Source organism: Erythrolamprus reginae, chromosome 2 (genome assembly GCF_031021105.1).
Source record: "Erythrolamprus reginae isolate rEryReg1 chromosome 2, rEryReg1.hap1, whole genome shotgun sequence".
NCBI lineage: Eukaryota > Metazoa > Chordata > Lepidosauria > Squamata > Dipsadidae > Erythrolamprus > Erythrolamprus reginae.
This window is the reverse complement of record NC_091951.1, coordinates 286,214,595-286,329,823: the sequence shown is the minus strand read 5'-3', so window position 1 is coordinate 286,329,823 and position 115,229 is coordinate 286,214,595. Positions and strand designations below refer to the sequence as shown.

The 115,229-nt window shown below is 39.4% G+C and overlaps 1 protein-coding gene and 1 long non-coding RNA gene across 3 annotated transcripts; one reads left to right on the top strand and one right to left on the bottom strand.

The window, feature by feature from the left end:
* Positions 1 to 17,321: 17,321 nt before the first annotated feature.
* Positions 17,322 to 78,938, bottom strand: LOC139158962 (uncharacterized). The gene is made up of 3 exons (XR_011557780.1): positions 78,884 to 78,938; positions 24,297 to 24,509; positions 17,322 to 17,586 (listed from the first exon to the last, which is right to left on the bottom strand). It is a non-coding gene; the product is annotated as an uncharacterized lncRNA (long non-coding RNA).
* Positions 24,309 to 59,371, top strand: DIRAS2 (DIRAS family GTPase 2). Of its 2 annotated transcripts, XM_070736296.1 has the most exons (3): positions 38,823 to 38,910; positions 39,103 to 39,142; positions 58,559 to 59,371. In XM_070736296.1, the coding sequence occupies exon 3, from the start codon at positions 58,595 to 58,597 to the stop codon at positions 59,192 to 59,194; it is 600 nt and encodes a 199-aa protein (XP_070592397.1). In that variant the 5' UTR covers positions 38,823 to 38,910; positions 39,103 to 39,142; positions 58,559 to 58,594; the 3' UTR covers positions 59,195 to 59,371. The 2 variants fall into 2 exon arrangements, with proteins under 2 accessions (XP_070592398.1, XP_070592397.1); XM_070736297.1 differs by lacking the exons at positions 38,823 to 38,910; positions 39,103 to 39,142 and adding an exon at positions 24,309 to 24,347.
* Positions 78,939 to 115,229: the final 36,291 nt, after the last annotated feature.

Below are 115,229 nucleotides of genomic sequence, written 5' to 3'. Positions count from 1 at the left end.
TGGCTACATGCAGCTGCACGCAGCTGTAGAACTTGGGCACTGATCAGACAGGAATTGAGGCAAGGGAGGCCTAGGTATGGTGGTCTTCAGGTTAGCAGGTGCAGGACATGTGGGGCAGCTCCACCCTACTGCCATCCTGGCTTGATTTTTATGCCTGCGCCTTGGCCTTCCTTGTACAACTAGACAGTGGGCGGAGCTGAACTAGGGCTTTATTTTTGGGGGTAGGCTTATATTAGACACAGGCGTGAAAATTGGACTAGGCCTTGTTTTCAGAGTAGGTCGTCTTTTCATAGAGACACGGTAAGTATGAACCAGTTGCTGAGTATCCGCATCTTGGTCACATGATCAGGGGGATGCTACAAAGGTTGTAACTGTGAAAAATGGTCATAAGTTACTTTTTCACTTATTTTTGCTGCTCATAAAATGAACTGTTATAATTCTGTGTAGATGAAATCTCATACATCTCTTTTGATGTACGTAGAGTATTGCCTTTATTGACATTTGATCCCATTTTCTATCATCACACAATTTAACTATGTGTTTCTTCAAGTGTTTTGAAATAAGCTTAAAGATACAATTCTACTAAACAAGGATTTCCTAGGTAGAATTCAATAGCCACAGTGCTAAAAACAGATCGATTGAGTCTTTTCTAGCAGATTTTGTCAATTTTCTGTAACAAGGGATTCTAACAGATGGATTCTTGAATGTCGTTGTCAAATAGGTGGCTCATCTGTTTGTATCTTGGGGGAATGAGCTACTCCTATAGATCTTACAATGAATAATCAGGGATGAGTATGTAAGGGGGAAATTTTGAATTTGAATTAAGATATATTATTTTTGCCCCTTGGATCTTTTTGTGGTTTTCTGTACCTGTGCTTGTTTTAATTAGGAATAGTTTAATTTTAATCCCATTCAACTCTCAAGAGGAGAACCTATTAATGGAATTCAAAGACACCAATTGCCCCAATGTTCACAGACAAAACTTTCTGGGGGGTCACTTCCAACCTAGTGACCTCCAGTTTTGTTGACCTGTAAACAGGGGTGGGCTACTGCCCATACATGGGGGAACACAGTGGGGTAGGGAAAATGGAGCTCCACTCCAGAACACCCAATTTGCACTGAAAGATGTTGAAAGAAAATGCATAAACCACACCCACAGTGTGGTAGTAAAAATTTTGGTAGCCCTTCACTGCTTGTAACTGCAAACATCTTGATGAAAAATGATTGTAGCAGCAATTCGAACACAATGGAAATTCTTTAAAGTATTCTTTTAAAAGTGCCACTCCCTCCTGCCACAAAGAAGAACTGCTTTTTTATCTGTTCTCTGCTTAATATGGATTTTTCCCCTCAATTCTTCATCTTGATTCTTCTGTGTCTTGCTTCCTCCTCTTTCCAAAATTAGTCTTTGCTATTCCTGTATTTCCAGATTAATATTAATGACTTGGTCCTCCAAAGTTCCCAAGCTTTAAATCATAAATTGAGGTGGACATTTCTTCCCTCAGTTATATAAACCTGCTCTCACCACCAGGCAGGGATATTAATTCCTCTATTTGAGGGAGAGAGAAAAAGTAGGAAACCCCTAAGAAGCCTTTCTTTACAGGTCCCAATATTTGTGGAAGGATATGTTATTAAGGTGAAATCCTGATCTTTCAGACAGATAGACCAGTCTAAAATTTGCATTTTTGGTCCAAAAGCTCTCCTTCCTTCCCCTCTAATAAAATTAGTTAAGAATGAGTGGAACACCCACTTCCTCATTTTATTTTATTTTTGCAGCCCTAACTATTACCTCTGTGTCAAGGCTCAGCTGAACAACACTCCAGACTTTTCTGCATTGCAGCCTTTAACTGCTTGTTCTTCCATTTGTAAACTGGCTGGAAATTATGCTGGTTTAGGACATTCCTTTCTGGGTGCTAACTCTTTTCTTCTCTTTGGGCCTGGTGATACATGGCAACATGAGGTGTAAAATGGTCACAAGCTTATTGTATTTTTGGAGTATAAGATGTTTCTCCCCCCCTAAAAAAGGCTGAAAATCTTATACTCCAAATGTAGCTTTTCTGAAGCTTTTCTTCCCAGCCCTAACAAGGTGCTAATGATCTTCCCACCTCTTCCCAGCTTTCAGGCTTGTTTTCATTGCTACTCCCTCTGAAAAAGGCCTTTTCAGCCCTAACCAGGAGATAAATAATGTACTGAAGCTGTTGTGATTCATCCTGAGGCTTCTCAGGGACCAGCTGTGTCTCTGCTGGCTCCATGCCCGGAGGAGGAGGACAGCGAAGAGGAGGGGGCTGAACAGTCGGACGGGGAGAGGAAAATCAGGAATGGGATGAAGGAGAACAGCATGAGAGCCCCCGGGGGGGGGAGCGGCTCTCCCCAGCCAGTAGCTTGGAGTCATTAGGTGATGACGCACAAGCCGTCATTGACATGCGACAGAGATGGTCAGATCAAAGAAAGGAGCAATTAAAGAAGTATTATCAACACTGAATTAGGAACAGCTGGGTTTGGGGGTGGTCCTCCTCAGCAGGATTTAAAAGGCAGGCAAGCCCTTGAAGCCATGTGGAGTGTTATCAGTTTGGAGTTGCGTTATCCTGTCTTGTTTGTCGGCGTCTCTGTTCCTGGCTTGTGGCCCAGCAGCTTTGGAAGACCCGTGGGAAGTGTAGGTCTGCTATCTACAGCCTCGGCTTGGCAGCAAGAATTCTGTATTGCTGCATGGACTTTTGGCCTTCGTGAATATATCTGAAGATACAGCATTTTCCTGTTTGTAAGGACATTTTCTGTTACCTGTGTTTTTCTTGAATTTTATAAAACTGCCTTTGCCTTTTACCAGTGTGTCTGGCTTCTCTTTTTGGGTTGGTATTGGCTTCTGGAGTGACCGAGACAGAACAGAAGCTGACCACACTAAGGATGCTAGCCAGATAAATACCTGGTAGGCAGATTTCCCCCCATATTTTCCTCTCCAAAAGCTAAGGTGTGTCTTATACTCCACTGTGTTTTATACTCTGAAAAATGCAGTAATTGTTTTTCTACCTGCCAGACTTGCAAAGTGTAACCCAGAAACCAAGAAAGGAGCTTCTTTCCTAATCTTGTACGAACAGGTCCTTTGCCTTTTAGTGCAAAGATATAAAGGACGGACTTCACAGGCAATAGAGGAGATATACTGTATTTTTGAAGATGTTACATGAGCAGAAATGGAGAAGGAATCTGCAGCAGAGCAACTAGTAAGGGCAAGTAGAATCCGAAGGAGAGGTTTGCATAAGAGATTGTCCTGATGGCAAAATAAAATCCACAGCTGGGAGGGACACATTAGATGTCAGTGAGGCTAGATAATAATGGAATTACTAACCATTTGGGAAAGAATTATTCTCCCTTCTTGCTACTTTATGTGCTAAAAGTAAGTGGAGAAGTATAAATGCAACAGCAGCTGACAAAATGGGCATATCAACTTGTGATTAGAGACCTGTGTGATCAGGAACCGAAGGAGCAAGATAGTGAAAGGTTAGCTAAAGAACTTTGAATATATAATTTGCTAAACTAAGACCACTCTACCTACATTGGAAATAAAAGATTATCTACCCAAAACACTGCAAAGGTAAATATCGCATTAACTTTCAGAAGAACAGCATGTGTGTGTATATAATGGAAAGTTCCCATCCCTTTTCCCAGGCTTCAGTAGAATGGCTTGTTTAAACATGTTACCATAGGCCCTGAGGACAGTTTTCTGTTGCTAAGCTGAAAAGCTAAGGAATCAGTTCTCAATAAACAAACCAGCAAATATGTGGAAAACTCTTAAAAATATCAGCGGTTATGGCAAACCTCCTTTCTGAAGGAAATCAACAACTGGCACATGAGCTTCGGTTGCGCAGTGGTTAGAGGAGTGCAGTACTGCAATCTACTTCTGCTGATCGCTGGCTGCCAGCAGTTTGGCAGATCAACTCTCAGTAGGCTCAAGGTTGACTCAGCCTTCCATCCTTCCAAGGACCCAGATTACTGGGGGCAATATGCTTACTCTCTGTAAGCCGCTTAGAGAGGGCTGTAAAGCAGTACAGTGATCTCTCGATTAGCGCGGGGGTTACGTTCCAAGACCTCCCGCGCTAATCGATTTCCGCGTTATAGTGTTGCGGAAGTAAAAAACACCATCTACGCATGCGCGCCATTTTTTTTCATGGCCGCACATGCGCAGATGGTGGAGTTTGCGTGTGGGCGGCGGGGAAGACCAAGGGAAGATTCCTTCAGCCGCCCAACAGCTGATCTGCTCCGCAGCGCGGAAGCAGCGAGGAGCCGAAGATGGGGTAAAGGCAAAGGGGAAGCCCCATCTTCGGCTCCTCGCTGCTGCCGCGCTGCGGAGCGGATCAGGTGTTGGGCGGCTGAAGGAACCTTCCCTTGGTCTTCCCTCCGCCCAGGCAAAGGGGAAACCCCAAGATCGCTTGCCGCTTGCCGTATTGCAGCTTGGAGCCTTGCTTCGCCTCCTTCTCTGCAATACGGCAAGCGGCAAGCGATCTTGGGGTTTCCCCTTTGCCTGGGCGGCGCTGGGGCCATGCGGAGCCGCTCATCTAGGGGGGCGTGGACCGGCAAGGTGCCCTCCGCTCTCTCTCTTTCTCCCCGTTACCGGTGTGGTATAAGAGAGAGAAAGAAAGAGAAAGGAGGGCGACTTGCCAGTCCACGCCCCCCTGGATGAGCGGCCCCGCATGGCCCCAGCGCCGGACTCCGCCGTTGCCTCCGCCCTTGTTCGGCTCTGCAGCTGAGAGGCCACGTCCACCCCCTCCTCGGTGTCCCCGGCACCCAGCGTCCCCACGCCGCCTCCACCTCCCGGTAATGCGCCCGACCTCTGCCTCTCTCTTTCTCTGCCTCTCTCTTTCTCTCTCATATACCACGCCGGCAACAGGGAGAGAAAGAGAGAGAGAACTTATTTTTTAATTAATATTTTTTGAAAAACCGCGTTGCAGCGTTTCGCGCTAATCGAGACCGTGCTAATCGAGGGATCACTGTATATAAATCTAAATGCTATCTATCTATCTATGACCTGAATGAGGTTTACTGCAGGTTTGAAAGGAAACTACAGCCACCTATCTCCACAATCCCCATCTCAGACACACCAACAACACCAAAGCTCCTACAACTGCCCTCATCCCATTGGGTTCACAACCCTTGGTGATCACTGAAAAGGAAGTGCAAGATGTATTTCACAGACAAAAGTCAGGAAAAGCACCAGGCCTGGACAAGATAACTCCTTCTTGCTTAAAAGTATGTGCTGACCTATTGGCCCCCATCTTCACCTAAATTGTCAATAAATCACTAGAGATGTGCTATGTTCCTTCTTGCTTCAAATGCCCCACTATCATCCCATTGCTGAAGAAGCCCTCCATCAAGGAACTGAATGACTACAGACACGTTGCTCTAACATCTGTAGGTATGAAAACCTTTGAAAGGCTAGTGATGTTCCACCTGAAAACCATCACAAATCCGCTGATAGATCTTCTGCAATTTGTTTACCAAGCAAATAGATCGACAGACAATGCTGTTAATATAGAAACATAGAAACATAGAAACATAGAAGACTGACGGCAGAAAAAGACCTCATGGTCCATCTAGTCTGCCCTTATACTATTTCCTGTATTTTATCTTACAATGGATATATGTTTATCCCAGGCATGTTTAAATTCAGTTACTGTGGATTTACCAACCACGTCTGCTAGAAGTTTGTTCCAAGGATCTACTACTCTTTCAGTAAAATAATATTTTATAAAATAATATAGCTCTGCACTACATCTTACAACATCTTGAATCTCCAAAGACCTCTTTAGATTTTAGTTAAACATTCAACACCATCATTCCGGACATTCTTTTAACTAAACTAAATCAGGTAGCGGTAGCTGAACACACTTGTAAGTGGATCACGAGCTTCCTAACAGACAGGAAGCAGCAGGTGAAGCTAAGCAGAATCACATCAGATACCCATACAATTAGCAAAGGACCCCCAAGCTTGTGTGCTCTTTCCACCTATCCCTATATAGCAATGATTGCATCTCAAATGATCCATCTGTTAAACTACTGAAGTTTGCAGATGATACAACTGTGATTAGTTTCATTTGAAAATATGATGAATCAGCATACAGATGGGAGGTTGACCAGAACACACTCAAAACCATAGAAATGGTGGTAGATTTTAGGAGAAACACAATGATGAGCTACCAAAAATTTTACTACCACACTGGGGGTGTGGCTTATGCATTTTGTTTCAACATCTTTCAGTGCAAATTGGGTGCTCTGGGGTGGAGCTCCAAATTTTACTACCGGTACTGTGTTCCTGACCGTACCTGTAGGAGACCATCACTGGAGAAACCATACCACACTACCACCTCTTACAATATTAGACAACTCAATATCAACAGTAGAGACCCTCAAATTTCTAGGTTCTGTCATGGACACCTAACATAAAAAACATCATTAAAAAGGCACAACAAACACAGCACATCAACTCAGGAAACGCAAACTACCCAAGGAGCTGCTGATATAGAGAAATTATTGAGTCTGTCACCTGCATTTATAAATATTATCTGGTTGTTTCTGCCACCCAACAAGATAGACACAGACTTCAGAGGATAATCAGAACTGCAGAAAAAAAACAGTTACTACTTGCCTTTCATTGAGGAACTGCATCAGTCAAAAAGAGGGCTGTGAAAATATTTACTGACCCTTTGAATCCTGGACATACATTGTTTCAACTCCTACACTCAAAACGATGCTATAGAGCATTGCACAGCAAAACAACTAGACACAAGAACAGTTTTTCCCAGAACACCATCACTCTGCTAAACAAATAATTCCCTCACTAAGTTTGCATTACTATTACTATTAGTAATAGTTTTCTCACCATTCCTAGCATCTATCTCCTCCCACTTATGACTGCATGACTGTAACTTTGTTGTTTGAATCCTTACGATTTATACTGATTGTTTCCAAGTATGATTTGATTGCTTATTTGTACCTTATGACTATCACTACAGTTGCACCTTATGATTCTTGCTGAATGTATCTTGTTTTTTTATGTACACTGAGAGCATATGCACCAAAGACAAATTCCTTGTGTGTCCAATCACACTTGGCCAATAAAGAATTCTCTTCTCTTCTCTTCTCTTCTCTTCTCTTCTCTTCTCCTCTCCTCTCCTCTCCTCTACTCCTACTCTACTCTACTCTACTCTACTCTACTCTATTTTAATCTCCTCTAAAATATCCCATCTGCAATGGTAAAGCAAGCACCAATCACTTTTTTTCATGGGGATGGAGTTGAAAACAATGTGATCTCCATTGATAGGGTTTTTGTGTGAGCCCCCTCCTCATACTTGACTTCATCCTACTTGATGCATCCAGATATTTTTTTAAAAGAAGAAAAAAAACCACTATAAGCTTTCACCATCCTACCAGTGAATTTGATAAAGGAAAAAAAGGGGTTAGTCAATGTTCCTTCAAAAGCTGGCAGCAACTTAACTATCCAGAGCAGCTTGGCTGTGGAGAACAGGGACCACTGACCGAAGGGAAGAGAACATTTCTCCCCAAATGCTCAGTGGCCCAATAGGATAGGGGGCATTGTCTACAATGAAGGTGGTGGCTTCAAGTAAGAAAATTGCCTTCCTGGTGCAAACTAGGGAAGGATGCCTGGAGGTCTCATGATTTCCATGAAGTGAGTTGTGTGGAGGCATTTATTTAAACCATTTGTATAACACACACCTTCTACTCTAAACCCTGGGCAACTCACCACCAAAAATAAAACAACATCTATTTACCAACAAAAATATTACGAACAAAATAGCTAAATGGGTGGAAGGCGTTTCAGAGTCTCAGAAGCCAAGGAGATAAGAAGCAGATTAGCCTGGAATCCTTGGTATGTGGGAAGAGAGCCAGGGTGGATCCTCCCTAACTTTTCACAAGTTATATCTAATGCTTAGCCAGATTTGTGTTTTGGTCTGGAAAGATTCCCAAGAAACAATAAAGAAACTACTCTGAGTAACTTTTGGTGTCATTCTTGGGTCCTTGTGCAGCCCTCAACAAGTTCATCTCATCAATTTCATGATATCCCAGCATTTAAGGGAAAGGCTGAGTCTTGAGCACTTTTTGGAAGGTTAAAAGGGCGGGCAGGCTGCTGAACATTCAGTTTAAATTTAAAATGGGCAAGCCAATACAGAAAATTTTATCAGATAAACAACCACCTCATTCTTTCACTTTCTAATGCACTCCCTTCTTGGTTGACATCCTGATGAGAACTGAGCCCAAATAGACCAAATTTATCCATCAATCAGGGGGAGGAAGAACTGAGATAGGAAATGCAAGGTGATAGCCTGTGATATGAAGAGTATCTATATTACCTTCGCTTCTTAGGACATCCGTTATAATGAGTGATGGATGTCTCACCAGATATATGAAAAGTTAAACTAGTTGTCTTATATAAAGTAAGTAACGTTAGGGTGGTTTTGTATTTATATTGTTGTAAGCTGCTGTGAGTCCTTCGGGATTGGGCGGCATAGAAGTCAAATTAAATAAAAATAAAATAATAAATAATGAAATACTAGTATCTCTCCAACTTTTTGATCTATTAAACTCATATCATATAGTTCTCTAAATGCATTTACCTTACCAGATGTCCTGAATTGTAAAAATTGGCTGTTACTCTAAAGTCATGCCTAAAATGAATAGAATAGAATTCTTTAGACTAGAATTCTTTATTGGCCGTGTGATTGCACACACAAGGAATTTGTCCTTGGTGCATATGGTCTCAGTGTACATAAGAGATAAAAGATACATTTGTCAAGAATCATGAGGTGTAACATTTAATGATTGTCATAGGGGTCAAATAAGCAATGAAGAAACAATATTAATAAAAATCTTAAGAATACAAGCAACAAGTTCTCGATCCACAGCTCACATTAGAGAAACACCTTTCAGCTGTGGCGAGGGGGGCGTTCGCCCAGGTTCGCCTGGTGCACCAGTTGCGACACTATTTGGACCAGAAGTCACTGCTCACAGTCACTCATGCCCTCATCACCTCGAGGATCGACTACTGTAACGCTCTCTACATGGGGCTACCTTTCAAAAGTGTTCGGAAACTTCAGATCATGCAGAATGCAGCTGCAAGAGCAATCATGGGTTTCCACAAATATGCCCATGTTATACCAACACTCCGCAGTCTGCATTGGTTGCCGATCAGTTTCCGGTCACAATTCAAAGTGTTGGTTATGACCTATAAAGCCCTTCATGGCACCGGACCAGATTACCTCAGGGACCGCCTTCTGCTGCACGAATCCCAGCGACCAGTTAGGTCCCACAGAATGGGTCTTCTCCGGGTCCCGTCAACAAAACAATGTCGCTTGGCGGGACCCAGAGGAAGAGCCTTCTCTGTGGCGGCCCCGGCCCTCTGGAACCAACTTCCCCCAGAGATTAGAATTGCCCCCACCCTCCTTGCCTTTCAAAAGCTGCTTAAAACCCACCTCTGCTGCCAGGCATGGGGGAACTGAGATACACTTCCCCCTAGGCCTTTACAATTTTATGCATGGTATGTCTGTATGTATGATTGGTTTTTATATAATGGGTTTTTAACTGTTTTTAGTATTGAATTTTGTTATATACTATTTTATTGCTGTTGTTAGCCGCCCCGAGTCTGCGAAGAGGGGTGGCATACAAATCCAATAAATAGTAAGTAAGTAAGTAAGTAAGTAAGTAAGTAAGTAAGTAAGTAAGTAAGTAAGTAAGTAAGTAATTAAGTAAGTAAGTAAGTAAGTAAGTAAGTTACAGTCGTACAGTCATAAGTTGGAGGAAATGGATGATAGGAATGATGAGGAAAAAACTAGTAGTAATAGTAGTGCAGACTTAGTAAATACTTTGACAGTGTTGAGGGAATTATTTATTTAGCAAGAGTTATGGCATTCGGAAATAAGGGTATCTGGAAGTATGTTAATTGGTTACTGTAATTTAGATTATAAAAATTCATAACTAAACTCAAATAGGTTTGTAAAGTTGAAAGTAATATTGCAAATGATGTCACTTTGAATAGTATTCAGTAATGCCTGCATGTTGTAATTTTTAGACAAACCAATTGCTGATTATATTTAGTACCATCCAGATAAAAGTAGATTAATGAAACAGCTGTGGGTAAAAACCCTAGAGCAAAACTATGAGAAAGAGATGATGTTAACAATGAAATAGCTGTTCTGAAGCTGAACAGTATTTTAAATCAATGTTACATATTCTAATTATTTAGGCATTTAGCTCATTTCAAAAAGATTGGCAGGGCAGAATTATATTAGTCCTTAGCAAAAAATCCGAGTGCTGTAAGTAGTCCAGATTGGGAAGCTGAAAAAAAACTAGTGAAAGAATTTCTCTTGTCAAAAAAACTAGTGAATAAGGCCATGAAATCATTCAGCAATATGTTTGATTTGAAAGTGGTGTCATTTTCATCTTAAATATAAAAAGCTAGCTTCCCTCTATAATCAAAGGGATTCATTTTACTTATTGTACTGAAGAATTGAACATTATTGCGGAATGCCTGCCAAAATCAATTTTTATTCAATAAATAGGGTATTATTATTGTTGCAGTCAAGAAAATTGTAATTTCCCCTTCAATAGATGGCATCATGCCAAAATTTCCCCCAGGAAACAAGATCTAATGAATTCAATCATATTGATTTCCATATTATTTATTGCCAATGTGTAACACACTCACCATCCTATTTAAATTGCAATTAATGTGTCAATGGATAACAAATGCTAAAAACATCTTTTAAAATTATATCAATTTAAAATGCTACGAAATATAAAAAGGATGACGCTCAATGGTATCTTTGATTTTGGCAGCATTAAAGCACCTGCAGAGAGGACCAAAAGTACCAGTACTTGCAAATTTTCAAACAGCATTTGGAGGTTATTTTTGTTGTTGGTAAAAAAAATAATAATAACAACTTGGTTTATAAGTGTTGTCAGTTTCGATAATCACACTGTAGATCACACTGCTATTAAAATCACAAGAGCATTTTTTCCTGTTCAAGTATAAATTCAGATTCCTTGTTACAGGATGGATTGGACTCTGAACCTATATTTTTATAGGGTCCTGTGAAATTTACATGTAATGAAAATGTTATTTGCTTCTTTAAATAAAATGAAGCTTTGTCCTTAATTATCACTTTTTATTTCATGAACAATCCACCAGTAATTATAAGAATTGCATGCAATTGGTATAGGATATCATTATATTTTCTCTCTGAATAGTGAATGGTGTACTATTCAGTGGAAGTGTTACAATCTGTAGGCATCATCTCAAGAAAAGCTGTTTGATACCAGATCTAGAATTCTGCTACATATCTACCTTATGGAAATTATAATTAGCTTGGATAAAGATAATAAGCCAATTAAGATCTTGTAGAGATATTTTCGTGCACTACAGAAATACTTATTTTTCGATAGCTAAAAATGCACAATTAACATTATTAGTAGGTTCCAATGTAATTTTTGGGATTTTTAGATTCCTCTAGTGGACACTGAAATTCTCTGTTGGATTTGTTCTTGTTTCCAGCAGATGGCACAATACATTGCAGGAATTTAGAACAACATTATGGCTTCATTTCTTTTTATTATTGAATGGTTTTAAGAGGAATAACTATGGTTTTTTATTTGCATTTGCATTAAGAAATATTCTATCTTTTGGGACAGCACTAAGAAAATGCCCATTTCTGGAGCTGAAGGGCCAGCAGGAAAACCAGGCACTTTCTTCTCCCTCTGCCGAAAAGAATAGAAGAGAAAGAATAAAGGAAGGGAGATAGAGATAAGAAAGGAAGAAAGAAAAGGAGGAAAGGAGGAAAGGAAAGAAGATGCAGGGAAAGAAGAGGAAAAAAAAGGAAAGGAAGAGGAAAGAAGACGGAAAGGAAGAAAAGGAAAGAAAAGAAGGAGAGAAGGGAAAAGAAGAGAAAAGAACAGGAAAGAGAAGGAAAGGAAAGGAAAGAAGGAGGCCGAGCACAGGGGGGATACTTTTGAAGGAGATACAAGGGGAGGGGGGTGCTGATTGAGGTTTCTGTCCCACAAGAAAGATTTGGTCCAGAACCAATCCCAACACGAAGGTCTTTTGCATTTTTACCATGTAAGAAATTAAATTGCTGATGATGTAAAAATAGCTCATTACTCACCTTGCTAGACAGCTGTTATCATGTCTAAAAACAAGATACTCTTCTCATTTTTTGTCTGGAGTACCATTTAACCCAGAGCCTGACTTCTGGATATAAAAGGATGATAAAAATGCAGTGTAGGGGGCATTGAATATGGATATGGGGACCATTTCAGCACCCGAGGAAAAAAAGGTTCACCATCACTGTCCTATCACATATAAATTGCAAACATTATTTTCATGGCTTTTAAGAAGGGGAAACCGACTGCCTTTTTCTCACACTTAAACACATGACTATCTTTTTGTAAAAATAAAACCCAAAGTGGTTTGTGAAGGAAATACTTAGACTGGTTGTTATTAATATATTTGTACGTGACTTCTCAACAGCCACAAGCTCTACACTGTCCACATCTATGCATTTCCAAAAAAAGGCACTCTTTATAAAAGTGTTAATTTTTCATGTCCCAAATTTAGCATTCATCACTTTGTCATTCTGTTCAGTGATGACACTTTGCCCATCAGATCCAGTTTTTGAGAGATAATTTAACTGACAAAACCAGTAATTGCAATTTTCACTTTTTTTGCTTTCTCTTTGTTGGTAATGCAGTTAATAAATGAATAATAACATATTTCATTTTATGTAAATCTACCTTTGTACACAAGAACTGGCCATTACAAATTGATCTTACTGTTAACCCATATCAGAGAATTGATTTTAAAAAAGATGAAGAGCAGATAAATATGCCTATTTATCTGAGCATGCTTTCAATGTTTAGCCTGCTGCTGATATATTAAAATGAATTGAACTACAAAAAAATATAAAACATAATTATGATTCATACTGGGAACACTAATGTCACTTTATAGACATATGTCTAAAAACTCACTCTGGATCAATATTTTGGTCCATAATGCTTAGTGAAAAGGCTTATTTTCTACACTGGATTTAATTGAGGAAATAATAATAGTAGCAATAATAATACAGGATCTACAAAGCATTTGACTTTATTCTGAAGACATCAATTGCATTCAATTAATCAAGATATCAATTTCAATTAGCTTTCAGAGACCAATAAGAGCTCAGAGTTGGCATCCTCCGGGTCCCGTCGACTAAGCAATGCAGGTTGGCGGGGCCACGGGGGAGAGACTTCTCTGTGGCCGCCCCAGCTCTATGGAAACCAACTTCCCCCCGATATCTGTACTGCTCCCACCCTGCTAACCTTTCACAAAGCTATGAAGACCTGGATTTGCCGACAGGCCTGGGGGCCATAAATTCACAGCTTGATGGCCAACTGTAAGAATGGTGTGTATGTGTATGAATGTGTTTTTTCTTTTTATAATAACTTTCTTATGGGATTTTTAGTTTGTTATGTTTTTAACCTCAGGTAACTATTCGAATTCTTTTACTGTTTTGCATTTATTCTTATAGTTGTACCACCGTTGTAAGCTGCCCTGAGTCCTTTGGGATTAGGCAGCATAGAATTTGAATTAATTAATTAATCTGAAGACAACAATTTTATTTAAGAAGATTTCAGCAATAGACTTTTTTTTTTGGCTGATAGAGGGATGCCATATTTCTTTGGGATGATATAGTGGTCATTGCAATACTTGGCAAATAAAATTTATTCTACTCCACTTTGTATAAGAAAGTATCATGTCCCAATGATTGTGGTGCCAAAGGTCGTACAATGTATCCTAGAGCAACACACCTGCATTGGAATTATATGTTACCACAATTTAAATATGTGACCCCAACTTTCTGCTAATCATATTGTTGTGATTCAGCCTGAGGCTGCTCAGGGACCAGCTGTGTCTCTGCTGGCTCCATGCCCGGAGGAGGATGACAGTGCAGAGGAGGGGGCTGAACAGTTGGACGGGGGAGAGGAGAGTCAGGAATGGGATGAAGGAGAACAGCATGAGAGCCCCCGGGGGGGGGGGCTCTCCCCAGCCAGTAGCTTGGAGTCATTAGGTGATGACGCACAAGCTGTCATTGACATGAGACAGAGACGTTCAGAGCAACGAAAGGAGCAGTTAAAGAAATATTTTCACCATTGAATTAGAAACAGCTGGGTTTGGGTGTGGTCCTCATCAGCAGGGTTTAAAAGGCAGGCAAGGCCTTGAAGCCATGTGGAGTGTTATCAATTGGAGTTGCGGTGACCTGTTTTGATTCTCAGCGTCTCTGATCTTGGCTTGTGGCCTCGCAGTCTGGAAGACTCGTGGGAGGCGTCTGTTTGCCATCTACAGCTTCGTCTTGGCAGCAAGAATCTGGTATTGCTTCATGGACTATTCCCTTCGTGTATATATTTGAAGTTCCAGCGTTTTTCCTGTTTGTAAGGACATTTTCTGTTACCTGTGTTTTCCTTGAATTATATAAACTGCCTTTGCCTTTTACCAGTGTGTCTGGATTCTCTTTTTGGGTTGGTATTGGCTTCTGGAGTGACCCAGACAGAACACATATTGTCCCAATAATTATTTGTTGATGCTTTTCATTCATATGTTGAATTTTTTTTCTTTTCCATCTGAACTTATTATTAGCAGAAATACCCAATTCATTTATTTTGTGAGTATCCAAAACTGCCTTAGTAGTTTCTTATTGCTTTTTTCCCCACTGAAGAATAATTACTTCCAATTATTTAATGGCTGTTTTTGAAATGACAGAAAAGGTAAAGGAGTCCTTGAAGATTTTACTCCACTGCCTAAACCAACTATAAGGGGCAGTGCTTATGGTGCTTACCATATTTTTAATTGGTTGGTGTAAGTTGGGCAATCATTGCACAGCTATTTCAGAATGGACAAAGCATTTCTAAAGATTTGGAACATTCTGGGTTGTTCAGTTCAGCCTTGAAAGTTTGTTTGTCAATGTGATTAACTTTTGAACAATAAAGCTTAAGAAGTCTTATAATTTAGTTATTAATATTTCAAGCTATGCAGTTAAAAAAGAAGTCATACAACTTGTTCTTTCTTATGTTTTATGTAATTCTGGTGATTAATTTTAATGATCTAAATGATTTAGAATTTTGCTAAGCAAAAATTATTTCAAAAATGGTATTAAACCAGACGAGCCTATCAACTGGAATAGAACAAGAGAAAAAAACCTTCCATTGTAGACATCAAGAAATATATTTCCAACTTTTTTAAAAAAAGCAGTTGGTTTACTATTAATTCCCAAATATATACAGTATGTAAACAAATATCAGGTTTGGAAAAGAGTGAAGAGTATTTTCATAATAAAATGTAGAGATCAGCCAAAATAATTATTTAATATGTCAATTTTATTTATTTATTTATTTATTTATTTATTTATTTATTTATTTATCAGATTTGTATGCCACTCCTCTCCGCAGACTCGGGGCGGCTAACAACAATAAAAAGACAATGTAAACAAATCTAATATTAAAAATAATCTTTAAAAACCCAATTTAAAGAACCAATCATACATACAAACATACCATGTATAAATTCTATAAGCCTAGGGGGAAGGGAAAATTTCAATTCCTCCATGCCTGACGACAGAAGTGGGTTTTGAGGAGCTTACCAAAGGCAAGGAGGGTGGGGGCAACTCTGATATCTGGGGGGAGTTGGTTCCAGAGGGTCGGGGCCGCCACAGAGAAAGCTCTTACCCTGGGTCCCGCCAGATGACATTGTTTAGTCGACGGGACCTGGAGAAGGCCAACTCTGTGGGACCTAACTGGTCGCTGGGATTCGTGCGGCAGAAGGCGGTCCCGAAGATATTCTGGTCCGATGCCATGAAGGGCTTTATAGGTCATAACCAACACTTTGAATTGTGACTGGAAACCGGCAATTTCTGAAGATTTTTTTAAAATGAAGCAACTTAAAAGCCAAAACTGAATAACTCTCCAGGGCCAGGTGTTTTTTTCTGAAATATATTGTAACATCAGGTTTAAAAACCTATCCAGTATCTAGTTTGTTAGATATCTGATTGGCCATAGGCTACTGCTTCAGTTTATTTATTTAGAAATTCTTGCAAATTATTTTGATTTAAAACTCTAATCTGGGGTGTTTTTATCATTTTCTTATTTAGTTTTAATAGTAAAGTTCTGAACAGACAAACTATTTTCTTTGTAGTCGTTCTAATTCAGTATTATTTTTTGCTTTCTATATGCTAATTTTTATAGTTTCTAAATTGTATTTCATTATTTTCTTTCTTTTTCTGCCTTATAAAAAACTTTTTTTAAAAAATCCTACAGAAAATACTTATTTATCTGCTCCCTTCCAATTGAAATTGTGCTTTTTATTGAATTTCTTGTTTGTATTGGTGTATTTAGTATCATGGTGTTCTCTTGGCCTCACATTGTACTACTTTTGCAAACTGTTGGAGGATTATCAATAGTGAAGTGCTCTGGTATTATTGCATTTCTGAACAGATGACCAAAGATATAACAGCTGGAAAAGGCAGAAGGAATGGCAAACAGTGAGCATCTTGTCAAAATACCCATCCCTGAAGCCAGTGTTTATCTTTTTATTGTTAACTATGATTTCATAGATATTGCACATTTCCCCCTTATTCTTCCAGCCAAACCTATGAAATATATTCTAGGAAAATCAGAAATAATACTTCCTAGTCATTACTTTCCAATCAAGAAAAATCCACTTTCTCCTCAATTTTGGCATATTGATATAATTTTCAGAGATATCCAAAAGGATTTTATGTAAGGAAACACATAACAGCACTAACAAAATAGATTTGAGCATGTTAGGCACATTTGTGAATGTTCTGTCGGGCTCTCTGGTAGACTCCTCCCAAAAATTCACAGGTACAAATTTCAGACACACACGCGTTTGAAAATTCAAAACAAGGTTCTTTATAATGAAAATTCACTTAAACTAAGCCCTCTTTTGGTATAGCAAAGAGCACTTGTCTCCAAACAAACTGGTAATTTGTACAAGTCCCTTATCAGTTCTGTGATACTTAGCTTGCAGCTGTGAGGTAATTCACAGTTCTTCTTTCACAAAGTGAAACACAATTTGCTCTGGTTTAGTTTCAAAGCGGGGGAAAAATCAGCACACAAAAGGTCAAAGTCAGCAAAGCAGACACGAAACACAACCATCAGATAATCCTCCACAATGGCCAAACCCACAGGCTGCTATTTATAGCAGCCTCACTAATTACCACAGCCCCACCCAACCACAGGTGGCCTCATTTTCTTTGATAATAATCTCTCAGTTGTTGTTGCCTATGCATCGCTCTCCGCATGCGTGGCTGTATCATTAACTCTTGTTCTGAATCCAAGGAGGAGCTAGATAATTGATCTCCTTCTGAGCTGTCTGCCACACTCTCCTCCTCCCTGTCACTCATGCCTTCTTGGTCAGAGGAGCCTTCATCAGCAGATTCCACCGTGGCCAAAACAGGCCTGCAGCATGTGGATGTCTCCCCCACATCCACAGTCCTTGAGGCAGGAGCTGGGCCAGAGCTAACCACAACAGTGAAGCTGTAGCAAATGGAGAAGAGACAACACATTTGATGTATTTTGAGATATTATGTTACTCATAGGATGAGGAAGAGGCAGCAATTAATGAAACTGCTTTTTGCCTTTCTGTCTCTGCCAACGCAGTTGATTCAGACAGCATATTCTAGCCTTTATCCTTGTTGCTAGGAATCTAATACCAACATTTTAAGTCTATGGCTAAGTGCATGGCATATACTGAAAATAGCCAATGATAGCCATCTCTTACAAAATGTTCACCAGCTTTGAAATTGAGTAGGACACACAAGAATTATTTAAGGCAAGCACAAGTAAGAGGACTATAAAATGGTGGTTCATTAAGATGAAATGTGTTTGGAAAGCTGGCCTGTCAATCATGGGGCCACTGGTTGCTAGGGAAACTTCTATGTACAAGATGCGCATGAAGAAAATTCCAGGACTCAGATGGTGCTCATTTAGAATTAGCAAAGAACAGGTTAAATAAAATAGCTTGAAACACCACTTTAAGATGTACTGAGCAATATCTAGATGATGAAGCGAATCCTATTTATTTTGTTTCCGTCAGGCTTTCTTACATGACTAATGAATGTCATGAATACCAGCTGTGTACTGCAAAGTTATGAACCTAGAAACGAATGGGAGATGACAGACAGGGAAAGATGTGGAATGTAGAAATTAAAGAAGTGAATGAGAAGATGATGGAGCTTCTACAGAGATGCAAAGGATTTTAACAATCAATATTCAATCAAAATAAAAACTTATATTTTTGATAGACTTTCAATTAGAAAATGATCAGGGAAGATTTTTTTTTACTTTTTAGTTTTACATGCTTAGTATATACTTGCTATTTCTTTAACAACAAATATATCTAATCAGCAAGTCCAAAAGCTAGAATTTAATTTTTTTCTGTTTCAAGGCAACAGTTAGAAACATTTCCAAGTAGAAATTAAATCGGATGCAACCAAATATGTGGGATGTCAAATATGTTGGAGGTATTATAAGGAAAGTGCACGTGCCTTTTAGTTGGTGGGTTGAAGGCAATAGTTACAGAATCACAAAATGAAAACTTTAGAGGTAATCTATCCTAACCCATGAACAATGCAGGAATCAAGATTTGCTTTTGCGAATGCGCAGAAGCAAAAAAATAAATAAAAATTGCCAAAATCTTATGCGAGGATGTTCACATGCATGAGATTTTGGCGATTTCTTTGCTTCTGCGCATGCACAGAAGCAAAAATAGGCCAAAAATCTCCAAAAATAGCTGATTTTTGCCAATTTCTTTCCTTCCATACATGCATGGAAGCATTCTTGTGCAGGGGCATGGCAGGGGCATGCAGATGCACACGCATCGGCGTGTCTGCTAATGGATTAACAATCCAAGGCGTTCCGGGGGCAGCCCAACACTGAATGACTTGCCTCCAGAAATTGTGGATGTTCCAACATTGGAAGTTTTAAAGAAGAGATTGGACAACTGTTTGTCTGAAATGGTCTAGGCCAGTGATGTCGAACCTATGGCAGGGGTGCCACAGGTGGCACACGGAGCCATATCTGCTGGCAGGTGAGCCATTGTCATAGCGCAGCTCCAATATGCATGTGTATGCTGGCCAGCTGAATTTTGGCTTGCACAGATGCTCTGGAAGGGCATTTTTGGCTTCCAGAGAGCCTCCGGGGGGATGGGGGAGGGTGTTTTTACCCTCCCCTGGCTCCAGGGAAACCCTTGGAGCCTGAGGAGGGTGAAACACAAACCTACTGGGCCCACCAGAAGTTGGGAAACAGGCCATTTCTGGCCTCCAGAGGGCCTCCAGGTGGCGTGGGATGCTATTTTTGCCCTCCCGAGGCATTGAATTATGGATGTAGGTACTCACATATGTGCAATAGCGCACACTCACGCTTTTTTGGCACTCGAGGAAAAAAAGGTACGCCATCACTGATCTAAGTTTCCTTCTTGAGCAGGGGGTTGGATTAGAAGAACTTCAAGGTGCCTTCCAACTCTATTATTCTGTTAAGAAAGAGAAGTAAACCATGTAAACCTGAAAATGGGCATGAACTTCATTCATATACTTCCTAAATGTGTGTATTTTTTGTACGCAGAGCTGTTTACTGTTTGCCTGAAAACATGATTTGCAGTCAGTGTTAGATAGATTATAGAAGATAATGCAATCCGGAGCATGGATCTGGAAATTAATGTGACAAAGATTAAAGCGATTTTATTTGACAGTGAAAATGGAGTGAAAGATTACCAGTTATATATTAGGAAGAAAAATCTATTGTAAATAGATGAATGTTTGTACCTTAATATAATGTTGAAAAGGGTGAAAATATAAAGAGTGTTTAATATGTGCCAAAATATATTGGGTAATATATGTTTTGTTGCAAGGAATAAATGTGGATGAAAGTTAGTAAAATGTTATGCATAAAATATGCTGGCTACTTTTTATATAGAAGTCAATTGTATATGTAAAGGAAAACCAAAGTTAATTGGATGGCATGGGAATTGAATATAGGCAGTCCTCAATGATTTTAACTGAGACTGGATGAGGTGGAAGGGGAGGAGGAGGAGGAGGAGGAAAAAGAGAAGAAGAAGAAGAATCTTCTAGTGACATCAAAATCAAGTAAAAGTGCCCTTTTAGTAACCTGATCTTTCTGCCTTATTAGATTTTTTTATGTAGCGTTAAGAAATGATTTTGAATTTGCAATAATAATTTAAGTTCAAGTTGTGCTGTATGCAATACCTCTATTTTTTATTTCTAAGAAAACAAACTCTTTTTTACATCTGCATCCCAAGTGACATGAAGCTTCAATACAAATAGTTATAAATAGCATTGAAATATTTTTCTGCAAAAGGAAGTTTCATCCATGCATACTAACCAGCAAGTTACTTGAACCAGAAACATCTGCTTGCTCTTCCATGTGTAGTTTTGGGCACCACCCCTGTTTAGGTTACTTTTAACGATTTAAAAAAGATGGTAAAGTTCACAAGAATTCATAAGAAATTGCAACACATCAACCTGTTTGTTGCCTGCCTGAATACACATCCTTCAAAAGAATCATTGTGATAATTTAAAACTAGGAATTATGATGTATGTATATTGTGGAAAAGTTGTTACTGAATTATTTGCCACATTGGCAATCAGAGCTCAGCGGTTCTGAGGTTAAAAAAAGGAAGATAGATTGTAGGTAGTACCTCTACCTACAAACGCCTCTACTTAAGAACTTTTCTAGATAAGAACTGGGTGTTCAAGATTTTTTTGCCTCTTCTCAAGAACCATTTTCCACTAACAAACCCGAGCCTCCACAACTGTAACTGGAAAAGGCAGAGAGAAGCCTCCATGGGGCCTCTCTAAGGATCTCCTGGGAGGAAACAGGGCCGGAAAAGGTGGGGAGAAGCCTCGGTGGGGCCTCTCTAGGAATCTCCTCAGAGGAAACAAGGCCTCCACCCTCCTTGTGGTTTCCCCAATCAAACACATTATTTGCTTTTATATTGATTCCTATGGGAAAGATTGCTTCTTCTTACAAATTTTTCTACTCAAGAACCTAGTCACGGAACGAATTAAGTTCATAAGTAGAGATACAACTGTATAACAAAGTATTAAATTAAATTGGTAAAATATTATCCCAGATTGCATAAATTTCTCCTTCCCTAGGTTTGAGTCATGACAAATGGAAGGAAATGAAGTCAGCTTGTCACTTAACTGCTTCTAGCTATCTAAGTAACATTAACATCACTCATCCTTTCAACAGAGACAACAATTTTTCCTCTTCCATAATGAATCCTATGTCCACTGACTTCCCACACTCTGATATAGTTGGAGCAGTTGGATTGAGCTGTCAAATGAGAAGAGAGGCTGAATGGTGAAACTTCTGAGCCTATTTTCAAATCATCTTTTGGCCATGAAATTTGTAAGCTTTATTTTATTTTGGGCTCAATTTGGTCTTATATTCATTCTTTCTTTCTTCCCTCCCCCACTTCCCCTTCTTTCTTTTTATTTCCTTCTGTCTTCCTTCCTTCATACCTACCATCTTTTTTCTTTCTTTCTTTCTGTCTGTCTTCCTTGCTACCTACCATCTTTTTTTGCTTTCTGTCTTCCATCCTTCCTATTATCTTTCATTCTGTCTGTCTGTCTTCCTTCCTACCATCTTCCTTCCTTCCTTCCATCCATCCATCCATCCATCCATCCATCCATCCATCCATCCATCTATCATTCCTCAGTGTTGTGTCCAGGGCAGCCTGTTCTAAAAGAAAACATCTTACGAGTTTGAGAAGAAGTTTGATTGAGAGACGTTTTCTTTTATAATGGGCTTCTCTGGACACAACACCGAGGAATGCGATGGAGCTACAAGGGTTAAATAGGATGTGCTTCTTTCAGCCCAGCACGTCCCACCTGCCAGAAATGAGTCTCTGTGAGATTCGTCACATCACCGCCACTGCCTCAAGGAGCAGGACTCTGCAAGGCTTGTGCCGTTGCATGAACCGCAGGAGGAAACCAGCTGCAATAGTATGAAGCTTGTGGCAGTTTTGCAGTTCATGCATGTAACGGTGCAACAAGCCTTACAGAGTCCTGCTCCACGAGGCAGGGGCTGTGGGTCAGTCATTCGGCCAGTGCCAAGAACAGGGAGGCAGGCTAATCTGGCAGGCAGATCAGGGGCTCAGTGCTTCAGGCAGGCAAGCTGCAGAGTAGACACTGGGTGGAGCAGGGCGAATAAGCAGTGACCGGGGCATTGGCGAGGCATTGGTGAGGCAAATGCCTGTGTGGCAAAGGGGAACATAGGCCAGGGGTGGGGTGGGTAGGCCGGAAGTTTCAAGTGGCAGGAAAAGAGTGGCGGGAAAAGTGTCGAGTGGCCGATTGGATGGACATAGGTAGCGGCATGGGGACAGGACCAGTTTGGGGGCATGGCCAGTTAGCTGTCGCTGCCACTATGATGAACCACCTGCCGCCCCTTGGCCCCTCTTAGCATCCCCCTGCTGCCACCCTTGCCTCTTAGTACCAAGTAATCCCAAAGCCTCTCAGGGGGTGGTACCACCCATTTTGGGAACCACTGATCTATAAAGACAAATGAACTCAAATTATGATATCCCATCTACACTGAAGTGTGCTGAAGGTTCAGAGATGCTGGTTAATTGGGAACTTAATCTGGAATCAACTCCCCCCGGAGATTAGAACTGCTCCCACCCTCCTTGTCTTCCGTAAACTACTTAAGACCCATCTATACCGCCAGGCATGGGGGATTTGAGACACCTTTCCCCCAGGCTTATTATAATTTATGTTTGGTATGTATGTGTTGTTTGGTTTTTTAAATTGATAGGGTTTTTAGTTTTTTCTTAATATTAGATTTGTGCCTGTACAATATTGTTTTATCGCTTGTTGTGAGCCGCCCCGAGTCTTCGGAGAGGGGCGGCATACAAATCTAATAAATTATTATTATTATTATTATTATTATTATTATTATTATTATTAATTGGAAACTTACATTAATCACAACTAAGCTACCTTTTCTTCTTTTCAGTTTTCATACCCCTTATTAGCATTTTTTACAATTATATATTCTTAACACTCTGGAAATATTCTTAGAAGTGCCACAAATAGCTCACTTTTAACACATTTGCTCTTCCTCCTTTCCCCATGAAAATTTTTTAAAAAGCTCATTAGCACTTCAAGCACTATGGCTTTGCAATGGAGGCTGAAATGGCAAAAGAGAATGCAGTAAATAAATGCTTGCTTCTATAACTATTGTAAACTTATACACCTACTCAGCGGTGGGCTACTAGCCAGAACGCTAAATTGTGCTCGCTGCCGCGGCTCGTAAATGCTTGTGGGGCCAGGGTGATTTTGCTTCTGCATCTGTGGAGGTAGTAAAATTGCACATGGAGCAGCAGGTGCGCCCGTGTTTTGGCATGTGCAGAAGCAAAAAAAATATTGCCAAAACACTGGTGCGCCTATGGCTCTGTGAGCGATTTTGCTACCTCCACAGGTGCAGAAGCAAAATTGTGTTGGCCCTGCAAGCACTTATGAGCCGTGGTGGCAAGCGCAATTTAGCATTCTGGCTAGTAGCCCACTGCTGGACCTGACTGAAGGATGACAGGGATTTTTCTTGCCCCCAGAAATAGAATCGCTCTCATTTCAGAAGACCTAGAGGGGAAAACATATTTTGATGAACAGGAATATTTTCAGGCCCTGTCATTACTAAAAGTCTAGCGCCCTCCTGAGGTTTTAAAATATTTAAGAAGCTTCTTTAAAAAATAATTTAAAATATTAAAATTAGTTTAACTTTAATTTCATTGAGAGCCACAAGGACCCTTTTCATTGAGGTGGATTCCCGAGTACTCACGTATATTGTGTCACTGACCTCTGATTTTTTAAAAAGCCGTGTCACTGACCTCTGTTTGTTTAAAAAAAAGCTGTGTCACTGACCTCTGTTTATTTTTAAAAAAGCTGTGTCACTGACCTGTTTTTTTTTTTAAAAAAACCTAAGGCTTCCTAAGTAAAATAACCATTGCTTTGCAACATTTATCTTTAAACTTGTTAGTTGATAGGGTTTTTTTCCCCCCATCAAGGTCCACATTTGCTTAGCATGAATTGGTCATGTGTGAATAGTTAAACTGGCCAGAGGCCAATATCCTCGTTTCTGCCCTTTACTTGTCTGATGGAAGGGAAACACAGATATTTCCTAGCAGATGTTGCACTGGTCACTGGCCATTATAAAGTTTGTTCTCTTACCAGAAGTCTGAGTGGATGTTCTGCAGAAGGATTCTCCAACTCTTCCACCAGGTTATTTTTGTTCCATTTTTCAAGGAAACATTTCCCTGTGACTTCCCCATCCTGATGCAAAACTAGGTCGAAGTTGAATAAAGATGGATGGAGGGAAAGCATATTATTCAAGCCTGGTGGTTAAATTCAGCTTTAAAGAAAACAACCAAATGATTCCTCCTCCTGAAAAAAGAAGCACATAGCTGGTTAGAAGCTATCTTCCTGTAAAAAGAGAACCATACTGTTTCAGATTGCATTTCATTTAAAGGGATCTTACAACTGATTCCACCCCCACCATAGTTCCCTCTAAGCTGAGCAGTGAGCAATCGCTCACTTAAAAATCATCATCAACTCAGAGTTTTCCAAACCTGCCCAGAAGCCGAGAGGGAAAGAGTGAGAGGGAAGGAGAGAGAGAGGAAGAGAGGAAGAGAGAGAAACAGATAGAAAAAGGAGAGGAAGGAAAAGAGAAAGAAAAAGAATGGGAGTAAGGAAGAGAGAAAGAAAATCAAAATCTAGTTTGAAACTAGCTCAACTATTTAAGTGGCATTTTGATATTGATAGAGTTGCCCTATTATGAGCTCACTGTTATAGACACACAGTACAGTATTTTATTTTGAAATTCTCTGAGGCAAAACAGGGTGGGTTTTTTGCTTGTTTGTTTGTTTGTTTGTTTATTTATTCATTCATTCATTCATTCATTCATTCATTCATTCATTCATTTATTTATTATTTATGTGCCGCCCAGTCCTGAAGGGACTGCCGCTCAGGCACTATACTTTTCTGCCCACCCCCCAAAACAATTAGAAGGAACACTGCCCCCCACCCCCCAATCATTTTGAACCAAAATGTGGCCTTTCTTAAATATTTGTTAAGAGAGGGAGGCAAGTTCTACTCTGAAGCAAAAGGATATTTTTCTAGCAAAGCACTGCTTTTACAAAATATATTTATACTTCGGAATATCCCTTTTCTCAGCAAAGCACATTATAAAAATGCAGGTCAACAGCAATAGTCCCTTTGACCTAACAGAAACAGAAATATGGAAGTGCAGAAATTTTGTCCTGAAATTGCATTTTGCACTTATACATGATACCGAGTTTCTGTATATATCACATGTTTATATATTGGAAAGGCATGATGTTGAGGCAGCAAATGTTTATGTGAAATGGTCACATCTGTTTATTAAACCTCATTTTTTTCTGTCTGGAAAAAAATGTGTCACCTTTTCTTTTGGGTTCAAAGGGTTATAGCAGGAAGACTTTCAAAGATATATGTTCCTCTTTTACAGGAAAGAACTGTCCAAACCTCTACATTTGGTTTCTTTTTCGATAGCATGGTACAGTTGTGAGAAAAGTATCTAGAATAATTTTCTCCTGTAATGAAATGAAACCGCAACCTTGTAATATAAACCTATTGTCAGATTGTCATGAACATGTCTACGGAGAAGGGCAGCATACAAATGTAATTAATAATAATAATAATAATAATAATAATAATAATAATAATAATAATAATTCCTATGACCAGGCTATTCAAGTTGCATATGGTAAGGCAATCTAAAATGCTAAAATTGCTTTAAGGCTTTTGTGTATGTTAATGTATAAGCAGAGTAATCCTTGTTTACCAAGGCTGTGCACACACAGAAACGTTTAAATTGAGATTAGTTATGACTAACTACTCAGCCACACAGAGATATACTAACTTGAATTAAAGTTTACTTTGAGAAATAGCATATTCAGATAAACAGTCTAAAGTCATACACATAATAAGTCCGAATAGCAATCCACCCCGAGTCTGCGGAGAGGGGCGGCATACAAATCCAATAAATAATAATAATAATAATAATAATAATAATAATAATAATAATAATAATCCAAATATTACCAAGTACATAGTCTTTCTTACCAGTTGTCTTTGTCATAATTAGCAAACAAAGATATCAGTCCTAAACACATTTTTGCTATAATATATAACTACAATACAGAGATATTGCAGAGCTAATTTAACAGTGAGTAGCCATTAACAGTAAGTAGCCAGATAAAGAGAAACAAAGAGGATGACTCAGAGAAATAAGCAATGAACTCTAGCTCCCTCTTGTGGCAGTCTGCAACACCTCTGCTAAACAGACATACAGTAGCTCAGTTATAATGCATATTGTTGGTTCATACATTGCCAACCCAACTGTTTTGGACAGAGTTCAAACTCTAGAACTAATGTTGTATCCTAGAATTCTGCTAAGCAGATTTCTGTGGAATTCCATTAGGCCCTGTTCATCTGGGATGTGCATTCTAGAGAAAGTGCAGAAGAGAGCAACCAGGATGATAAAGCGTCTGGAAAATAAAACATATGAAGAACGGTTGCAGGAACTGAGCTTGGCCAGTCTAGTGAAGAGAAGGACCAGGGGCAACATGATAGCAGTGTTCCAATACTTGAGGGGATGCTACAGAGAGGAGGGGGGTCAGGCTGTTTTCCAAGCCACCAGAAAGTCAAACAAGGAATAATGAATGAAAGCTGACCAAGGAGAGATATAGTCTGGAAGTGAGGAAAAACTTTCTGACGGTGAGAACGGTCAACCAGTGGAACAGTTTGCCAGCAGAAGTCGTGAGAGCCCTAACACTTGCGACCATCAAGGGGAGATTGGACTGCCATCTGTCTCAAATGGTGTAGGAAATCCTGCTTGAGCAGGGGGTTGGACTAGAGAATAATAATAATAATAATAATAATAATAATAATAATAATAATAATTATTATTATTATTATTATTATTATTATTTATTAGATTTGTATGCCGCCCCTCTCCGAAGACTCCAGGCGGCTCACAACAATAATAAAACAGTGTGACAATGTAAACAAATCTAATATTAAAAAACATCTAAAAACCCATCATTTAAAAAACCATGCAACACACGCATTCTATACATAAAACTATAAAAAGCCTGGGGGAGATATCTCAATTTCTCCATGCCTGGCGATATAGGTGGGTCTTAAGTAGTTTGCGAAAGACAAGGAGGGTGGGGGCAGTTCTGATCTCTGGGGGGAGTTGATTCCAGAGGGCCGGGGCCACCACAGAGAAGGCTCTTCCCCTGGGGCCCCCCAGACGACATTGTTTAGTCGACAGGACCCGGAGAAGGCCAACTCTGTGGGACCTAATCGGCCGCTGGGATTCATGCGGCATAAGACGGTTCCAGAGGTATTCTGGTCCGATGCCATGTAGGGCTTTAAAGGCCATTACCAACACTTTGAATTGTGACCGGAAACTGATCGGCAGTCAATGCTGTGTTGGAGAGACGTGGGCAAACCTAGGTAACCCCACGATAGCTAGATGACCTGCAAGGTCCTTTCCAACTCTAATAAAGAAATAAATTGGTAAATCCACAGTCACTGAATTTAAACATGCCTGGGATAAACATATATCCATTGTAAGATAAAATACAGGAAATAGTATAAGGGCAGACTAGATGGACCATGAGGTCTTTTTCTGCCGTCAGTCTTCTATGTTTCTATGTTTATAAATAAGCATAAGTATAACAATCTCTTTTCCTATGAAGCTCAGCATGGAAGCCAGGATGGGTTCCTTCCCATTCAGACTGGATTGGCCAACAGGTAGCAAACCCCTGGTGATGTCACAATGGCCTCATGGATTCAGTTTGGTCAGTGCCAGTCTGTGGGCACCACCAATTTTTTTGGGGGGAGGGGGTTCTGAATCTTTTATTGTTTGGATGTTTTTTCCTCTGCTGCTGCTTGAAAAAGGGCCCTCCCACCTGCCCCCGGGATTATACTTACCTTTATTCTTTTGCCCGAAGCCCAGCTGATCAGCTCTTCAGCTGTGTTTCAGGCTGATTATAGCTACTGAGCATGTGCGGAAACAGAATTGCATGAAGGGAGCAGTGCATGTGCTCAAGCATATCAAGCACACATGCGTGAAACGCCGCAACGCGAACCAATGGTGAAGGTAAGGGGAACCCACTCTTGATGGAAGCATTTTGGTTTGTTTTTCTAATGATTTTTTAAAAGATTTGTGTCAGTTTATATTCGTAGGTTTCCTTGCCTATGGAGTTTGGGCATATAATTCCTAACATTGGTAGTTAACATAATTATTTCTGTAATCTCATCACCGGCTCAAGGTTGACTCAGCCTTCCACCCTTCCAAGGTGGGTAAAAAAGAGCCGGATTGTGGGGGCAATATGCTGGCTCTGTTAAAAAGTGCTATTGCTAACATGTAAGCCGCCCTGAGTCTAAGGAGAAGGGTGGCATAAAAAAATCGAATAAATAAAATAAAAATAAATAAATTTTCATTTAATGCAAATTTCTCATTGTTATATCAATTTTCTGGAAATGGTTTTATAATATAAATCTTCTCAGGGTACTTTCCTTTATACAGTAATTAACATAGGACCTCTTTTGTATGTAGTTCATTAAAAAGAAAGGGTTGTTGGAGCCTTCTCTGTGGTGGCCCCGGCCCTCTGGAACCAACTCCCCCCAGAGATTAGAATAGCCCCCACCCTTCTTGCCTTTTGTAAGCTTCTTAAAACCCACCTCTGTCGTCAGGCATGGGGGAACTGAGATATTCTTTCCCCCTAGGCTTCTACAATTTATATATGGTATGTGTGTATGTATGATTGGTTTTAAAATAAGGGTTTTTAGCTGCTTTAGTATTGGATTGTCGCATGTTGTTTTTACCACTGTTGTTAGCCGCCCCGAGTCTATGGAGAGGGGCGGCATACAAATCCAATAAATAAATGAATGAATGAATGAATGAATGAATGAATGAATGAATGTTTTGGAAGTGAGCTATTGACCAGTAAAAGCCAATTGCTACTATGCCTTCTTCAGTACAGTCTTCTGAACTGTTGCAAAATCTATTTGGCAGATATTACAATCTGTTGCCATAGAAATCCATAGCAGATTTCACACTCCTAATGCTGACAGTCTCACCATTTTGCTTGACGGAGTCAAAATGTACTGACCCTCTTCTAGTTCTTATTATACTCAAGAATTGGTTCAGAATATTAATGGTTTAGTCTGGATTTGGAGAAAAGGATTAATAGGTCTGAATATTATTTGCATATTAATGTCAACTCAGGCCTGATTTTTAGATAACTTCTTGTGGAATTAATCAAAGTTGTAGAACTGAAGTTGGTGCAGATGAGTTTGCATGTGTGAATGACGGATTATTCAATATACAGCTGTGTGCAATTGTAGTTTGTTAATTTCAATCTCTGCTGCCATATTGCTCCTGTAGAGGCATCCTTACCATGACAATGTTAATATACTGGAGCATGCTCCATGATGTCCTAATGAAAGCTCTACCTTTTTGAAATAAACAGAGCTTAGGCGCTCGGAATCTTCATAGTTTATTGTTTGAGCTACAGGAGTAACATTGTCTCACCAACCGCTACAATGTAATTGGTGAACAAAGCAAATGGCTCTGGGCTATTGTTCTTATATCCCTTTGGCTTCCCACCCAAAGTAACTGACAGTATTTCAAATCTCCCGCTCAGCAAACAACCAATCATTATCCAGTATTTAAATCCCAAACTATTTAAAACGTATCAAGAAAGACTTAATGAACTCAATCTGTATAGTCTGGAGGACAGAAGGAAAAGGGGGGACATGATTGAAATATTTAAATATGTTAAAGGGTTAAATAAGGTTCAGGAGGGAAGTGTTTTTAATAGGAAAGTGAACACAAGAACAAGGGGACACAATCTGAAGTTAGTTGGGGGAAAGATCAAGGGCAACATGAGAAAATATTATTTTACTGAAAGAGTAGTAGATCCTTGGAACAAACTTCCAGCAGACGTGGTTGGTAAATCCACAGTAACTGAATTTAAACATGTCTGGGATAAACATATATCCATTGTAAGATAAAATACAGGAAATAGTATAAGGGCAGACTAGATGGACCATGAGGTCTTTTTCTGCCGTCAGTCTTCTATGTTTCTATTTACATATTAGTCATTGCATATTCAACACTTTTCATACCTGTGTCATAAACAACTATAAAATAACCTGCACCACAATATATTTTTGTTGCATGTCTTCCCTTGTCTGATATTGCAAAAGGCTACATGCTCTTGGAAGCTTAATCCTTGATAGAACATGGCCTTTGGGATGAAAAGGCTATAGAAGGAATTGCATATTAAGGATCTTTTCACATTCAAAAAGATGAATAATATCTACTGTTCTGTTTACCTAGGTGAGGCAGGAGGAGATAAAAATGGACATTTGTAGAACGCATTCAGTGGGTTTCTGAGCTTCTTCTCCCTCTACTTCAGGAAAATACGGTTCTTTCTTTAGCAAAATGCTGACAAACCAGAATGTTCCTATGGGTTTTGGGCTTTTTGCCACAAACAGTCATCTCAGATACCAAGGCTATCAATTCCAAGCTGTCTTTTAAAATAAAGACATGAATAGGAATCTGTTTAAAGATTTCACACAGATAGTGGGTGTGCTGCCTTTTAACTTAGCTTTTAGAAGGAGGCTTGAAACTAGGACAGTGTTATTTTTAGGGCAGTTTTGAAACACAGAGCTCTAATTTTTAAAATATGACAGATGTTTGTTTCAAGAGCTGTGCAATCACAGGAACCCAAATCACTTGGCAGAAAGATTAACAGGCAGTGCCTGACGTTAATCTGAAAAGTTGCCTCTGCAGTAATGCAGGTTTCCCTGCCCCCATTCCACCCTAGTTGTCTTAGATCTAATCCTCATAAGTCACAGTCACAGATCAATTGGACTGTAACCCCTTCAAAGTAGGGTATTTATCAATTGGGTGGGCTGCACCATTTCAGAAGGTATGTCAGGTCAGAGAGATGTAGTGTTTTTGCTGACAAGCCTATGTAAAGACTAGTTCAACTCAGGGGTGAAATTATTTATTTATTTATTTATTAGATTTGTATGCTGCCCCTCTCCATAGACATAATAATAATAATAATAATAATAATAATAATAATAATATTATTAATAATAACAATAACAACAACAACAACAACAACAACAACAATAATAATAATTTATTAGATTTGTATGCCACCCCTCTCCGTAGACTCGGGGCGGCTCACAACACAATAAAACAGTTCATAACAAATCTAATAATTTACAATTTAAAATATTTTTAAAACCCCATTATTAAGCAGACATACGTACAAACATACCATACATAAATTGTATAGGCCCGGGGGAGATATCTCAGTTCCCCCATGCCTGACGACAAAGGTGGGTTTTGAGGAGTTTACAAAAGGCGAGGGGGGTAGGGGCAGTTCTAATCTCTGGGGGGAGCTGGTTCCAGAGAGTCGGGACCGCCACAGAGAAGGCTCTTCCCCTGGGGCCCCCCAAACAACATTCTTTAGTTGACGGGACCCAGAGAAGGCCCACTCTGTGGGACCCAATCGGTTGCTGGGATTCGTGCAGCAGAAGGCGGTCTCGGAGATATTCTGGTCTGGTGCCATGAAGTACAAATCTAATGTTAATTTTTTTTAAAAAAAAACTAATTTAAAATACATTGTTATAAAAAACCTATCTACTACACAAACATACACACTCAGGGCGACTGAACATAAACATAATAAAGGTCAGCGAAAAAGAAGGAGGGGGAGATTAATTCCCCCACACCTGGCAGCAAAGATGAGTCTTCAACATTTTATGGAAGGCGAGGAGGGTGGGGGCAGTTTGAATTTTCGGGAGAGTTTATTCCAGAGGGCCAGGGCCACAACAGAGAAGGCTCTTCCCCTGGGTCCCGCCAGATGGCATTGTTTTGTCGACAGGACCCCGGAGAAGGCCAACTCTGTGGGACCTAATCGGCTGCTGGGATTTGTGTGGCAGAAGGCGGTCTCATAGGTACTCTGGTCCGATGCCATGTAGGGCTACCAGTTTGGCTACCAGTTCGGCCAGGTTTGGGCATACTGATATCGGCGGCCGTGGTGGTTCGGAGAACTGGTAGCACCGGCAATGTGAGGCTCCACCCACCCACCCACCTGGATACCACCATTTCCTTTTTTTAACCCTCTGCACATGTGCAAAGCTTTCTGCATGTGCAGAGGGTGAAAATCACATGCTTCCAAACCGGTAGGGAAGGTAAGTAGATTTTACCACTGATTCCACATTATTCCTTAGAGAGGGACGGCATATAAATCTGATTAATAAATAAATAAATTAATAAAATTCACATGGATAATGTGGAGGAGAGTTAGAGCTTTTGCTAGCAAAACGAACATGTAATAGTCAAGATATAACTTAGAGTCCTTACTGTTCATAAGAACAGTTAGGTTTATAGTACAGGATTTTGGGGGAAAAAGTGGGCATGGAAGATTCTTATTTTCAACTGAATCCTGACTCAAATTCCCTGATTACCCAGATGATGTTGAAGCCTAGGTGATGATGAGACATTTCTCCATCTATAAGGTTATGTATTTATATATATATGTTCTTGCATACATTTGCAAGTAGGGTAGGAGTGGAGGTGTGAATGCCTACAGAGCCAAGGGAGGGATGAAATCAGATGGGGACGGGTGTGCAGGATGGGGATGCTTATATTTCTCTTCCTGGTGATGCTCAAAAAGCCTCTAATCCAGTTGCTCTCCAAAGCTAACCATGTTGTCTATCTGTCTTTATTAATTCTGCAGTTTCTATTTCAATCACAACTTTAATCTTATTTATTTTTATTTATTATTTATTTGTTGTTATGTAATATGCATTTCCTCTAAAGATTTCTTTCTTATTTCTATTTATATAAATTTGTTTGTTTGTTTGTTTGTCTGTCTGTCTGTCTGTCTGTCTGTCTGTCTATCTATCTATCTATCTATCTATCTATCTATCTATCTATCTATCTATTTATTTATTTATTTATTGGATTTGTATGCCGCCCCTCTCCGGAGACTCGGGGCGGCTAACAACAGTAATAAAAGACAGCATGTAAATCCAATACAAAAACAGCTAAAAACCCTTATTGTAAAACCAAACATACATACAAACAAACATACCATACATAAATTGTAAAGGCCTAGGGGGAAAGAATATCTCAGTTCCCCCATCTCAGTTCCCCCATGCCTGACGGCAGAGGTGGGTTTACAAAAGGCGAGGAGGGTGGGGGCAATTCTAATCTCCGGGGGGAGTTGGTTCCAGAGGGCCGGGGCCACCACAGAGAAGGCTCTTCCCCTGGGCCCCACCAAACGACATTGTTTTGTTGATGGGACCCGGAGAAGTGAATCAAAATAGATTCTGTTCTGTCGGGCTCTCTGGTAGAATCTTCCCGAAAATTCACAGGTACCAATTTCAGACACACACACATTTGAAAATTCAAAACAATGTTCTTTATAACGAAAATTCACTTAAACTAAGCCCTCTTTTTGTATAGCAAAGAGCACTTGTCTCCAAACAACCTGGTAATTGGTACAAGTCCCTTATCAGTTCTGAGATACTTAGCTTGCAGCTGTGAGGCAATTCACAGTCCTTCTTCTTTCACAAAGTGAAACACACTTTGCTCTGCTTTAGTTTCAAAGTGGGGAAAAAGCAATACACCAAGGTCTAAGTCAGCAAGGCAGGCACGAAACACAATGATCAGATAATCCTCCACAATGGCCAAACCCACACCCTGCTCTTTGTAGCAACCTCACTAATTACCACAGCCCCACCCAACTAGGTGGCCTCATTTTCTTTGATAATAATCTCTCAGTTGCTGCTGCCTATGCATCGCTCTCCGCATGCATGGCTGTATCATTAACTCTTGTTCTGAATCCAAGGAAAATCTAGATAATTGATCTCCTTCTGAGCTGTCTGCCACACTCTCCTCCTCCCTGTCACTCATGTCTTCTTGGTCAGAGGAGCCTTCATCAGCAGATTCCACCGGGAGCAAAACAGGCCTGCGGCATGTGGATGTCTCCCCCACATCCACAGTCCTTGGGGCAGGAGCTGGACCAGAGCTAACCATGACAGATTCCATACTTTATATTCTAGGACTAAAAGTTCCTATTTCCCTTTTTATCCTTTTCTCCTTTCCCCCCCTCCCTCCTTCTTCCATCTCCCACTGTTAAATTTTAAAATTTCTCCATTGTAATGAATAGAATGAAGTAAACACAATAAGTATAAAAGCCTATCTTTAACTGAAATGGGAAAGAGAACTGTCAAATAAACATTTTTAACATGAGTTATAGGTGAGCAAATAATTAGGATTGAAGAAACTCTGCATGAGCATCTAGAAATAGTAGGCACCCAATTAGATAATCAGAGACACACGGAATCTCAATTTACATTCTTTGTTAAAAAAAAATAAAGATTGGGGAAAACCAAAAATCCAATCCATAATACTGCGAGATGATTTTATTACAGTTCCAAGTGATTAGACAAATGGTTCTTCTTAAATACAAACAGTTAAACAGTTAAATCCAAACAACAGCAACAAAATATATATATTTGAGCCAAGCTGATTCCAGAAATGTTCATTAATGTTGGCTGCCAAGATGGCTCTTATTGTTATTGGAACTGAGTACCTGAGCTGGGCCTTTCATTTTGCTGAGGCTCTTTCCTGAGTTTGCTCCTAGGATCCTGGAGTATCTGATAATAATGGAGAATTGATCCCCTTAGGCAAAATCATTTCTATCCGGCAGAAGCCAATATTTTCAAAGTGGAAGCAATTCACTTACGAATCGTAAGTTACGATATACATGGAATATCGGCCGCGGTGGGCTACTGCCAGGATGAGGGGGGGAACGCAATGGGGTAGCAAAAGTGGAACTCCACCCCAGAGCACCTAATTTTCACTGAAAGATGTTGAAAGAAAACGCATGGCGTCCTGTATAAGCCATGCCCACAGTGTGGTAGTAAAAAAAATTGGTAGCCCTTCACTGGATATCGGGCAACAGCTGTGTCTGGGAGAATTCAAAGTCCATAATTCTTCAATCTGTGCATATCATATTCAAACAGCGATTTCTTGGATTTGTGGGTTTCATCACTTATATTTGATAAAGCAGTTCATTTTTCAATGTTTCCTTGGGGGGGCTGAATACAGATACTACTTTGGTAGCATCACAGGTATCCAGAGAGGGGCAGCATAAAAGTCCAATTAAAAATAAGTAAGTAAGTAAGTAAGTAAGTAAGTAAGTAAGTAAGTAAGTAAGTAAGTAAGTAAGTAAGTAAGTAAGTAAGCCAGCCAGCCAGCCAGCCAGCCAGCCAGCCAGCCAGCCAGCCAGCCAGCCAGTCAGTCAGTCAGTCAGTCAGTCAGTCAGTCAGTCAGTCAGTAAACAAACAGACAGACAGACAGATAGATGTATTTTTTAACTTGCTAAGCCAAATTAAACTGCTGGGTTTCATATCTGGGTTCTTGAGTTAAAGCATCCTAATTTTTTTTAAAATAGCCTTTTTGTTTTGTTAATTTATGAATGCACTTATTTGCCTCATTTTCTAATCTTCTCAAAATGTTTAAGTAAAACTTAAATAAATGAACCTCTAATATTCCATTGGAGGGGGCATTTTTCATCCTTTGTCTAGATGTCAGCAAGGAGTCAGCTTATGCAGAAATACAGTTAGCTAGTTACACCAGTGCTGAATTAAATTTGGAGAATGAATATTTGTATACACCATGGCTCCATTTTTGGCTTCATTTTCACAAAAGGGCAGATGTTTGAAGAAGAGAAAGCATATTCTCGTTTCTGAAGCAATTGGTCATAGATTTCCTGCAGGAATAGGCAACGACAGCTCGGTGGACAGTTCTTTTGGGATTTGCCAGGCTCTTTGTCCCACCTGTTACTATTTTCATTAGTTTCTTTTAATTAAAAGAATGAATAAATAGGAAGTGACATTTTGCAAACCGACCATACAGGCCGCTCAAGCGTTCTGAGATGGTGTTTACATAATCCACTCGATTCATTTAATAAATTCATCCACATACAAGGCTGACACAGTATATTGAATGAGAAATAAACCCAAGACGTTCTGTTTGCACAACACGCTAAATTATGACTGCATTAACGATGTTAAAAAATGAGTGCTTAGTATATTGTGCAAATGAGGCTGCTAGGTTTTTAATTAACCCAGTTATGGTGCTGTCTGAATTCAGCCTTAGAAAATGAAGAAAAAGGTGAGTACTGTATTCTATTAGTAAATATCCCAATGAGTTTAGACTGAAAGATAACTGGGATGCAGCAGTATCCAAAACAAGCCATGATGACACCAAGATGATGACATGTATTATGATATCATTGAACAAATTATGTAATTCTACCATGGTATCTGGCACAAGTGCACAATTTACACCATGCGAACACAGAGCAAAATAGTTATTTTAAAATTATGTTATGTTGTTATGTTCTGGTTTAATCTTCTCAAACCTGGACAGTCTTCCAACTGTATGGACTTGAAATTTCATAATTCTAAATAATGACTAGAGCAAATAGAAAATTAGGAATTATGTCTGTAAACCAATTACAGCCTTCTAAGGCAAAATTGTTCTAGCTCTTATCAAATATTGCATTCAAACTTCAAACATTTCTTCAAGAATGTTATGGTATCAATGTTACAGACAATCAATTTGTTTATACATATGTTTACTTTTTTTCCATTCAGTGGCTTCTGCTATTGGCTGCCTGGAAGGAAAGCAGGAGAAATCTTTCTTTCTTTCCCCAAACTCCGGGTTTCAACTTCCAAACACAGCCAGGGCATCAGTTGCTCTGGACGAACTTCTAGGGAAGGTATCTTGGGTGGGGAGAGCTTAGAGATGCGTGTCCTACCTGGGACTTGTAACTCAGTTGCATTCCTCAGTGTTGTGTCTACAGCTAGCAGTTAGCTGAAATAGCCTACAGTGCTGTACTCTAACCACTACAACACCCCGGCTCCAACTACTGTGCCACCCCAGCCTTAAGCTTAACTTTCAGTTTCAACTCTCTGCATAGACTCAGAAATGATTAGCTCCTAGTGGCTGACTTAGTTGGCAAGAGGGAACGCCTTCTCTGTAGTGGCTCTGGCTCTGTGGATTCAACTGCCCCTGGTGATGCATATTGCCACCACTCTCCTACCGTTCTGAAAGGCTGTGAAAACATGGCTCTTCCGGAGGACCTGGGGCTATTGAGCAAGGCCAACCAGCTCCGGCCCTAGAAATATGAATGTTGTTGAATGATTGTTTTATTTTGGGGTTTTAAAACTGCTTTACATTGTTACTGTTTTATCATGTTGTTATATTGTTATATACTAGATTATTTTTATTACTGTATGCTGCCCAGAGTCTGCAAGGAGTTGGGTGGTTATAAATTGAATTGAATTGAATTGAATTGAATTGAATTGAGTTGAGTTGAGTTGAGTTAAAAAATTAAATTAAATTAAATTAAATTAAATTAAATTAAATTAAATTAAATTAAATTAAATTAAATTAAATTAAATTAAATTAAATTAAATTAAATTAAATTAAATTAAATTAAATTAAATTAAATTAAATTAAATTAAATTAAATTAAATTAAATTAAATTAAATTAAATTAAATTAAATTAAATTAAATTAAATTAAATTAAATTAAATTAAATTAAATTAAATTAAATTAAATTAAATTAAATTAAATTAAATTAAATTAAATTAAATTAAATTAAATTAAATTAAATTAAATTAAATTAAATTAAATTAAATTAAATTAAATTAAATTAAATTAAATTAAATTAAATTAAATTAAATTAAATTAAATTAAATTAAATTAAATTAAATTAAATTAAATTAAATTAAATTAAATTAAATTAAATTAAATTAAATTAAATTAAATTAAATTAAATTAAATTAAATTAAATTAAATTAAATTAAATTAAATTAAATTAAATTAAATTAAATTAAATTAAATTAAATTAAATTAAATTAAATTAAATTAAATTAAATTAAATTAAATTAAATTAAATTAAATTAAATTAAATTAAATTAAACTAAACTAAACTAAACTAAACTAAATTAAATTAAATTAAATTAAATTTTAAATTAAATTAAATTTTAAATTAAATTTCCCTCAATAAAACCAAGTTTGACACCCCTGGTTTAGCACACTAGAATTTCCACACCAAGAGCATTCAAAAATTACCAGAGGATGAACTTTCACCTGTGATTAGATCTGCACCTCCAAATTGCCACAAATGTACACCCTTTGCCAATCAAAGCTATGAACTGGCCAACTTTTTATGTTTTCTGGTGCTGAAATTCTGTGGTTTCTGATCCTGATTTCTTCCATCTGAGCTTTGAGGCTGGAAGAAAAAAATCTACTTTCCAGACAATTGGAATCCAGAGAATCCAATGCAACCCAGAGCTGTTCTTGGAATAATACTTATGAGCTCTAGAAGACTCCCTGCATGATAGAAAGGAGTGACCAGAAATCAGCCACCAAATAAATGTATAAAGGCAGAATGCAGCTCCTTGCAAAAGATGTGCATCCCCTATTTATTCAGTAGGTGGCAGTTAAAAGCTGAGATGAGATCTGCTGTCGCCATTGAGGTACTAATAGCAGCTGAAGCAGCAGCTAAAGCTACAGCTGGTTCACCGCGAGAGGAAGAAGGAGTGTGACTGGAGGGAGCTTGTCACTCCCAGCACTAGCATTAACCACAACCCCAGCATCCAAATAGGAAGGCAGAAGGTAAGCCCATGAGCCCCATGAAAAATGCAAAAAGCCCCCCCAGAACAGTTGCTGATTGTTTATAAAAGAGGAAAAGGGAACTGAGTTTCAGCTGGATAGAAAAAAATCAGCCAGCTCTCTGTCATAGAAAAAGACTCTGATCCTCTCTATTTTTCTCTCTCTCTTCCCCAAATCTCTCTACTACTATGACAGACAAAAACTGAATGGTATAGGTCAGACTTATTTCCTTCAGGTAAGTTTCTATATTATTGTTGCTTTAAATTGAACCCTTTTGTAAATGTCTGTTCTACAAGGAACACATAATGATGCTCTGAATGTTACAGATTTTTATCTAAAGAAATAAATGTGCAATGGATGTTTAGTTCTGTCTAAGCATTAGAAATAGGAGAGAAAAAAGGGAGAATGATTTTTGAAGGAAGGGGAGAAGGTGTGGGGAGAGATCATATAGAGATAGATAGATAGATAGATAGATAGATAGATAGATAGATAGATAGATAGATAGATAGATAGATAGATACTGGAGATAGATAGATTTTGAAAGGCAAAAAGAGGCTTTGCAAGAAGGAACTTTATATAGCTCAGCATCTTTCAAAATGTGCTGAATATTTAGTGACGGGCTCAGGAATTTAGCTTTACAAGCCCTGGCAAATGTGTCTGAATTTATTCAAACTGAAAGAAGCAGATACAAGGATATTTACCTTAAGCAAAAATATAGCATGTTTACAGCAATCTTTAGATATGCCTTTGTATTTATAAGTCAAGGCATGTCTTAATAATCCAAACAATCATTTTCCCGGAGTTAATTTTAATCAAGGAGATAGGGGAAAATCAGCCTTTTTTTATTATTTTGTTCCTCATTATTTTTGCCCTTTCAAAAAGAATATATGAAAAATCATATCTTCAGTTTATGGCATTGCATGTTTTAATACAAGTGCCTATCTTGATAGGTATTTATGTTTCTATTCCACATGATCATACTTTTTAAAAGTTTGAGTAATAAACTTCCTTGTTTTAATAAAAAAAATGAATGTTGACTGATATTGATATGAATTCTGGATAATTTTTCACTATTTATACAAATCTATATATTCAGAAGAAACCCTCACCATGCTCAACTCTATTTCTATGTCATAGCATAATATTAACATAGGCATAGCCATGGGTGAAATTCTGCAAAATATAGCTTTTATTTTACTATATTTTACTATATGCAATCATTTGTAAGCAAGGACTACAGCTCCACAGAGATGCCCAAATGTTCAATTTAAATCCTAGCCAACCATTGAAGAAATGCATACACAGAAGCATTTGAATTTAGCCATACTGTCATCTTTTGTCAAAATCTTGGGGAAGACTTTTTAACTCTACACTAGGTTATTAAGACAATATGTCCATAGAGTATTGCCTGCAAGAAATACCGTATCTAGTATGGATGTGCTACTCTGGACCAAATTTGGATATTTTTTTAATAAAGAAACTATATAATTTTATATTATCATATTAGTCATATGATTTATTCTTTTTCAAATCTGCTGATTCTGAAGCTCTCTTTTAGTGTTGTGAAGTATCACTGTCATCAAAATCTTTCATTAAAAAAAATCTGTAACGTTAATATGGACTATATAAAGTGAAACAGCTTTAAACTGGAGGAATTTTATTACAAGAGTATTTTATTTAAAAAAACAAACCCCAATTCTATGTGATAATGAGCAATCTGGGGGGGGAAACTGTTTAGGGAGATTATAATATTTGTACCACACACGTTGGACTACAAACCACAATCTAATGCAACCAGCATGGATAATTGCAACCCCAAAGCTTCTGAGGGCCCTCAGTATATTTGCTGACTTTTGGGAGATCCATTAAAAGAAATTAGTGTTACACGATTAATAAAATGTGCCAGATGTTGCAGAATAGCTCCAGTGGGAAAAGCAACTATAAAAAAGTAGTCCTCAGTTTATGACCACAATTCAGCCCGAAATTTCTGCTGCTAAGTGAGACCTTTGAATTTTGCACCATTTTATGATGTCTCTTCCCATAGTTGATAAGAGAATCACTAAAGTTATTAAGTTAGTAACACGGCTATTGCATTCTGACTTTCCCATTGACTTTGCTTGTCAGAGGGCTACTCAAGGTGGTCACATGACCTTGGGACTCTGCAACTGTTATAAATATGAGTCACTTGCCAAGTGTCTGAATTTTGATCATGTGACCATGGAGATGCTGCAATGGTTGCAAGTGTTAAAAATGGTAATACATCACTTTTTTAAAAGTGCCATTGTAACTTTGAGCAGTCAATAAATGAATTGTTTTAAGTCAAGGACTATCTATATTGGAAGATAAGTCAGAGGTGGGTTCCTCCTAGTTTGGACCATTGAGCCCAAACTGTAGCGACCTGCTGGTGACATCATGATGAATATTTTCACATATTCTTTTTGAAAGGGCAAAAATAATGAGGGACAAAATAATCATAAAATGCTGGTTTTCCATATCTCTTTAATTAAAATTAACTTCTGAAAAATGATTATCTGGATTATTAAGACAGGGCACCAGTTTGGTCGGTGCCAGTCCATGGATGTACTGTAGTCATCTTTTTTTAAAAAATTATTCATTTTTTAAAAAATCTTCTGAGCATGTGCGGTTTTTGGGGGAGGAGGTGGATTTTTCAGCACTGCACATGTGCAGGCCAATGAGGTGTGGCCAAGTGGCGCAGAAATGGACTGGCAGTGAGGTATTTAGAACCCACTCCTGCATTCAAACTTTAAAACCACAAATTCAGCCAGCTCCATAATGAATCTTACCATTCTCCAAGATTCCAAGATTAAGATATAGTATTTAGTATTTTCTTTGCTTTAGCTACCATATGGTTTCCTACAGAGATAATCAGGCAGCTGTGATGCTTCTATCCTGATTGTTATAAACAGTGTATAAAAACTACTGGATAATTACCCTAAATTGAGTCATTGTTCTCTCCATCTACTGTCTGTCTGTCTAGCTTGTTAAAAGACACAAATAATTACATTCATAACCATCTCTATAGCTATTGCAATCTGAATTGTAAAAAATGATAATTCATTTTTTCAATCTCTGCTGCATCTAGATCAAAGGGAGAAGCTAAAGATATAAATCATTTCTAAAATCTGAGGGAAAGATTGCAGGAAAAATTATCTAAATTTATTGCCTATTTTTACTTTTATTTTCTGAGAGACCTGTCAGCGTATTCTTTGTTTTTTTACCTAATAGAATAAACTTTGCATTAAGGTTGGAATTTTATAAAAATGTAGGGTGGGCAGCAGGCAGGACGGGGTGGAGCACAGTTCCACTGGCGGAAATGGAGCTGATTGGCACCCATTCACCTAGCTACCCAGCCTGAGGCAGGGGGTAACCCAAGAAGGAGAGCAGGGGAAACGCAAAGCAAATTGTCACCCCAGCAAGTGACACTGGTGAGGTTGTAAGTCGAGGACTTAACAGTTCACTTGGATGATGATGATAGTTCAAGCCACTCCCATCTGGTCACATGGGTGGCAAGCCACTCCTACCCAGTCACATAACCATCAGGCCATACCCACAAAATAAGCCACACCCACAGTGTGGCGGTAAAAATTTTGGCAGCCCATTAGTGTAAAAATGCATAAGTTTTTTAAAATAAGTGTCAAAATCAAACAGAGAAAAGCAAAATATGTAGTATGAATACCTTTTGTTTTTTTCTTTTTCTGTTATTTTTAAAAGCAATAAAAATTTATATTAAAAAAAGTTTGCATAAAGACTGTGGAAATAGAGTGGATTAGCTGCCACTACAATGCTAGTACCTTTTCCTCTTTCTAAAATGTTTTCTAAGCCAAAATTTATCAAGTTTCAGTTTGCATCAAGTTCCTTCCTCGAATGTGCAACATCTTTCACTTAAATTGGTTATCAATGGTTACTAGTCCTCAGAATCTAAAGTGGTACTTTTTAATTATTAGTGGCTTTTCATTTCCAACAATTTTTAACGGCTATTTTAGTAATCATAACTTCTTATACCAATTTTCTTTCAATCTAAGGTTCACAGTAAATTGCTGACATTTTATGACCTAGTTGGATTACTTGTTTTTGGTAGCAGTTTTGTAAAACAATCCATGTTAAAATGAGATAAATACTAGAAGCTGAATTCTCTCTTCTATCTATAACATTCTTATTGAACCTTACCAAACCTTAATGGGATCCTGAATTAATCTAACCCTTCAATTGAAGAATGACTAACAAATTGTACTTCAATTTCAAAACTTTGTAGTTTAAGGGTAAACCTGAGACAAAATTCAACTTAAACTTGAAACCACTCTTAGACTATTAATATCATACATGGATTGCCACCATAAATCACATTTGTGTTTATTCTATATATTCCAATTTCAGAAGGGACATTAGACTCTTACTAATGTGCAACAGTGGGTTGCTACCAGTACAAACTGGTAACAGTGGCAGCGGGAGGCTCCGCCCCCTGCTTCTGTGCATTCACAGAATTGTACGTGCTCACAAGTTTGAACCACTATTGATTTGCAATCCATTACTGCTAAGGTGGATTGAATTTATTATTATTATTATTATTATTATTATTATTATTATTATTATGTAGTGGTAGTGGTAGTGGTAGTGGTAGTGGTAGTGGTAGTAGTAGTAGTAATAATAATAATAATAATAATATTATTATTATTATTATTACTACTACTACTACTACTACCACTACCACTACCGCTACCGCTACCACTACCACTACCACTACATAATAATAATAATAATAATAATAATAATAATAATAATAATTATTATTATTATTATTTAATGTAATATAGATTACTGAATAAATTCAATAAAATCTTACATCGGCATACAAATCTAATAAATAATAATAATAATGATAATAATAATGATAATAATAATAATGATAATGATAATAATAATGATGATAATAATAATAATAATAATAATAATAATAATAATTATTATTATTATTATTATTATTATTATTATTATTATTATTATTATTATTTATTAGATGTCTATGCTGATGTAAGATTTTATTGAATTTATTCAGTAATCTATATTACATTAAACATGATTCTTGATGTTTGTTTTTAATTTACTGGTAATTGTTTGCATTTTAAATGTTATATAAAATATACTTAACTATTTACAACTAATTAGCAGCATGTTACAAGGGTATATTCTCTAAAACAATTTTAAATCTGTGATTTATTCACTTGCACCATATTGTCTTATTCTTTTTTCTGCATTTTTCTTGCTTTTATATTTTCTTTAAAGTTCACATGTTTTTTTTTAAATTAAACAATTCGGCTTACTAGATAGAGCTATTTCTTTCATATCTGACTTGGGAATTTCTCCAGATCTATTTTGGTTGATCATGTTCTCACAAAATGATGAATTAGATAGTGCCACTGGCCTGGGTTTCAGTATAACTCCTCTTATGTTTTTATACTTTTCTCTGATCATAAAATGATGATCCATGTTTATACCATATCAATTTATGAGTACTGATGCCACACTAGACTAGACTTTAAGTAGCATTGCATGGTCACTATTAGAATAAAAAGATAGAAATTAGGATTAGGTAATTATTTTACCTTTATATTAACTATTTAATAAAAATAGAAATGCACCTAGCAATTTTGTATAAGATGCTCTAGAACAGTGGTTCTCGACCTGTGGGTCATGACCCCACAGGGGTCAAATGACCCTTTCACAGGGGTCAAATGACCCTTTCACAGGGGTCAAATGACCCTTTCACAGGGGCCAAATGACCCTTTCACAGGGGTTGCCTAAAACCATCAGAAAACACATATTTCCAGTGGTCTTAGGAATCAAGACATCGCTCCTCTATCTGTCTCTAGGCAGGTCCATCCACATGCAGATACACCCACATACAAGTACTTGGTGTGATGATATTATCGTGCCAAATCCATCACATAAACTCTGTACAAATACAGGTGTATCTGATAGGGTTGGCACCATAATGTACTTATGCGGACCAGTCACACATGTGTAGAGAGCAGCTACTGTGTTGAAAGCAGCAGTATTAGAGATAAAAATGACACATTACGAATTATAATTACTGGGTAAATTTAAAATCATGTACTGAAAATAATTTTATGGCTGGGGGTCACCACAACATGAGGAGCTGTATTAAAGAGTTGCAGCATTAGGAAGACTGAGAACCACTGCTATAGAAAAAGGCATACTTGTCACCAAGCCAGATAGAACAGGAAGCAGACATCGAAGAAATTGATAAATGCCATAGAAACAGAATTGGCTTTGAGCTACAGAATAAGAGGAAGGAAATATTATTGCAGCATTTATAGTGGGAAGACAGGCTATAAACTGACTACATATAATAGTGATTTAGGAATCATATCAAAGAAATTTTCAAAGTTGAAGCTGTCATATTAACACAATAAATTTAACATAGACTAAAATTCTATCTTTTTAATTTTATTATTTATCTGTGGAACGTGATCACCATCACCTTCAAGGCTTGGGATAATAAAGACATTTTAAATTTGGCAAAAGTCAATATGCTCTACAAAGTCACATATGAAACCAAATTAAAGATTTCCCCTAAACTCATTACTGAATTTGAACCTCAAATATACAGTATATTCAAAAAACACCATAGAGATTACCATAGCATGTTTCTGTGTAAATCCTTGGATTACCTTAAATTCCTTAAGAACTTTATCTGCTTTAATGGCCTCTGTTATTTGTTGGCCAATAATATGATGGTTGAAAAACGGCTCTTTTCTGTGCCATTCACCTGTATTTTGTAATCATAATTCCTTTTGATAATTGATCTGTGAAATATAGCATGCTCAAGATATCATCGCCATTCATTAAATCTCTGCCTTGTTTGAAAGTCAAGTTAATATCATACCACTGAAGAGCCAGTGATAACTTTGTATCTTAAAAGTAAAACAGATACAGAATTCAACTTAAAAGGTGCCAGAGTGGGGCAGTGATTAGAGTGCAGCAATGCAGGCTACTTCAGCTAACTGCTAGCTGTAGTTCAGCAGTTCAAATCTCACCACCGGCTCAAAGTTGACTCAGCCTTCCATCCTTCCGAGGTGGGTAAAATGAGGGTCCAGATTGTTGGGGGCAATATGCTGAGAGAGGGCTGTAAAAGCACTATGAAGCGGCATATAAATCTAAATGCTATTGCTATTATACTAGAAACCATTTTTGGACTAAAATATAATACATGAATTGCCACCATACCCCAAATTTGGCGCATGCATTGGTTCAAGATTGGTTCCTTTCTGTGCCATTCACATTCACATGCATATTCAGTATTCTGAATTAGTCTGGCAGCCAGGCAATTACACTAGGATTCTGCAAAACAGATGCTGCACAACATTCTTTATGTAATTTGGGACCTTGTCATTTGCAAAGATCTGGTGCTTGATGATATATTTGCAAAGTAGCAAAATTCCTTGGCATATAACTTTCTGAACATGGTTATTGAATACAGGTCTAGTTTAAACATTAATCTATTCTACCCAGTTTCAGTAGTTAGATAACAATTACACACCACTGTCCATTTTATACGCTATGGAGATTCTGTTTTTACTTTTATATCTCTTTGTGTCTACAAAGAAAATTACCTTCACAGATTAATGCTCTTGGATACTTATGAATAGGAATTGTTTATATCCGTTTGGACACTTCAGCCATGTTATGAAACTTTCCAGGTTCAGAAATGTTTCCCTGTATGTTCAACCACAAGCATACTTCATATTGTACATTAGCTGCATACAGTTTGCCCTACCTTCTGCTAGTTCCTTTGCTAGGGCTAGATCCAGGCTTATGATTCAAGTTTGCTGGTCTCCTTTGCTTTCATTAAGTTTATATAACTGATTATTTCCAATATTATTAATGCTGTATACCATAATTTTCCAACTATGAGCATCATCGGTCTTTGACATATACATATGGTATTTTCTAAACACAAGTTGATCTCTCTAACAAAGTATTCTGGACCCCCTCACATTTTCTATGCCCCTAATAATTTAATATTGGATCAAAAATTATACTAACATGCCCGATTAACTACGCTTACTTTTTAGCTCAAGTTTTTAAAATTACAAATATCTCTGCTATTCCTAGTCTCCTTTTCTTCTTTAGAAGATCCTTCATATGTGTGTGGTTTTTATTCACAACACACAAAAGTCAGCGAAGCAGTGGAAGTGATGTGCCGGTGCTTGGAGGCTGTTGGGGTCTGGATGGGTGTCAACAGACTCAAACTCAACCCGGAGTGGCTGTGGGTTTTGCCTCCCAAGGACAATTCCATCTGTCCTTCCATTACCCTGGGGGGGGGGAATCATTAACCCCCTCAGAGAGGGTTCGCAACTTGGGCGTCCTCCTCGATCCACAGCTCACATTAGAGAAACATCTTTCAGCTGTGGCGAGGGGGGCGTTTGCCCAGGTTCGCCTGGTGCACCAGTTGCGGCCCTATTTGGACCGGGAGTCACTGCTCACAGTCACTCATGCCCTCATCACCTCGAGGCTCGAATACTGTAATGCTCTCTACATGGGGCTACCTTTGAAAAGTGTTCGGAAACTTCAGATCGTGCAGAATGCAGCTGCGAGAGCTATCATGGGCTTTCCTAAATATGCCCATGTCACACCAACACTCTGCAGTCTGCATTGGTTGCCGATCAGTTTCCGGTCACAATTCAAAGTGTTGGTTATGACCTATAAAGCCCTTCATGGCACCGAACCAGAATATCTCCGGGACCGCCTTCTGATGCACGAATCCCAGCGACCAGTTAGGTCCCACAGAGTTGGCCTTCTCTGGGTCCCGTCAACTAAACAATGTCGTTTGGCAGGACCCAGGGGAAGAGCCTTCTCTGTGGCGGCCCCGACCCTTTGGAACCAACTCCCCCCAGATATCAGAGTTGTCCCCACCCTCCTAGCCTTTCGGAAGCTCCTTAAAACCCACCTCTGTTGTCAAGCATGGGGGAATTGACATTTTCCCTCCCCCTAGGCTTATAAAATTTATGTATGGTATGCTAGTATGTATGATTGGTTTCTAAATTGGGGTTTTATAAATTAATTAAATATTAGATTTGTTACATTGTATCATTATTGCTGTGAGCCGCCCCAAGTCTGCGGAGAGGGGCGGCATACAAATCTGATAAACAAACAAACAAACAAACAAACAAACAAACAAAAGCCTTATATTTCTGCATTAAAGTCCCTTTTTATGCATGAACAGGGGTGGGCTACTGCCCGGATTGGGGGGGGGGGGTGTAACACAGTGGGGTAGCGAAAATGGAGCTCCACCCCAGAGCATCCAATTTGGACTGAAAGATGCTGAAAGAAAATGCAGGATGTCCTGCATAAGCCACACCCACAGTATGGTAGAAAAAAAATTGGCAGGAATATACATTTACACAAAGACATTTTTGTTAGCATAATACTTCTTCCTAGTTTATAAGGAAATTGAGGTCTCTATTTTATATTTTTATTGCAGGATGCCCAGGGTGACTTTTTTGTGAGATGGGCAGCTATTTAAATTGAAAGAAAGAAATAATGAATAAATAAATAAATTGCAGTGATTCCAGTAACTCCCTGAGGGTGTTTTTCATGATGAAGGAAGAAATTTGCATGATAATTTGCCATTCTTATTCTCAATGCTATTAATATATTTCAAGATTGTCCAGATGTCTGGAATGGACTGAAATCAACATAGAAATGATTTGCTGGCCTCTGCTTCCTTTTTAGACTATTTCAATACAGGGAAGCTGAGAAGATTAAATGTCGCAAAAAAGGAAAATGCTTTAACTTGAAATGTAGTTTTAATCCCTCCATTCCAGTATCTACGGAGTCTACGGAGAGGGGCGGCATACAAATCTAATAAATAAATAAATAAATAAATAAATAAATAAATGAATGAATGAATGAATGAATGAATGAATGAATGAATAAATAAATAAATAAATCACTGATTGGCAGTACTGGCCAGGCTTTCTTTGATATTGAATTTACAATAGTTCCTATTTTGTAATTACATATTTACCAATGGCATAATCCTATATTTTTACTATCTGGGAATGCACCCCAATAAATGTATATGGGATAATAGCCTCAACCAAGGCTGTCGTGGCCCATGGGCTGGATACGTCAAGTGCTGGTCACTCCCACATCTGGATTAGCGAAGGAAAAAGATGTGATATGCCCTGTGATGCAGCTGTGATGATGTGTTTTTGACACCCCTGGCCTAAGGCACCACATATCCTTGAGCAATATATATTATTTCAATATGGCTTAAATAATAGCTGATGCAAATGCTTTTTATTCTATAATTAAACTGAGCTCAGTGAAAAATAATCAAATATTGTTTTGATTATTTTGGAAAGAGAAGAATGAATAATTTTGTATACATGATGTAATTGGAAACCCGGCCTAGTAGCCAATCATGTCCACCACATGAGACAAGAGTGACAGGACATTCACTAGATTGGAAACATCACATGTGATTGATTGAAACTGTCCCCTTTTTACACATGTACTATGTATGCAATGCATTTTAAATGGTTAGGATTTTTGCTTGTTCTATTGTACTCAGTGTTTTGAAGCCAGAAAAGTCATTGTAGATGCTCCTGTATAAAAACACGATATAAACATTGGATTCTAGTGCTTAGAATTTCACCTTTCAGAATTCTTGGAGTTACATACGTTTTTTTAAACATTAAATATGTTTTTAATATTAGATTTGTTATATTGTATTATTTGTTGTGAGTCGCTCCGAGTCCATGGAGAGGGGCGGCATGCAAATCTAATAAATTATTATTATTAATTATTGCAATCTGGAGAACTCCGGACTACGATATTCTGTAAATGGATAGCCAAAGGCATTTAGGAAGTCTACAAACATATATAGAAGGCAAATATGTCTCTTCAATTGTTGTTCCCTAGTAGTTGATATTTAAGATATGTGGGCTGAGACTGTAGAGGTAATAACTGCTATCAATATAAAAAACTATTGATAGTGCAAGCTTCCTTGACTTTGTCCAAAAAAATCTAAATTGGTCTGGAGGCATGCTCTACCCTTGAAAATTTATTGATTTATTGATTTATTGATTGATTGATTGATTGATTGATTGATTCATTCATTCAATTTTTATGCTGCCCTTCTCCTTAGACTCAGTGTGGCTTACAACATGTTAGCAATAGCAGTTTTTAACAGAGCTAGGCTATTGCCCCCACAATCCGGGTCCTCATTTTACCCACCTCGGAAGGATGGAAGGCTGAGTCAACCTTGAGCCGGTGATGAGATTTGAACCGCTGACCTTCAGATCTACAGTCAGCTTCAGTGGCCTGCAGTACAGCACTCTACCTGCTGTGCCACCCCGGCTCTATTGATAGAAAATGAACAAAAGTTGGCTTTAGCTTGCAATTCTAGGGAACTTATTCCTTAAAATCACATGGTCCTTCTCTTGAAGAAACCTGTGCAGTTTGCATTATCTTTGTTATCAGTTGTTACCTAATGTAAACAATATTCCTGAATCTAGAATTTTGGTTGTTTAATTCAGAGGACATTTAAACAGGGAAGATTAGTTGGAAGTGAAGTGGTGAATAGTTCATTTTTCTCTATTTGGCTGGGAGTGGGAACAAGGTAGAAAGAGGGATTTAACTTCCTGCTTCTCTTTCCTAACATTTTTCTATTTCCCCAGTCATTCATTCCAACTGGAATTCAATTTTTCATACAGGTTTTGAGGAAATAGGATTCTGGAGCTCCAGAAAGAATGGGAGGGCAAATTTACAGTCCCCCCATTCTATCTCCATTTCCCCCCAGGGGATATAAGTGTGATTGCTGCTAACCTCTAATTTTATCCCCGTGGAGTTGGGGGCATGCTGTGTACAAACTATCATAACCTTTCTTTGATAATGGAGAGACAATTCAGTCTGCTCTAATCTTTGTGGGACAGCATTCAAGGACAAAAAGAATTGCACTATGGGGATCTTATTAAAGAACCTGCAGTATTGTAATATTTGTTTGCTCAGGAAAAACTGAAGAATTCTAATTATATTTTATTAAATCTGACATTTTTGCTTCTTAGCTAAATTTAGTATGACTTGGCTAGTCTCATAAACTATACTAAATGGATTCAGGAAACTTTTTTTGGAAATCATTAATTCTTCTGATTAATATTCTGCTTAAAAAGCAGTACTGTACTTTTGTAGGACAGTAAAAATGGAACAGATCCACCAGCAAGATTTTGCATATGCAGAGCACAAAAGCTGTGCTTTCATTGGTTTCTAATGATGCAATCCTATTTTGCCTATTCATAGATAGACTCCAGTTTGCTGGCGTTTAATCTCAGGTAAATATGCCCTTGCAGCCTAAGCCTCTTACTCTCAAGATGGGCAACTGAGACATGTACAGATGTACAACACCTCCCCAGCTTTTGTTATATTTGAAATCTTAGTGGCATTTTGTAACATTTGGAATCACAACTTAAATGTCCAAGAAATTAATTAATTAATTAATTAATTCATTCATTCATTCAACCTACATGACTGTCCATCTCACAAAACAAAAAATCTGAGTAGTTTTCAACAATAATAAAAACCCCAAAACAGTAAAAGCACTTCTTCAAAAACAGATGTTGAAGACAACAAACTGCAATTTAAGATGCTTACAAAACTAACTTCCCCAGTTAGGGGTGGAAATTCTGTGGCTAAAAGACACATTTGAATGTTGAAATAATATTGTGATTGCAATCACATAATGGGTTCCATAAAATAGAATTGTCTCTTCACTAAATGTATTTCATGACTGAAGGCAAATTGATGCTTTGTGATTGCACGATATGGTTGTTTTGTACCTATAGATCTCAAAGAAGGATCCAGCAGACATATTCAGGATTTGTTCATCTTAAGCATTTTGGCTTAGCATTATATACAATTTTAACCATTTGTTTATTAAATATGTATAACATACAGTATTTATAAAAATTAATGCATAATCGTAGCAGTATATACAAAATTGTCCATATTAAAATAATTTTAAAATAAAGCTCCTTCAGAAAGAGAGAAATTTCTATATGGGAAGATTTATTGCATTTGTCTTTCCTTTATCTCATATATCATATATATTTTCTTCCTTTCATATATCTTCTTCTCTATTTTTACATATTATCTTTATATATATTATTTCATGTCTATTCTCTTCCATATGTATTGTGTATTGGACAAATTAATAAATAAAAAAATAAAATAAATAACTAGAATGAACTATGTGTAGTTCATTCCAAGTGCCTTTAAACACACATTAAACTTGATTAAATGATAACATTTAAATGATAATGATTTAATGACTAAATGATAATGTTACTATTGCTAATATAAAGATAGTAGTAAAAAACTACAAATGAGACAAAACTGCTTATAATAAGCAGCAAGAAAAGAATACATTTATTGCCTGAGAAATATTATGCTGAAGACATTTTTATTTTTGGTTCCCCCCCCCCCCTTTGGAATAATGGGAACTGTGCTGAGGCAAGAGCTGGGGAAGACCAGTTTGGGATGATAACGATGGAGACACCCCTTTCCTGATTTTAATTTCATTGGTGGACCACCCTTTAAACATTTTAAGGAACGTCTTCCCACAGGAAGGAACATAAAAATTCTTCTGAAATCAGCCTGTTTAGAGCCTGTAATTAAGATGTTCATTAGAGAGATTCTTTAATAATTACTTGCGCTGACTAATGAGATATGTAATATTAGACTTATCTTTTCCAGCCATATTTAGCAATTAGAGTGCTTCTAAAACCTTCAGAATCGGAGTTCATAAAGGCAATTTAAATATGGTGCTAATAAATGTGGCAGCAGGTACAGAATGAGAGCTGCATATCATCAGAGCAATTTTTGCTTGCTTTTTTGCTTCAATTTTCAAGTTCCTTTTTTAAAAAGAAATTTTTAATTTAAAATTTGTTAAATTGGTTTAAGTAGGTGCCATTTTCCAATTCCAATTTGCATCCACATGATGAAGCTGCAGTGTTACATGAATTCATGTCAATTCCTACACACATTCAAAGACTGATGAGAGAATATATGCAAACTTAAAATGGCAGTTCATTCTCTCTCGAAAAATCTTTGTAGCCCCAATCACATGCCCATCTAACTTTTAGGATAGCAGCTAAATTTATGCTGCAATCCTATAAATGCCTTCCCAGCATTTTTTAGGGTGGTAAACGCATCATTCAGTTGAAGCAAAAATGGTTAAGAGTTTCCATTTGAATGGCTCGAGTAAGCAGTTTATTACTTTTACTATAATTTTGCATCGGCCTCCGAATGCTTTGATTTCTCCCCCCCCTAAGAACACTCCATAATATAATCCCTATTTTCACTCTTTATTCCATCAAACACATTTTGTACACAACATATAATTGCCATCCTTTCTACTAGGAGATTGATTCAGAGCCAACATTTTCCTTGTAAGATTATTAAGGTGAATGAATTTCAGGAACAATTTCAATGGGGAAACAATTATTCCCCCCCAAGCCATGTAGAGGACAAAGCGCCAATATTTTTTGCTGGAAACTTGTAATGTTGGTTCTTATACTTCAGCTGGGTTTGAAATAAATCATCTCAGCTGCCAAAGAGAAATAACAGAAGATCAGTACACGGAAGTGCCCTAAGGAAGGCTGTATAGAGACAGAAGGTTCTTATTTTTGCAGTGAGATAAAAGGATTTCCTTCTGTTCTATTCTTTTATTGGTCTGTTGACTTACTTTGGCTCTCACTGCTTGGAACGTTTTGCAGCCTAAGCAGCATTCCATTTCTTCAGCTTCCTCTTTCCCTCCATAGACCCTTTTCTTGTATATCCAATAGTATGAATGTGCCTGTGTAAACCCTGAAAAATGTATGTGTAATTTAGCCATTTATTTCCTTTCAATGTGATATTTTGCTGATTTCACGCGTAGTATTATGATTACCAGAGCACCACAAACACAAATCTTTTCAATGTTTCATTAATGCATATGAACCCACAGGATTTTATTTTATTTATTTCTTTTATTTATTTATTTTGTCCAATACACAATGAAGGTTATAGAGGATATACGCACAGTAAAATATATCAATGAGAGAACAGAAGAGAAGATACAGGAATAAAATATAACAATGAAAGAATAGAAGAAAAGAAGAAAAGATATAGGAATAGAAGAAAAGATTTATTCATTCATTCATTCATTCATTCATTCATTCATTCGATTTTTATGCCACCCTTCTCCTTAGACTCAGGGCGGCTTACAACATGTTAGCAATAGCACTTTTTAACAGAGTCAGCATATTGCTCCCACAATCCGGGTCCTCATTTCACCCACCTCGGAAGGATGGAAGGCTGAGTCAACCTTGAGCCTGTGGTGAGATTTGAACCGCTGACCTTCAGATCTACAGTCAGCTTCAGTGGCCTGCAGTACAGCACTATACCTGCTGCGCCACCCTGGCTCTGTATATGAGATATAGGAGAGACAATAGGACAGGAGACGGGAGGCACGCCTATTGCACTTATGCACGCCCCTTACTGACCTCTTAGGAATCTGGATTGCAATGGTTTTTCATCATGGAGTTTTATATGGAAATGTATGGAGGGAAAGAAACAAAAGGGACTGAACATATTAAAAACTTTAGAGGGCTGCCCATTCAGCATCTCAAAAATAAACCAGATAGTTGTAGGATAATTGGTGCACCAATTTCAGTTCAAAATCAAGATCAAGAAGTTCATACTTCCCTCAATTTGGAGAGAAATTTTCAAAAAACATCGTGATGAAAAGGTCTTAAATTTTTCTAAAATTGTAGACATCATATCCTCTCCATATTGCATTGCATGTTTTTAGAATTTATACACAAGATTAGTTACCTATAATTAAAGAAAATTGCCATAAAGTAGGCCGGTGAAGTTAATAATTCCAAGGCTAATTTTAATGAATCACCCTTGGCTTTCAGCAACCATGTTGAATCAGGTTAAATTTACCAGCATTTATTAGAAAATACATTTGAAATTAACACAGTAGCAAAGGTAAGAATAACAAGTGCTTAGCCTGTTGAAGGCAGCACCATTATCCTCTTTGTCAAGAAAAAAAAGACAATGTAATTTGTGTCAATGAAGCAGTTTGCGTCACTTTAATTTCATGCATTTGATTTAGGTGCATTTTGAAGCTCCCACAAGCCTCTTATCTCTTGTATTATTTGCAAATTCAGGAGAAGCTTCTGTACTAGTATAACCAAAGTGAAGAAACCTCTTCTTGTGTGAGGAAGTGAGGAAAACCCTCAGGGATGAGTCAAACTCTGATCAGCATTCTTTACTCTCCTACCATCGGATTACAGTGGAACCCCGACATAAGAGCTGCTCTACTTAAGAGCAACTCGAGATAAGAGCTGGGAGGGGAGAGATATTTTTGTTCTACTTACAAGCCCAAATTCGAGATACAAGCGCCAAGGAGCTGTCTCCTGAAGCCAAACGCTAACTTCCGCGTTCGGCTTCAGGAGACAGCTGCGAAGCGGCGCGTGTGTTTTAAAAGGTTGCAGCCGGCCTGGGGGGCTCGGGGGGGGTGCTTGCAGCTTTCTTTCTTGCTCTTTTTCTTTCTCTCTTTTACCTTCCCTTCCTCTATTTCTTCTTTTCTTTCTCCTTCCCACCTTCTTCCCTCCCTCCCTCCCTTCACTCATTCCTCTCTTACTCTCCCCTTTCATAAGTTTCCTTGCTTCCTTCCTCTGTTCCTGTCCCTTCCCTCTTTCCTTCCTTCCTTCCCACCCTCCGTCCATTCATTCACCCATTCCTCTCTTGATCACTTAAAGCCAGTCCCTGGTGCAAAAAGGGTTGGGGACCTCTGTCCTACAGGATTGGGTGGCAGAGAAGTTGAACATATGTAAATTTAAAAGTTTAAGAAAGTTTACAAGTTAAGTGAAAGAAACTTCATTATTCATTTATATGTACATGTACATTTCTTCATTAAAAACATGTCTTTCTGCATAATTTAGACTAACTTTGTGAGTTTTTTGAGGGCTGGAACCAATTAAAATTATTTACATTAATTCCTATGGGGAAAAGTCGTTCGAGATAAGAGCTGCTCGACTTAAGAGCCCAGGTCCGGAACGAATTAAACTCGTATCTCGAGGTACCACTGTACTATTCACTAAGGCTGCATTATTATTATTATTAGTTTTTCTCATTATTATTAGTTTTTCTCATCATCCATCTCTTCCCACTTATGACTGCAACATATTGCTTGTATCCCTATGATTTATATTAATATTGATTGTTTCTTCATTGCTTATTTGACCCCTATGACAATCATTAAGGGTTGTACCTCATGAATCTTGAGTCTTTGGAGAGGAACGGCATACAAATCTAATAAATTGAATTGAAATGAATTGAAATGTATCTTTTCTTTTATGTACACTGAGAGCATATGCCCCAAAGACAAATTCCTTGTATGTCCAATCATGCTTGGCCATTAAGAATTCTAGAAGCATAGCCAGTCATATGAACAGCTTTTATCCTTGAATGCAATATAATATCAGTAGTGGGTTGCTGCCAGTTTGAACCAGTTCTATAGAAGTGGTAGTGGAATTTTCCCTTGATTTGTGAAACCGACAGCGATGACAGGCAGTCCATGCTCCTGAACCGGTCCTCTGGTTACCGTGGATTGCCTAAAAACCCTCTGCGCATGCACAAAGGCTTTTGAACATGCATGAAGTGTCATTTCCAGGAAGGGATCGCATATGCAAAGTGATCACATGTGCACAAAATGTGCATATCTTTTGTGATGTGGAACACCAGGGAAGGAAAAGTAGAACCCACCCTTGCATAACATCATAAGTAAGTACAGTGGTACCTTGTCTTACAAATGCCTCTTCATATGAACTCTTCGAGATATGAACCCGGTGTTTAAGATTCTTTTTGCCTCTTCTTCCAAACTATTTTCACCTTACAAACCCGAGCTGCCGCCACTGGGATGCCCCACCTCCGGCCTTCCGTTGCCAGCCGAAGCACTGGGATTCCCCTGAGCCTCCTCTCGCTGGAAATCCCCACCTCCGGACTTCCGTTGCCAGCCGAAGCACCTGTTCTTGCGTTGCTGGAATTCCCTTGAGGCTCCCCTCACTGGGATTCCCTTCATTTTTGCCAGCACTGCTTTGAATCCCAGTGAAGGGAGGCAAAGGGAAATCCCAGCAATGCAAGAACGGGCACTTCAGCTGGCAACGGAAGTCCGGAGGTGGGGTTTAACAGCAAGAGGAGGTTCAGGGGAATCCCAGCAACACAAGAACGGGTACTTTAGCTGGCAATGGAAGTCTGGAGGCAGGGATTCCCAGCAACGCAAGGCAAAAGGGGTGACTTTTGGGATGGGGTTGCATGTCGGGATGGAGAGACCCCTTACCTTAAACAAGGCGCTCAGCCCGTGAGGAGTGAGCCGGGAGCTTCCAAAGGCGATGGGTATTGAAGTACAGACAAAGCATGTTCGAATGAACAAGTTACTTTATTTAAAAAGCATAAAATAATAATTGTCTTGAGAGACAAAGATGGCACATCTTGTAGCTAACAAAAGATGAACCGGAAAGTTTGAAAGTACAATGGACTCTGAATAGAGACCGCCCTTCTTCATCAGAAAGAGGGGATGTGAGCAAACAGGTTACATCACACAGGAGGAGCTATCTTACTAGACAGATTTAATTCTCTAACTACTGGATGTTTCTCAATGTCGTTGGGGGCTGGCAATTTCCAGCGCGACATTGCACACATTATTTGCTTTTACATTGATTCCTATGGGGAAAATTGCTTCTTCTTACGAACTTTTCTACTTACGAACCTGGTCACAGAACGACTTAAGTTCATAAGATGAGGTACCACTGTACTATGATAGTCTTGCAGGGATAGCGCAACATGTTTATATTGGTGCAATATATTATAATGTAATGTTAAGTGCATATATGTATAGAGGATTGTGTGTTGTTAATATAATTTATTTGGCTAGGGATTTTCTTTCTTTCACTGTGAGTTATTGCTAAATATTTAGGTTGGGAGGGTGCACAGAGAGACGCTTAGCCAATCTCATTGTATCCATGTTGTGCATTGACAATAAAGGTTGAACTGAATTGCTTTTAGGAGAGAGGAAAGATTCTAAGACAGGGCTGCTAAGGAAAGCTTTATCTTGCAATCTTGTCTTAGGAAGGCAAAATCCAAAGCATCTTTCATTTTTAGCATCTCCTAATGAGTTTCATCTAATCAGAAACCAAGAAAATAATTAGATATAGAAATATGGCTGTTACCCTTGGTATAATCACAGCAATGGATTAGCTTTGGCAGATCCATAAAATCTTTCATCATTATGCTTAGCATTCAGTAGTTATATAGCTTTTAATGTGAATCTGATAATAAACATTTCTGTTTGCATCCTGACATCAAGTAATCATAATGATTTCAAAGCATCAATAATTTCTATTAATTCACTCATCTGGTGTATTGCAAGTTCCAAGTCTCGCGGTGAAGTTTCATGATTTTGCAAACTGTTTTCCCGTATTTCATTCTGAGATTTTGGATGAACTATTGAAAAATAGATTATTAATAACTTTTAAAATATTTGTTTTAATCATTGCAGGCTTTCTTTCTTGTTTGAAAAAAGAAATCAGAAAACATGCCAGAGCAAAGTAATGATTACAGGGTGGTGGTGTTTGGAGCAGGAGGAGTTGGCAAAAGTTCACTGGTCCTGAGGTTTGTTAAAGGGACCTTCAGAGACAGCTACATCCCTACAATTGAAGACACTTACCGGCAGGTGATCAGCTGTGATAAGAGCATATGCACTTTGCAGATTACTGACACAACAGGGAGTCATCAATTTCCTGCCATGCAGCGCTTGTCTATTTCCAAAGGACACGCATTTATTTTGGTCTATTCGGTCACCAGCCGGCAGTCCTTGGAGGAACTCAAGCCCATTTATGAGCAGATATGTCAGATCAAAGGGGATACAGAGAGCATTCCAATCATGCTGGTGGGAAACAAGAATGATGAGGACCACAACCGAGAGGTACAAACCTCAGAGGGAGAAGCCACGGCCAAAAAATGGAAGTGTGCCTTCATGGAGACCTCAGCTAAAATGAACCACAACGTCAAAGAGTTGTTCCAAGAGCTGCTGAATTTGGAGAAACGTAGGACTGTGAGCTTACAAATCGATGGCAAGAAAAGCAAGCAGCAGAAAAGGAAAGAAAAACTGAAAGGCAAGTGCGTGGTCATGTGAAAGGATCCTCGTTCTGGAGCAGTCATGCCAATATCGTCTTCTGACTGTACCAGGTTTCATGCCCCTAAGCCATGGGAAAATTGGTGAAAACTGTTTTATTATAATAGCAATTGTGAAAGGAAAGTACTTGAATCAAACAGTTGTTTGAAGCAAAAGTACTTTCAAGAAGTTGTCTTTTCTTAAAATTAGCCATTAACAAGAACAATAAATTGTTCCAAAGGCACAAAGGTGTCTAACTTCCAGATCAGAAACAATTACATGTCCATGTTCACTGGCATCACTATTGCAATGAAAGGATCTGGTAAATAACGATTTAAAGATAAATGCTAGTGTTATGTACAGAATCATGAATGATGCATGTGTGTGCGTCCACACATCCATACACATGTATTTGGCAGACTTTATTTTATTTAGGCATTAGAAAAATGACTTTCTTAGATTGTAATTTCCCCTTGTTTCTACTATGACTTGTTTTATTTTCACTGATTCCTTACCATAGAAACATAGAAACATAGAAGACCGATGGCAGAAAAAGACCTCATGGTCCATCTAGTCTGCCCTTATACTATTTCCTGTATTTTATCTTACAATGGATATATGTTTATCCCAGGCATGTTTAAATTCAGTTACTGTGGATTTACCAACCACGTCTGCTGGAAGTTTGTTCCAAGGATCTATTACTCTTTCAGTGAAATAATACCCTGCTAAGTAATGTATAAAATAATATTCCCTCTTGCAGCCAGAAGAACTGCTGAATGCATGGGCAAAGCTCAATAACCTTCAGCTCTAAATTGCAGATAGTTCAGTTTAGAGACAGCAGTTCAACATGGCATGGAAATTATTTGAAGATAGGAAACCTGGGAGAGGAAATATTTTTGAAATAAAATTGAACAATGTTTCTATAGTTCTTAACTTTCCGTATATTTATTTTTACCAAATACCAAATAATACTAATGCTATTCTATAATCTGAAGAATTTCTAATTTATACCCTTATTGAGTGAATTATGGTCCATCAATTGTGAAGCGTTAAAACAACTAATTTACTATAGAATGATTAGGAATGTTTGTGTTGGGGAACAATCATATGTTACCTGGTGGAGGGCAACCAAAGAGCATACTTGTCTCTATGGCATAGATAGGGAGCTCCATACCTTTATGCCAGAAGTGCACTGATACAAATTCAACTGCTGTACATAGATGTGGATGTTTTCTCTGTAATATTTAGCCTCAGGAAGAAAGTAGAATGGTAACATCCAAACACTAGTTCCAAAATCTGATTGTTCCCCAGACACATAAATAAAACCACAGAGACTATATAAGTCTGGAGTTGGTGCAGATAATTATTTAGTCTACAGAGAGGGGCGGCATACAAATCTAATAAATAATAATAATAATATTTTTATTTTTTTTACCAGTAATGGGAAGACGTAAGAAGAAATTATTCTTCCCTTACCATCCCCTTTAAAGTAGTCATGCAGTACATCCCACTCTGGTTGAAGCAAAGCACAGAGGTTGTGAATATGACGATGGCTCCACCAGGAAATTTTAACTGATGCTTGGGATTAGAAAATTTCAAAAACAAAAACGCTCTGATTCCTCAATAAATCTTTTTCTGGGCACAGTAGATATCAAGGGGTATCAATAAGGAAGAAATGGGTTCAACATCCTCATGAGTGGTTTGGCACCACTCTGTAGGGCAAAGATACACTACCAAAACACTTGGATGCAGCCAACTGAGAACTTATCAGGTTGTCATTTCTCATGTAGAGAAGGAGGTGGGGTCTTAAGTACGGTACATATTTTATGAAAGGAGGCATTGAATTTAAATGGATCCTCCAAAGAAATTGGAGGGAAGATTAGGTAGGGAAAAACCTCACCTGCCACCTCATTATATTCTCAACAAATATAAGCTGAAGCTGCATTTTAAAGATGAATCATTTAGTGATATTTAGTACCAAAGAATAATAATATTAACTATGTTTCATAGTAATCAAATATTAATTTAATTTTTCTTCCTTCCGCACTATCCATGCCATTTCTTGAATTGGTCTCTGGTTAGCTATTCAGGCCAAACATGGTCCTAAATTCAAAGAAAAATGCATACCACTTGGAGAAGAGTATAAGATTCTTTGAATCATATTTGCAAACCAATTATTTTAAACAGACAACTGAAACTTCTGCATTTATATTATAGCACATGAATCAGAACATTTCTCTCTTTTTAAAATAGAATATAAGGAGAATGGAGTCTTTTGAAGCAACATATTGGTGTTTTAACAAATGCATATATAAAAAGTGAGGCATTTCAACAAAGTGTTCACAAATATAGGATGTGTGTTTCACTGTGAACGTCATTGAAGAGGTGCTTTTAATGCATTGTCCTCTTTTAATTATGTATTACTCGTGGTGATGTTTAATGGTGTGACCCCTTCCACCTTAGCTGCCCCAAACAAATTTCTGTTCTGCACAAAAACAAGAATTTCAGGCAAGCAAGAAACCATAGCTCATTTCAAATGGAACATCCCCCCCCCCATTTTCTCTTAGAGGAGAAATAAAAATGGATGAACCTAAGGTGACGATAGATGTCCTTTATAAATGTTTGATCTTGATAGAACAAATGTGTGCATGGGGAATGAAGTGTTACATCAACAACTTGCACCTTTAAACTACACACATTCATTTGAACAAGAAAATCTGTCTTCTGATGTTCCAGTGAACGAGGGGTAGGGGGAAGAATATTACTTTAATAGTGCTCCTCTCATATGGTTATTTGTTCCAGACTGAATACCGGAGATGATTAATGGTGTTCTCTGAAATGTGGTGGAAATTGTTTTTACACCCATTCAGTACATTTTGAAGCATTTGTTTTCAGGACATCAAAGCCTGTTAAAACTTCCTCCACATTTAGGAACTGTATGATGGATCCAATGGCTTATTTTTTTTTGTCTGAGTCAGAATCTCCAGAAGGAACTCCAGAGCTGAATTCATCCCTAATCTAGTTAGTCTTGGTAGTGAAATTTAGTCGTCAATTAAGATTGCATTGTAGTTTGCCCTGTTGTGAGAACCCATCCAATTAGGTAAATTTATGATTTAAAATTAACCCAAGTAGAGCTAAGTATGCTTGTGGTCTGGATTCAGTGGATTGTTGGTTTCACTCAACAAATGCTTCCAATTCAGTCTTTTTTCCCCTCAAAGGAACAGTATACCTTGTTTACAAATCTTCTTTTATTTTATTTTTTTGCATCAGGTTTGTCATTAGAAAGAATCTCTTTAAAACCACATAAAAGCATATGGACTATTTTTTAAAAAAAATATTTTCTGTTTAAAACGTTGATTTTCAAACTATCACAACATCCAACAGCATTTAGTAGGTCAATAATTCCATATAGAACCACATTATTCGCTTCTTCTGTTTTAATGCCTTCATTAAAAAGGTTTTCAGCCTTTCCATTTGAGACTCCATTAAGGAAAATAAAAACTCCAGACTGAAATACATTTTGAAACATAATCTGGTAGCTGTTTCTTAAGAACGCATTACAATTTGAATCTACTTATAAGTAATGGATATTTTTAATTAGAATTTCAGGATCAACCTAAACATGATGTAAGAAAAGACAGCTCTTGGTTCCTCTTTCTTTCATACATTCTGCCAACTTCATTCCCAGGTCTATTTTTCTTAATCTTGCAGTTATTGAACTCCGGTACATTTCCTTGGAATCATTTAGTACTTTAAAGCATTCTTGAACATTGAAGTAATCTGGTAGCATTTCCTTGGCTTCCTGTAGCAATATTTGCTCCTACAACTTTTTTTATCAGGGAAGTTTCCTAGTTTATGGTAATAATTGCTGGATAATTAGTGCTCTCTTTTTTGGAGAGTTGTTTTCTAGCCACTTGCTATTCTTCAGGATTTATCTTCTTTCTGAATTAACTTGGGGATGTGGGAAAGGTGATTGAAGCTGGCCCTGATCTGAGTAATTTTTGGGCAGTTGTGTCACTGAAAAAGAGATGCTTTGGTGGTGATTAAATTAAATCCGATTGTTACAGATGGTTCTGTAAAACTACATACGGATATTAACCATGATTTATTCTAACGGCAATGCATGTGCATGAATATGGAGGCACCAGGAAGCACATAGCCTGCCAATTCACGAACTCACAGATGCTAAAAAAAAAACCCCAAACATCTTTAGATCTTCCATTAGGATAGGACAGTTTGTTTCTTTTTAATCGAGCCAAAAGAGCTATGGTTTTAACTCAGTTTAATAGGATCAGCCGTGCACAAAATAAAACCTTCAGAAATATCTTATAGCATGTTTGTGTGTAAGAAAGGAACCTCCTTTGGATGCTACAAATATGCTTTCGTTTCATCACTGTAAGGCTGGGAGATAACTAAAAGCAGCCCTACGGAACAGCCTGTAATTCCTAGAAAAGCTATTAATAGAACTTTCCTTGTAAATGCATGACATCCCTGTCAAAGAAGCTTGTACAAATCCTTCTTAACTTCATTCAGTCTATATTATCTTTTAAAAAAGGACAGTTCATTTATTTCCCAAATCCTGTCTCTGATGGCAAATCTAATCATTTGGACCAAGGAGAAATTGAAACAATCACTTTTAAACATTTAAGAGTCCTATTTAGATTCCAGAAATTAGAAGATATTTTAAATAGTTATGCATATTAGACTTTGTCCAATCAACCATCTCTTAAATGGAAACATACAATTCTTCTGTTGCTTGTTGATCCCATTCTTGTAATAATAGAATAAGCCATGACTATATTCCATAGCCTTGCATTTGCTGAGGCAAGACTATTATACAAGCAATATTTATTCTTCGACCAGTAATTCCAAGGAAGGTATGTTTTATATTATACCCTTTTGTTGTAATTTATAATAGATTTTACATATATGTGTGTTTATCAAAATACATGTTCACTCTTACAATGTAAATTTTTGTGGGAGTTTTTTGATAGAAGACAGAAATTCTTAGGGAATAAATAGTTATTTACATTTGTTACATTTGTGGTTTATTTTCAAGTGTGATGCTAATAAATATGAAATGTTTGAAAATCAATATTCACATACAAAAAAAAATAACTTGTTTAAACTTGTCAAGGGATGCCAGCATCATGAAAATGTAATATGAAAAAGTATGCTGTTCAAAAAGCATGAATTTTATATAAGTCTGCAAGCTATTAAGATGCATATTCTAGCATATTTATTGTTATAGTTTCATTTAGTAATATTTTATTCAATAGCGTTTATCATGTACTTTGTGCCTCCAGGTTTCTATGTTCCCTGTAATATTCTATAGATAAAGCAGAAAAAAAAATAAAAATTTTAAATGACAAATTTTATATTTTGTTTTAATTCTTTATTCATCGAGTTTAAAAGTCAATTAAATTGCAACCAAGTCTAAATGAAATCACACCTGTATTGTATTGGTAACAAAGGTTAAAGTAAATAGCAAAGTATTTTATAAATCATGACTTCTTCACTGAGAAAAAGACCCAATGAAAATTATCAATGAACTGTCCACTCTACTCTCCAAAGACTTCCTGGAACACATATGTTTTAATGCACTTCCTAAAGCCTGAAGAGCTGTTTAATAAAAGGGCTGTACCCAGAAATAAGCCCCTATATAATACTCCTTTAGATTGCCAGTTTTACAGGGTGGGCAGATACTGCCAGCAGCAAGCAATCTCAAAGATACCAATCCTGTTATAAATGGCCTCAAATCACCACGGGAAGGTAAGCACCAATAAAAAGACCAACCTTTCTAAGATAGTGACTAACAGGAAAGAATCTAAACAAGTAGGTAATAACACCACATTTCACACTGGAAAAGGGAGTATGTAGGTAAAGCCAAACTATTTAAGAGCGAATTCTAGAGATGATTTACTCAGTGACAGAGTTTGTGAATCTGGGTAGGATATAAATGATTACCTTTAAAGCCCTATATGGCTCAGGGCCAGACTATCTTCAAGACCACCTTCAAGACCACATCCCTCCCAGCAACCAGTAAGATCTCATAGGGTTGGTCTTCTTTGGGTCCCGTCAGCTAAATGATGTTGGATGACGGGTCCATGGAGGAGAGCCTTCTCTGTGGTTGCCTCGACTCTCTGGAATCAGCTACCCTTCTGGGATCCGTACTACCCCTAACTTACTGACCTTCTGGAAACCTGTAAAATGCTGGCTTTTCCAACAGGACTGGGGCCATTGACCTTGGGGGGGGTGAATAGCGAGGTTGGTCCATGAATGTATGGATGGCTGCAATTATTTCAAATTGAAATGTTTTTATACTGATTCATGTTTGTTTTTGTTGTGAGCTGCCCTGAGTCCCTAGGGAGTTGGGCGACATAGAAATTACTTAGATGACAGATAGATTAAATCAATCAATCAATCAATCGATCAATCAATCAAACAATCAATCAATCAATCAATCAATCAATCAATCAATCAATCAATCAATCAATCAATCAATCAATCAATCAATCAAACAAACAAACAAATAAATAAATAAAAATGGAAGATGGAATAATAAATCAGTTCTGACATGGGTGTCAATCTGAAGCATATTGCATCTTCTGAAAAAGTTTCTTTTTCAAGAGGCGATTGGACTTTTTGGTTTTTCTTTGAAGATGTTATCACTTCTCATCCAGCTTCTCCCCCTCTGACTGGATGGTGAGTAATCAAAGAATTTATACTCTTTGCAGACAGCTGGTAATTTTTATTGTTTTAGAGCATCATCAAGGCCACTCGGAGGTTTAAAATTATCTGCTACAATGTCCTACATGTCAATGACTGCTTCAGCTTCAACCACAATACATGAGCACACAATAGATACAAACTTGAGGTAAACTACTTCAAACTCGATTGCAGAAAATACAACTTCAGCAACAGTGGGGTCAATGCCTGGAATACACTACCTGACCCTGTGGTTTCCTCCCCAGACCCCAAAACCTTAACCTTAGACTGATTACAATTGACCTCGCCCCATTCCTAAGAGATCTGTAAGGGGAGAGCATAAGTGTACCAATGTGCCTACTGTCCCTATCCTATAATGTTCCCTTTTATTCGTAACCATCTCATGCATTAATAATCATGTTTATAGATTTCATGTATTCACAATCATATTTATAATTCTATTTGTACATATGCTTGACAAATAAACTAAACTAAATACAGTGGTATCTCAATATAAGAATGCCTCTACTTACGAACTTTTCTAGATAAGAACCGAGTGCTCAATATTTTTTTACTCAAGAACCATTTTTCACGTACAAACTCAAGTCTTTGAAACTGCAACCGGAAAAGGCAGGGAGAGGCCTCCGTGGGGCCTCTCTAGAAACCTCCTGGGAGGAAATAGGGCCTCTACCCTCACTGTGGTTTCCCCAATCGCACACATTATTTGCTTTTACATTGATTCCTATGGAAAAAATTGCTTCTTACAAACTTTTCTATAGAACGAATTAAGTTCAAAAGTGGAGAACCACATCCACCACCACATCCCAGTGTAGACTGAACCCAAGGCTTCCCCATCCAGACCCTAACAGACTCCAAGCACATTTCCTCTCAGCCTGGACTCAGTCTGTAGAACTGAATAACAGCATACTGATGATATTGATTCCAATGACTGTGTATATATCAAATGGGAAGAGGAAGAGAGACCAGAACTATGCAGGATTTCACAACATGGAACTTTAGGACTTGACTTCTTCCCTTCTACTACAACTGAGTGAAGCTAAGTCGTAGGATTGAGGGATAAGTCTAAGTGTCCAGAGGAGTCTGACCAGTGGAGCCTCAGTCTATGAACCAGGAAATAATTTAATAGACAGATGCTTATCAGCATATCAATATATGACCTGCACAAGGTCCCAAGCCCAGCAATAGGTCACAGATTAAGAAAACAAGAGCAAACATGTCGAACAATGTTCAAAAAAAGAAAGAAAGAGAGAGAAGAGAGAGAGGGAGAAAGAAAGAAAGGGAAAGAAAGAAAGAAAGAGAAAGGGACAGAGAGAGAGAGAGAGGGGGGGGGGAAGGGTGGAAAGAAGGAAGGAAGGAAGAAAGGAAGGAAGGAAGGAAAGAGGGATGAGGTAGAGAGAAAGAAAGAAAAGAAGAGGCAAAGAAAGAAAGAGAGAGGGGGAGGAAGGAAGGTAGTACATAAGAACATAAGAAAGGAAGGAAGAAAGAAAGAAAGAAAGAAAGAAAGAAAGCTCAGTAAATTGGTGAAACTGGTAGTAAGACTTATAGAAAGAAATTGCAGCTTGATTGGTTCTTTTTTGGCAATTTCTTTCTATAAGTCTTACTACTTTGACCCCGCTGAAATTTGGACTGGACTAGCCACTCTCCAATCATTTTGGAAGAGATGGTCTCTTTGACCATCTGAAAAGTAACCTTTCTGGTTTTCATTTCCCTAAGGGGAAAATCTACAATGTGTTTATGTTACAGCGGCTGAAGATTTATGAATAAACGAAACACCTTAGCTTTGTATCATAAGCTGGCCCTGTGTGTGTAATTGTCGCGCAGAATGGGGAATGAGGAGAACTGCAGCAGTACTACATCTCCCAATCCCAATAGCTGGTCTAGAAGATATCATGACTGGTCATTGCGTTGGAAGCGGAATAACGACGAGGAGACAAGAGCTGGAATTAAAATTGGGTCACTTTATTTAAATTAACATAAATTTAAATAATGTAAATATAAATGTTATAAACAGATGTAACCAAAAGACCTGCAGAGGCCAAACCAACTAATGGGGTGGAATTACCTATCAAAAACATACATAGACAACTATGGGGCATAACTCCTTGCTGAACCAGGTGAAGATAGCCATCTTTACCTGGATCCGAGCCATGCCCTTAAAGCGTGTGGGAGGAGGTCACCCTCCAATCCCCTTGGGAAATTGGATAAGGGGAGTCCCATGGGCATCCCCCCTCCAATCCCCGAAGTTATACAAACCTATAGTTCATGGGGAGAGGCGGCCCATCATCTTTGAAAAGATGCCCAAAAGGAGAATGTGCAGTTGCTCCTACTGCCCATTTCTGCCCCTAACCTGCCAAACCCCAGTGACCAAAGGGAAAGCAAAATTGACCAAATGTATAACTGCATTGCGCCATACCCCCTAACCAATCCATCCTTATCGTCAATGTGGAATAGGCAAAAAAACCAGCCACACCCGTGGGAGAGACTGCCAAAAATTCCTATTCGGCCCCGAGGCAACCCCGTCCAGGCACACTGTATGATGGAGGAGGGCGGGCGGGTATTTGCGTTCAGGATGCCGAGGGCAAAAGGATGAGGTCCCAACATGCCGCCCTTAAATAGGGCACATCCGGGACCTTTTTCAGCCCAGGAGGCAGATGGTGCACTGCCAAAAGCTGACATGACGTCAGCCCCGACAGAGCCGGAAAGCGCACATGCACGGAGCCACATCTATACGGCTCCAACGCAATTTCGGCCATTGTTTTAAAACGCCGGCCGTATGTTATTTAAAGCAACAGGGAGATTAAAAACCAGGACAAATTTGGGTTTACAGGAGATTTTGGGATGCAGAACTGATGGTTTCACATGCAGGATAATGTGCTGAGATCATCAGGGAGTTTTCCTCCTCCTCCTCCTTCTCCTTCTCCTCCTGCAAGCATTCTCCTGTCTGTGAGATGTAGCCCTCTGATAGACGTTTAGATTAGTCGTGCATTACTTCTTCCACAATGAAGAGTTTGTTCCTTATGTCGGATTTTAAAAAGATCATCTGAGTGGGAAAAGGCAACCAGTGTAACTCGGATTCTTAAAAGCACTTGATGAGACAATTATGTTGCAGGGAAAATAATAAAAGACAATGTTCTTACTGGCTTCAGCTCCTTGGAGGATCACTGGGAAACAACAACAGCTAGTCATCCCTTAAAAGTATGACTAATAAACTGGACCAAAGCAAGTTTAGAGCTAATCCCGCCATAATGCTGGCTATAAATCAATAGCTGACATGCTTTTGTGATTATTTATCTCCGATGGACAGATATTTCATGATTAGCAAAATAGGAAATTTGCATTGCTCCTGTAAAGTGCTATTCACTTGGCAGGCATGGTCTGCTTTTTATTAATTTAGTTCTTGCCAAGACAGAGCAAAGTGCTTAGCCTTAGAACGGAGATGCTTAGTGAAGAGCAAAGTTGCTCAGTTAGTACTATTATGCAAAAGCAAGACTGTATGCCAAATTTCCACTTGGCAAGATCCAAGTTGCTTGGAATTTTCTTCTTATGAAATAGAGGAGGGGTGCGGAGGAAGGATCTGAGAAGCAGGAATCAGGAATATGTTAGGCATCCCAAATAAATACTATTTACTTTTAGCTATTTTTAATATCTTGAGCAATTTTAATATGCTCATTGTTATTTTGGGAGAAATTATTCTATGGGATAAAATGGCACCCCATGCTCCATTTTACAGTATCTGTGGTCACTTAGTGACAGCATTAGAGAGAATCAGTGTGAGGTCATTAATTGAGGTTATCATGTGGTTGTTTCACTTAACAGCAATTGTGATTTGTGGCCATAAGAACATAAAAGCATAAGAAGAGCCATGATGAATTGGGCCAAAGACTTTTGAGTCCAGCACTCTGTGTCACACAGGGACCCACCAATTGGACATGGGGATCTTATATTTATATTTATTCAATTTTTTATGCTGCCCTTCTTAGACTCAGGGCAGCTTACAACATGTTAGCAATAGCACTTTTTTGAACAGAGCCAGCATATTGCTCCCACAATCTGGGTTCTCATTTTACCCACCTCAGAAGGATGGAAGGCTGAGTCAACCTTGGGCCAATGATGAGATTTGAACTGCTGACCTGCAGGTCTACAGTCAACTTTAGTGGCCTGCAGTACTGCATTCTACCTGCTGCGCCAGTTCGGCTCTAGAGCAGAAAGAGAAGGCAAAGCCCTCCCTTTCCCTTGACCCCCAACAAATGGTACCCAAGGGAATCCTGCCTGCTTCAACCAACATCCGTATCAATAACCACCAATATACTTGGCATCCATGAATCTGTCTAATCCTGTCTTGAAGCTATCCAGGCTGACAGCTGTCAAAACCTCTTCTGGAAGTGAATTCCATAAACCAATAACCCTCTTGGGTGAAGAAATATTTCCCTTTATTTGTCCTCACTTTCTTACCTATGAGCTTTAGGGAGTGCCCCATCATCCTAGTATTGTGTGATAGGGAAAATATTTTTTCTCTATCCACCTTTTCTATCCCATGCATGATTTTATACACTTTGATCAAGACATTATGATCGGCAGGTTCCCTTATGCACGTAAGTCAAAACTATCTGTGATGACCAGGGGTGAGGCACAGAGGTCACAATAGTCAGCTGAGAGTTCAAACTTCCCTTTAATGCCCCAAATGCTCCCATACTATGCAAGTCCCAGAGCAAAACTCTCTTACACACACACACACACACACACACACACACACACACACACACAGCAGCCTCTTGCTTTGGGCAGTCCAGCAAACACTACTCACAAGAGCCTACAAAACTTTTGCCAGACCCATCCTAGAATACAGCTCATCTGTCTGGAACCCATACCACATCTCGGACATCAACACCCTTGAAAACGTCCAAAAATATTTCACCACAAGACCTCTTCACTCCTCCACTAGAAACAGAATACCCTACGAAAATAGACTAACAATCCTGGGTCTAGAAAGCTTAGAACTACGATGCCTAAAACACGATTTAAGTATTGCCCACAAAATCATATGCTGCAACGTCCTACCTGTCAATGACTACTTCAGCTTAAACCGCAACAACACAAGAGCACACAACAGATTCAAACTTAATATTAACCGATGCAAACTTGACTGTCAAAAATATGACTTTAACAATCGAGTTGTCGAAGTGTGAAACTCATTGCCAGACTCAGTAGTGTTAACCCCTAACCCCCAACATTTCTCCCTTAGACTCTCCACGATTGACCTCTCCAGGTTCCTAAGATGTCAGTAAGGGGCGTACATAAGTGCACCGGTGTGCCTTTCGTCCCTTGTCCAAATGTCTTTCCTTTATCTTTCCTTTATCATATATATTTTCTTCCTTTCATATATCTTCTCCTCTATCTTACGTTTTTCTTTATATATATTACCTCATGTCTATTCTCTTCTATGTATTGTGTATTGGACAAAATAAATAAATAAAAATAAAAATAAATAAACTGCTAGTACAATGTTTGAAAAAAGAAATGAATCCATGAAGCAAGGAAGAAACAATGAGTCCATGAAGTGAGGAAGAAGCAAGCAGTCCCGCAAATGGCAGACACTGGCAACAATCCACAAAACTCGACAAATTCAACATTTGTTCCCAATAAATGCCTCTTCCCACAGCATCTCAGGCCCCAGGTGTGCCTTGTGAAGAGGGATGGGGCACTCTCCTCCCAAGTCTTCAGCTTGGTCTATGCTGCTCCTGCCTCCTCTCCACTCTCCATGCTCAGGGATCAAGAGGGTCCGGTCCTTGCTCATCACTTTGAGCTCTGTTGCTCTTCATATCCACTGCCTGCCCTCTCTTAGTCATCCTACCCCTGTTCCTCCCTGCTGGCAAGCCACCCCGAGTCCTAGGGTGCCGAGGCTGTCTAATCTTGCTCCTCCCCACATTCCTCTGAAGCCAACGAGGCCACCTGTTGACCCCTTTCGGCCCCTGCTCTGGCCTATCTTCCATGGATTCAGGCTCCTAAACAATGTCGTCTGGTGGGACCCAGGGGAAGAGCCTTCTCTGTGGTGGCTCCGACCCTCTGGAACCAGCTCCTCCCAGAGATTAGGATTGCCCCCACCCTCCTTGCCGTTCGGAAACTCCTTAAAACCCACCTCTGCCGTTAGGCATGGGGGAATTGAAACATCTCCCCCTTGCCCATGTAATTTGTGTGTATGATTCGACTGTGTGCTTGTTTTTTATATATTGGGATTTCTTTTGGATTTTTTAATCTAAAACTGTAATTTAGATTGCTAAATATTAGATTTGTTACTATGTATTGTTTTTTGCCATTGTTGTGAGCCGCCCGAGTCTACGGAGAGGGGCGGCATATAAATCTAATCTAATGTAATCTAATTCTACAGGGGCATGACACTACCTGTATGTAGAATAAAAGGAAATTTGAAATGTCAAAGAAAATATATCCCCTAATGCAATTCAGAAGCATCCCAAAAGTTCTACCAGAAAAAAATGCATATTATTAAAGAATGCGCTGTTTACTTATGCAAAACGTAGAATAGCAAACAAACTAATTTTCTTTAGGGATCAAGAATGTTAGGAAATAAGCCATTTAATTTCCATAACAACTGGAATATAGTAATAAAGAAGCTGTCTTATGCCAAGAAGAAAATAAGAACATCAAAAATGCCTATGCTGAATCAGATTAAAGGCTTACCCAATGCAATGTTTAGTGTTGACTGTGGTGAGGCCTCCGGAAAGCCCAATGATATCTACTCTCTTTGATTGCTTTTGTCAGAATAATGGAAGCAGGGCTGCGGTGTCATGCCATAAGCTCCATCATAAAGATCATGCCTGTGACATCAAAATGTATGCAGAAGGAAAGTGGGACTTGCAGAATGATGCCACAATGCTGCTCTCACCATTCTGCCTCTCACCCTCACCCTTCCATCCCTTGTCCTCTTGTCGCACTTGCTGCTAGGAGGCTCCATTGTAGAAGAAACTTCTCCTCCACTCATCACAGTCATCATTTCATACAGGGGTGGGTTCTATTTACCTCCCCCACCAGTTCGTATCACGGCGAAATGCACTTCCTGGAAATGAGCCTCTGTGCATGCGCAGTACTAAAAAAAACCCCTTCTGTGCATGCACAGAAGCAAAAAATAAGATGGCGGCACCATAGGCTCAGGGACGTGGCTGGTTTGGGCTGTTGCCGGTTCTAGCGATCCAGGCCGGTACGTTATCACCGGTTCTAAAGAGCCAGTCTGAACCGAGAGGAACCCACCTCTGATTTCATATCCCTTGTTCTTCACTCATTGCAGTTGCTTCTAGAAAGCTTGGATATAGATGAAACTTACATGCTCCTGGGTAACTGCTATCCAAAGTCACACTGCTTCCAGTGCACAATTCCACCCTGAAATTATAAATACAATGGTACCTTTACTTAATAACTTAATTTGTTTTGTGACCAGGTTCTTAAGTAGAAAAGTTCTTAAGTAGAAGCAATTTTTCCCTTAGAAATCAATTTAAAAGCAAATAATGCATGCAAACCCATTAGGAAAGAAATAAAAGCTTGGAATTTGGCTGGGAGGAGGAGGAGGAAGAAGAGGAGGAGGACAGCCACTGCCAAAGGAAGAAGGTGAAGTGAGAGGAATCAAAAAATCCAAAACTTTAAGGCTTAAAACGAAAAAAAGAGGAACTCTGAGGCAGCAAGGAGGAGCACACACCACCCTCTGTGCACTCAGGGGTGCCAAAGCCTCCTTTTGCACCACCGAAAGGCTCCTCTGGCAGCCCAGAAAAGCCCAAGATGGTCGTGACTAAAGGGGGAATGGCAGGAAACTGGCCAGGACTTCGTGCCGCTCTCAAATTTCCTGGGAAATTTTTCTGGGCTCAGGTTCTTAAGTGGAAAATGGTTCTTAAGTGGAGGCAAAAAAATCTTGAACATCCAGTTCTTATCTAGAAAACTTCTTAAGCAGAGGCATTCTTAGGTAGAGGTACCACTGTATTTCGTAATTGCAACCAATAGTTATCTGAACCAGACTTTTGCCCATTTCTCTTTTGAAGCTTCCAAAATCACTAGGTTTTATGTCCTGAGGATAAATGCTGACTTCCTGAATGAAAAGGTTTTAGGAACAGCAATAGCATTTAGACTTACATACTGTTTCATAGTGCTTTTATAACCCTCTCTAAGGGGTTTACAGAATCAGCATATTGCCCCCAGGTGGGGGGGTCTCACTTATTGGCTACTACTGGTACACCCTCCAGGATGGTTGTGGGTGTGCAAGTGTCTGATGGGCTCACACATGCCCATCGGCATGAGATTTAGCTTTTGCACATGGCACAGCAAGTGAAATCTCATGCGAGGATGCCCTCGCGCATGAGATTTTGGCGATTTTCAGCAATTTCTTTGCTTCCACGCAAGCACAGAAGCAAAAATGCCAAAACTTGGTAAAATCTCATGTGTGAGAGTGTCTTCACATGAGATTTCACTTGCTACACATGCGCAAAATCCAAATTTTACACATGCATATGTATGCATACATCAAGAGCATGGAGATGCATGTGCATCTCAATTTTCACCACCGTATCCTGATCCCATCCATACTGGCTGCAACCCATTGCTGATTGCCCCCTCATTTTACCCACCCCAGAAGGATGGAAGGCTGAGTCAACCTTGAACCAGTGGTGAGATTTGAACTGCTGAACTACAGCTAGCAGTTAGCTGAAGTATCCTGCAATGCTGCACTCTAACCACTGCGTCACCCTGGCTCTTAATTATTTGAAATGAAAACTGTCCTGTATGAAGGTATGATATGAAAATCCTTGGTCTTGAAAGCTTAGAACTACAACGCCTAAAACACAATCTAAGTATTGCCCACAAGATCATATGCTGCAACGTTCTACCTGTCAATGACTACTTCAGCTTCAATCACAACAACACAAGAGCATGCAACAGATTCAAACTTAATATTAACCGCTCCAAACTTGACTGTAAAAAATATGACTAAGGCAACCAAGTTGTCGAAGCATGGAACTCATTACCTGACTCAGTAGTGTCAACCACTAAACCCCAACATTTTTCCCTTAGACTATCCACGATTGACCTCTCCAGGTTCCTTAGAGGTCAGTAAGGGGCGTGCATAAGTGCACCAGTGTGCCTTCCGTCCCCTGTCCAATTGTCTCTCCTTATCTCATTTATCTTTTCTTCCTTTCAAATATGTTCACCTATACTTTTATATCTTTTCTTCTATTCTTTTCTTTACTTATATTATTACATATCTATTCTCTTCAATGTGTATTATGTATTGGAATAAATAAATAAATAAATAAATAAATACATAAATAAATAAATAAATATTCTGATATTCTGAAAACTAGATTCAAAGAGATTCCATTGTCCCGCAAGCCTTCCTCTTCTTAATTTTTCAACAAGTCTGAGGGTGCATTTAACCACAGCCATAATTTTTCTATACTTTTGTGCCATGTTTCTTAAGTACACCCATTTGTTTCTACTGATTATAATACTATATTAACTTAATAAATCATAGAAAAACAACTCGTAATCATATATCTCACGCAACCTTAAAAACACAGAAAAAACAGATTGATTAGTAAAAGGAATGTTTCTGTCAGCGCATAAGTCCCTTTATTTTTCTCTTGCCAAGAATTATGATTCAAAGGAAACCAACAACAAATAATTTTATCAGATGATCCACCTACAGTCAAAGTTAAAATATACTAACTGCAGCCATCACTGCAGAATAAATAGAGCAACTGAAGTTAATGCAGCAAGTGAACAGATTGTAACATTTTTAATAACAGAAATAGAGCAGTCACTTCCTCTTTCTCTTCTATGCTGATCACCTTGAGAACAAAATAAGGTGAATATCCAACAGGCTTGGGAGAACATTGGCTACCCCCGCCAGATGACACCCAGCTGGCGGGGGTAACCAATACGCTAGAGAACAGGCTCAAAATACAAAAAATATCTTGATAGACTATTATTGTGGGCCCAAACTAACAAAATGAAGTTCAGTGTCGAAAAAAGCAAAACCCTACAGCTACGCAAGAAAAACTCAAGACACACATACAACCTGGGAGAAACCACATTTAACAGTAGTGACTGTGAAAGAAACCTCTGGATTTTGGTGGATAACCAACTAAATATGAGCCAGCAATGTGCAGTGGCGGCTAAAAATGCCAACACAATCTTAAGGTGCATCAACAGAGGGATACACTCTAAGTCTAAGACTAGGGATGTACTAATAACACTCTATAATAGCAGTGGAAGTGATGTGCCGGTTCCTGGAGGCTGTTGGGACCTGGATGGGTGTCAACAAACTCAAACTCAACCCAGACAAGACGGAGTGGCTGTGGGTTTTGCCTCCCAAGGACAATTCTATCTGTCCGTCTATTACCCTGGGGGGGGGAAATTATTGACCCCCTCAGAGAGGGTCCGCAACTTGGGCGTCCTCCTTGATCCACAGGTCACATTAGAGAAACACCTTTCAGCTGTGGCAAGGGGGGCGTTTGCCCAGGTTCACTTGGTGCGCCAGTTGCGGCCCTATTTGGACCGGGAGTCATTGCTCACAGTCACTCATGCCCTCATCACCTCGAGGCTCGACTACTGTAATGCTCTCTACATGGGGCTACCTTTGAAAAGTGTTCGGAAACTTCAGATCATGCAGAATGCAGCTGCGAGAGCAATTATGGGCTTCTCCAAGTATGCCCACATTACTCCAACACTCCGCAGTCTGCATTGGTTGCCGATCAGTTTCCGGTCACAATTCAAAGTGTTGGTTATGACCTATAAAGCCCTTCATGGCACCGGACCAGAATATCTTCGGGACCGCCTCCTGCCGCACGAATCCCAGCGACCGGTTAGGTCCCACAGAGTCGGCCTTCTTCGGGTCCCGTCGACTAAACAATGCTGTCTGGCGGGACCCAGGGGAAGAGCCTTCTCTGTGGGGGCCCCGACCCTCTGGAACCAGCTCCCCCCTGAGATTAGGATTGCCCCCACCCTCCCTGCCTTTCGTAAACTCCTTAAGACCCACCTCTGCCATCAGGCATGGGGGAACTAAAACATCTCCCCCTTGCCCATGTTGTTTTGCCATTTGATTGATTGACTGTGTGCCTGTTTTTTATATATATTGGGACTGTTTTATGAATTTATTAAGTTTAAATTGTAATTAGATTGGTGGACATTGGATTTGTTAATTATGTACTGTTTTTTATTATTGTTGTGAGCTGCCCCGAGTTTGCGGAGAGGGGCGGCATATAAATCCAATAAATCTAACCTAATCTAATCTATAATGCCCCAGTCAGACCACACCTAGAGTACTGCATTCAATTTTGGTCACCTCACTACAAAAAGGACATTGAAACTCTAGAGAAAGTACAGAAGAGAGCAATCAGGATGATAAGGGGACTGGAAACCAAGGCACACGAAGAGAGGTTGCTGGAAGTGGGCATGGATAGTCTAGCAAAAAAGAGAGCCAGAGGGGACATGATAGCAGTATACAGCTACTTGAGGGGTTGCCACAGAGAGGAGGGGGGTCACACTATTTTCCATGGCCAGACCAGGAGCAATGGATAGAAACTGACCAAGGAGAAATTCAACCTGGAAATAAGGAAGAACTTTCTGACAGTGAGAGTGATCAACCAATGGAACGGCTTGCCATTGGAGGTTGTGAACGCCCCAACACTTGACACATTCAATAAGAGATTGAACTGCCATCTGACTGGGATGGTGTAGGATCTCCTGCTTGTGCAGGGGTTGGACTTGATGACCTGCAAGGTTCCTTTCAACTCTAATAATAAATAAATAAAATAAATAAATAAATATTGAGTTATATGATAGATTTTTTTCCAATGGAAATCACCTCTCACCATGAAAAGCTCCAATATGTGCCTCAAAGAAAAGAAAATTATAGGTTACTGCTGGCCTTGTGTGACCATAAAATAGAGAATAGATGCAAGCAGTAACTACAGGAACAGTTCTGTGCTTAAGGGGATGCATCTGTTAAACATCTGTTTGCCCCTGGAATATGCATTGAAGAAGAAATGAGAGAGAAAAAATAGACAGAATGTTATGTTGTCCTGATTTGTCAGGGAGCAAAGATCCTGGCTGTTGTATGATAAGCAGAGAGTACAATTCTTTAGCCTAGATATAGCAACCATTTTTGATCTGATAGGCAATAAGTTGGGAGAATGGCTTGGTTATTGTTTGTTTGTTTGTTTGTTTGTTTGTTTGTTTAGTCAAGCACGTATTAGATTTTATATATAGCAAAAACATGTGTTATACTGTATATGTATATGTCACGAAACACAACGATCAGATAATCCTCCACAATGGCCAAACCCACAGGCTGCTATTTATAGCAGCCTCACTAATTACCACAGCCCCACCCAACCACAGGTGGCCTCATTTTCTTTGATAATAATCTCTCGGTTGTTGTTGCCTATGCATAGCTCTCCCCATGCGTGGCTGTATAACTCTTGTTCTGAATCCAAGGAGGAGCTAGATAATTGATCTCCTTCTGAGCTGTCTGTCACACTCTCCTCCTCCCTGTCACTCATGTCTTCTTGGTCAGAGGAGCCTTCATCATCAGATTCCACCGGGGGGGCAAAACAGGCCTGCAGTATGTGGATGTCTCCCCCACATCCACAGTCCTTGGGGCAGGAGCTGGGCCAGAGCTAACCACAACACCCTTCCCTGGTACAGAGCTGAAGGGATTGGATACTGTAGCCTAGAGATTAATTCTCTGCCTTACAAGGCAAAGGTTGCAAGATCAAGTCCCAGTATATCTTAGGAATGCAGTGTATATATATTCAGTGTATATATATATTCATGTATTCATGTATAGATTTGAATACATGAAAAGGGAACATTAGGACAGTAATGGTAGGCACACACTGGTGCACTTATGATGCCCCTTACATACCTCTTAGGAATGGGGTGAGATTAACACTAGACAATGTAAATATCTCATAGCTTACTCACCATAAAGGACCATTGTGTGTAAATAGAGAGGAATTTCCTTTAGGCACCCTTTGTATCTTCTACTCTGCCTGCTCTTTGCCTGTGAGGTTCTAATCTCAGGGTTTTTTCTTTCCTGCCTTTCTTGTCTCAGCACAGTTACTCTTTAACCCTGCCTGGCAGGATGTAACTTACTGGCAACTAGGCTTTGCCTCGGCCTCCATTCATTTCACCATAGAGTTTCCTGTAATAAAACTCGATTTCTGTTAATATTACAAAGGGCTGTCTTTACTCGTCCTTGCTCAGATTACGTTCCTATTTTTCAAGAACACACTAAAACGTGAATTTGAAAAAGCATGGTATGAGACCTCTCATTAAGTGGGGAAGGTTTTCAAATCACATAATATATATTCCGACATGATATTTATTAAATGTTCTGCGTTCTCATTGCTTATGATGTTAAACTATTCAACACCACCAATAATAATACTGCCCTTCAAAAAGACCTTGACCCTATATTAGAATGGTCAGAAAAATGGCATTTTCTCCATAGCCAGCGAAGTCTACAGAGAAGAGCAGCCTAGAAATACAAATAAACAAATAAACAAACAAAGTCAGGCGGTAGGGAAAGCAAGTAGGATGCTTGGCTGCATAGCTAGAGGTATAACAAGCAGGAAGAGGGAGATTATGATCCTGCTATATAGAATGCTGGTGAGACCACATTTGGAATACTGTGTTCAGTTCTGGAGACCTCACCTACAAAAAGATATTGACAAAATTGAACGGGTCCAAAGACGGGCTACAAGAATGGTGGAAGGTCTTAAGCATAAAACGTATCAGGAAAGACTTCATGAACTCAATCTGTATAGTCTGCAGGACAGAAGGAAAAGGGGGGACATGATCAAAACATTTAAATATGTTAAAGGGTTAAATAAGGTCCAGGAGGGAAGTGTTTTTAATAGGAAAGTGAATACAAGAACAAGGGGACACAGTTTGAAGTTAGTTGGGGGAAAGATCAAAAGCAACATGACAAAATATTATTTTACTGAAAGAGTAGTAGATCCTTGGAACAAACTTCCAGCAGATGTGGTTGGTAAATCCACAGTAAGTGAATTTAAACATGCCTGGGATAAACATATATCCATCCTAAGATAAAATACAGAAAATAGTATAAAGGCAGACTAGATGGATCATGAGGTCTTTTTCTGCCGTCAGTCTTCTATGTTTCTATGTAAATAAATAAATAAATTTCAAACCACAATCAATAAATGCTCTGTCTTACACATTTGCAAAAAGAGTCAGAACACAAAATACAAGCTTGGAGGACACGACCTTGTAGACAACCTTCACCCTGTCAAGGATCTTGGAATATTCATATCTAATGAGCTAAGTGCCAGACCCCACTGTAACAACATTGACAAACAGGCACTGAGTTGTTAATCTAATCTTGTGAAGTTTCTTCTATAGTAATATTACACTGTTAACCAGAGCATACAAAACATTTGTTAGACCAGTTCTAACAATCGAGCTCACCTGTATGGAAGCCACATTGCATATCAGACATTAATACAATCAAAGAGAATCTAGAAATATTTCACAAGAAGAGTCCTCCACTCCTCTGCACGCAGCAGATTACTTTATTCTATCAGACTTGAAATTTGGTGGTTAGATAGCTTAGAGCTATGTCGCTTCCATTATGATCTAAAATCATCTACCACAATGTCCTACTTATCCATTAATATTTCAGCTTCAACTGCAACAATACATGAGCACACAATAGATTCAAACTCAATGTAAACCATCCAAACTTGATTGCAGAAAATACGACTTTAGCAATAGAGTGATCAATTCCTAGAATGCACTACCTGACTCTGATTTCTTCTCCCTATCCCCAAAACTTTAACCTTAGACTGTCTACGGTCAACTTCACTGCATTCCTCAGAGGTGTCTAAATGGTGTGCATAAGCACACCATTGTGCCTACCATCCCTGTCTTAATGTCCTATTGTCCTATTTACCTGTACCCACTTATGTTTATGTATATACCAATACCTGCTATCTTGTACATGTTTGACAAATATTTATCTGTCAAACATGTACAAGACAGCAGGTATTTTTTTTACCCTCTCAAGCACTCTGTCTTGGTCTTCATGGTAGACAGATAGATTCTCAAACATGGCTACTGTTTCTTCCTTGATACCTCAGGATGATTCCAAAGACTGTTGTCATGCTTTTTAAAAGAAAATTCAAGGAAACCTGAAGGCACCAAAGTTTTGTGTATGCAAGCACATTTAGTATCAAAAAGAAATGACATAGGCTTTCTCCAACAAAATTTTACTGATTTCCAGTAGGCAAAATAATGGAGTATAATGCTCCTCCTATATTTTATATATCTTTTCTTCCATTCATATAACTTTTCCTCTATTCTTCATTGACATATTTTATTCTCATATCTTTTCTTCTATCCTTTCCCTGATATTTACTGCTACGTGTTTTTATTCTCTTTAACTTTCAATTTGTATTGGACCAAATAAATAAATAAATAAACAAAAAAACAAAAAAAACAAACAAAAAACAAACAAACAAATAAATAAATTGAAGTGAATTGCCATGAAATGAAGCACAAAAGCAAAGTCCACTTACTGGATTGGCTATCTCACTGATGGCCAGAGGCGCTGGCAATTGTTCAAATATGTTGGGTTTGGGGGTTCTTTGCATACACACATATCCTCTTTTTAAAGCTATTCCGAACAGAACTATTTTTTCTTTTTCTATATGATTGCATCTAAATGGTTTGCTTTTTGCATTTGTAACCCTGCAACTGTCAGTCTTCCTTTAATCTATTAGAAGTAATTAATGAATATGAACTATAGGTAGAGGCACAGGAAAATAAGGCCACACAGTAATCATATGCATGGCAGCTCAGAAGATTCAATTTATTGGAATTTATTCTCAGGCAAATGATGACAGAATGGCAGTCCATGATACAGAATTCATAAGAACACGAGATCTTTCAAATATGCAACTAGTATTTCTTTTAATACTGATCATGATATTCTTAGAATTTGTGTGCTTTATATAACCAAAATCCACATTTTGCAACAAAGGTCATCACAATTTTATATTAGCTATATTAGGTAATATTATTCTATCTTAAGTAATTAATTGGTAAATCCATGTATAAATAAAAGCATAATATTAACTTAGTCAACTGAATTTTTATTGCAGGTGAGACCACATCAAAAGCTTATTAAATAGAAAGTAACAAGAATTTTGTTTTCAACTGATGATTAGGCCATATGCTTTCCAGCCTGCTGACGAAATGCACTTTTTCAATTAAAATGGATAGTTCAACACTTTCAGGCTAAGTTAAAATGTATCAATTTGGAATAACCTAGTTTCTGCAGCAACATCTGCAACATTACTTTGAAATATATTTTAATTCCAAACTGACCAACTTGGTCAGGGGAAAAACAATGCTTTCTTTTTTTTTAAAATACTAAAAACCTAGTCTTGGATTTTTTGTTTGTTTGTTTGATGAAATAAGAAAAGACTGAATTGATGAAATAAGGTGGCAATTACTCAATAGAAAGAAGAATGGAAGACATTATTATTTTTTCTTGTTTCATTTCATTTTTTTGTTTTTCTTACTTTCTATTTTGGTTGTTGTTTTGTATACTTTTACTAAATGGGCAGAAAAAGACCTATGTTATCAGCACATACAGGTATGCCCTGCTAGTCATCTGAAACCCTGCTAAGCTGACCAAAGGAGGGCATGAAAGCTGCTTGGTGAGTATCAAAGACACTGTTCTGGATGTCCTACCTGTCAATGAATACTTCACCCTCAACCACAATAATATATAAGCACACAATAGTTTCAAACTCAATGTAAACCGCTCCAAACTTGATTTCAGAAAATATGACTTCAGCAACAGAGTGATCAGTTCCTGGAATGCATTACCTGACTCTGTGGTTTCTTCCCCAAACCCCAAAAACTTTAACCTCAGCTCAGACTGTCCACAGTCAACCTCACCCTATATCTAAGAAGTTTGTAAGGGGCATGCATAAGCGCACCATTGTACCTACCATTCCTGTCTTACTGTACTATTGTCCTATTTAACTGTACCTACTTCACTTATGTTTATGTATATAACAATGCCTGCTATCTTGTACATCTTTTGAGATAAATAGCTAGCTAGCTAGCTAGATTGATAGATAGACAGATAGACAGACAGACAGACAGACAGACAGACAGACAGACAGACAGATACTGGTCATTCTGCTGGTAGATAAGGACCAGAAGTTAGTGATGATGATAGATATAATGATGCCAAGTGACAGCAACATCAGGAAGAATGCTATAAGAAAGTGGAAGTACTAGGGTCTGGAGAAGATGTGGAAAGTGAAAAGTAAAAGCTGTAGTAGCTCCAATAGATCCCAAGAACAATATCATAGCTCTTTGTATAGAAGAGATTAAATATCAACAGCTGATATAAAAAAATCTGCCTAAATATCTATGTTATAACAATCCTCCCAGAATTGTTTCCTATTATTATCCCCAATATGCTCTTATGCTTCAGTTTACCCTCTTCAGTTTAGCCGCCCCGAGTCTACGGAGAGGGGCGGCATACAAATCTAATAATTAACTAACTAACTAACTAACTAACTAACTAACTAACTAACTAACTAACTGAATGAATGAATGAATGAATGAATAAATAAATAAATAAATAAATGAATGAATCAATGAATCAATGAATCAATCAATCAATCAATCAATCAATCAATCAATCAATCAATCAATCAATCAATCAATAAATACCTGTCTTTTTTATTTTCTTGGAAATTCTAGTATTAACTCTGAGGACTAGGAATATTCATTTATTCCTGCTTCTGTCCAGCAATTTATCTTCCATTTCTTCCTGAGTTCTGTATCAGTCTTTTAAAAGCCTACCAGGATTTCTCTGTCCCTTCCTAACATTAAAAAAAGGCCTGACCTATATGAAGGTATATTTAGATTCAGGTGCTGTCTTCTCTATTTAGGAACAGGAGCTGACTGAGAAGTGACCTCACAGCGACTGTAATCTTGTCACGCTGGCAAATAAACAATCAAATCCAAGGAAGTAAAAAGGTAAGAAGGTATGAAAGTAAATATAGCAATAAGTGCCAAGTTATTGCTTAATTAAGATTGATTATATTCAGTTCAAAATGTAAATACGGTATTTGCTTTGCATAATAATATATATGTATATAACATACAGGTGATTCTGCAAACATTGCAAATAGTTCAGAAGATGTCCTTTGGATTGGACTAAACCTGAGCAATGGAGTCACATGGGCAGAGTGGGGCATGCCCACCTTTGCCTGCACCAGAAATACTCTGTCCTTCTCTCCTCTTATTGGCCATTGTAATCCAAACAAAATATTTGGTATTCAGTCTTGCACAAATCACATTATCTTAAAAAACCTCTAACTACTATTCAAGCATTGCAATTTAAGGTTGTTTTTTTAAACCGAGCTAGTGATAATGTGCCATTATCATATTAACAAATTATTTGATGTTGATTTGTAATAATCAACCACAGTTCCTTTATCAATTGTTCTAAAATGATGCTTCCAATTCCATCCTACAACTAAAAAAGGAAAAGGAAGGAAATACAACCTACCCCTGATTGAGAGTGATCAAAAAGAGATGGATTTCCTGATGATTTCTTGATGATGTGGGTAGATCAATAAGGATTTCTGACTCAAGTTTTGTTGACTGTGAATCAGAAAATCTTCTGGAACTATTGCAAATCCTTTCTGACTCACAATTATTCAAAACAGCAGTCAGAAAGTAGCCCTCTAGCCTTTCAGACAGAATATCAGTATACAGTGGTACCTCAAGATACGAACCCCTCATCTTACGAACAACTCGTGATACGAACCCGGGATTCAGAAAAATTTTGCCTCTTCTTACGAACTTTTTTTGAGTTACGAACCGGCATTCGGAGACTGCTGGGAAGCCGCGCGGCTGTTTTAAAAGGTAACAGCCGGGCGGCGGGGCTTCCCAGAAGCCTCCCGAACGCCGGTTCGTAACTCGAACAAAGTTCGTAAGAAGAGGCAAAATTTTGCTGAACCCCGCGTTCGGTTCAGGAGGTTGCTGGGAAGCCCCCCAGGCCGGCTGCGACCTTTTAAAACAGCCGCGCCGCTTCGCAGCTGTCTCCCGAAGCCAAACGCGGAAGTTCGGCTTTAGCGTTCGGCTTCAGGAGACAGCTGCGAAGCGGCGCGGGTGTTTTAAAAGGTCGCAGCCGGCCTGGGGGGCTTGCCAGCATCCCCCCAAACCCCGAACCCGGGTTCGGGGGGGTGCTGGCAAGCCCCCCAGGCTGGCTGCAACCTTTTAAAACACCCGCGCCGCTTCGCAGCTGTCTCCCGAAGCCAAATGCGGAAATTCGGCTTTAGCGTTTGGCTTCAGGAGACAGCTGCGAAGCAGCGCGGGTGTTTTAAAAAGGTCGCAGCCGGCCTGGGGGGCTTCCCAGCACCCCCTGAACCCCGAACCCGGGTTCAAGGGGGTGCTGGGAAGCCCCCCCAGGCCGGCTGTCACCTTTTAAAACAGCCGCGCGGCTTGCCAAAAGCCGTTTTTTTGCGGGGGTTTTTTTGGTTGCACGGATTAATTGACTTTACATTGTTTCCTATGGGAAACAATGTTTCGTCTTAAGAACCTTTCGTCTTACGAACCTCCTCCTTGCACCAATTAAGTTCGTATCATGAGGTATTACTGTATAACCATGAACTGAAGTTTGTTTCTGAAGAATTAGTTTCTGTCAACTTACTTTGCAAGAAATTCATTTCAGACGTGTCCCCCAACAAAACAAGAAAGAAAATATAGAAGCAAAACCCTGCCTTATTATATCACAGTTTTATTCAAATTCTAAAGGTCAGAGTCTTTATAACTATTGAATAAATTGCTTATTTTTATAATTTAGCTTCTGAATTCTTGAGGCGAAGGGACAGAAAATGTCTACTCCTGCTATTGTTCTATTTCAATCTTTTCCATCACCCTTGATTGCTTATAATTTCCCATTTTTTTGTTGGGGGAATATAGGAAAAATATGGTCTTCCTTTGGGATTTAACTGAAGCAGAGAAAAGCAGAAAGGGTTGCATGTTGGTAGCTAAATTGATTGTGCAATGAAATATACGATACTTACATCTCGGGGTCACTTTATAACTAAATAAATGTGAGGCCATCACACTATTACACTCTACTCATGAAAATTTCACCACATTCTCTTCTCAATTGAAAGAAATTTGACAAAGCAATTACCTTTCTTCATTCTGAAGAAATATGCTTTTGTCGATGCAAATTGACCCATTAGGATTCCAATTTGAATCAATTTACAAAGTAAACACATAATCTTACTTGGAATTAAGGAAGTAGTACAGGTTTTAGAGAAGTTTTTTCCCTCTTTCCCCTCTTTATCATATACACCTCAAAGCAGTACTTAACAATGTGAGAATGAGTATCCCAGAGCCAACATTGTCAGCAGCATCAGAGACACCAGGAAAGAGTACAGCTGAAAGAAGATTTAATCTTAATATCTGATAGCATAGTGGAAATTTTAAAAGTAAACTTATTTGTGACATTACACAGATTGTTTTTAGAATCAACTTGTGAAATTGCAATTAATGTCAGAAGAAAAGGAAACAGGGAAACTTGCAATAGCAATTGCACTTAGACTAAAATACCGCTTTATAGTGCTTTTACAGCTCTCTCTAAGCGGTTTTACGGAGTCAGGATATTGCTCCCAACAATCTGGGTCTTCATTTTACTCACCTCAGAAGCAGGGCCGCCAATAGACCGGTACTACTGGGAGTGGCGTCATGGGCCCAGGGAAATTGAATAATGGGAGTGGGGGGACCGGCGCTTCTCCTGCTGAGCCCAGTCCTCTCCCGGTGGCTTTCGGCTCCCCCTGCCGAGGAGCTGCAAGGCTGGCCTTGGAGCCCTGCGTGGTCAGTGTTCCCTCGTGCCCGGTGGGCTCCCCTTTCCTAAACCCCCGCCAGCCCCCTCCTTCCCTTCCCGTCCTGCCCTCCTTCCCTGAGGCGTCCCTTGCCCATCATCCCCTGCCGGGCAATGGGGCAGCGGGACTGCTAGATGGGCAGCTCTTCCGGCGAGGGTGGGCAAGGCGCACCCTTCTCAGCTCTCGGTCTCCGACCACGCAGAAAGCATCCTTCCTCGCACCCAACGCCGGCCATGGGGGATTCTGCCGCCGCCTTCCGCAAGGCCCCCCGAGGAGCCGCGTGGGTCTCCAGCCTTCTCCTGGAGTCACCGCGGCAAGGATGCGGGTGAGGGAGAAAGGGAAGAACCCGGCACCTTGGGAGCTTCCCTCTTGCAGTAGAGGGGTAGGTGGTTAAATTGTGGGGAGCGGGGGAGGGAAGGAGCCGGCATAGTCAAAATCACAATTTCTTTCATTTCTTTTTCTTTCTTTCTCTATTTCTCTCTTGCTCTTTCATTCTTTTTTCTTTATCTTTCTTTCTTTCTTTCTCTTGCTTTCTCTCCTTCCTTCCCTCTTTCCATTTCTTTCATTCCCCCTCTCTTTTTATTTCTCTTTCATTCTCTTTCTTTCCTCTTTCTTTCTTTCTTTCTTTCGTTTCTTTTTCTTTCTTTCTCTCTTTCTCTCTTGCTCTTTCATTCTTTTTTTCTTTCTCTTGCTTTCTTTCTTCCTCTTTCTTTCTCTCCTTCCTTCCCTCCTTCCATTTCTTTCATTCCCCCTCTCTCTTTTTATTTCTCTTTCATTCTCTTTCTTTCTTTCTTTCTTTCTTTCTCTTTCTTGCTCTTTTTCTTTCCCTCGTTTACCTTCCCTTCCTCTATTTCTTCTTTTCTTTCTCCTTCCTACCTTCTTCCCTCCCTCCCTTCCTTCAGTCCTTCCTCTCTTACTCTCCCCTTTCATAAGTTTCCTTCCTTCCTTCCTCTGTTCCTGTCCCCTCCCCCTTTCTTTTTTTCTTTCCTTCCTTCCTTCCCTCCCTCCATTTCTTGCTTTCCTTCTCCTTCCTCCCTTCTTTCCTCCCTCACTCCCTTCTTTCACTCCTTCCTCTCTTACTCTCCCCTTTCACACCTTTCCTTGCTTCCTTTGCACCCTTCCTCTGTTCCTGTCCCTTCCCTCTTTCCTTCCTTCCCACCCTCCGTCCATTCATTCACCCATTCCTCTCTTGATCGCCCCTTTTACCCTTCCTTCCTTCCTTCCTTCCTTCCTTCCTTCCTTCCTTCATAGCTCGCCCTCACCTTTCTTCCCTTCCTTCCAGATGGGAGTGCCCCCTCAAGACACCCGCCTGACTCCTGGTACCCTGCTTTTTCTCTCCCCTCGTCCTTTCCAGCTCCTCGCCGGTGGCTGCCGGGTGTGGGATCCCCCTCCCCTCTCCCCTCGCTAGAAAGCACATGGTTTTGTCAACAAGAAGGGAGAAGTGCCAAGGAGCCGTAAATAACCCTCGCTCCGCCTGACTGATGCCAGGATCTTTCTTTCCCTTGTCACTCCTGCTTCTTTCTTTCTCCTGGACAATTCCACACAATCGGCTTAACCCAGTTCCTGAAATAGCCTATGGCAGTGCTTCCCAACCTTGACAACTTGAAGATATCTGGACTTCAACTCCCAGAATTCTGGGAGTTAAAGTCCAGATATCTTCAAGTTGCCAAGGTTGGGAAACACTGGCCTATGGGACCGCCTCGCTTGGCGTGAAGCGGGAAATGATCCCCGGGGGATGGAGTGGCTTGGCGACTTAAAATAGTTTTAAAATGGCGGGGGGGGGGGGGCAGACACTTAGGCTGTATGGGGCCCCAAAATTCCTGATGGTGGCCCTGCTCAGAAGGATGGAAGGCTGAGTCAATCTTGAGCCAGTGCGATGTGAACTGCCGAACTGCAGCTAGCAATCAGCTGAAGTAGCCTGCAGTACTGTACTCTAACCACTGCACCACTTTGGCTCATAATATGTAAACCTCCCCAAACTGAGAACAAAATATTGATGGTGGATTAAAATAACATTTTTTTAAAAAGGTGTGTGTGGGGGGGGGGGGGGGAAAGCAGATTCTTTTCCCTATTTTCCTCCCCAAAAACTAAGGTGAGTCTTATACTTCAGTGCATCTTATACTCCGAAAAATACAGTAGGTCATTTGATATGAGTATTTCAAGGTCTTTTACAGAGTGAGGTTTGTCTGTAAGGTCTTGTTTATTCAGCTTGTATTTGGTGTTCTGATTCTTTTTGCCAATGTGTAGCACAGAGCATTTTTGGGTTGAGATTTGGAGTTGCCAGATGTTTGACCATTCAGACACAAAGTCAAGGTCTTTTTGGAGAGTAGCGGTGTTATCTTGCTTGAAAATCATGTAGGTTTAAGAAGCTACAATTACAGCAGAACAGAAAATAGTATGAAGTTAGTTCCCTTTCTGGGAAGGATGTCTCAGTGACCCACTGTAATCTACTTAACAGTTGGCTGCCTAGGAAAGCACAGTAGGCTGAAGGTCTTAGATTGCTGTGCTTGCTTGTATTAATAGAAAATAGGCTGCAATAGAAAATGCAGTGGTTTCATTAAGACTGCTATATTTAGGCTACAAAAATCCAGACCATAACCAGATACTGTAATAGCAAAAAGATGCCAAAAACGAAAAAACAGAAAACCTTTGCTATCATCTTCTGGCTATCTATTGTTCTGCAACTTTGATATGGTGGCCTTAGGCTTCCCTGAGTGTCACATGTTTTAACCCTGATTTATATCTGACTTTAAAGTAAATCCTGTGGAATTCAGTAAGGCCTACTCTCAAGTGACCAATTGTAAGCCCAAAGCCTTAAATAGGTTACATAGCATGGATAGCGATCCTTTTTCTGTAATGGGTTTTTTTAAAAAGGCATTTAGCAGAACATCATTAGGTGAAGCAATTGCCTAGCTTTGCTTTTGTTTCCTTTTTTAAAAAAAACCCTTTTTTAAAAGAAGTGGCATGGCAGCAAAAGCCACATCTTCCATTTTGCTCTCAAACCTGGCACATGCACCTAGAACAGTGGAGGGCTGCCAAAATATTTACTGCCACACTGTGGGCGTGGCTTATTTTGTGGGTGTAGCTTGATGGTCATGTGACAGGGTAGGAATGGCTTGTCGGCCATGTGACCAGGTGGGAGCGGCTTGATGATCATGTGACTTGACCAAGGATTTTCCAAGAACCTCAAAACAATACCCATATCAATGGACTCAAAACAAGCAGGCCATAGAATTCACCCACATCCTAGAAGTGAGCAGCTATAGAACAGTGAAATGACAGAAACATCTCACTTAGAATTTTGAAAGCACATTTTGAGCATTGTCATAAAGGTGCCCTTGTGATTAAAATGGCCACTCACAAAATAATCACTCAAAGGCAACAATCTAGTGTTTCTTGCTACTTTCACAGGCTAAATGATCATCCCAAAATGCTTCATTCCACATAACAGTCTTAACCCTACTTCCTTCCGACTACCAAACAAAATCAAGTTTCTGGCAAAACATTAGGTTTCAAGCATTATTCATTTTATTTCTTTAGAACAGGAGTCCCCAAACTTGGCAACTTTAAGACTTGTGAATTTCAACCCCCAGAATTCTCCAGCCAGCTATGAACATCTCTGTTCTAGAGAATTGCGCCAGGCCTTCCTGTGCTCTACCATCCCCCAGAGTCCATTTAAGCTCATGCCGACTGCTTCACTGACTCAATTAAGCCACCTCATTCTCTGTCGTCCCATTCTTCTTTTGCCCTCAAACTTTCTCAGCATTAGGCTCTTCTCCAGCGAGTCTTTCCTTCTCATTAGGTGGCCAAACATTCTGAGTTTTATCTTTAGAGTCTGGCCTTCTAAAGAGCAGTCATGGTTAATCTCCTCTAGGACTGGTTGGTTTGAGTACCTTGCATTGCAAGGAACTCGCAGGAGTCTTCTTGCACCACCATAGTTCAGAGGCCTCAATTCTTTGGTACTCAGCCTTCCTTGTGGTTCACAGCCATACAATGCAATTGGGAAAATCTTAGCCTTGACTATACACATTTTTGTTGGCAGGGGGATGTCTCTGCTTTTTAGTATGCTGTCTAGATTTGCCATAACATTTCTCCCCAAGACCAAGATTCTTTTAATTTCTTGGCTGTAGTCCCCATCTGTGGTGATCTTGGACCCCAGAAAAATAAAATCTGCCACTACCTCCATTTCTTCTCTAACTTTTTGCCAGGAATTAAAAGGGCCGGATGCCATGGATCTTAGTTTTTTCTAATGTTGAGTTTCAAGCCAACTTTTGCACTTTCCTCCTTCACCTTCATCAAGAAATGCTAGCCATGCCAAACTAGCCAATTTCTGGATCTTTCTCAAATGCCCTGATATCAAAGTAAATATCACTATTAATAATAATAATTAATAATAATTTATTAGATTTGTATGCCACCCTTCTTTGTAGACTCGGAGCGGCTCACAGCAGTGATTAACATATCATTAAAATAACCATACAACTCAGTCATACCATACATAAAACATATTAGCCTGGGGATATCTCAATTGCCCCATGCCTGGTGACATAGGTGGGTTTTCAGTAACTTATGAAAGGCAAGGAGGGTGGGGGGAGTTCTAATCTCTGGGGGGAGTTGATTCCAGAGGGCCGGGGCCACCACAGAAAAGGCTCTTCCCCTGGGCCCCACTAGATGACATTGTTTAGTCAACAGAACCAGGAGAATGCCAACTCTGTGGGACCTTATCAGCGCCAGGATTTGTGTGGCAGAAGATGGTCCTGAAGGTATTCTGGTTCGATGCCATGTAGGGATTTATAGGTCATTACCAACACTTTGAATTGTGACCGGAAACTGATTGGCAGCCAATGCAGGCCGTGGAGTGTTAACAAGACATGGGCGAATCTAGGAAGCCTCACAATTGCTCTCATGGCCGCATTCTGCACGATCAGAAGTTTCCGAACATTCTTCAGAGGTAGCCCCATGTAAAAAGCGTTGCAGTATTATTCCTCTGTTCTATCCAATATTTCAAATTGTAATTATAACAAAGGCACGGCACCACAAGCTTATGTAAATTTCTTGCTTCTATGGCACTGTTAATGGGAAATATGAGGAACACCTCATGTGTGCCTAGGAAATGCCATGCCCGAGCAAAATTAATCATTCCAGAGGACATTCTGTGCAGCTGGAAATTCTCACCATCTGCTTCCTGTAGACTTTTACAACTCTGTATTTTGTACATTGTTCGATAAAATAATCATGCAGCTATTTTTTTTTTAATCCACTGCACTTCAAAGCACTGGATCTAGAAGAAAGAGACACTGAAGATACTGAAGGAGCCTGTGTTTTATCTTGGACAGAGTTTAATATTCTTTCCATCTAATGAGTAATTGCAAACCATTTGTATCCCATATATGAGTGTTTGCTTTATCGTGGAAAAATGATGAAACTGATCTCTCAGCAGGCCCTGTAGAAATTATGATGATCAAAGAAAAAATGGGGAAAAAGCAATTCCAATAGGGAATGAATGTTGGGTAATTTATTAACGCCGTGGGATGCTAACTAAATAATTAACTAAACCCTGCTGTGTTTTTAAAGCTTTTGTGTTAGTTCAAAGCAATGAGCTGGTACTTTTACAGAAAGAAAAAGAAACTAGGAACTGCAGTGGGAAATAAGATGGCACAGCTGAGAATATTTAGGTTTGGGATTTCAAAGAGCTAACTCCATCCTCTTTCAGAAATCTGGCTTTTGAATATTATTTTTCCTATGAAAATGAGCTGCTAAAGCAAATATTGAATTATAATTAATGGCAAGTGTAACAGTTAGGGTATTTTTTTTACAATGGTTTGCAATCACTCATTAGATGGAAAGAATACTAAATTCTGTCCAAGATAAAACACAGGCTCATTCAGTATAATCTCTCTTCCCCACACAGGAAGGCTGCATAAATAGATCCAGATATGATATAAGCCAATACCTGTAGTTGAAAGTCATCCATGCCATGTTTATCTACAAACATGTCTATATTTGATGATATTTGCTTTATATATCTAAGTAGAATATATGCTTTTTCTTAAGTATTTGCAAATGTTGAATGAAGTTTCCTAGAGTCTCATTAGTACAGTTCATCAATGATAGCATTATAAAATGTTGACAGCCCCTGAACCATTGAACCTGATTCTTCAATCTACTGTATTTCCTTTGTATTCCCGTCTTCTCTTTATGCATTTCCTTCTGTGCAATCTGGCTTTATTTCCACAGGTTCCCTCTTGCAGTTTCCACATATATATTCTCCACATTTGTCCTCTGGGAATCCCTAGCCACTAATGAACTAGCAACAGAGATCTATCTTTATGCTGTAAGTCCTGTCTCAGTCTGACCTCAAATCATATAGAAAAACTCCAGCTGAATATCTCTCATAGTCAGCTTCCTGTCAATTATTTTAAAGTTTCCAATCATGGTTGGCCTCCTTAGATGGGTTGAAGTACACTGCTCAAAAGAATAAAGGGAGCACTTAAACAACACAACATAACTCCAAGTAAATCAAACTTCTGTGAAATCAAACTTTCCACTTAGGAAACAACACTGATTGACAATCAATTTCACATGCTGTTGTGCACTTTCAACTTTGTAGAGAACAAAGTATTCAATGAGAATATTTCATTCATTCATATCTAGGATGTGTTATTTGAGTGTTCCCTTCATTTTTTTTTGAGCAGTATATATAAAGTTAGATTGAAAGCCTTGATGCAAGAGCTTATAAGTCAGAATGGTCCCAAACACCACCAGAAACTAGTAGAAATTGTGCACTTTTGTGTTGCCCAACAGAACAATCAATTTTGGGGACTATATAATTAATGCGGCCAGATGGGACATCCTCTTATTATTCATTATTGTCTTTGGTGGTACACTTCACAAAGAGAGCCTCTAATTTGGTCAACTGCAGCTATTTTGTTTTTCCAGGGAAAATCTTGAATTGTGTCCATTTTAGCCACAGATTGAAGTGGCTAATCTGGTTTAAGACCAGATTACCTACGGGACTGTCTTCTGCCTCATGCATCCTAGCAGCCGGTTAGGTCCCACAAAGTTGGCCTTCTCCAGGTCCCATCAGCCAGACAATATCATCTGGTGGGGCTTAGGGGAAGAGCCTTCTCTGTGGCGGCCCTTGTCCTCTGGAATGAACTCCCTCCGAAGATACATACTACTCCCTTCCTCCTGGTCTTTCGTAAAGCTCTGAAGACCTTCCTCTGCCAGTGGGCATGGAGGCCATGAGCGATGAGATTGTCTCCAGCCAAAGTTGTGAATGATTGGAACTTTTTATTAATTTTGTATATTTCTTTTTAATTTAGATTTAATTTAATTTAGATTTATTCAGATATATTGTCTACATTTACAATATTGTACACAGCCCTGAGTCGCTTTGAGAAGGGCGGCAAACTAGTCAAATAAATAAATAAATTTAATATATATATATATATATACTTAACTCCACCACCACTTCTATTAAAAGCAATTGGGATTCTGCAAAGTGATCAGGATAATCTCCTCATTACAGTAGATTTAGAAATGGTGCCAGTGGTTTTATTAGCATCCTCCTTCCCTGAAGGATGTTTCATAGCCTTAGGCAAATGTCCCATTTTTGCAAGCTGAATTTTTGTCGTGTACCAAGTTAGTATTGTTAAATAGCACGCTGAGCTTTTTATAGATAAAAGAATTGCATCACTAGCTTTTTGAGCATTTTAGATTTGTAGAATGTCACTAATCAGGAATAGAAGAATTTATAGTAAGTTTTATATTCTGGCATGTAGAAAAGGATATCCTCCTTTCTTTATTATTATACTTTTTTTAACTCAACCTGCCAGGTGTTTGAAGAAGAGGAAGCCTCTTCTTCTCAAATTCAGAGTTTCTACAAATAGAATATCTGCATAAATCATAATCCGATAGGCCCAATAAATGGGTTTGTGTGGTACAGAGCACTAAGTCCAATTCCAAAACCTTTAGTTGAAGAGATCAGATGACAAAGTTCTCCACCTGAGGCTTTTGGACAGCCCTTGTCAGCCAACAGTGTCAACACTGGGTTAGGTAGCTTCATTTTCTGGAAAGCTGCATGTTACTGCTCTGTCTTTAATACAGGGGCAATGAAAGAATTGCAGAGAATTTGGTCATACTCTAATTAGAAAATGGAGTCCCCCAAAAGCAAAATGACCCTTGAACTATAGTTCCTGACATTTATTATGGTGGCCTTTTTGGCTAAAGGCTGTGAAATGACCGAGAAACACGGTTTCTAACTTCAATGGTTTATTCTCAACAGGAGACTAACAAGCCGCGGAAACACTTTCACTCTGGCGCGTGCCTGACAGAAGCCGCGTAAGACCGGAGGCACTTCTATTTATACATTTTCGCCCGGCAACAAGCGACACCTGACAGCTCTCTAAGATGGGCGCCAAACCACAGCAACCAATGAGAGGCAGGTAAACAATCCTTATTGTACTTAGTGAATCTTGCTTAACAACTCATGTTTAGACTTTACCTAGTTACAGAATTTAGTGGAATTTACTGGACATAACACCCCTCCCCCTTCTGGCTGGATTTTTTACAGATGTTTATTCAGACAGACAAGTAATAAAATCGTCCAAACGGGCAGGCCTCCTGGGTGTTCGCTCTGATCTGCGAGGCTCGTTGAGGACCTGGGTGTCCACAGAAGATGATGGTTCCTCGGGTGTCATTGGTGCAGAGTTTCCATGGCTGGAACATGACAGAGCTGAGGCAGCGCTGGATTGGTCACTGAACCCAGGTAAGTCCCAGTCTATTTGTTCCTGATTTCTGCTAGATCTGGCATAACTCCCTGTGGGGCGTGAAGGAGTAGAGACCCCATTACTAGTGTTAGCCATATTTTCCCTTATACTGGCTGTTTCCAGTCTCCCCCGTATATGATCTATGTGCCTCTTCCAGAGGCGGCCATCACAAAGTTTGATCATATAAGCTTTTGGACCTGTTTGATCGGTCACTATTCCACTCTCCCACTGTCTGCCCCTGTCAAAATTTTTGACATATACATTTTGACCCACAAATACTGAGCGCTCAGGGGTTGTTACATTCTCAGGCTTCAATTTTACATAAGAGGGGTGCAGCCTATCCAAGGGAGACCTCAACCTTCTCCCCATTTGTTGTTAGGCTTGGCGTGATGTGCTGTGTGAGTAGGAAAGTATCTAGTCTCTCCTGTATGTCCCCTAGTGATGACCTCTTGATGGCCTCCTTGGCCACACGGACATATCTCTCCGCCATCCCATTAGCCCAAGCTGCGTGGGGTGATACCAAGGCATGTCTGACCCCCAGGTGGGCTAAGAACATTTCTAGTTGCCTGGAAGTAAACTGGGGCCCATTGTCCAAGACCAGGACATCTGGACACCCATGAGTTGAAAACAGTTTCCTTAGTGCATGTATCACAGCTGTAGAAGTGGTGGACCTAATAACAGTATATCAAGCCATTTGGAGTATGCGTCCACCACAATCAAAAACATATTGTTGCCCACCGGCCCAGCCAGGTCAATATGCACCCTTGACCAAGGCCCCTGGGGAGTGTCCCACTGTGCAGGGGTGGTTTTGGGGGGATTTGGCCTTGTCTCCTGACATGGGCTACATGTGGCAACCCAGTCTTCTATTCCCTTGTCCAACCCTGGCCACCATAGGTATCCTCTGGCTAAGGCTTTCATTCTGACCACCCCTGGATGCCCTTGATGCAGCATTTGCATGACCTGTGGCCTCAGAGCAGTGGGGATAACCACCCTGTCACCCCATAAGATACAGTCGTGCATCACTGAGAGTTCAAACCTCTTAGTTTTATAGTCACCCACTGAGGGGTCTTCTCCATTTGGTGGCCACCCTTTCAGAATGTACTGCAGGACTTTCCCTAACACCTGGTCCTGTTTGGTTTCAATGGCCACCTCTTTAGCAGTCACAAGGGATGGTGTGCCTAAGTCAATGAGGAGGACATCCCCTGCAGGGGCTGGGTCCTCCACCCTCTGCCCCAGTGGACAGCGACTCAACCCATCTGCATGATTTATTAGAGAGCCCCCCTTATGCACAAGAATATAATCGTAGCCTGCCAGAAAAATAGCCCATCTGGACATGCGGGGGGACATAAAAGGAGGGGTGGGCTGCCTGGTGGCTAGCAATCCTAGCAATGGTTTATGGTCTGTGACCAATTGGAATGGTCTCCCCAATAAGTAGTTGTGAAATTTTTTCACCGCAGCCACCAATGCTAATGCTTCTCTATCTATTTGCGCATAATTGCGTTCTGCAAGGGACAATGTCCTTGAAAAGTAGGCCACTGGTGCTTCTTGGCCACTAGGTAATACATGGGCTAGGACCCCACCCACCCCATACAGGGATGCATCGCATGTAAGCCTAAGGGGCAACGTGGAACTGTACTGGACCACAACACTTTGCGATGTTAAGAGGTTTTTAACAGCATTAAAAGCCTGTCGCTCTGTCTCACCCCATTCCCATTGCGCTCCCTTGTGGAGAAGTCGATGAAGCGGCTCAGCTGCGGAGGCTTTCTGTTTCAAAAAAACAGAATAAAAATTCAATAGCCCTAGAAAGGCTTGCAGCTCCGTCTTACAGGTGGGGGCGGGGGCGTCCTTAATGGCTCTAATCTTCTCCTCAGTGGGATGTATCCCTGCTTCATCTATCCTGAATCCTAAAAAATCTACCGAGGGGGTTCCCCACACACACTTTTCTGGTTTAAGCCGTAAGCCCTTAGCTTGTAATCGGGTCAGAACTTGTCGGATTCTGCAGTGCAACTGGTCTGGAGTGTCCCCACAAATTAAGATGTCATCAAAATAGGGGACCACCCCCCTAATTCCCCACAGTAAGCGTTCCATGAGCCGCTGGAAAATACCCGGGGCTATGCTAATTGCAGGCGCGTACATTTAAAGACGCCTCTGTGGGTTACAATCGTTTGCGCTAGGGCTGTGGCATCATCGACGGGCAACTGCTGGAATGCCTGAGCGAGGTCCAGCCTCGCAAAGATTTTTCCAGACCCCAGGGTATGCAGCAACTGCTGCACTACAGGTATCGGATACGAGTTGTGTTGTAACGCCTTATTGAGGGTAGATTTGTAATCCGCACAAACCCGCAGGGATCCGTCAGGCTTTAGGGGGGTTACAATAGGTGTTTCCCATGGGGCATGTTCGACAGGAACCAAGATCCCCTGAGCCTGGAGTTTTTGTAACTGGGCATCCAATTTATCCATCAGTGGCAGTGGCACCCTGCGAGGTTTTAATCGAAGGGGGGGGGAATAGCAGGATCTAACGAGAAAGAAATTGGGGGCCCCTTATATGTACCTAACCCGTCTTTAAAAACCTCAGGAAATTCGTGTACAAAATCAGGTACCTTAAGACAAGTCAGTTTGTGAAGACCTGTAACAGCTAACCCTAAGGGAGCCATCCAATTTAGACCCAAAAGGGAATGATTAGCCCCTTCAACAATCAAAATAGGTAACAGATGGTGAACATTTTTAAAAGTTACTGGCACCCTAGTGCTGCCCAGAACCCTGATTGGGTGTCCCTGGAAGTCCTTGATTGTAATGTCCAGCAGTTGCAAAGAGTCCCGTGATAAATCAGGCATATAAAGTCTCAGTTTATGCCACGGCATTAAGGTAAATTTGGAGCCCGTATCTAGCTCCATGTGGCATGGGTGGCGATTTAGCAAAAGAGGGACAACAATTTTATTAGGGGTAGGTGGCACAGTCTGTGTGTGTGCGGTTACCTCGGTTGTTCCACGGCCTCCGGCTTCCTCGTCCTTGTTGCCTGAATGGGCGGTAGGACTGTTGAGTAGGAAAGGTAGGCAGTAGGTCCTGATTGAAGGGGATGTCATCGGGCAGTGTGGCTCGGCAGACGGCGGCGATGTGGCCTCGTTTGTCGCAGCGGCGGCAGAAGGCATCCTTGAAGGGACATCTGGACCATGGATGTTGACCCCGGCATCCGGCACAGGCTGGGAAGGGCTGGCGAGGTTGTCTGGCAGGAGGTCCCCGAAGCTGGCAGCAGTAGTCCTCATACGCGTCGAAATCAGAGGAGTTGTAGTCATGTGGAAGATTGATGTGGGAATGCGGAGCCGCAGCAATTTTGCACACAGTAGACAGCTTGTCATTAGACTTCAATTCAGCTGCAGCGGCTTCCGCAACTTCTGCTGTCTGAGCAGCCTTAATGACATCTTGAAGGGAAGAGTCTTCGGCTGCAAGCAGTTTGTTTCTGATGGACACATTTTTCATACCAAAGATAATGGCATCTGTCAATCTTGCCTCAGGATTTTCAAATTGACACTTCGCTAATATTGTCCTGAGGTGGGTGGCAAACTGGTTAATAGTTTCCCCCTCGGCTTCAGCCATTCGGGAGAACTGGTGTCTGAAAACCCTCGCAGGTTTAGTCGGCTTAAAATGAGTTGCCAACTTTTCCCTCAAAGTTTGCCATGGCACTGAATTAGCAGGTTCAGGGTCGGTCAAAGTACCGGCCAAATCAAAAATTTGCGTGCCACAATAGTTTAGAAATAAAGCCCTTTTCTGGCTGTCATCGGCATCTTTCATGCCGGCGGCTTCAAGAAAAATTTCAAATTTTGCCATATAGGCAGTCCAAGTTGACCTCTCAGGGTCAAACAGTTCAGGCGGCTGTATTATCAAAGGGGTTGCCATAATGATTTTTCCGTAAAGAAAAAATCGCCTCTAGATCCTTGTCGCCAGTGAAATGACCGAGAAACACGGTTTCTAACTTCAATGGTTTATTCTCAACAGGAGACTAACAAGCCGCGGAAACACTTTCACTCTGGCGCGTGCCTGACAGAAGCCGCGTAAGACCGGAGGCACTTCTATTTATACATTTTCGCCCGGCAACAAGCAACGCCTGACAGCTCTCTAAGATGGGCGCCAAACCACAGCAGCCAATGAGAGGCAGGTAAACAATCCTTATTGTACATAGTGAATCTTGCTTAACAACTCATGTTTAGACTTTACCTAGTTACAGAATTTAGTGGAAACTTCTGGACATAACAGGCTGCAAATGTTGGGGTATTCAGCAAGGCCAACGTCCATAAGGGGCGTGCATAAGTGCACCATTGTGCCTACCGTCCCTGTCCTATTGTCTTCTATCATTACTTTTTTTATCATTACTTATCTAATGTTTTATTTGGACAAATTACCATCCTATACTTGTTTGGCAAAGACATAAACAAATAAACAAACAAACAAACTAGGGCAACTCTGGATACATTTTGCAAGCGCTTTTTGAGGTGACAAAGATAGTTTGGATTTTCTGCCAATAGAGAACAAATAAAATGACAATGTGAATCAATCATTTAATATACTGATTTAAAAAGTCTGATTGGATTTGGGGTATTTTTTAATTTGAGTCCCTATTACCAGTAAATATGAAGGTTTTCTAGCACAAACATTAACAGGTACATTCAAGAACTTGCTGCAAGCTTTTTCTGTTTATAAATCACTTCAAAGCACTTAAATCTATATGTAGATCAATTACATTTTGTCAGTTCCCTTCATTATTTCAATGACAGGCTTGCTTTTCTCACTTCGTCATAGAATGATGAATGTTCTGCAGCGGGGCAGCTCTTCTTGGTGTGACTTTTGTGAAGCACCAGTGCTAGATTCGTGGGTAAATGAAGAGGCGAGTCCACAGCAACAGTTCAGCACTCTTATTATTTCCTAGATCATTGATGGTAAACCTTTTTTCCCCAGTTGCCGAAAGAGCAGGGGAAACAGCTTCCCCTGTCACCCAAAGGCCCTCTGGAGACTGAAAACAGCCTGTTTCCCAACTTCTTGTGGGCCCAGTAGGCGCGTGTTTCTCCCTCCCGAGGCTCCAAATGCTTCCCTGGAGCCAGCAGAGGGTAAAAATGCCCTCCCCCATCCCCCGGAAACTCTCTGGAAGCCAAAGCCTCTGTGTGAGCCAAAAATCAGCTGGCTGGCACACACATGCACGTTGTAGCTGAGCTATGCAACGACTCTCATGCCAGCAGATAAGGCTCTGCATTCCACCTGTGGCACCCGTGCCATAGGTTCGCCTTCACTGTCCTAGATGAAACAAATACAGAATGCCAGCAGGCTGCAGGGAAACTGTTTTTAAGGGTTTCCCCGGAGCCTGTTAGCCACTGACAGGGGTTTAAAACTCCCGCCAGTACATGAGCCAATCAGCAGCAGCTATGCAAATGATTACTTAGTATGTCCACACATAACAACCAGAATTAGCATATTCCAAATACCAAGACTCTCTTGTAAGAATCACAAATTCCTGCAGATTTGTGTGAATCCCACCCTGATAGTGTTCCTGAAGCTGTTGAAAACTTGGCCTTTCTCTCAATCTGGGTGGTGAGCCAGGGTGGCGCAGTGGTTACAGTGCAGCACTGCAAGCTAACTGCAAGCTGTAGTTCAGCAGTTCAGATCTCACCACCAGCTCAAGATTGACTCAGCCTTCTATCCTTCCGAGGTGGGTAAAATGAGGACCCAGATTGTTGGGTGCAATATGATGACTTTGTAAACCACTGCAGAGTCATCTGCAGACAGGGCTGCAAAAGGACTATGAAATGGTATACAAGTCTAAATGCTATTGCTAAACTGCCCAGGCTTGTCTGGAATCAGATAGCTCCCACATTTCATGAAATAAAGAAAGATAAAAGTTCCTTGATGTGAAAATGTTTCCATCACATGTTCATTTGAGCTCTACCAGCATTCCAAATAAAAATAGCAAATTCCTCCATCCATCTATCTCAGGCATTCTTCATCCAAGACAAATGTAAAAAAACCCCACAAAAACCATTTCGTTATCTGCAGCCAAGTTTTTAAAATAACATTTATCTAATTGCCCACTAGAACAGAATATAACAGAAAAGCACCATATAATCTGTGACAATGAGGATAGAATTAATTGCTTCCCCCATATTAGTAAAAAGTTATAAAAACAGTTGATTTTTTAAATTAGCATCAACGACCATTTATTTGTTTTTAATCCAAGTAAAGACAGTTGATGATTGCGGGGAAACTTGTTATAAACTTAAGACCATAATCTGCATTTGAAGAACCTTCAAATAGTTCCAATTTATTTGGATAGCATCTAATGAGATCTACCTCTGCGAGAAGAGTTCATCAATTATATTCCAGCATCAAAGGAAAGCAAAAAAGCAAAAGGTTGTCCAGAATCCCAAATAAAATGGAAAACCACTGGATTGCATTCTTTCCATCACTCTAGGAGAAGAATTATTAGTTTAATCATAGTCCTTTTTTAATGACTAGTTGCTTAATTCAAAGTTATGATGGATCCTGAAACACTTACTTAAGATTAATCCTTGAAGTTACAACTGAATGTGATTTCATTTCAGGTGCTTAGCAACTGGCTCATATTTGTTGCCAATTGCTATGTCCCATAGCCATGTGACTGCGATCTGCAACTCTTTTTTTTTTTACTGATCTATGGTGTTTTTTGCTGGTTCTGAGATCAATTGTGGTTGTTTAGTGAGGGTTTCTAAATTCTAAACTTTTAGATACATGTATCCTTTTTATATGCAAAGATCTGCTCCCTTTTGCCTTCTTTTATGTAACTGGGATACAGACTTTTGAAAGTCCTTGACTTATGACCATTTGTGATTGTTCAAAGTTATGACAGCACTGAATGAAGCAACTTATGACTTGTGCCTGAAGTTATGGCCCATGTAGCACCTATACAGTCACATGATCAAAATTCAGGTGCTTGGTAGCTTGCTCACACCACTACAATAAGGCTGTGATTCTCCCTGCCTTGTTATCTCCACACCATGGCCATTTGGTCCTCTACCACCATAGGTTTCTTTGCCCCCATTCACCTTTGCCGTTATCTTCTTGCTCTCACTACTGATGAAGACTGCCTATCCTGACACATGGGGCTGGCTTCACATGGAGAAAGAAAGAAAGAAAGAAAGAAAGAAAGAAAGAAAGAAAGAAAGAAGGAAGGAAGGAAGGAAGGAAGGAAGGAAGGAAGCAGGCAGAGAGAGAGGGAGGCAGATAGGGAGGAAGGTAGGAAGGAAAGAAGGAAAGAAAGAACAAAAGAAAGATAGGACGGAGGCAGAGAGGGAGGGAGGGAGGAAGGAAGGAAAGAAAGGAAGGAAGGAAGGAAGGAAGGAAGGAAGAAAGAAAGGAAGAAGCAGCTTAAAAAAACTGAAGAATGCCAAAATGTCCCTTTGTGCCACTGTCTTGTACCAACTGGGAATGAGAAAACACAATTATTATTTGCTGCTTGAAGCTAACCAGACAATGCCTGCTACATAAAAATGCCACCTTTTTAAATCAACTGATGTCGCTGTTGTTTACTATGTCATAATCAAAGTAAACAAATTCAAAGTGTAAAGTTTTAATGACTTTTTGTATTAATAAGTGAAGACTAATTAGTATTCTTTTGGGTCTTGTACATGAAGATTTTTTCTTCTTCAGTGGTAATGAACTGAGACTTGTTTTACTGCACAGTACTACCCCTGGAGATTCGCTCCCTTAAAGGAAAAGTCCCAGACTTTGACTTTTTCTACAACTGCATTTCTAAGCAAGACCTTAGGAAAGATAGAAGATACGTTTTGTGCAGAAACAAAACACAATAAACATCCGTTTCTAAGCCAGGGGTCCCCAAACCTGGCATCTTCGGAGAGGGGGGACATACAAATCTAATAAATAAATAAATAAATAAATAAATAAATAAATAAATAAATAAATAAATAAATAAATAAATAAATAAATAAATAAATAAATAAATAAATAAATAAATAAATAAATAAATAAATAAATAAATAAATAAATAAATAAATAAATAAATAAATAAATAAATAAATAAATAAATAAATAAATAAATAAATAAATAAATAAATAAATAAATAAATGCATAAATGCATAAATGCATAAATGCATAAATGCATAAATGCATAAATAAATAAATAAATAAATAAATAAATAAATAAACAAACAAACAAACAAACAAACAAACAAACAAACAAACTTTAAGACTTGTGGACTTTAATTCCCAGAATTCTCTAGCCAGCATAGCATAGCTGACTGGATAATATTAGGAGCTGAAGTCCACAAGTCTTAAAGCTGCCAAGTTTGAAGATCTCTATTCTAGACTGAAGTAGCTAATACACTTACCTATGCCACCTACCGATGCTCACAGCAGTCTGAGTTTAGATTGTCGAATCTATCTTTATTAAATATAAGAGAATTTGTTCATTCTGGTGAATTCACAAGTGAAATTATGGAAACCCTCAATGCACAGGCTGGGGAATTCTGGGTATTGAAATTCACTTATCTTAAAGTTGCCCAGGTTGAGAAATGCTGCCCAAATGCCAAATTACAGTGGTACCTCTACTTACGAACTTCATTCCACAACCAGGTTCTTAAGTAGAAAAGTTTGTAAGAAAAATCTGAAGTTAGTTGGGGGAAAGATCAAAAGCAACATGAGAAAATATTATTTTACTGAAAGAGTAGTAGATCCTTGGAACAAACTTCCAGCAGACGTGGTACATAAATCCACAGTAACTGAATTTAAACATGCCTGGGATAAACATATATCCATCCTAAGATAAAATACAGAAAATAGTATAAGGGCAGACTAGATGGACCATGAGGTCTTTTTCTGCCATCAGACTTCTATGTTTCTATGTAAGAAGAAGCAATTTTTCCCATAGGAATGAATGTAAAAGCAAACAATGTGTGCGATTGGGGTAACCATAGGGAGGGTGGAGGCCCTGTTTCCTCCCAGGAGATTCCTAGAGAGGCCCCACGGAGGCTTCTCCCTGCCTTTACGGCCCTGTTTCCTCCCAGGAGATTCCTAGAGAGCCCCCACAGAGGCTTCTCCCTGCCTCTACGGCCTGTTTCCTCCCAGGAGATTCCTAGAGAGCCCCCACAGAGGCTTCTCCCTGCCTTTTCTGGTTACAGTTTTGGAGGCTCAGGTTTGTAAGTGGAAAATGGTTCTTGAGAAGACGCAAAAAAAACAAATCTTGGACACCTGGTCCTTACCTAGAAAACTTCGTAAGTAGAGGCATTTGTAGGTAGAGATACCACTGCATTAGACTTATGACAGAAGATGCCCAATCAAGAAAGGAAGAAAACAGAGACTGCAAAGTAGAAACTAGCAAGGGAACAAGGATTTATCAGTAAGGAGAGAGTGAGTCTGTGAACACGAAAAAATAAACTGAAATATCAGTTTGAGGAGAAACGACTCTGAAGTAAGCAACAAGTTTCAAGGAAAAAAAAAAACAAGGTTTCAGGAAACCGAAGCAAAAAAGCAAAACCAAGCCTCTAGGGTGGCTCCAAGGAAACTAGAATTATTTAATTTATTTCTGTTTAAATCATTTATACTTTATTTGCATATCTTGACTTTGAGAGCATTCTACGTGTTCCTGCTGCTAAGTGAAGTTCTTAGCCACAGCATGTTGCCTTGCAGAGCAGTTTCTAAAAAACTGCTTTTTTCTTTCTTTCTTTTTTTAAAAAGGGGGTGTTTGCACTTGGGAAATTGAAAAAAAGCAAATGATATCCTAATTCTGTAGAGTAGAGTTGATGAATACATGCATGAAAATGAAAATACAAGGTTACTTATGATGAAAAGGGCTAAAACAAATATCAGAAAATATGAACTGGAATTGCTCTTCTCTTTCTAGAGTCTCCACATCTTTTTTTACTTCGTGGTGACCAAAACTGAATGCAGTATTCCAAGTGTGGCCTTACCAAGGCATTATAAAGTGGTATTAACACTTCACGTTTGTTTATGGTGAAAGAATTAAAGTCTTAGTAAATTATACCAGACTGATGAGGAACAGTGGAACAGATTGCATTTTTTTTGGTGGGGTGGGAGAGGTTAAAGAATGTCCCAGAAGAATTATATTCATGGAATATACAAAAAAGGACACTTCATGAAACAGTGAAATAAGGCTGCCAAAGAACATGGTGGTTAAGACACTAGCCAGACCATCAAATAACTCAAAGAAGTACAGTGTTCCCTCGACCTTTGCGGGGGATGCGTTCCAAGACCACCCGCGAAAGTCGAATTTCCACGAAGTAGAGATGCGGAAGTAAATACACTATTTTTGGCTATGGACAGTATCACAAGCCTTCCCTTAACACTTTAAACCCCTAAATTACAATTTCCCATTCCCTTAGCAACCATTTAGATTATTACTCACCATGTTTATTTATTAAAGTTTATTAAAAAAATATTTATTAAAGGTGGACAAAAGTTTGGCGATGACATATGATGTCATCAGGCGGGAAAAACCATGGTATAGGGGAAAAAACAGCAATAGACTTTTCGTGAAGTTCAAACCTGCAAAAATTGAGGGAACACTGTAGTACAAAATCAGAAAATGTGGAGACAACTGGCCTCTTAGAATCACCAAGAGTTTGACATTACTGATTGGATAACAACATCCTCATTACATCTATATAAAACACAAACAACTGTTGCAAAAGGAATTAGTGATTCTCGGGATAGACAGAACCATTATCATATCAAAAAAAGGGAGGAGGGAGGTAAATAAAGGTTAAAAGTTCATTAAGTTGAAAAAACTGGAAGAAAAAGCCTAAAATTTAAATCTGGAATAAATAGAAACAAAGGCTGATTTTCGCATTCCAGTCTTTTGCGCAAGTAGGTGCATATATGCCTTCTACAAGTCATACAACAGTGTCAGTCTGCGAAGCTTCTATCCAAATTAATTATTGTGGCTGCCACAAGTCTTGCTAGCAACAATTCAAATGATTTACAGCAAACTCTACAGAGTATGTATGATAGAATGGAGAGCAAAGATCTGAACGTTAATGTACTAATGACCGAGTTATGTTAGGCGGGTAATTGGTAAATAAGAATTGAAGTTGTACATAAATCACACACACACACACAGACAAGCAGTGCTCTTTCAGGTTCTCCAAAGTAATTTTTCTCATGTTTCATGCCCTGCTATGACTAGTTCTGTAGGAATTCAACAGAAGAATGATGGCAGACAAAGCCAAGGGTTAGGACCAGCAGCTGGAAAACAACTGGTCATCCTAGCAGTGGTGGCCACAAATGGTCTGATGGATTGAAGATTGGACGTCATCTGGGGAGATCGTATGAAAAATGAAGGCAATGGGTCATAGTGCCAATGGAAAGCTTTGGGAGAATTCTTTTTAAACACAGAAGGGGAAATAAAAGGACTGAAAATAGACTGTTCTGTCGAGCTCTCTGGTAGACTCCTCCCAAAAATTCACAGGTACAAATTTCAGACACACACACACGTTTGAAAATTCAAAACAATGTTCTTTATAAGGAACATTCACTTAAACCAAGCCCTCTTTTGTTATAGCAAAGAGCACTCGTCTCCAAACAAACTGGTAATTTGTAGAAGTCCTTTATCAGTTCTGTGATACTTAGCTTGCAGCTGTGAGGTAATTCACAGTCCTTCTTCTTTCACAAAGTGAAACACACTTTGCTCTGGTTTAGTTTCAAAGCAGGGAAAAATCAGCACACAAAAGGTCAAAGTCAGCAAAGCAGTCACGAAACACAACAATCAGATAATCCTCCACAATGGCCAAACCCACAGGCTGCTATTTATAGCAGCCTCACTAATTACCACAGCCCCACCCAACCACAGGTGGCCTCATTTTCTTTGACAATAATCTCTCAGTTGTTGCTGCCTATGCATCGCCCTCCGCATGCGTTGCTGCATCATTAACTCTTGTTCTGAATCCAAGGAGGAGCTAGATAATTGATCTCCTTCTGAGCTGTCTGCCACATTCTCCTCCTCCCTGTCACTCATGTCTTCTTGGTCAGAGGAGCCTTCATCATCAGATTCCACCGGGGGCAAAACAGGCCTGCAGCATATGGATGTCTCCCCCACATCCACAGTCCTTGGGGCAGGAGCCGGGTCAGAGCTAACCAAACAATAGACTAAGCAGCCATCTAGCAAAGAGAAGATCATAGAGTAAGCAAGTTATAAAAATCAGTAACTAAAGCCCAATTCTTAGAATTTCTGAACTGTATAATTATAGAATCAGTGGTGATTTAAATGATTGAAATCAGACTAGAAAAAAAGAGCTGGCAAATTTGGACTGAATAATACTGATGAATACAATGACAGTAACTTTTTAGCAGACTTGGTTGTGTTTGGATTGTGAGTCCAAATACAGCAGCAGAGGGTTGCTCCCAGTTTGGATTGGTTCGCAGGTGAGGAGGCTCTGCCCACCTGCCTGGGACACTTCTGCACATGTTCAGAAGCATCACATGTGCGAGTGCGCGCACGAACTGTTGGCAACATTATTTATAACCTACCACTGCTCTACAGTCACAATTGAGTCCAAAATTTATGTTGCTAAGTGAGACATTTGTTAAGTGAATTTTGTTCCATTTTATGACCTTTCTTGCCACAGTTGTTAAGTGAATCACTGCAGTTGATTATTAAATGAATTTGGCTTCACCCATTGACTTTGCTGGTTAGATGGATGCAAAAAGTGATCACATGATCCTGAGGAATTGCAATAATCATAAATATAACTCCGATACCAAGCATCTGAATTTTGATCATGTGACCACAGGAATGCTGCAACAGTCCTATGTGTGAAAAAATATCCAATTCACTTTTTTTAATGCCATTGTAACTTTGAATGAACTGTTGTAACTCAAGGACGATCTGTATTAGACAGAGAAAATGAATGTAATAGAATAGAGAAAAAAGAATCTTTGGGATAGAAGCAGAGATATCTAAAAATATTAAAAGATTAGAAATTTTAATTGTCTAGATAAGAACCTCCTGGTGCACATTGGAAAAACTGTTTTTAAATGTCCTCAGGGATTCCACAGAGATCTGTGAAAAAATTAAAAACTCATTTTAGCTGGAAATGAACATTAGATCATTCACCCCCGTGGCATTTCTTTAGCCACCCCTGGAAGCACAAAAAGCTTTGATTTGATCTAGCCTGGCAGTTTTGATGTTAATAATCTGTCCGTAAGGTGTCATAGGACTATAGATCTTTCAATAGCAGACTTTCACAATTGCTTCTTTGCAACTTATTTTAAACTGCAGATTTAAAGATCTCATTTAGCAGCTTCAAACAAAAGATTGAACATATTTTAGATGCATCAAGAGTAGAATTTTTCCTCATAACTGTCATCAGTAATGCTACTACAGGGAAGATAGGTAAGAGAAGAATTTGCTTTCATAAATGTCAGTGCTGCGATTCCTATAAGACACTTGCTGTATCCTGAAAGAAAACAAATGATATTTGTGTTCATAGGTGATTCCATATGACGGATCACTTCGGTCTATGCTAAAGTATAGTAAAATAAACAGGATCTTGATGCATCATCCTGAAAGTCTTGTCACCATGAGGAAGACTGGAAACATATTTCATGTTTGGATAACGGTGTCTAACAGACAACAAGTGGTCAAAATAGGAAGTGCCATATCTACTCCTGCTCCTGTCAATAGTGGTGTCCCTCAAAGCAGTATTTTAGGACCAAAACTCTTCATACTCTACATAAATGATCTGTGTGATCATATTATAAGCAACTGTGTTCCTTTGCTGATGATGTTAAACTATTTAATACCACCAACAATGCTGCTACTCTTCAAAAGGACCTTGACCATATAGCAGAATGGTCAAACAACTGGCAAATTTAAATTTCAACCAACAAATGCTTCGTCTTACACATTGGCAAAAAGAATCAGAATACAAAATACAAACTTGGAGGAAGTGAACTTATAGATGACCCTCACTCTGTCAAAGACCTTGGAGTACTCATATCCAATGACCTAAGTGCCAGAGCCCACTGTAACAACATTGCCAAAAAAGCACTAAGAGTTGTTAACCTAATCCTATGTAGCTTCTTCTCTAGCAACATTGCACTGCTAACCAGAGCATACAAAGCATTTGTTAGACTAATTTTAGAATACAGCTCACCTGTGTGGAACCTGCCTTGCATATCAGACATTAATACAATTGAGAGAGTCCAGAAATATTTCACAAGAAGAGTCCTTCACTCCTCCACTTGCAACAAAATACCTTATTCCACCAGACCTGAAATGCTGGAATTAGACTATTTACAATTATGTCACCTCTGATCTGATCTAAATATAGTTCATAAAATCATATACCAAAATGTCCTTCCCGTTAATGACTACTTCACTTACAACCGCAGCAAAACACTAGCATGTAATATATTCAAACTAAATGTAAAGCGCTCTAAACTCAACTGCAGAAAATACGACTTCAGCAATAAAATACTACTTCTATTCTATACATGTTTGACAAATAAATAAATGAATGAATGAATGAATGAATGAATGAATGAATAAATAAATAAATAAATAAATAATTGCAAAAAGAATAATTCATTCCTGCCAATGGCAGAAACTGATGTTCTGACCCAGCCTTAGCAAATAGTGATAAGCCACTTACTCATGGGTAAAAACAAACACCTTTTCAGACAGGGTAGGAACAGTCTTTTATTCACATGAATAAACACAAATCAAATGTAATAGTTCCAACAGCCTTGATTAAGAAATCAGAATTGTTGGCTGTGCTGGAATAATAGAGGGATCTCTAGCTTGGATTAAGAGATGTTTCTTTAAGAGATGGCATTGTCAGGGACTACACTCTGGGTAATGCCGTCCATGGCATGTGATCACATCTGTGTTCTTATAGGCCATCAAGCTATACCTTGCCTGCTGGGTAATTGTGCAATGCAACCAAGTAGGCATTATAAGTCTTAACAAAGTACCATTAGAAGCAGGAAGATAGGGAGGAATGAATCTCTTTTTACCTACATTTAATGGGACAGATTATGGACATATACTCTGAAGAACCTCACTGTAAGTCTATGGGGATACCAGACAATAAATGGAATCTGCATGATTTTCCCATTTGCGTGGACTTTTATCTGTCTGCGACCACTTGGAACAGAACACCTGCTGTATCCTAAAAGCAAACGGTTGTCTGTGACAACCGGCCACTCCCACACCCCTCCTGTTTATTTCCCAGCTAGGAAGCAGCTGGCTAGCCTCCATATCTGCTTTTCCTTGAGAGCCTTCTTATTACATTCTGTTACTCTCCTTTCCTTTCTTCCCTATGTATACACGCATCTGGGATGAGCCCCATCTGTTCCTATACTTCACTCAGCTCAGGTACTGAAGATAGTTGCCTCTCCACCTGAGGGAGGATCGAAGGCTCCAGCTCTGCCTTGACCTCTGATGCTGTTTCCTTACCAAATCCTTCCAAAGCTGGCCCAGGCTCTTCCTCCACCGCCTTCTCATCTGACTCTGCTAGCAGCTGACAGGCCACAAAAACTGAAATATGAATCAAGCTCTTATGACCGGTCACTTAATGAATATCCAAAGTTACAACTGACCTCTCCCAGGGGGCATATTTATAACCTGCTTCCTAAATTATGATGCAGCCCCCCTCCCCCTAGTCATGTGATCATAGTTTGGATGCTTGGCAACTGGCCTGCATTTACAGCCACAGTCATACAAACATGAAATTCCAGAAGAAATTTACTTCTGGGTTTTGGCACAAACTGCCCATAGCAAACCATTGCTTTGCTTTGGTAACTGTGGCTTAATGGTTGCTGTAATAAAATCAATCGTGTGGATTATCCACTTTATGATCATGATGACTTACAGCCATCACAAGCAGAATTCATCATGGTCATAAGTCAAGGACTACTGATAGTAATAGCACTTATATACCTCTTCACAGCCCATTCACAGTGGTTTACAGAGTCAGCATATTGTCCCCAACAATCTGGGTCCTTGGAAGGATGAATCAACCTTGAGTTGGTGAAAATCGAACTACCAAACTGCAGCCAGCAGTCAGCAGAGGTAGCCTGCAGTACTGCATTCTAACCACTGTGCTATCTGTATCTAATAAATAATAAGCTACAACAGTGATGGTGAACCTATGACACGGGTGTCACAGGTGGCAGGCAGAGCCATATTTGCTGGCACATGAGGTGTTGCCCTAGCTCAGCAACAACGTGCATGTGTGTGCTGCCCAGCTGATTTTTGCCTCGCATAGAGGTTCTGTGAGGGCATTTTGGGCTTCCAGAGAGCCTCCAGAAGTGTGGGGGAGGGTGTCTTTACCCTCCCCCAGCTCCAGGGAAGCCTTTGGAGCCTGGGGAAGGCAAAACACGATCCTACTGGGCCACCTGAAGTTGGAAAACAGGCTGTTTCTGGCCTCCAAAGGGCCTCCGGGGGTGGAGTGTGGAAGCTGTTGTCCCCCTTCCCCAGGCATTGAATTATAGGTGCGGGCACTCGCGCATGTGCGATATCGCATGCCCACGCTCTTTCGGCACCCAAGGAGAAAAAGGGTCACCATCACTGAGCTGTAGGAATATTTGTTCAGTATTAAAACCCTTTCCAGCACAATAGAGAGCCAATTCAGTGTAATGACTAAGACACCAGGCTAGAAACCATAAAACTGCAAGTTCTAGTCCTGAAATAGGTAGAAAATCAGGTGGGTTATTTTGATCTCTCTTTTAGTCCTAAGAGAAAGGCAATATCAAACCACTTCTGAAAAAATAGAAACATAGAAACATAGAAGACTGACGGCAGAAAAAGATCTCATGGTCCTTCTAGTCTGCCCTTATACTATTTTCTGTATTTTATCTTAGGATGGATATATGTTTATCCCAGGCATGTTTAAATTCAGTTACTGTGGATTTACCAACCACGTCTGCTGGAAGTTTGTTCCAAGGATCTACTACTCTTTCAGTAAAATAATATTTTCTCATGTTGCTTTTGATCTTTCCCCCAACTAACTTCAGATTGTGCCCCCTTGTTCTTATGTTCACTTTCCTATTAAAAACACTTCCCCCCTGGACCTTATTTAACCTTTTAATATATTTAAATGTTTCGATCATGTCCCCCCTTTTCCTTCTGTCCTCCAGACTATACAGATTGAGTTCATTAAGTTTTTCCTGATACGTTTTATGCTTAAGACCTTCCACCATTCTTGTAGCCCGTCTTTGGACCCGTTCAATTTTGTCAATATCTTTTTGTAGGTGAGGTCTCCAGAACTGAACACAGTATTCCAAATGTGGTCTCACCAGCGCTCTATATAAGGGGATCACAAACTTGCTAAATAACCTGCAGGATTAGTCTAGGTGCCAACATTGACTGGAAGACACCACCAATGCACACACACTCCAGTGCGTTATCTTATGAGAGGCAGACAGTGATGGACTGCTACCAGAACAGTAAGAGGCTTCATTCCAGTAGTGATTCTGAGGATGTATGCACAGCTGCACACTCCTGATGCATGAATGCATGCCTCTGTGTGAGATTTCACTTCTGCGCATGCATAGAAAGCAAAATTTTGTGTGAAGAGACTTGTGTGAGTGAGATTTCAGTGATTTTTGGTGATTTTTTTGCTTCTGCACATGCGCAGAAGTAAAAATATCGATGAAAAGTGCCGAAATCTCACTCGCGCGAGCATCTTCAAACAAAATTGTGCTTGCTGTGCATGCACAGAAGCAAAATCTCATGCCGAGGGGCACATGCACACCCACTGGGGGCATGTGTGCCCCTGATGGCATCAGAGGGCACACCAGTAGCACCGAAGATGGCAGGCCTTCCCTGGAGGCAGAGTGATACTTCTACAAGCTCTAATCTAAGTGCTATTACTATCGCTAGTCCCTAGCATGTCAGATTGAGAGAAGATGCTAAAATAGGACTGTGTATGGCTGGCCCTATCATTAGCTGGAAGGAGACAGTTGCCTCAGGGAGCAAAAGCAGTTCTGAGGACCAGCAGTGGCATCTGTCCAGATGGATTTCTTTTTTCTTTTTAGGACATAGATTTGCAGACTTTCTACCTTCAGATATGATGGAGGCCATCGTCCTTCTTCAGTCCCATTTGAATATACTGCCGGTTAAACTGGCAGTGTAAATGGAATTGTAGGATGAATCCTTCATAAAGGAGTCTGAGCAGGCCTAGAAAAGAAAATTAGCACTTTGTTTCTTTTCCTCCTCTTCACGGACCATTTCCCTCATAGATTCATAGCAGCAGAAGATAATCTAGCTATTGATTATCTGCATTCAGTGTGTGGGTTTATGAGCTGTGCTAGGCATTTTGCAGGGTGTCTTGTGGTTCTTGTTTACTGTATCGCCAAGAGATCTCTTGGGATTTGAGACTGGAATGGATGAATTATTCTTTCAGAAATCATTAGTCACTCACATTTGGAAAAGTATTGCTACATCTTCCAGATCTATCACACTCCACTGCTACATACCACACAGTCCAGGGGTGGTTCTAACTTACCTTGGTGACAGTTCACTTCCTCCCACGCAGTGTAGTCGTGCCACATGGGCACAAGTGTGCAGTACCAAAAACTCAGCTTCTGAACCTGCACAGAAGCAAAAAACATGATGGCAGTGGTCACAGACCAGCATCAACAGAACCGGCTTCGTGAAGTTATCACTGGTTTACTAACAGTTCGATAGAACCAGTTAGAACCGGTAGGAACCCACCTCTTACACAGTCCTTATAAATATACAAGCCAGGTCTATCGTTTAATTGGATTTGGTTTCCATTTAAATAAAATCTACTTGTAGCACTTGGAAGGTAACACGGTTGTCAGAAAGGCTCAGATGAACAAGGGATTTAAGTCCTGAATATCATAGCAAACCTATTATGATTAAAATAATTGCTTGTAAAGTAATATATATTTTCAAAGAAACTTCCTATGCATGTTAAATATTTTTGAGGAAAATGCACATCATGGGCACAGGTTTTTTTCACCTCATCTTTTCAGCTTATTATTATTTATATTTCAACAAATATTTTTTTTCGTAGCTGTTTAGCTTCCTATGTTATATATAATGCATAAGCAAAGCATACATTACTGTTAAATATTTTAGGAAGAAACAAAATATTTCATAACAATTTTTTTTCGGCAAAGAATTTTTTTATTTTTTTTTCTCCAAATCACAGTACAATAAAAATTATAACAACAACATCAAATTGTTTTACAATAAATCAATTTCAAGAAGTTATAGAATACAATGCTACCACCTTCACTTTTAACATCTGAATAAAAATAGCTGCCCAATTTTTTAATGCTATAGAAATATAGCATTAAATATTTCATAACAAATATTTCATAACAAATTTAATATCTTAAAAAAAAATACATGCAGAGATCATTATTATTATTATTATTATTATTATTATTATTATTTATTAGATTTGTATGAATTCAAGGATCTAAAATGCTTTAATTTAGAGCCACGTTTTCCCCACTGGTTGCCTGTATTTGAGGAAAAGTATAGATACTGTTTTCTTTTTAAATAGATTATTCATCAGAATGGAACAATACAGAATAAAAGAGTTAGAAGGGACCTTGGAGATCTTCTACTCC

Coding starts and splice junctions, on each gene's coding strand:
- DIRAS2 (XM_070736297.1), top strand. CDS start 58,595: ATGCCAGAGCAAAGTAATGATTACAGGGTGGTGGTGTTTGGAGCAGGA.